General features: G+C 44.9%; 2 protein-coding genes across 10 annotated transcripts; both read left to right on the top strand.

Moving 5' to 3' along the window:
- Nucleotides 1–34,229: 34,229 nt before the first annotated feature.
- Nucleotides 34,230–36,087, top strand: prmt6 (protein arginine methyltransferase 6). Its single transcript, XM_037456543.2, has one exon. The coding sequence runs from the start codon at nt 34,420–34,422 to the stop codon at nt 35,581–35,583; it is 1,164 nt and encodes a 387-aa protein (XP_037312440.2). The 5' UTR covers nt 34,230–34,419; the 3' UTR covers nt 35,584–36,087.
- A 6,512-nt stretch (nt 36,088–42,599) lies between these two features.
- On the top strand, nt 42,600–121,448 carry ntng1a (netrin g1a). Of its 9 annotated transcripts, none has more exons than XM_037455689.2 (8): nt 42,600–42,733; nt 50,232–50,911; nt 79,984–80,627; nt 96,718–96,890; nt 107,665–107,691; nt 113,384–113,551; nt 115,583–115,717; nt 121,110–121,448. In XM_037455689.2, exons 2-8 carry the CDS (start codon nt 50,663–50,665, stop codon nt 121,367–121,369), a joined length of 1,656 nt encoding a protein of 551 aa, XP_037311586.2. In that variant the 5' UTR covers nt 42,600–42,733; nt 50,232–50,662; the 3' UTR covers nt 121,370–121,448. The 9 variants fall into 9 exon arrangements, with proteins under 9 accessions (XP_037311586.2, XP_037311587.2, XP_037311589.2 ...); XM_037455690.2 differs by lacking the exon at nt 42,600–42,733 and adding an exon at nt 43,981–44,091; XM_037455692.2 differs by lacking the exons at nt 42,600–42,733; nt 113,384–113,551; nt 115,583–115,717 and adding exons at nt 44,893–45,028; nt 110,807–110,851; nt 111,955–112,014.
- Nucleotides 121,449–144,179: the final 22,731 nt, after the last annotated feature.

Consider the following 144,179-nt stretch of genomic DNA (forward strand, 5'->3'; position numbering starts at 1 on the left):
TGTTGCTCTCATATTTACTGTGTGTCGGTGTGTTGCTCATGTGCATGCACAGAGAGACTGGGAGAGACAGGGGGGGGGGGGGGGGGGGGTGGGACGCCCAGACAGAGGAGTGTAATCATAAATCAAGCCAAGGTCCAGCCCGTTGCCGCTGCAATTTTTTATCCCCTCCGTGTTTCCCGACATTTGACGCTTCCCTCTACTCCTCTTTTAATCTCATCAACCTCGACAAGTGCAGCGGGTTTGGAGAGGGGGGGTTAGGGGGGGGGGGGGGGGGGACGAGCGCTGCGTCAGATGAGGTCTGTCGATGTCTCTCATCAAACAGGAGCTGATCAAAGGTCTGCCTGTGCCCATGCAGGCGCAGGGATTAAACCACATCATGCACAACCTCCTCGACGACGCAGGGAAGAAAAAAAAGAAAAAGCCTCTCCACACAAATGAAGAGATTAAGTCGAGAGTGAAATCTAATTCGGGGGGAATTGCTGAAACGGGGGGCGGGGGGGGGGGGGGGGGGCTGTGTCGCGCTCCACACCCGAGCACATGGGCGTGTGAGCGTGACGCGCTTGTGGCCTTTGTTGCGCGTCCATAGCTACAAGCAGATGTTTTCTTAAATGAAAAGAGATTAATTTCATTTGATTTCAGCCAATGTTCTGATCTAAAAATGCACTTCACCAGCAAATGCTTTGCGGTCAACGAGACATTGTGTGTGAAGTTGTAACACAGGAGGTCGTTCTTGGCACCCCTCCAGCTAGCGTAAACCATGGCTCTCTAACGACCAATCAGCAGGTGGGATTAGCCGAGTTTTTAACCCTCCTGTTACCTTCAAATTTACTAACACCTTTTACCATTGTTTACCATTGGTTGTGTGTTAGGAACTTTGTGCTAGTTTGTTGACTACATAAATAGCGCATTCAATAAAAAAAAAGACACCAACCCCCTTAAACATCCGGAAATACCCGTTAAGCGACTATGGAGAAATATGCAGATCAGAATAAAATGTCACTGATGAACATACCATTTAAAAGATGAGATCATTTATATAATAGTATTATAATAATATACAGTATTTTAATACTACATATATATATATATATATATAAATCTGGATACCTTTTTGTAATATTAACAATGCATATTCTGCATTTTAGATGATTTTTATTTAGATAATATATGCAGTATGCCCCAGTTGGAAGTTCCGAACACAAAGTACAGGTGATGACATTGGCTTTGCATGTTTACAAGGAGGCTCAACACTAAATTACTACACTAAAAAGTGCTTGCCAGGCGTTCAACCAGGCAGCAGCATTTGGTTGCTCGAGCCCAAGATATGGACTTATCTTTTGCGTTATTAAGATTATGCAGTTATACATCATACAAATAATGAAAACCTCCGACCCGTCATTGTGGACCTGCCCGTACATGTTGCTTTTCTCACCCCAAGGCTCTGTAAGATGTGCCACCCCGAAATAGTCAATGTGAAAGTGATGTACCTACTCTGCTGTGTGCGGACATCTTTGTTCAGCCTCATCTGGCTCTTCATCATTTATTCTTTTTGGATGTTAATGGGTGAGTCAAACTTTACACCCCTCACTAGCACAACTGTGTTCAGACTGTAATAGCAATATTGGGATCCCAATAATGCTAGCTGTTCTTTATTTTGAGTACCGAGGTTAATGGAAATGAACATCGGTCACCTTGGCAACAGAAACTATCGCACTAAATTTCCTAGCAAACCATCTAAAAAGTGTTGAGTAAAAGTTTAACTTCATTGTGGCACAAAAAGACACAGAATCACCAAAATCCCTACGATCCGTCCTCTTTTAACCATTAGTGTAATTTCCACAGGCAGCAGTCTGGATCAAAGCGGTGGTCCCACCATCGACAGACAGCCCCCCCCCCCTCCCCCACAGCTCCGGCTGTGGCTCAGGAAATGGAGCGCGTCATCTTTAAATCAGAAGGTTGCTGTTTTAAAGAAGAAACTTTCGTAGGATTTCGGAGTTCCTTTATGCATAGGAAGGGTTAAATGACGATTTTTATATATGTGATGATTGAGATAACAAAAAAACGGGAGACCTAAATAAAAATACAACGATTTATCTGAACTGTGAGTACCTGGAAGAAAATGTAAAGTCAGACATTTTTCTTCACTTTTTTCTTTACTTTTTTTTTCTTTACTGTACACAGCATTTCTTTTTTTTGTTCTTACTTTTCTTAGATTTATTTATAAGTCATATAAAAAAAGGGTGAGGGGGGGGGGGGGGTGTTCGACGTCAGCTTACTTCTGCTGTGGTAAGGACACATCTTGTGAAGATTTTCTCACTAGAAGACCACGCAGGTCCTCCAGGTCCTCCAGGACTTGGTTGGAGAGGGGCCCTCGTCAGTCTGCGGGGTCAGGTCCTCTCACACAGCATTTCTGAAACCAATCAATACTCACACCGACAAATTGATGTTCATCACAAGATCGAGAGCATGTTCCTCTTGGTACATCTTTGAGATAAAAAACAACATTTGTACATTTTGACTGACAAAAATGTCACATCAGAGAAGTGTAAACAACACTGTGCCTGAACCTGATATTCTGTTAATTCCAAAACATTGGCTTTTGTCCTGTCTGCACTTTGTCAAACATTTGTGCTGAGATATACTCAATTCTTCTCAGGTATCTTTTTACAGCAGCACTTTAGCATTTTTTCTTCTTCTGATTTTATCTATTTTTTTTTCACTCATATTTCTATTTCAGCCTTGCCATGCAATTACAGCAACCATTAATGTCTCTATTCTCTCCCTTGCCCTGGACAAAATGCCCCAGATCAGTGTCAAATGGGTGGGGGTGGGAGGACCAAAATAGTTTCCCTGTGACATGCATGTAATACACCAGCTTGGAAGGATGATTCAATATTAATTCAAAAATGTTGGAAAGCAGTCGATGACTAGTATTGTTTTTAAAGGTCTTCTTTAGTTACCCCCAGGACAAGGTTAGCTGCACTTAAACCAAGATGCAATATATTATTCAAGAGAAATCGGGGGCACGGAGGTTAAAACATCTGGCAGATATTTTGTCAACATGATTGTTTTTTTTGTCCTTCGTCGACCACAAAAAGGACAGAATATTTCATAATTTATCATGATAACAACTCAACATTTAAGAGCCCTTTTGAGTCTTTATTCTTTTCTCTCGGTTTCCCTGTGCCTTATTTGTGTGACCTTCAGAGGAACTATTACATGAACAATATGTACATCAAAGGATGTTTTCCACGGATGATGCACATTATCGCCATGGCAGAAGACATCACTAATCACACCGTTGCCCGTGTGTGCTCGCAACAACTCACTGGCAGGTGCTTTCCAAAAGAAGTGGAGACTCTGATGGTGACTCATCGCACTGGTCCTACACATGAGATATAAACCAGGACCGGGCCCCTCTGGCGTTATGTCAAGCTTGCACCAGTAGACAGGATCTGTGGTTAGGATCCATCCAGCAAACAGTGGAGGCTGCGGTGTCTTTTATTTCTACAAACGCTGTCGCACACTTTTTTTTTTTTCACGTCATCCTCGAGAAAGAAAATGAGATTGTGAAGAGAAGCCCTAAAGGACCGTAAATCACTGGAAAATTGAAAGCTTTTAAACATAGTAGGTATATTATTTCCTCTTGACAGTGCAGTGTGTGAAACAATCAGCTGGCTTAATATATTGTCCACAGAAACCCCGATGCATTAAGAGAGCAGGCCTACATGAATACCAATCCAGCCGAATGATCTTAGAGAGCAGAGATGAAAAACACACCACGGGGAGAGGAAATATCAACCCACACACTCTAATAACCTCAGAATCCACAGATCAGAGATTACTAAACATCAGAATGAGTGAGACGTACGCAGGACACCCTGATCTTCATGCATGCACGGTACGCTTCCACGCTTGTTAGTCTTTGCACACGACCTCTTGGAACAATGCTAAAGCACCGGACCAGCCCGCCATGCTGACCCGTGAAACATGAGGGTGGATGTAAAACAAACGCCAGCGCCCTGTATGTTTTATCACGAAGAGGAACATGTTCCACCCGGACCGTGACTGCTGGAAGATAAGAGCGTCAACTGAATGCCTCAAAGGTAACGTTCGTCAGCCTGCTGAGGAGGGGTCTGTGAGGAGGCCCACCATGTAAGTCCATCCTTTCTGAGGGTGGCTGACACTAATGAGCACTCATCCATCGCTGTATTACAACCAGCAGGGAGATTATTGCTCAAAGTTTCTGTACCACCGCCGAATCTCCGGCCATCAGCGTGAGGTATGGATGACTCTGGTGGCATTATGGGCTCAAGACTGTTCATCAATCTCGATGCCCATTGGTTTAGTCTTTCATTTCAGGGTAGTAGGGTGCTATTTTTATGGGGGGGGTTTTGCTGTAAATGTAGGAATTGGAGGGAGCGCCCGGAGAGATCCCTAGCATTAGCAGAATCTGTTAGCACATTGTTACTAGCATTAGCACGTCTATGCCACGCTGGTAACGGTAGCAGTTAGTGACAGTGTGGGCTTCATGGCAGCTTTAAAAACATGGCAGAGGAGCCGCAAGGTACGGGGTTTGGGGAAGGTCATGGTGACTCCAATTTGTTCCACCAAACCGGATGGCAGTAACCTTTGCACGCACACCTTCGCTGGAGATCTTTAATCTACTGAGTGCACTTTGCCAGTCCCAGTTCATTTCATTCCGGTATCCTCCGTTTCGCTGCGGCTCATCAACACAAATCTGTCATCATCACTGTTTACAAAAGTCAGTCAGTCTTTGTGTTGTTAATGGAGAGGTTCATATCAGCATTTTCCCCACCACTGCTCCAGATAAATACTGATAAACAGATGGTTAGAATTCATGACGCACACATTTTTCGGCAAGACAGCTTTTTTTCAACAGCGTGCGTCCTCGCGTTGAGGTTGGTTTACAGTGCACGCACATACACATTCCGCCGGGTACCAGGTGCCTCTGAAAAGAGGGTGGAAAACATTTCCTCATCAAAGTCACTAATCTCGCTACATCTGTGAAGGAAACCCAGTGGGATTCTGGGAAAGAGCAATGGCTGTGCTCTCCGGCGGAGTCCCATGCTGCAGCCTGGCTTTCACAGAAAAAACAATAGATGTCGTACTTTCTGAAAGGAGTCTTAGAAAAATGCCATTTGTGTTTTAAGTCTCTTGTTTTGGACAAACAAAAACTAAAGATGGAAATAAGAGTTTAGGATAAATGGAGGCGTCTCGTTGCTAAGCTTTAGGGAATGTGTTGAAACGTGAACCCACTGATTTCATTGTAGAACAAACTGTTCCCTGATGAGTCTATTAAGGTATGTATTTTTCCATATGAAGATGGACTTTTTTTTCTCTCCTCATGTTAAGTACAAAGGCTCATTGTTTTCACTGCCTCTTTGTCTCGTCTCGACCTCTGTCTTCCGTTTGAAGTTCAAAAACTCTGCTACGAACTGGGAACAACTGTCTTTTCTTTAATAAATCCAGAGTAACGGGAGGGGGGGGGGTCAGAAGGAGACTTATTTTTCTTTTATCAATCTGCTTGCTGATCTTTTTAGTGTGTGGGCCAATGAATCCAATCAGACTTCAGCCCTTTAAGCCCCTTTGATTCCACCAACAAAAGCTGATGGTCTCCCAGCTTGTAAGCTGCCTATCTGATAATAAGGGGGCCTTGAATAACCAGCGGGTGTGCCGCAATGAGGGCGACCCTGGTGTTTTTCACCCGACGTCCGGCGCGCGTTCGCCCGGCCCCGTCTCCCCGCTGCCTCCTGGGAAATCTCCCCAGAGCAGCTGTCCTTATCGACGCGCCGGCCTTGCAGCTCACTGCCTGCTCCACAACCAGCGCCATGGAGGTGGGGGTAATCTGGCAACACTTGGACGAAATTAAACCGCCGAGCAGGCCATCGGGGGGGGAGAGGCGGAGGGGAAAGATTTCCCGCTCAGCGTGATATGGCAACACAGGCCAGGGACATTAATGTGGCTTTGCATCTGCAAGAAATAAGCGCGGCTGAGCGTACAAATCCGGAGTCCTAAAGGTGCCTGCTGCTGCTTTTCACCTTGAAAGGGTCAGTTCACCCCCCCCAAAAATCAGGTTTAAAAAATTGTTCCTTAACTGCTGTCTTTCCAGCCGGAGATCATTTCTACGATTTAATTTGCTCGATTTGTTTGTAAAGTCGAATTTGCTCTGTTATCTTTGAACCGCAGCACCTCGACGTGAACAGTGTGACGTTTTTTGGAGGTTCTTCAAAAACAATGTGTTGACGCTTTAAACGTCACAAATCATGTTTCAGTGAGCTCTTTTACAAAAGGTGTGTTTGACACAAAATAGCAGACTTTAAAGTGTATAATAATAATCCAAAGTGATCTTATTAGTTTTAGGTGGTCCAATGGCACTGTGACTGTCACATGACATGTCAGTGAATGCCTTGATGGAATTTTTTTAAGGGGGTGCGTTTTTTTTAAAAAATTAAATGCGCTTTTTATGTAGTCCACACACTAGCACAGTTCTTAATACATAAAAAAATATAATTATAATCATTTTCTGGGTGTTTGGTACCCCAATGGTAAAAGGTGTTAGCAAATTTGAAGGTAACGGGAGAGTTAAAACACGGCACTCACAGCAGCGATACTCTGATATCGAATATGATTTAGTCAGGACCTTTTGGACAGAAATAAATGCAAACTGATGCAAACAGAAGAGCGGTGTAGTTGGCAGGAGTAGCCCCCGCTGGACGGACAAAGACTTTAACGTAACTTCATTGATACACCTCAGAAGATGGAGGAGAGGGGAAAGGTGAACTCTGGACAGTTCTTTCACAATTACACATTTATACACATTAACCAGGACCACTCATTACACTGCTGATTGCGGTCTTTCACCTCATAAGCATCTATCCTGCTTTTAGTGGGTCACATTTCATCTGAAAATGAACATTAGTGTTGACCTGAAACTTTAAAATATTGAAATGCTTTCCAAAAAGCAGTTATTATCCATCATTATCCAAAGTACTAAAAACGACCAAGAGAGGTGACAACAGCACCCGGATCGGTCTTTTATAGCACTATTATACCATTTTCCTAGTTCTGTTTTAAATCTCGACATGTGTTGATGGTGTGGGATAAGATTGCAATATCTGATTCATTAACTGCAAAGAAAATGAATTCTATTGAATGACACGGTGTGTCTTTGCAGAAGCAAGGCTCTTTGTCCCGCTCCCGCCCCGCTGTCAAGACCTTCTCACTGTGTCGTCAACATCACCAGTGGCTCGAGCTGAAATATAGTCAGTTATTGCATGTAAAAAAGGAGGTCTCCTTCTCCTGGGAACGCGGCGCTGCTCATTGAGGGCTAAAACAAGTAGGGAAGGGAAGCAGGAGGATTAGATGAAGTCTGGAGACCATAATAAGCGAGGCAGCAATGTGAAGGGAGGGGGGGAGGGGGATGAAAAACAGAGAGGGGGTGGTTATGAAATGATTAAGGGCCATGCTATATAGAATTTTGTGATTTGAAAAGCACTAACCGGTCCGTCAGATGGCTCCGCCTCACCGTCTGTTCTCTGCTGCCAAAATGTACAGCGGGGTGAACCTTCACCGTATCTAAACTCTGAACTTAAACGTCTCCCTGATCCACCAATACTGACATAGTAGTTTGGCCTCAAAGAGCTTGTTCATCTTTGCACTCATGCAAACACACACTTAGAAACAGTAGATATACATATGAGGTACATTTCTTTCTCATAGAGTGTATTCATGCAGGGCTGCAAAATCCAGCGTTGGGTAAAGGGTTAACTGTGAAGATGCTGTAAATACTCATCGGGTATTTTTGCTCCTTGGCCCCTTCCTGTCCGGAGCCTGTGAGTCTGGACACACAGACTAAGGGCCAAAGTGTTCCTAGCTCGCTAATGCTTCATGGACACACACACACACACGCACAAACTAAAAGAGAAACATTTATTTAGTAAAAAACCCTGGCATGTAAAGTGCACTTGGTTTGATCACAACTACGGTATGCAGCACAAGGAGAGAATGTGATATTGACTCACAGTATCATTTAAAAACAATTGATTTTTTTTTTTTTTGCTTTTCATAAGAGGTAGGTGCATTCCAGCAATATGATGCCTCCTCATCGCTGCAGCATGATGAATGGCTACGGATAACTCCCCAAGCATTTGAGCTCCTGCCTACTCTTAATGTGCACCGTTTCGGAGGTAATGATCCGAAAACGTGTTTATTTAAGGACCCACGTGTAGCAGTCTAACGCAGATGAATTATTAGCATAGTCAACGTAATCTATCAGTTTTAAAAACAAGGGAGTGAGAGTCATCACTCATTGTGGGACATTACATTCAGATTTGGAGGGAAACAGCTTTACCAAACAAAAAAAAGGCATCATATTTGCTGGCCGAGGTGCAAACAAAAGCCCACAAGGTGCAGGAAAGTAGGAGAGAGCCAGGCTGGTTATTTCCCTTTATGTTCAAAAACCTGGCCGCTTGAAGTTAGGGGCCCTTTCTAATGGGAGAGCGAAACGGATGAGAGGTCTATTTAGGTTTGCTGTTCATAGCGTTTTCTCATTCTTCTGAAAGAACATTTACAAAGCTTTAATATAGACCCTGTTTGGAGAGAAATCATGCTTAATTGTATGATTACTTCAGGTAGCCTCTAGATCTAGCCCCATCCACATGAACAGATAAGGGTGGTAAAGGTTAATCACAGGTCGTTAAGTATTTGAATCATTAAATCTACAAATATTTTTATTAAGAAGCAAATATACTCAGCACATTTGTGACCTCACACAGTAAACACCATGCATTAAAGTGAGAAACATGGATTGTAGACAACTTGTGTGTATAAGTGGTTTTTGTTTGGTTTTCACTGTTTTGGAGTGTCCCATCAGTACCTTTTTTTATTTCCAAAAAACTAAAATCACAGATGAAAAAAGCTACAAACATGAAGGACATGGATTTAAATCGATGATTTCTCAGTCAAACTTTCACACTTTTTCCAAAAATAATAAGTGGATTGTGGGAAATTGCGATCCAAGCAGCACTGCAGATCAACAAAAGGGATCTGCATAATGAGGCTCCCACTATTGAAGAAAAAATGGCTCTTACTCCGCAGTATTAGTTTGAAGTTATAATGGGCGACATAAAATGAGAGGAGGAAATGACTGCGCCGTCACATTACAAGGGCTATGCTGTTTTACCTTTGCAGTCCTCCTGGATGATTACAACGGAGGCACAGTGGGAGGTGAAATAAAGCTGCCCGGCTGACTCTACAGCCACCATCGGACGACTTAATCAGGCCATAAAGAAGGCCTCACTTACAGATGCTGTGTGGCCCCTGTGCTCCGCATTTCATCAGCCCCAGGGAAGGGTGAAATATGCTTCCTCTGAAGGTAATGTGCCCTATCTCTGTCCAGGCGGTGACAAATTTATCGCTGCCTCGACTATTTACAATCCATCCGAGGCGCGATCATCTGGCTCGTATTATTTAAGCCGCAGAGGTGCAGCCGTGTTGATATTGCCGCTGTTGTGAGGCGCGAAAGAAAAGTGCGAAATGTGGTTGTTTCAATGACGGGGGTTTTCTAGCTCCCACGTGAGCCATCGTCGCGGCATGCTTTACCGACGTGACGTGATATAAAGCACATACCAAACCATGGCGAGCACCACAGAGCAGCATTCAAAGGGGTGTTGCACCTCGAGTCGTAAAAAAAAAAAAACGATGTCTCCAAGTCAGTTTACCGGACATATCCGAGAGCTCGGGGTGGGATGATCCGTTGATGTTGCTGCCTTGTCCTACAACGCCACAAACGCGTGGGCACTGTCGCACCTCGCACTGTGGCACGTGCAAGCCTTTATTAAGGGGCAGCCATCATCGAATTAACTGGAAGCGTACTTTCTGCGTGAATCGTCAAACTGGTACAATTGGGTTAAGTACAAAAGGTAATCACTCTGCATCCTTCTCTTTCCGCCTGGATAAAAAAAAAAAAAAAAACGTAAATGTTGGTAACTACCGTGGTTTCTAGAAAGCAATTACAAGGAAACCAGAGGCAGCAGATTTCTCTTTCAAACACAACATGAATTTCTCTCTGAGTGCTAATTAGCCACTCACGCCTAATGAGCCTCATTAGGCCCATTCCAACCTACTATTCACAGCAGTATCAAAATATTGATTTAATAACGTGTCCAAGATGTATACAAGCACGATCAATAAAAGCTCATTTGCACTTGATAAATTATGAATGATCTGTGTTTGGATTGTCAATGCTTTTCTGATCAAATGAAACGCATCTCTGGAGGATCCAACAATTACTACCGACATGTTTAACTAAAGTACTTAACCTCTTAAACGCTCAAGCGTAAACATGATGCTTTTATTTTTTCTCTTTGAGAGATTTAAACACCGGAAGAATCAAGAAACAAGCCTCGTCAGAAAGAACGCGGTCTCATGCAACGCGCTCACGACACATTCTTTGTGAACCCCTGCACAAGTTATCCACCTCAGCTCCACTTTGGGTGTCTGCACAACCCGAACCTGCAGGACCCGGGTCGCTGAAAGGTACCAACGGCTATTCGCATGAACCCAGACCCGTGAGATGGTAGCGCCACAACACCCGGGGCTCACCCAGCGCCACTTCTCTGCGCTCCACCCTCGCCAACCGCCTCATCTGTTCCCCCTCTGGTTGATCATTCAATCAGGGAATATCTGCTATTTCACATCAAGGCCCGAGACTGAAGTCTCGATTGAAGACGCCATACGGCGAACCTCTATCAAGCACAAGAGCCCGCAGAGATGGTTCCAACTCCCCCCCCCCCCCCACTCCCCCTCGGAGGGCTCTTTGTGTCTGTTACTCACATCAGTGTTTCCCGTATCTTCAAAGCTGTCTTATCACAAATCCCTCATTCTGCTAATGTAACAGGATCCCAGCTGGATATCTGTCATTGGGTCACGTGGTGAGAATGTGAGAACATCGCAGTGTTGGTTATAATTTTGACATTCCACTCCTAAAGGGTAATGTGGCTGTGAGGGAGAACTTGTGTCTTCATGGTGTAAGACAACAAGGGCATATATCGCACTGCTGATGCTGGTAGCGAGACAAGCAGATGCAGATGAGGATGGCTGTGTATAAGCAGGACATGTCCCTCTGAAAATTATTTTGAGTTCATTCCACTCAGGCAGCTGTTTGACTGTATAAAAGCCCCAGAGAAAAGGACTTAATTAATTTTTATTATTTTTATTTAATAGATCACCCCAGTAAACATGAGATTATGGTCTTTTCCCCCCAAAAAGTCTTATTCTGCATTCAGTTGTACTTCACAAAGATGGTTAAGGCCAAAAAACAAAGATGGCAATGCCCGAAATGCCAGATTTTGGGCTTGAAAGCAGTAGTCAACAAACCAGTGTGTGACAGTGACTACGTCCACATGTGGAGTACAGTTAAAGTTTAAGATATTTTAAATGAGCTGGCTAACCAAGGGTCTTTCTGAAGGAAATAGTCTGACCTTCTTCATCAATGTTAACTTTTTACTTTTTATTAACTTTACTATGAATTTCTAACAGGGCTGTTTTCAACTACAAAATAAATATCAAACTATGAACTATGAACAAACATTATAAATTATGAATATATTTTAACAAGGGTACACTTTCCTCAAGAGCTTTATTTTTGAAACCTCACAAAAACACATTTACACATGAGTGTGTGATACTGCAGGTACGTAAACGTTACCTTGCTCCCACTGATGGGCCCTTGGAGCCAGATGAAGAGGCAGCGCATCACACACGGGGCACACATCTACTTCCACTCCATGACCTCGGAGGTGCTTCATCATATTTGACGTGCACCCTCTTATGCATGAAACAATTTTGCTGCAAATGTTGTATTTTGTCGAGTTCTCGGTTTGTTTCGAAAAGTGTAACCACACTTTGGACCGCCGGACTGAGAATCAAAACTAGGAATTGAATTTTAAACTTTTAAACGATTCCGGGTAAATCGCAAGTCTAGTCCCAACGATTGGAAGTCCTGATTCCAATCGATCCTCGATACCCACGCCTAGTTATATATATATATATGTTCCATTCTAAGTAAGTGAGAGAGATGTGTACTAGTATCAGTGTCTCATATGCTCTACCTAACCATGGAAAGGTTGCCTTAAATAAATATGAATGAATAAAGTCAGCAAAAGAAAAAAAGAAGGCAGGTCACACTCTGTCCATTGTTTGCATTTTTGTGAATTCAAAGATGAGACGTTGGAATTTTGCTCCGAATTTTCCGGCCGTGAAGCCATAAATGAATGTGATATCTGAAGTTTGATGATGACAAGCTTTGACCGGAACATTTTGTTATCAACCAGTCAGATTCTGCTCACCCACGCTCTAAGGAGATTTAGAGTAGCTCACATTTGATTTTTTTTTAGAATAAACTTAACTGGCTTTCTCTTGTCACATATCCACTTGTCAGAACTGTGCATTCTGGATGGAAGGGGAAAGTGGGCCCGAAAAGCGGCGCCGACATCACCTGCAGCGGGTGGAAGGCCAATCACGTTCTACACCCCAGGGCCGACATGATAGGCAGAAGGATAGCCAACGTGCTCCGCTCCGCACACTCGCCCCTCAAACTGCCACAAAAAAGAAAAGAAATACATTTAAAAATCAATGGCCGGGCCCTCAGTAGAATGCGCCGGTGTTTTAACATCCCCTGTTGGTTTGTCGGCCTCCCTCCACACCTGGGTTCCCGACATCCTTCGCCTCTTCCCTGTCAATACGATTCCCTTCCACTTGTCCTGCTTTCCTACCTCTCTCAGCAGTGGCTTAAAATGTATGATTGCTCATTGTACTGTGACTTTCCCAGCCACTGCCTCTCAGCCACCGACACACACACAGTTTACTGCCTCTATTGTAGCCTCAGGTCCCTAGCCTCCTTTGCCCTCTCCGTCTACCCCCCCCCCCCCCCCAATTCTCTACTTCCTCTTGCTCCGTCTCACCATCCTCTCTTCACTTCAGTGCCTTTGTGATCGGAGTGACAGGCTTTACAATATGTCGCTGCAGATCTACTTCACCTTTAATATTTCAATAAAATGCCAATGTAGGGTTGTGTGGGACCCCGGGGAACAACTGGTAGAAGCCCGGTCGCTCCTTCTGTCCCCCGCCTGGGTATCGTTCTCTCTCATCTGCCCTTTTCAGTCAAGACAAAGGGCTAAACAAACAGTAACAACCATTAATTATCACATATACGGGAGAGAAAAAGGAATCGGCACAGGCTGCCTCCTCGGTTGTTATTGTCAACGCTAAAATAAAGATAGTTGGAATGTTTTAAAACAACAACACCTCAGCCAACCTTTGGGAACCTTTTTATTGTTAAAATCTGAGGTGTTAATAGAGGTGTGAAGAAGTTGGTGTGGAATAATTTAAAATAAAGACACCATTCAGTCCCCGACCTATAAAACAAGCTATCGAAGTGGAAAAAGTCAACTAGAGGTGTTATAACTAATTAAAATAAGGACTGATATGCGAAAAAAATGATTTTAAAATGACATTCTACTACTAGTGTGACTAGTGGCTCTATTGATGGCAATGTAACTTAAGTATCACTGTGGGATGGATTGAGTTTAGACTTCATGACTCCCAGAGGATGGTGTCCATCTTTACAATAAACAAGTCGGTACATTGCACATCCTTTGTACTTGGTACAGACGTCTTGGTATAGGCATTTTCTTTAGCCTTCCTTCCTCTTTTGTTGAGATTTTGAAGTGACTTATTGAAGATTTACACACACATACCAAGCACAATGCTAGAGTTTCAAAGCATTAAATTGATCCAAGTTAGAGGGCACTAAAAGTTAATTTCTTAGTTGAAAATGTGGGCACCCCAGTTAAAGATGAAAGTATTTGGTAAGGTTGCAGTAAGTACATGGATTGAGGAAATATATGTTATATGAGGTTTAAGTGATTGCTTTTAATATAAAAACGTTTCTCTATATGGCCCAAAATCCCAAACCTTTGGTCATTTCTACATTAGTTTCTAGTCTTATTTAACAGGGAATTCCTTTTGGCGACATTGGCACCAAAAAAAAAACACAACTGCATGACATCCAACGAAAGTATAATACAGCAGACGGAACACACATGCAAATTCATAATTTGTAATGTAAATGCCCCTAAAAGGCAGCCTTGAAAATGGCAGAGCCACCTGTTGGCCCGGCTTTCCCTGGCAAACCCACAAATAAAGCTGCAGCCATTTCACAAAGCCTTGAATTGGTGCCAATTACACAGTAAAATGAATAATTATCAAGGTCTTATCTGAAGCATCTCTGAGCTAAATGTGGTTAAATCTCCTTGAGTAAACCCCTGATGACAGATTAGATCTGTTATCCATGACTAAAGGGCACATTTTCTTTTTTCATCACTATCTTTCATCACTGTGTATTATTACTGGGTTATTGTACAGAATTTTAATTGATTTGTTTTTTTTCTAAATGAAGGACGTCAATTTTCGGGAGGATGCCTGACAGGGTTCTCAGGTCTCTGAACTGGAGGATTTGTCTCCAGCATATTAACCACAAAGAAAAAGACCTCCTGAGCAAAGGATTCAGGATCAGTCCAGAGTGTGTGTGTGTGTGTGTGTGTGTGTGTGTGTGTATGTGTGTGTGTGTGTGTGTGTGTTTGTGTGAGAGTGAGTGAGATCCAAGATATGTGAGAGACAATGCTCCTGTCTCCAATATTAGATCATAGCCTAGGGATAATGGTCAGCACTTGGGTCTCTGAATTGTTAATCCAGAAGACAAGAGGCATGGATTAATCATATTTTAGCGACAGGTCAAGTATGTTTGATAGGCATCACCAGTTAATACACAAAGTCCCACGAGCTGCCGATGACATCACACTTCTAACATGTGTCTGGTAGATTCCAGAGGCGCCTTCCGGTGTTTAAGGGGTGCTGGACCGAAACAGGAAAGTTAGGAAAAAGAACGCCACTTTGCCTTTTTTCAAAACGCAGTGGGATAAATAATTGCTGGGTTTGAAGATTAAATACAAAATACAAATACTACGAACTATGTCCTGATTCATTTCACCGTGACTTACACACACACACACACACACTGGCCAAGGCTGACTGTGTTTTCCGATGTCCATGGAATTGTTACGACTTGTTGTCAATGCAGATCCTTTGGTTTGTTGGGCTGGCCTGTAAACAGAGGCACCCTTGTTGTTTCTCTCACAAAGTAGCGACTCAGTTCAGAAGTTCTGTTGAGTTCAGCAAAAGAGGTCTTTTCAAACCCTTTATTGTGAAGACGTCATGCTGTGTCGGGTAGCTCTGGAGACTGTTAAATATTGTCTAAAATACATGAAACATGTTTTTTTCTTTTAGTTTTTCGTATAAGTCAACCTGGTTTTTTTACTTGATGTAACCCGGCGGTGAGAGGGCGAGCCTGGAGCCTGTGGAGAACTGGAGCGGAAAGACGATACCTCTGTCGCCTTCCCTACAGTTCATTCAGACGCGAGGTTGATCAATGCTTCGGCGCTGTATGGACTGGGCTCGCTCTTCTCAGGCGTCACTGCACTCGTTTCTGTAGACTAACCCGCTCAATCCCCATCGCCCTTCCTCTTCGGAGACTTTTAAAAAGAGGCCAGGAGTAGTTAAAAGACTCCTTGATACCCCGGTAATGATTCCACTCTTTGGGCTGTCGTCGCCTATCCTCTAACCTCCTGGGCTGTTTCTTTTTTTTTTTTTTTTTTTCCTCACTCGCCCCCCCCGAGCAATATTATACGCTCTCCTCTCCTCCCTGACTGAGCCTAATGACAAGTCGAACAGCCCCCTAGATAGCCAGCCACAGTCGCGCAATGGTCCTCCGGATGGAGCGTCGCCATGACGTCACCTTTAGCTCGACCATTAGCTTCCTGTCAGACCTCGCCGGCCCCTTCTCCCTGCATAATCATCGACGGTGTGATGTTGACGTGTACCCAGGGGGGAGGGGGGTAACCTAAAGAGTGTTCGCCTGTGCTCATGTTTATCTGGCAGCACGGTAGGAGGGGGGGTGGGGACGCGTGAGGGAGCAGAGCGGACTCGACCGGGAGTACGCACACATGATTTATGTGGCCTACACACCGAAAAGGCGTGTGTGGGGACGACCTTCCTCACATTCGAAACCAAAGCTCTCTCCACCAACATGTTCCGATGCACTTGATATTAGAAATGCCACCAAAAGACGCCCGAGTGGGGGGGGTGTTGTAACGATCCAATCGTAGCTTCTTTTTTTATAGCTCCGCTCTCTCGGGAATTTAAAGTGGTTTTGCTTTAAGAAGAAAGGTTTTTTTTTTTTTTTTAATGTTGCTGTTTTGTTACTGATTGAAGAAACAGCAACTTTAGCTCATGGCTGGGGTCATGGGAGCTCTTGCTGTGAACAATGTGAGGCCATCTACACTAAGGGAAGCAGCAAAATCCATTAAAGCTACAAAGAAATACGCAGAAATATTCTTCATAGGTAACGATGTGTAAGACCGACCAGCAAGTGACGTGTTGGGAACACAACACATTGGATGGACCTCTTAGACCAGAATATTGTGTCTTGCAGTCTCCTCCCTTCGCCTCCCGTTGACTATTCAATCCATTAATCCATAACGCGCTTGACCGAGGCGACTTCTCAAGCCCGTGTCTAAACAAGGTGGGTGCTTTGGAAATGTTGCATTCAATCGCTGTGGTTGAAACCTTGCACACGTGAGGTCACGGTGTCACAGCCGCAAACAGGACCCTTCATTGATTTTTTTTTCAATCCGACTTGCCGCCCGCGACAAAGCATGTGGAACTCGTCACCTGACAAGCTTCGGATTTCTGTGCTGCGTCTGAGAGGTATTCCCAGATGTATTTCCCCTTGGCCTGTTTGAGTGTGTGTGTGTGTGTGTGTGTGGGTGTGCGTGAGAGAGGGTGAGAGACTGCCCAACCGAAGCGTCCCCTCTTACCGCATCCCAATCAGCTGTTAATTCACTTGTCGTTGTCACATTACACTCCTTTAATTCCCCTCAGCGTCTGCGTGAATCTCATGAAACGCTGTACATTACACTCCGAGACGACTCCGCTTGAACGGGCGCGACAGCTTGTTAGCGCAGATTAAAGAGTCCTCCTCCTGCTCGAGGACGTTTTTAGGAGGAAGGTGCGAAGAGAAGAACCTCTTCGCCCGTCCTTCATCACCCGTTGCTTACGAATCGCGTTGGATGCGCTGGATTCTATGCAGCTGTTGATGTGACAGCTCTGTCACAGCTGTCAAATGAGGGCCATGTAAAGAGCACCAACAATGTGACAAGGCAGGAAGCGCGTTTCTTCACACGGGCTCGCTCCATGCTGCTAGTAGACAACCCGCTAATCTTTGATTCATGGGTGAAACGCGTGCGATCATTGGCCGATCCTGCACCGGAGCTTCCGGTGTACTGTGAGTCGTGGCGTAAGTCACACAAGTGTGTGTCTTCGCTCCATTTCAGATGACGACATACAGTGTGTTAGTATTAGTTTAGGTGCCCTTAGATGACCAAAATCAATTCATTTTTCTTTAGTCAACTTCTAGTGTGCATCATGTCACAAACACGACCTGAACTGGTCGGCGTCATAGTTTGTACATTGATGATGATGAAGGACACAAGAAACCTTGTGTTTTGGATTCCTCACTCAGGTTAGTGAACGTCTCCCTATTCTTGTCTTTATCATGGGGGGGGGCTTCTTTTGTGTTATTGACTACCATGATGCATTTCGTTGAATGGTTGTTTTTGTCATGAACACTTTCACACCGAAGGCAAATACACTGCGAAGAAGCAACGTTTATTTTTTCGTTTCATCTAGGTTTGATTATTTTCACAATATAATGGCTGCATACATTAATAGAAGCCTTATTGGGTTATCTCTTTAAAATATCTGGCTATGCACTCCCCTTAAATCAGGTTTACGTATCATTGGCTTTCTTCTGAATGTCTGGGAACATCTACTTTTTTTAAATGCTATTAGAGCTACAACTCGGTTAAAGTTTTGTGCTTACAGAAATGAAACCAGTATGAAAAACAATCCCCCCCGACACGTGCATCGATACTTCAAGGTCCTGCTCCTGTGTGCACTTTGTCTGGATCCCCGATGCCTTTGAGGCCTACTCGCACCCTCCCGCTGCTTCTATCTGTTCTACAATGTAGATTCCAAACCAAAGAATCTAATGTGATGCAAAGGCATGTTCCCGAGACCCATTTTTTCCTCCGAACGACTTCTCCTCTTTATTTATACGGCGCCGTCCCGCTGGCAGACCTGCCCCCTTCCACGCGCCACGTCAATCTAATGAGGCACGCACAGAAAAGCTCACTTTAATTCAGCAGCGTGATGCCGACTCCACGTCAGCATGTTGGTGGTTTGTATTCACCGGCACACTCGGGGCCCAAAGGCTCATCCAGAATTCCGCTCAAAAGAGGGTCGGCGGCGTCAACCTTTTCGGTCGCCACAGCGCTCCCGTTTCGCCCACACGCACGGGCCAAGCTGTTGCATATTCCAAATGTATCCCAACAAAGACAAACACATTGGTTGAGTCACATTTTATTTTTAGCAGGTTTGACACGAGAACAACAGCGGGAACGTCTGGGAGACTCCCTGGGAGTTCGAGTGCAGGGAGCTCTAACAAGGAGTTTGTTACAGTGGCTTGTTTACTCACATCCACCTTTTTTCTTCCTTTGCCGTACCCGACAGTACGAGCAGCAGTAATTACTGCAGGCTACAGAGGGAAGTACCGGCGGCTCAGGAGTTTGTGCACAAAAACAATCGCAAGCTCCCGCGCTCGGGGTCGCCTATGAGAATGCGGATTTGAAGCCCTCGATGGATGTTAACTTGTTGCATTTAAATAGGAGTAAATTAAATCCGGAGCAAACAAAACGAAACAACGCAACAGGCAAATAATTCCTATAATTATCTTTGCACATCTGTTCTTGTTAGTGTGAAAAAACCTCAGAGAAACCAAGATTTGATAGTAAAAAAAAAAACCTAACTAATTAAGTTTGACTTTGGATGCTCTTCAAGGAAATTCTGTTCATTGTCAGTAATAAAATCTGTCTTGCTCTGCCCCTTCCGGGAGCGTTGTGATCACAGGCCAAAACTCTGACTTCCTCGGGACAGAAATCTCCAGAAATCTCCAGGATCCTGGTCACAATAGTAGCTTTGGGTGGCTCGGACACCAATTTGACATGTTCGGAGGCAGTTGGCATCTCAGAAGAAGTTAAAATAGTACTTTCTTTTGTGTGTGAACATATTTTAGTATTTCATCTAAATGAATTGCATCTTAACATGCACGTTAGAGCAGGAGAAGATGCAGATGGATTTTTAGAGTTTCTTATTATATAGAAATAAAGTTTGTTCATGAGAAGGGGCGTGCCATTGAAATGCTTTAAATTAAACCTGGGACAGGAAGTAGAAGGTCCATGCTGTCATCTCTCTAACGTTATTGTTTTCTCCAGTCAGCTGCTGATGCACAGTACCCTCTTCATTGGATTGGCTCCACTGCGTGAATTATTGAAGTGGAAGATTGTTATTCAGCCTCGTTCATTTGACACAGATAGGTCGCGGGTTTGGAGGGAACTGTCATTAGGTCCAGGTCCAACAGTTGGCGATGCACGACATGCAACATGTTTTATGACTCACAAACCTGGAGCTGCGAAGAAAAATCTGGAATTAACTTCACTATTCGAGCTGATCATCAACCAATCTTTAGTTTTTACTTTAAGGGTCGACATCAGCAACGCCAACCCACTCCCACTCCCACACCCGTACCCTTCAATTAACAGAGTATTCTTACTTTTTAAGCATCACAGTCCCACCATCGCGCTAAAGACACGCCTTCCTCTCACACCACTGGTCTCAACAGGCCTCCCTGGGCCATACAGTCCCAGTGAATTGGGATCAGGAGCATCTTCAGGGCCAAATTCGAATAAGCTGTATAGCCAGTGGTTGCAGCCGCTCACATGGCCACGGGGTAACTCATAATGGCATGATCCCTCTGGCTGGAACCCGCAGCCTGAAGGGGCTTTATTAAGACTTTTGGACTGAGGGAGAAGAGCTCCAGCTCTCGTTTTTCTCTCCGATTATGAGGCAGTGTGCTGCAGAAACAGCCTGGCTGATGAGAAATCAGAGGACTTTACGTTTCGCAATGATCCCGAGGTCTGTGGAATGACGGTGTCACGGAGTAGTTACACGCCATCGTTGCAGACTCCTGAATAACAATTGTCCTACGATCGGAGTGATAGAGCTGTGAGATGAAGCCTAAACTACTTTCTTTCAGTGGAGTAGGGATTCCCCATTTTACAATGTCATGTTGTGCCCAGGGATTATTGCCTCACGCAAAACTAATCCCACCATGGGGAGATAAATAAAATAGTAGCTCTAAATTCAAATCACCTGAAAGTATCAAAAAGCCCTTTATGACTTGAGTCGGGGCATGCAGAAGAACTATTACGGTCGCCACAACGGGCTTGAAGAGAGATGGAACAAATCGAGCCGAGGCGCTTGCTGATTGCGTGCATTGATGCTGCAAGCACTGTCAATCCTGCAGGGGAATTACCTGGCTGTGCGCCTCACGAGCGGGACAGATTTAATAGCCTCTTCCACATCAACTTCAAAAATATGCTGGAAAGCAATGTGATCTGTTGGGTCCGTCCTGAGACTTCCCGTCCCACCTAAATGGTCTGTTGATCTGTAACTGGAGCGCAGATATTGTCTCCGGCTCGCATTCCCTCTCCTCCATGTCTAGAAATTGGCCTACATGCAACACGCTAGTCTGGAATTGATTCACTTCCCCTGGCTGCTGCCTCTTCCCCCACTCCCCTCCAGATGAACAACTGTTGCAGCAATGGCCCGTGGAGCTCGGAAATAAAATGACCCCAGATTATCATCCCATTCTCATCCTATCGGCCATCTTTGCATTGACTGAGCTCCTTGCCGTGTAAAAGAATGCCGCTGCCTCTCCCCGATTAGCGCGCGGATCGCGCCGCATTTCCATCGCAGGTTAATAAAATGCAATAAGCCCCGCTGTCACTCACGGGTTATCCTGCCGGTGGAAGTTCTATGGCAGGATAGTTAAGCGAGCTGTAATATTGCAGGCGTGGCCCCTTTCAGCGGCGGGCGGTGGAAACGATGTGGCGAACCCGGCCCACGTGAGCATGAACAGCGATGTGCACGATCGAACTGGACTCTGACAGAGAGTCGTTGGGTAATCCGTAGGTCTGAAAGAGCCCTTCATACCTGCAGAGGTCCTCTTTTAGGAGGCCACCGTGTTGATGTGTGTGTACAGTAGCTCAGAAGGGACAATCCAAACACGGGCTCTGGCGAAATCCTTTTGCATTTTTAACGTTGCCTGAAGGCCACCCTAGTTCTCCAGCGCTTGAGAGAGATATTCAGATTCACCACATGCCTGTTCCCCCTCCCCTCTTTGTCAAATGGACCTTTTGCATTTTGACTTGTAGATGTACTAATTATATAGCTGACGTATTGCTTCAATAATGCAGGCGTAATATTGGTGCTTCTAAAGACTCAAATGCATGGGTTATCGTTCTCTGGGTGTTTAATGTTTCTTGGTTCAAAGGTTGGCCACATACTGGTGCTAGCATTCTCTTCAGGTAGTAAGCATTAACTCCATGTGTGTCCTCTCCTTTCATCTGTCAGGTATGAGAAACGGGAAACACCTTCTGTCGGATGTTAAAGTCTATTCTTTGACATCAAAGACTCGCCCCTGTGGGCTTAAAAGGTGGCTGCAGAAAGTCGGCAGTTTCCTTCTTCTTCACAGCGGCAGTGGTCAGCCGGAAGTCATGTCAGCTGGGTCTCTTCCAGCTACGGTTAAAGCTTAACTTGAAAGAAGACAGGAAGGACAAAAAAACATGGTTACGAAAGCCTAAAACCTTGGAAAACAGTACACTACAATAATGAAGACATCATTTGAGACATAAGTGCCTCCATTCTTGGATTTAGCTCAAGTCAGACTCCCGATGGTAAACAATGGCGCTCACCCAATTAAATAGCGTGCCAGCTCAGCCATGCTGGTTGTGGATGACTGTAATTAGTTAGTGAACGGATTTAAACACCCCGCTGACACATCGCACGCAAACCGCACTCTACCGCTCCTGTTTTCAAAAAAATCCTGCAGAAACATTGGCTCCAGATAATTATATTAGGCTGCATACTGTCAAAATAAATGACCATTTAGCTACGACGCACCACCTTATCGTGAAATACTTCAGGTTTTGACGTGGAACTAATGAGTTATCCGTGCAGAGGATTTGAGAGTTAAGTTGACAATACAGAACTAAGGCTCCCCTATTTAAAGGCACAGTCGGCTAATATGTGGAACCCCGTAGTATACAGTAAAAGGCCATTTACTGCAGTCCCATTCTCTTGAAACAATACCTCACAACACCTCAGTCTTCTCAAAGAGCAACTATTTGCGAGGCAAACAAGCCATCTGACAGTACTACAGTGCTGAGCTCAACTCTCGGGGATGTCATCCTTCCCAAGGTTACACGCAGCGCCATACAGGCCTTTCAAAGGAAGAACCCAGCAAAAAGGTCTGCTGGCTTTCCCATGCAGGTCTTTGCCACCGACAGACACTGTGGGTCCCCATTGGTACGACACTGTACACACCACCCAGAGGAATCTCCCTCCATGCATAACAGGGTGGAGCAAAGCACTGTAAGACAGCAGATATTCGTTGAAGGGTTTTTGGGGCAGACAGAAAGAAAATGAATAGCTTCAGGGAGTGTTATGTTACTTTTGTGGTTCTATTTGTGCTCACCATTCTAGTGAAACAATACAGTAATAACTGCACAAATCTTTTCCACATGCAACACCTTCAAAATTATATTTGGTTGGTATCATTGGGTTTAAAAAGGTAAACTCAACCACTGACAAAGGAAAAGGATGAACTTCTGAATATTAAATGAATCTTAATCAATTATGTGTCAGTGATTGAAGTCACATGCATCAAGTCTTAAAGGTACCCTTTGGATCAGATGATGAGTCCTACGGCACAGTACAATACAGCACATGCAGCACTTTAGTGTTAACATTTTTCCTTAAGCGTGTCTCGATGCCCATTTCAGGGACACAACCACATGTTCTCATGGTCACTTCCGAACATACAGTAAACAGAACTCACATATAGATACAATGAAGAAACCCGAATGAACCTTTCAACATAGTGGAGAACGTTCAGTGCTCATGGTTTCGGGCCTTTTGAAAGCGCTTCGACGTAACCGTCTCTCGCGACCCGTTTTCGAGCCCTGAGTCCCACGCGAGGATCTCCTCACAGCTCACTTCACATTTCATCAGAGAGCCGGGGAACACAAACCAGACCACACGTTTGTCCGTTCGCTGCCAACGCTGAGGCAAGGGGGACAGGAAATCATTGCCATCAAAACAACTCTGGCAAAGGTCAGTCGAATCAGGGAAATTCAATTAGCCACCTTGAAGAAAAGCAGAGACCCTGTGACAGATGTGGAGGGCTGGAGAGGAGGCGGTAAGGTCCACGTGACGCGACGGATTTGTCTCGGGCGCCAAGTGCATCTGCGTCTGTGTGTGTGTGTGGGGGGGGGGGGGGGGGTTTGCTTGCTAATCAAGGTGTGTAATTGGGCCATCATCACTTGCTAATTAACATGACAAAATGAAGGGATTGAAAGGATAAAATACGGTTGAGAGGTTGCATTTGGAGCCAGATGAAAAGACAAATCAGCTCATCCACACGTTTGTTGCACACATGACTAATTTACCACTGCAGGAATTTTCTCAAGCCTTTTTTTCCAGTAAGTGCTCTGACCTCAGCAAATTCATACCGGGTGATGCAAAATAAAACGCTCGAGGGGGGGGGTTGATTCGTAGCAATTGCATTTAATTTACAGAAAACACCTTCATCATCCAGAAAAGGTCTCGTTCACGCTCATCAGAAAAAGTTGAAAAGGTCGCAACTGTCACATTGGTCTGCAGGAGACATGGAGGCAATGAAGCACTGGAGAATTTCATCATGCACAGGGCGGCCTTTATTTTTGGGGTTCTCTGAAATGGGGGCTTTCAAAACAATTTCAATATCATTAAATACAAACGCAGAAAGTTGAAGTTTGGGAAGTAACGTCTTTAGTGCTCATTTAGATCAACGCTTCGTCGATGAAACCCATTCGCTCATGTGAGCTAATTAGCTTAGAGTAGTGAATGTGACATTCTTTCCCAGTCGCTGACAATGTGATGACATCATTTCCTGGTTCAGTTCCCAGGATACGTTTGGACCTAATGACATCCCATTGGAGATCCCTTCTACACATCTCTCCTACAGGGGAGCTGTTCTCTGGAAACAAAGGACCCCAAAAGCTTAAAGTGCTAAATCATCAGTATATATTCACGGATAGGATGGTGTTTGCATGCGGGTGCACATTCCAATCGTCTCGTCTCAAAAGAGTGTGTTGGAAACGGTAACGGTGGAAAAAGTTTCTTGTGGTGGAAATGAAAACATTTTTGGTCATTAAGCCATGTTATTTCTCCCCTCAACAAGTAATTACACTTAACGCTACAAACGCCTTCACAAGCTGCGGCTAGCACTCAGATTGGTGGTCAAACACGTCCAGCTTTCTTTTATTTGACGCTAATTGCTTGGATTGGGAAACTGTTATAGGAGCCGTATTAATTAATTTCATTTGGCAGTGGAACGAGCCGTGGACTCCATGTATTACCACGTCATAAATATCTCATGTGCGCAAACAAGGTCTACGGCGTCTCCCCGCAGAGAACTTAAGCCATCATTTGGAGGTTGTGTTTGCGAGATACCAGCTGGTCGCTATACCTGTGTGTTGGCCATTTGGTAATGGGAATATATAGTGTACTGTGAGGTGTACTGATGTGTTAGTTGTACTGTAGTGTGAGGTGTACTGTACTGTGAGGTGTACTGTACTGTGAGGTGTACTGTACTATGAGTTGTACTCTAGTGTGAGTTGTACTGTAGTGTTAGTTGTACTGTATTGTGAGGTGTACTGTATTGTTGTTTATCAGGGCCATGGTGGGTGTGAGTGGACCATGCTGTACAGCTTCAATGCAAAAACACCTTAACTATGAGATGAATGACATCACTCCAAAATGCTGAGTCGGCTGACAATCAAGGTTAGTAACTGCAGTCACATGCTGCAGTCACATTGAACATGTTCAGTTGATATAATATTAATGGGAAATAGTTGATTGTCGGAGCTGTTGATAACCTGTTTACACAAGTAGGTTATTTTAGATGTGCAAATGCATTTGTGCCACAACAAGATGTGTCTTTGTGATTGTAAATTTGCTTTTGATAACAGTTCTGATTGTGAGAAGAGTGAAAAATAACAATGTAGCAAATGTTATTTTTCTACAGAAAATAGCTGGCTGTGCACATAAATCATATGGATAGCCTTCAAAATATCTATTCACAGAGATGTATTCAGGTTTGTGGTCAGTATTCTAACATCCCTGGTCATGTTTACAGCTCTAACAATATTTTGGAAAATGGAAAAAAAACAGCATGAGTTGAAATTGATTTATTACAAAAGCAAAGGTTCACCGAGAGTGTGCAGAAGTCCTGTTGTGTGTAATTTACAACAACGTTGTGTTAAGGTAATAGATAAAAAACAAGGGATGGTCCAGGAGGGACTCGTTCCCAAAGCCATAAAACCCCCACAAAAAAATGCTGATGTTCCAACTGAATTCTCTCTTATTATGCTGGAAAGAACACAAAGAAGGCGATTACTTACAGCTTATTAGCGAGCTGCAGAGGGGCGTTACTTAGCTCCGCGCAGTGCCGCACGCCATCTCGCCGGCATCCGGGGACCTCCGTCATGTCTTTGTCTACGTCTACGTGCACTTTCTTCCTTGGCGACGGGGCGGACTCTTTAGCGTGCTCTCCGGGGACGGAGAATGACCAACTTTAGTGGTCTTTAAGTGTCTCGCGCCGTGGCTCGGAGTCGTCGCTCAGGAAGGCCGCGTTTGCGCTCCCTGTGGCACGCGCCGTCTTGTCAATTAGGGGTCAGAATGGAGGTGCTTGTGCGGAGAGCCTCGCTTTAGATGGACCTGGTCATTTTTTTTGTTTTTTTCCCCCGGGACCATCGCAGAGCAGAATTAGGAGCAGCGGCTCACTGGGTCGCCCCAGAGGCTTTTTTAGAAAGCAAATGCTTTTCCAAACGTTAACTTTTTGAAACCGTTGCATCACACGGTGAGTGTTGTTGCTGGGGAGGCGCAGGCGAGGAGAAAAGCAGCACGTCACATTCACATGCCACAGAAATAAGGAAAGTTACATTTCATATGGGACATTAAACCAAGCGGACAGCTGCTTTGGGCTTTCTTTATTTGCAAAAAGTGTTTTTGGGGGGTGGACAGTAGCACTCTGTTTACTCCGCCTGGAGGACACTGACTATTTCCTGCCTTGGGGCCCGCACATAGTCACCATGACAGGTTCACATGAGGATATCCAAACCACCCAAGGCAAGACTGTACATTTCACTTTGGGTCGGCTTTGTGTGTTTGGTGGTAACAACACACATCGCACTGCAGAGGAGAGGGGGGGAAGGGGGAAGGTCTCAGCTCGGCTTCAACGAGACTCGGCGCTGAAAACACATCATTACGCTGAGGGATGCACGCCATTTCTTGGGGGTCGTATCACGCTGCGAATCACTTCAGAGGGCTCCTCTTTTATTAAACAGGGGAGATTTTTAGATGTTATATTTGAAATGTTTCTGTGCTATTTAAGAGATCTGAATGAACCGCTTGTGAAATGTGTTTTTTAAGTCCGTTCCCTCAGTCCGTCCGAGCTATTTTGGTTGACTCTCAACCTTCATACCTCAGCTCATCTCAGGTGTTATGTAATGTTGCAGTTTGAGAAGAAGCACACGCCACTCAGACACCAAAGCACCGGACACGCTGTCTGTCGAGCCATCTCTCCACTCGGCACCACGGCCGACACTGTCGGTAGAACAGCAGTGTCCTTATTGGCCTTATTGGGCCGCGTGTTTTGAAGCTCCCGTGTACAGGGTCTAAAATGAAAATGAGATCAGGGAGGCCAGATTAACGTCTTGGTTCCGGAGAGCTGCTGGCTGCGTGTGGGTGCTGGGTTTGACCTTTTTGTTTTCTCCGACACCAATAGACAACAGGATGTTTTAAGCAACACGTTTTTATTACGCTTAGTGGAGTTAGCACATTCTTGCCTGTGGACATGAACTATTCAAGCAGAATTCAAAGCCTTTAGGCCAGAGAGCTGAACAAATCCACCGCTGGCCTTTTTTTGAGCAACTTTCTCTATTCATATCTGAGTCATGGGACTGAACTCTCCACGGGATCTTCTATCTTCTCCACTTAGGGGCTTTAATTTCACAATTCCAATTCAACTGGAGGAGGTTGTGGACAGATCAATGTGTGCAATAAGACACACAGAGCATCGCAATTAGCAGTTGCGCTAATGCGCCTGAATGGATTTTCTGATTTGGTTGGGGGGAAAGCAATACTGCACCGCTAAATCTTTCGCCACCTGTCCTCCGTCAGCGTCTCCATGACAGCAGAGTCAGAGAAGTCGTAAGCCCCCGCCTCCCTGTAGCCTGACACAGTCACTGACACAGTCACTGTTACCTATTACTATAGATATAAATAGTTATATACTGTATTCGTATGTATGTATACATTTATAAATGGATTTATTGTGGGACACAAAAAGTCTTTTTAAACCTTTAACTTTAAGCACTATAAAGCTGCCGTTGAGGCAGGTTTCATTTGATATAGATGAAGCTAACTGCCTTCTACCTCCCTCTTAAACAACGTGCCACTTTGGTGAGGTGTCCTCCAGCCCCGTCTTTTTGAGGCCCGTGCCAGCGTCTCCACGCGTGCATGTCTCTGCCTATCGGTTCAGATAAACCCTCCGCTGACACGCACCGACTAACACCGCACGTGTTCTCTTGCCCTGCGTTGACGGCGGGGGAAATGCGCGGTGCCTTGACGGAAAGTGAACACTGCCTTCTGTCCTCCCCTGAAAGAGCATCGATTTTTGCTTCGCAGCACCCAAGGTCAGGTATTTTTATTTGAAAGCCTCTCTTGTAAACCAAGCATCCGGTTTTTTTCATTGTTTCTCCAACTCATCCACTCTTTCTCACTCGGATATTTACACCCTAACCTGGCGGTTTGGGATTCATAGGTGACAAAAGGCAACACACACTGCCTCAAAGGATGGACACAAGTAATGGGCCTAATCGTGGCAGGTGACAGCATTTCCAAATGAAATCCCCTGAATGACTTTAACTTGCCCCTAAAGTACTTGAGTAGAATTCAAGCTGACAGCGGAACACAGGAGGTAACAGGAGGTGACATTACATCCAACGCTGCACATTTTTCCAAACACAAATATTACTCATTACATGATGTGTTGTTGGTATTAGGAGAATTCTCCTGACACGTACAGTGGCACTGTGTAATGAATCGCACTTTGAACGCCACCTGCTTTCCTTGATGTTTTGTGCACACGAATGACTCATGGCGCATGATGGATTCCACGAATCATTACAAGGCACCCTTTGGACTCATTTTGAATAATAAATGTATATATATTTAACCGTCGTGTTGATCGACTGGCAACACATTGTCGACGCTCCCCACAGCTCCAGAGAAGAGGCTCTTGCTCCAACTTCCTCATCATGAGAAGTTGTGCGAAAGCCACAAGAAGCTCTACGTGAAATATCATCCTCTTTGGCCAAATGGATTGATCCTCTCATGGCAAACACAGGCAGCATTTGCATGGCGTTGACTGAATTCTCTGCTCTTCTCTCGCGCCCCGTGCCTCGCGCTGCGTGCTCGCTTTGCACCGCAAGTAAATTACCTGCTCCTTGTAGAAAAGGAGTGGAGGCCGAATTGATTTCCTAGTGGTCTGCAGTTGGCGTGGCTCGCCGTTGATCCATAGTCCTCGTCCCGATGTTATTGCAGAGGTAGTAGAGAGAAAGAGAGAGAAAGTCTCGGGCAAAAAACAAGATTATCAGGCAATCCTGCCTCGGATGGAACACAATTGTTCTGAGCAGAAAATCCCAGAAAATCCCAGGCGCCTAAATGCAATCCTGTGTCTGCATATATTACTCCCTACAGGATTTTAATCATTCATTATTCGGAAATTACGGTAGAAGGCTGGCTCTGCTGTGCAATTAAGATTCATTGCAAACTAATAAGAAAAAGTTGAGATTACTCTGATGTGGCAGGTTGGTGCAGCTAAAGAAAGGAAATGCTTTTTGAATTGTGCAGAATCATTTTCCGACTTAAAAGGCTTGCTTTATTGCTGTTTTACACGTGCACATTCTCCTTAATTCACAGATGAATGACTGTCCAAGCTGCCTCGTGGCTCTAGAAATGACAATGTCACTCACTCGGATGGTCCACCTCTTTTGTCCAGACTGAAAGATCTAAAATGCTGTTAGATGGGTTGTTGTATTTTGTCCAGACATTTGTGGTTCCCTGATGATGAAGATCAGTGACATTGGTAATGTCCTGAATTCAATCCATGACCATCAGTGGGTCAAAACTCCATGTCTTTTGTTCATCTCAAATCTTTGATAACAAACAACTTACAATATTTTATTTAGGCAAATGCACATCATGAAGAAACTACCTCGTGATCACTTGTTTTGCTATTACCTTGTTATTTAAGCATATTTTAAGCAAATATGTTTATTTCACCAAATGTCAAACCAATCGTCTAAAGACGTTTTTTGGTGATTGTTAAACAAATCTTTTTATAGAATAGTGGTTGATAACACACATTGAATTATGTCTCTACAACGCTGTAAAATATGATTTCCTAGCAGCATACCAACCCCAGACTGTGGACTTGCTATTTCACTGGTCCTGATGGGACTATTACAGCATCTCCTCATTTCACTACTTATCAAATAACGCCCATTAACGAGCAGACAATATTTCCATTTTACAAATTGCCCACTGGGTTTGTCTCGTAGTCAGCATAATACCTCCCTGACGCTGCCATAACGGCTGTCACATGCACGTTGTTCTTAGTAATTTAATCTAATTGCAGTGTAATGTAACCGATACTGGGGTGGCATGAGGGGAGTGAGTCTGAAGGGAAAGGGATGTAATTAATGAATTGATTACCTGGACCCTGGATTGACAGGCCAAGATTCTGTAAAGTGATTGGTTGGGGCAATAGGAAGGAGAATGGCTTGGGGGATGTTTTGTGTGTGTGTGTGTGTGTGCTTTGTGGACTGTACAAACAAGGGAAATGAAAACGCCTGGGGCAGAACATTTTTCCTCTGGCCGTCGTTCTAACTTTTCCGCTGATAAGTACTGGCACACACTGTTTCCGTATGGCGAGATGTCAAAGCATGAAAACAGATAGCACGCACTTGGAGGAGCCAACCGGATGGAGCCATGCGTGAAACAGTCTTTTGGGTGAGATGAATTATGTTTGCAGGTGAATAAGCGAGCTAATAAGAGATAGGGAGAATGTGGTGACACGACCGGCATTCACAGATGTGGAGCTATGACAGTAGCCTGCTATCCATCCCTGGGAATGATCAACACCAAGCCAGCGCACCTTTGGCTTGGTTGCTCCGCAGTCTGCCGTATCTGAGATGGACAATCATGACACCAGAACTGGTGGCTGTATGTGTTCACATAAATATGTAGAGATGATGTACAGTATGTGCGTGTGCCTGCCACTGTGGGTCGAAGTGTCTTGAAATGGCCTCTGCATGCTGTTCGTGCCGGTTTCTATGCATGCTTGTACATATCTAAATATGCAAGGTTGGGTTTGTGTCTGTCTATGTGTGTGTGTGTGTGTGTGTGGGTGTGTGTGTGCCACAGCAGCTGACAGGTCCAGTAATACTGACAGGACGCAGGCCGTTCCCATGAGGCAGTGCATGCTGACAGCAGCTGGCCAAAGAAGAAGAGCAGCTGCTGATGGGCTTCTGGTACAAACCGCCCACACTGCGCTTCCCCTTTATCTCTCTCCTCTTTGGACATTAATAAACGTGTTTATTTCACGGTCTTTGTTTCACCACTCATGCAGTATGTCCTCCCACTTTGTCTCTCTCTCTCTCTCCGTCCCTCTTGACAATACCTAGCTACCGGACGTTCCTCCTCTCTATTCAAGACGATCACACGTGGCGTGAATTCATCACTCATCCTGTACAAGCTTGACGGAGGAGGAAGATGAAAAAAAAAAAAAAAAAGGAAGGCAGGCAGGTTATTGATTTGCCATGACACCCCTCATTTTCCACAGTGATTGGACTTCCACTAGTTCCGCCATGCTCGAGCCACCCTGGCCCGCGTTGCTTTCGCACCATAGGGATTACCTCTGGATCTACACAGGACTTTTGAGCAGTAATAAAGCACTGAGACACATATAATAAGCTCCCCTCTGGCCTTCCTCGGTCAGTTGGCTATGATTTAAATGTGCATAAAGGAACTGGCCATGTTGAATGGACCTGTGGAAATATTGGGCTTTGAGAAAAAATAAATGATCTTTCATTCCTTTGAAAATTAGGAGGTATTCAGATTTTCGAGGAGGTTTTTGGGACAAATAGTAGCATATGGTGAGGAAGTTGGTCCTCATGTGTTTCCGGGCATGGATGTCCATATTTGTCTCTGTTTACATACAGAATGGAGGACACATTTCACGCAGTAGACCAGAATCATGCCATATTTGCCATGTGCAGATATTGTGGCCACAGCCACACAGATAGAGAAATCAATGGGTCTTGATTTTTATGCTGGATTGGCTTTGCTGATCCGTGCTAATCTTCATCAAACTTGGGCAAGCACACAAATTATTTTATTTTTTCTGCCTTCTGTTACTTAGCATTAGGTGTGGTGTCTGTAAGAGACTTTTCTAAATCAGGAAGCTGTCATCAATTCAGATAATTGCTTTTATTTTAATCCAAAAATGAATAGCCCAGTAAACAGAACAAAAGAATAGAGAAAACCCAACATATGGATTAGAAGAAGACATCATGAGACTCATGACATCCTCCCTGAATAACATGTGGTAATTTTAACATCAGCATCCTTTGCAAACTCCAGTTCCAGAAACCCCCAAAAAGCTATTTTTAAAGACATCCAAAAGGTTATAAGCCGGGAAAAAAAAAATTATGCAGTCTCATAAATACACGTGTACTAAAAAGAAGCAACCCCCTTAGTGGTGACACAACTCCAACACGTCATCACCTGTTGAGCGCTGCTGCTGGAGTTGGTCACAGGAAGCCAGTGTTCCCCGTATAGGCGCAGAAAGCTGCGTCGTCATTTACTTACTTTTGAGCATTTGAGGAGCGTGCCAGGCGCCTCGGTGGGAGCGGGGCGTTGGCTGCGTCTGGGCCTGGCAGCAGTTCCACCTGAGGCTTGAGAGGAAGAGTCGGGTACATGGCCAGCAGCTGCTTTTCTGTCGCTCGTGTCTGCCGGCTGCATCGCCTGTTGCCAAGTCACTCAGAATTTGAATTCCACTTTGTGGATTTTACGCTTTAGTAATCTATGCTGTTGTGTGATTTCATTCCTCCTTTGCACTTGGTCCAATTGTGCATCTGACCGTTCGGCTTTGATTTTTGGCTCACTTTAGGATTAAACTGCATAGATTTTGTGTGGCGTCATTGTGCTTCTGGTCTAACATGAATCAGATTCATCCAAGAGGGAACACCGTAGCTTTGAATATCAAGTCAGTGTTTACTAAGGTATAAGGCTCATTTCCCCTTGATGGTTGCTGTTTCCATTACTCAAGCTTAAAAAAAAAAGGTTCCTGCAGAATGATCTCCCTGCTTTATTCTCTATATCATTTATAAAGACTAAATTATTAACACACATTTTCCCCTGGAGAGATTGTGCTTGAAAGGCAGCATGGGATCCAAATTTAGAAAAAGGGTCTAAATGTGTATGCACACACATACAAACACCTATCCAGCAACCAAGACACACGTTTGCCAGCAACATGTTCTAGTTATTCCGCAATGCCGCTTTTTCTCCCATTTCCTGCATTTCACTGAGCTGTCTAGAAAACCACACAATAAAGCATTTTGCTGTTCTTCTCATCTCAAACTCCTGCCTCCTTCTCCCTTTCCCCCCCATCTTCAGGAAATGGGGATACAGCTCCTGCTCCTTTGTCCAGTATCTTTTGCCAAAGATCTCTGAAACAAAGTTCAAAGGGTCCCTTAGGACTGTCTGGAAGAGAGGAGAGCTGAGACACAGGCAGCAGCCATAACTTTGGGGAAGGCTCAGAACTGGTAATGGCCATGCGGAGTTGTGCAGCTTGTTATCAGATGGGTGGACTGTAGATGATTGGTTCATTATAGTGAGTGAAAAGAATGTATGGGCTCGGTTGAAATGTGGTAGAATATATTCACACACTTAAATCCATGAAGAGAAGATTTTCGTTTTAGCTTTCGTCTAAAAAAGGACATGCAGGTTTCCCATGTATATATGAAATATGACAGAAAGAGGCTGCTTCAAGAATATGGTGCACAATGCAAAGTTTGGCCTGAAAAATAATAATAATGTCAATATTCATCCGAAATATAAAGTACCATAGTAAACCCCATGGAAACAAAATGCCCAAAAAGTTTAATTAAGGTTCAGGTGAGATTACTTGGGAATATCATGTAGCTATTGTGATGCTAGCAATTACATCTTCCTTACATAAAAATAAAATGGTAAAAAGAATGGTAGTTCCATAACTTTATTTATAACATTATTAATGCACATCACAAATTCCGCTTCTTCCCTGGAGATTTTTGTGCTTTCTCGCATCGCAGATCTCCGTAGATCGTGGTTCCGTCTGGTCTGTGTTCCTGCCTCCTGCCATGGCCCCGCTGACAACGGCTGCTAACATCATTATTGTAATTTCAAATATTAATCACATTGCTATTACTGTCATCATAAACCAACTAAAGTCTTTGCTTTCCCTCCCCACGGGCTTCTATTGATGGTGGTTCTATCTGATGTTGGTTTTCTCTGCAGTGGTCGTGTGGTACACCTGGCTTATCCGCCATTTTTTAATCATTTCTGTTATAAGAATTGAATGTATTGTACATCTTTTACATTGTTTGTTTACAGAGTTTCGGGACAGAGGATGTCACATGTGTACAGACTATAAAGGCCCCTGGGTCAAATTTGTAATTTGCGATTTTGGGTTAAACAAAATAAAAAATAAAAACACTAGTTTGACATTGATAGACCATTTCATTGTTATATTATGAGGCATTAAAAGTTAAGCTTGTCCACTGGCCAAGTAAGCAAATTCCACATCTTAAACTGAATCTAAAACTCATTGTTCTCCGCTCAACTGAGTTTGGTGTCCGTTGTTCCCACTCTCCTCGGTCCGTGAATGCAGCATGAAGACCTCTACGTCACTTTAATTTGGTCACGGGAAGTGTAGTCTATTTAAATATGTGTCCCTCGCATTGGGAGACGCTGGAGACTACAAGTTCCAGACTCAAGAATGCGGAAGCTGCGCAACAAAAACACCGTGAAGTCGCGTGCTCATCCACCGAGAAGATGTCTCATCTCGTTAAGAAAAGAAAATTGGACAAAACCCGCCAGGAGCGACTGTACTTCGACAGCTACACCGATGTGACCATCCACGAGGAAATGATAGCGGACCACGTCCGGACCAACACGTACCGGATGGCCATACTGCGGAACAGCGAGTCCATACGGGGCAAAGTTGTCCTGGACGTCGGGGCGGGCACCGGCGTGTTGAGCGTGTTCTGCGTTCAGGCCGGTGCGAAGAAGGTCTACGCCGTGGAAGCCTGCTCCATCGCCGAGCAGGCGGTGAGAATAGTTGAGCAGAACGACATGGCGGACCGCATCGAAGTCATTCGCGGCACGGTGGAGACGGTGGAGCTACCGGAGAAGGTGGAGGTGATCGTGAGCGAGTGGATGGGCTACGCGCTCCTGCACGAGTCCATGCTCAACTCGGTCCTCTACGCTCGCGACAAGTGGCTGAAGCCAGGCGGCGTCATCCTGCCGAGCAAAGCCGAGCTCTACGTCGCGCCCATCGGCGACCCGGTGGTGGAGGAGCGCTTGAACTTCTGGTACACCGTCAAAGACCAGTACGGCGTCGACATGTCGTGCATGTCCGACTTCGCCAGGAGGTGCCTCATGAACTCCGACATCACCGTCAACTCCGTGACCGTGGAGGACGTGCTCTCCCACCCGGCCCGCTTCGCCGAGCTCGACCTGTACTCGGTCACCGTGGAGCAGCTGCGCTCGGTGCGCGGCGAGTTCCGGTGCGAGTCGTTCGGCTCGGCGGCGGTGAACGCCTTCTGCGTCTTCTTCACGGTGACCTTCCCGTGCCCGGACCCGCCGCACGCGCTCTTGCTCTCCACGTCGCCGTTCAAGCCGGAGACTCACTGGAAGCAGGCGGTGCTGTACCTCGACGCCCCGGTGGACGTGGTGCAGGACACGGCGGTCCGCGGGGAGATCAGCATGTTCCCCTCGGAGGAGAGCGCCCGGCACATATGCATCCACGTGGACTACGCCATAGGCGAGCACAAAAGACAGTCCAAGACCTTCTCCATCCCCGACTGGAGCGGGGAGGCCCAGTCGTAGTGTGGGGGCATCAACACGTAGTGTTACAGTCCAATCACCCTGTTGTCATCACAAGGACATACAACCTGTGGAGGGATAGAAGCATGGGGACACGTAGAGGAGAATTGCTGGGAAGGCCCTCAGCAGACACCTGTACATACACATGCAAAGGTTGGGGTATGACCCATAGAAAAAGAAACAAATCCAACACACAAAGATTAGTAGATTTACTGCTATTAATAAGAATACTTCCCACTGTCCTATAACACAGAAATACAGTTTTGAGTCTGCAGTCCCTTAAACACTCTTCATAGCAGCTGCTAATTTGATGTTCAGATTGTAGCCAATTAACAATCGGTTTTATCACATTAAACAAAACTTGGCCATGGCAAGAAGCTCAAAGTCCTCCCACATGAGTAATGAACACTTTTAGGTGTGTGTGTGTGTGCAGCTGTGTAAAGCCGAGTGAGGGAGGTTTCATCTGAGCTTCTACCAGTTGTTGAATAAATCCAATGCCATACTGCAGACTTCTGTCATTCTAATCCATTTAGTCGTGCACATTGTGTGGAATCTGTGGAAAAGGCTGCATTCAAATGACGATCGGCCCAATCTATTGACCTGGACTGGCTGCACTCAGGCAGGAGGTGTCTTTTATGTTGGATGGTTTTCATCTTTCGTTGCACTAAATTGGCTCATTATTTACAACCAGGACACAATCTCCTCCGTCAAGACAAACGGACTTCATCAGAAGTTGTGATTCTAATGCAGAGACTGTATGCACTATTTCACCCCAAGTGACTGAGTAATGAACATATTCAAATTAGCAACAATCAGGGATAATATTTATCTTTGACTGTATTTTTTATACCTTCTAATAGAAGTTAATCGTTTCGTGACCGCATTTACTAATCCGTCACTCATTATTCCATTGAACACAAACCTTCCTGGGGACCGATCATTGATTCACTTTTTAGATTATTGTAGAGTATTCAACCTTATTGCCAGGGGTCTAATTAGAGACAGTTCACTGTTTTTTGTTGAACTAATGGTCAAATAAACGGTGTCTGTGTGAGTTCTGCCTCTATCTAGAGTATCTAATGACGCCTAAGAATCCTAAGCACGTGTCACAACCAACCGTAAATAGGTATTATTAAACTGCACCTTTAATCACTCAACTGATGCAGTGTGCTTGGTCTACGAAGAGAAGATAATTCCTTAATCTAAGGTATTTGGTTAATATTACATAAGTATGTCAATATTTGCATTGACCTGCTAAACAACTGTACTGATGTCTTTGTGTATTTGTCACGAGGAATATAATTCCAAAAATGAATCCACTCCAACATGGGATGTTTTACAACAATTTCTATTTCAGTAGGTGCTTTATTACTATATTTAGCGTAATATTGTGTTACTCCCTCGTCAAACCGAAGCTGATGAAGTGTTTGTGTGAATATATTAAGTTCTCTATGCGCGTTGGACTCAAAACTTAAACATTATCTACATTTTATCTATTATTATCAGCTGATAATTAACAGATTCCCGAAAATGTCCCACTGTAATCCACTACCTCCACGGATGTCTGTCTGAGGTCACGTCATGAACGTCAAACCGTCAGTCCGGGATGACATGAATCAAGCTGATTAACGCGTGGTGATGGTGAACAGGTTGCTCAACCCCCCCAATCCCTCGTGGTACAAATCTGAAGCGTAAATCTGCCCCCAAACTGTCCTGTTTTTCCATAACGTGTAGAATCTGTCACTTGAACGCCATTAAATCCTGTGTATGGGGGGGGGGGGGGGGGCCTCAGCTGTAGCATCCATGGAGGGAGAATTGTGGGAATAGCCCCCCCATCCTTTCCTACCGGGCCTTGTAGAGACCGCCTCCCTGGTAGGCTCCATGTACGGTGTTTCATTAGCACACGTGGCTCTCAGCACCACCCCATTAGCGCTCATCACGTCGTTTCACACCCAGGAGACATTCCTGTCAAAAGTCAAGCGGTCAGAGCGACTTGGACGCAACCACAACTCCTCATGGTCACATCCAAGTTGTCAAATTGATTTTTAAATTTTTTCCCCCGCTGCACGGGTCACTGCTCTGTGTGAGTCTCTTTGTTGCCCAAAGAAGCTTTCATTCAACTGGAACTCTACACTGGCAGCCGGCCTAAAGTGCTCTCACACTGTCGGAGTACCTCTTTGTACAGGTCACTTAAAAAAAAGAAAAGAAAAAAAAGCCCCACAGACAGCGTCCGGAGAATGGAAATGTCAAATGCAGCCCCGACCGCCGCTGCTAACCCTCGGAATCACACTCTCGCATGCAGGGCCACTCTCTGGCTTCTAACCGCTAAACTAATTGTGATCCATTCCCGCCTTAGACGCTTCGTAGGGAGGAAGATGTCATGTGTTTAATTACAGGGAAGGTTTCATAATCTGGTTACATTATCGATTTTGACACTACTGGGTCTTCTTCTGTTCTTGCTCCTAGATCTTGTCAACTTTAACTTTTCATTCAAAGACCTGACCAACGCGTTTTCCACAGAGCACGTTTTTCAGTTCGAACATGCCCTCAAAAAATGCTTTCAATGATATCTTACTAAAAGTTACTCATGTCTTCTGCGTTTTGTTACATGCATACAGCCTTTGTTCAAAACACACTCCCGTTTTGCCAGGAAATTGCTTAGTACTTAGTAAGTTTAATACGTGTCATACAAATTTAGATGACATCATCTATTTTTACACATTTTTCAATTCCGTAATGTCATATTGTGTTGGGTTAAAACACTCTTTTTTGAGAGAGACCTGTCTGTCCACAAAGGCAGCATTCCAATATTGTTCTGACGCCAAATAACTACAAAACAAACAGACTAACACACTGGTCACATTCTACAAAAAAGCATATGCGATATTCATTTAAAGAGCACAAATGAGTGTCCAAAGCTCTTTAAAATGAAGTCAAACAATACATTTGGAAGAAGAACACGATGGCTCCTTCTAAATCCTGTAAGTCCGGCCTGTAATCCACCAACAGCAAACAGCCCTAGCCCCTTCTCTACAATGTGTCCAATCCGGTGTTTCCTATTCCTACTTTACGTACTCCGGTGACGGGGAACCGGCCTGAGGAGAGACTCACGCGTAACCGTCCACCAGTAATAACAACCGAGCGCGGCGGTACACCGCTTCTGACTCGGGGTGAGAGCACAGCAGGGCGGAGAAGCACGCACAAACACTAATTCCTCGCAATGGCCGATTGAGACAACGTTCTCATAAAGGGGAACGCGGGGCGCATCTCGTCACGTTGCCCACCCGTCCCACCGGGACCCCGCCGCATCGCCCCGGAAACACGCAGGAGTTTGTTCGATGCAGTCTCTAAAGTAACACTGATTGCCTGACTTTGGGAACAAAAGCACAACGTTGGGGTTTTGCCTCCGTGTAGCTCACTGGCTACCACCTCGAACTGAAATAGCACAAATGTATATCTCCAACATGGAGTGTAATTGGATTTGAGTCAGCAGTGTTGGAAGGCCATTTGAATTTGTTCCTGTCGATTGCATTTTTTGATGCAGTTATCCAATCAGGGTTGATGGTCCACGTTGCACACATTGGGGAATGTAGTTTCTCAACAGCATTTCTTTCCTTTTAACATTCGTAAAATAAAAACTCTTTATGGGTCGTACAGTTTGAATCCTGAACTTTTCTCTTCACGCATAACATTGAAGACAATTCTGCATGCTCATTTTCGATCACTGCTGAAACCCGACTGGACTCCGGGGGTGGGGTGGGGGGGGGGCACAATGTCTAATCATGGCCACTCATTCATCCTTGTATGCAAATGACGCCATGACTAAGCCACAGGGATTCAATTCCTACACTCGCTTACAGTTACCAATACTTCTGTCAGCATATCCTGAGGGCAATGCTGAAGCCGGGTATTGACTAAAGCTAATTTGGTGACCAACCCCCCCCCCCCCCCATGAGAGCCGAGTCTTTTTCCTGTGGACCGGCAGGCCTCACTATCCATCATCATTATCGTTAGCTGACCCCTGTGCTAAAACCCCAAAATAACTCTGTCCCACGGCGCATCCTGGTGTATTCGCTCTACAGTTATAAAACGGTGCTCTTATTCAAATGACAAACAGCATTTATCCTTGCACCAAGCTGCGAGTCTCGGCCCTGAGAAAAAGCCGCCGCCAATGACAAACGCGTCCAGCCGAAAGCGCCGGGGCGCAACTTCACGGACGGACACACACCGTCACAGCGAGGCCCGATCTGGACGGCGCGTTAAGCCCCAAATCACTCGCAGGGGCACGTAAATCTGAACGGGATGGCCCTGATTCACAATCAGCACGACGCAGGCAGAGTCTCAGCCTGGGAGCAAAGTACAAATCCACCAAACTGTGGGTCCACATCCCTAGCAACTCCTACCCGCTAATCCTTTTTCAATCATGCACTTTTTGGATTATGCCTCCATGTAATTCTTCTCAGGTATTGTTTTATAACCTAATATGATATTTCAATGCGGGCATGTTGGGTTTTGTGGTTTTAGGACACGGCGCAGGATTGGATAATGCGGCAGAGGTCTGCGGGCAGCAGATTAGAGGGTGGGGTGCTGGAGGGGGGGGGTTGAAATGAAGCGTGACAAACCTCTGACACTGAGTCCAAGCGGAGCAGGTGCACAGAGGTGCTGAGACCGACCCGGGTTCAGTCCTCCCAAGGCCTCCAGCACACGCACCGACCCCCCCCCCCCCCCGAAAGTCGCTCCTCCTCCTTCTACCAGCAGTTCATTCCAGAAGGAGAGAGATAGACGCTCGGAAAGCAGTCTCCATTCACCGCGTCCATGTACAGTGGAAGCGGGAGTTTGATAGCTCGCAGAGTCAAAGTTGGACAGAAGTGGTAATTGCACAGTCCGTGTGCATAAAGACTAAACCCCTCGGTGCAATGTTTCCCTGACACTTCATTCACACGTCTACCAACCATCGTTGACTACAAGACGCTTCTACTCCCAAAGGAAAATGAATAGGTCCTTTATAGATTACGAGTTGATGTACAAAATGTATGAACTGTATTGGTAGATTAAGCTAACATTGTTTCACTGGCTAATCCAGTCAAATGAAACTAACACTTTATTGAAGTACACTTTGTCATGCAGAACTTTCGGGAGCACATGCCATCGTTGTGGTAGTGATGGGGTGAGGGGGCAAGTCGGTGGGGGGGCACTTTGACTGCTAGAAGTCACGGCTGTCTGCCCGCCGCACATCTGCCTGAACTTTCGCCGGTGGGTGGACCTCCCACTCAGCCTGATGACACAGCGGTATCTCACCTCATACAAGTGTATGGAGCAAAGGCCTAAATACAATGTTCCTTTATGAATAACCTGCCCTCCTCCCTTCTACTAACACTTCTCCGGATGAAGGCAACATTACCCTTCATTGAATAGGAGTGAGAGAAAAAAAATCCAATACCTCTGTGCCTGGCGTCTGCCAGACAGAGATGTGCAAAGAGAGCTTCATCCGCCAGTTTTATAATAACCATTATGAATGATGACATCAATGGACAAAAAAGACACTTAACAACACACAAGGTAGGGGCGAAAGTGGGAATTCGGGGTCAAGTAATTATTGGCCTCAAAAAGAGCCAACCAATTGAACCCGATGATTGATTTGAGGACACACGTGTCTTCTTGCGTGCACGTGTGTATTTCTTTTGTCTTGCTGTACGTGCGTGTGTGTGTGTGTGTGTGTGTGTGTGACTAATCCTCCACGTTCAATCGCCCCATCCGTTGGTTCTGACCCCTTTGCATCTTTTCTCACATCATGTACATCTCACATTACCGTGTCACCGCGTGGAGTCAATAAAGGGGGAAATAAACGTGCTCTTTGGTGGCTTTCCGCTGTGCACTCTTCTCCTGTCGCTGAGTGAATTGGGGGGGTGTGGGGGGGGGGGGGGGGGGAGAAGCCCACGTGGAGGCAGGTTGCCCTTGGGCTCCCAGAAGGCGAGAGGCAGCTGCGTGAAGAGCTGTCTCCTCGGCTGTATCCTTAACCCGTCCTCCGCTTCGCCGACAAAGTAAGCTGCCCCCTAAACCAAGACGGCCGTGTTCTTGCACGTCGGCGGGCTTTCTTGATATCAATTAAATTGGGCTTGTTGTTTGGATTTCCAGCTTTTCAACAATCACTCCCTGGGGTCACAATTTGCCGCCCCTGCCGGCTGGTAGTGCTAACAGGCGAGGTCATGGGTTCTATCTTTAACGTTCTGCCATAAATCCTCCATTGTGGTGATGTCTCCTCTTGTACCAAAGACCTCCGAAGTACCATTTCAACAGATGTCTTTTGGAGCTCACAAAATCCCTCGTGTGACTTCTAACGACGCTACATGTGTACTATATAACTACGGAACGGGGAGTTTTTCCTGTATCGATGTGAGGGTTTTGGGACAGGGGGTATCACTAAAGCCCGCTGAAGTATTTGTGATTATACAAAATAAATTGTCATACCTCTAAGTGATGACTCTTAAGGAGCAAAAGGAGGGTCAATGTGAACTTTGTGTCTGCTACTGTTTTTGGATCACTATGAAACGATTGCACCTTTCCTATTTTATTTCAACTGTATGCAGGAATTGAAATTCACGCCAACAGTCTTTGCCACAGATTCCGTCCACCGCGGACCATGGGGTGTCCCAGTGATCCCAGTGGTCTCCGGGTGCATCAGCGGTGGTAAACGTGCATCCTAACGGCAGCGGTGACGGCTCGCAGCCTCCAGCAGAGCGATGAACTTGAGGTGAAAGTCGGTCGTCAAAGACTCAGCGCCTCATTGTGTCTGAGAGCAGTGAGTCACTCTCTGCCGCCTCGCGCGCTCTTTCTCGAGAGCCACTTGGAATCATTTTTAAACAAAACACACAAGAACCAGAAGATTGTCTTCTGTCGTCTCCGGGCTCGTGGTGACGTCGCGCCGGTACACCGGGAGCTGTCCCTCCGTTCCCCGGCAGCGGCGGAGACCAGCTAGTCGCCCCCCCCCCCCCCCCCCCGCCCCCCCCACACACACACCACCACCACCACCGGCTCCCCTCCTTCCTTCTTCCTGCGGCGCGCTAACATGTCCCGTCTTCGAGCGGATTTATTCGGCTCAACAGGGCGACGCGGGTGGCTGCTGCTCGGCGGCATGAAGCACTGAGGGACCAAGGTGAGACGCTCCGGCAGCTGCTTTCCCTTCTTCTTCCCCTCGTGCTCCACCCGAACCCCGGAGCGCGTAAACTTTTGAAGGTTCGCCGTGACGCGCGCCGGGTGGGTGGCCAGATTTGGCGTCGTGTTGGGAGAAAGATAACCAGAAACAAACATCTGTACTCCAAATAGCCGTGAAGCCGGCTATTTGGAGTACAGATGTTTGTTTCTGGTTATCTTTCATTTGGCACTTTTCCATCTCCCGGAATGTCCCGAGCAGCGAAAAATAGGAAAAATAAACTAAAATCCGGTGCAGCTTAAATGTTCTAGTGTTCAGACTGTAAAGAAAAGAGCTTTTTATTTCTGCTCTCTTGCGTTTTGTTGTGCATAACTCACCTGTATGTCTATTTGAGGATACTAAGGACTCGTGGACGCCCAGCGAGCGCGCAGAGCCAGGGCGGTACGGGCACTGCGTTTCATCCTATGGGCAATGGGAACGAATTAGTCGTGCCGCGTGCCCTTAATAACACGCGAGTCTTTGGCATTTGTGGGAGAAACAAGACTTGCAATATTTTTTGTCATCTTTTCATCACGCTGGTTCATCCTTCATCTCTTTTACATCGTTGAAAAAAAACATCTTTATGTGTACAGAGATTTATCTTCTCTTCTGTCTTTCTGACGGTGCTTGGGGTTAAGTGTGTGGGGAGGGGGGGTCGGGGGATTACAAAGCCCCCTCCGTGGCCTTTAGAGGCTTCACGCAGCCTTGCGCCCTGCAGCGGGGGTCTAGCCGTGGGCAAGTTTGCGCCTGACTTGTGCTCGCACCATCTCGCTCCCTCCACGTGGTCTCCAAGAAGAAGGTGCTGGCCTGATCTAATTGAACTCTCTGTGAAAATTTCATTTTATGCTGAGAAGCCTTGCAATCACGTGAGGCCATGTGGATTTGAAAGACCCGTTTTCTTTTATAATGACTTAATTATTGGCCAAAATATCGGCCAGGTTGTTATTTCCTATTTAACGTCCCCACTCTCCGCCCTTCCTTCCACACTTCCTCCCTTTTGGAGTGCAGTAGTAATCTACATAAACCCCATTTACACTTGGCAACAATTACGCACAACTTAAACATGTACAATATATAGTTATAAGAATAAATCATAATAATAAACGTAATTAAGAAATTGATTTGCAATCTGAGGGGGACACACATGCCTCGTGACTTTAAATAACACATGGTCGTCCACGCTGTTTGAAAGCTCGTCCGACCTTCCATTTCTTCGTGACTACTAACGTTCTTGGATAATTTGATGCGATCGAATGAAGAGGTTCAACTCCAGACGATCTTCCTCCCTCCCCGAGTTCCCAACGGGTCCCGACAGAATGACGGTGCGTGGATGTGCGTGCGTGAGAGGGGTTGAACGCGACGTGGAGACGGGCTGGAAAGGGTGGGGGCAAGGGGGTGGGGGGGACCATAGGTGTGCGCGGGTGGGTGGGGGAGCGAGAGGGTGTGTGTGTGTGTGTGTGTGTGGGTTATTCTGAGCTAATAGAGCCTCGCGGCGCATTATCATCGCCGTTATCTCCCGCCTGGGCGGTCGGTTTGTGCGCCGTGTGCCGGGAACCAAAAAAAAAAAAAGAGAGAAAAGAAAAGGACCAGGAAGGAGAAGGTGCAAGCGGATATGTTCAGCCGCCGAGTCTAATTGGCGTGATCCGTGTCCCTGTTGAGTGGCCGAAGACTACAGCACGCGAGGTGGGGACGAGGTGGGGGGCGCGACCGGCGCAGAAATCCGCGAGCGGGACTGTTTGGAGATGAAGGAATTCTAAACGGGAACAGCGGGGAAAGTTGCATTGGAGGAAGAAAGTGGGTCTCCTTTTCATTGTTTTCTGCGGACATCGCTGTGATGGAATGACACTTGGAGAGAGAGAGAGACCAAGAGAGAGAGAGAGAGAGGATGATGGACACGTTGGCACCGCAGCCCCTGCTCAGAAGTCCCCCCCGTTTACGCCCGGCGCGCTGCTGACCGAGCCCTCTGGACGGCCATCAGTCATTTGTTTTGGAGTGGCAAGAAAATCCTCCTCTTGATCGTTTTTTCCCCCCCCTTCTTTTTTTTCTTCTTCTTCTCCTTCTCCCGCTTTGGTCGCCAGACCGGAGCGAGAGATGGTGCGCACAGCGATTCCTCAGAGACCGACGTGCGCACTCATCACATTCCTGTTAAGGAGCGCGTCTTAAAGAGCTTCTTTCTCCACTCACGTTCATTCCGCTGCTCCGAACTTGTTGAGCGGCGTTAAACAGCGAGGGCAAAGGGAAGTACCTCTCCCGAGAAATGTAAGTTTGATTTGGTGTTTTCCTCACTGCGTGTGAACTTTATTATGTGTTGGATCATCTCGCACCCGGTTCTGGAAGTGACTCCGGCTGCATTGATCTTCTGTAATTTATGGACAGGGATGGAGTTGCGTCTCCTCTCGTTCCTAGCAGCAACATCCAAGCCTCACCACCGATTCATACGTAGATAAGAGGAGACCTTGGCTGCATCTGCAACTTGACAGCATGCCTCCAGGTCATTTTGAAAGGCGCCCCCTTGCGGGACCTATGTCCTTATCGTTTGCCTATCCATCACGCATAATTCCATTTGTGTCATGGTGCAGCCAGTCGGCCTTAATGATACAAGCGGCCTGCTACGGATTGAATTTGCTACATGCTCTCAACATTGCTGCACTCTTTACTCATGCTTTACTCCCTCGATGCTAATTGCTTGATTCCAACGCTCCTCTGTACTTTTCAGTGCAGGTAGCATTACACTGAAGTCTGAGGCTCTGCATCTTTAACCGGGATAGATTCAAAGTTGTCATGATCTGCAGGACCCTTTAAAGTTATTCTTTAAAGTTTGTGCTCATGATTAGATCTCAAGTTGCACCTTCCAGTCCCAGTCGGCATATTCATGGCCTCTGATCCCCTCCCCCCCCCCCCCCGCCGCCCCCTTTCCTTCGTCCCTCCCAGTGTAAAAAGATGACAGGTAATAAAGGGATCTTCTCCGCGTGTTTGTTAGGAGCAGCCACTTTAAGCCAGGTGGCTCCTCCCACGTGCATTTCTAGTGGAGAGAGCCATACCTTGGCCTTTTGGAGCTAAAGTGGACATGGTGGGTGGGTGTCCAGACACGTCACCGTGGTTCCTGGAGTAATGCGCCCGCAGCCTTTTAGGTTGGAGGGTCTTTAATAATGCAGATTGGTGCTCCCGTGTCGCCCCGCTCGGTGTGGCAAGGAGAGTCAGAGGAAGCGAAAGGGGGAGGGGGGCAGGGATGATGTGGGCAGGCGTGATCTTGTCGAGCCCCTTACTCGGCGTACTGCTGTGCACGTTGCGCTGGAGTAACCGAAGCCCGAGGGGGGGGGGGGGGGTCTGTTCGGCTGGACCAGGGTCAGCATCGGGCACAGTCACCCTGTCAGAAGCGCTGCTCTGGCACACGCACAGAGCGCATGTGGCAGCCTCTGCAGCTCCGGGGGGAGGGGGGTGTGAGGGAGGGAGGGGGGGGGGGGGGGGGGGGTTGGATGCAGTTAGAAGGGACAAGAGGGAGTGACAGAGGATTTTAGGCAGATGCAGCTGATGGAGGCGAGAGGAGCACGTCTTCGGCGGTCAGGGCCCCGCTCGTCCCGAACAAACACCCCCCCACCCCTGCTCTCCCCCCCCCCCTCCCCCCGGGGCCTGACCTGTCTGGCTGCGGCAGACGCCGGCGTTTGAGGAGACGCTGCAGCCACGTCCCGTTAAAAGGAACCCGTCGCCCCGGCAGGGTTCAGCACACCACTAACGCGGCCTTCTCCCCGACCCGTGATGAATGTGAAACTCGAAGCTGGCGAGGCAGCACCCCCCCCCACCCTCCCCGCTCCACCCACACACACACACATGGCGCTGTTTATCACATCACAGGTGGGAGAAGAGGCCCCTACACAGACAGCCTTCAGTGTTTGTGTCACTTTTTGCCTTTGATTCCTTCCCCAAGTATGTCCCACCCATCCCCCGAAAGCACGGCGACTTAACACGCCGCGAGCGACCCCCCCCCCCCCCCCGACGCTGTGCTCCACGCCGGCCGTCATTCTTAACGAGATCAGAAGGCGTGCCGATTGAAGGCTGCGACATTTCGAGAAGCGAAAGAAGCAGCGCTAAGTGATGGGCCGACCCGGGGGCGGGCCGAGGCCGGCTGCCACGTTCGCGGGGGCCACGCGCCGCTCCTCGCGTTTTTATTCATGAGGACGCCGGCCCTATTGGCAGGTTGTTAACAGCCAACATTAGGGATTCTGGAAAGGCAGGCAGAGGAATCTGTTGAGCACAGCTCAGAGAGGCGATAGGACAATTATTTTATTTTTTTGTGTTGTTTTTTCCCGAAGCTGGGCCATCTTGTCTTTTTCTATCTTTCATTGGTTTCTGTCTGTCTGCACATCTCCTCTCCTGCACCTTTCTGTGGAACATGAAACATGCGGAGGCGAAAAAGATGAAAGTGGCTGGAGACGGGACAGAAGCAGGGTCAGAAATTGCCCTTGAAAGCCTGCTTAAATGCGGGAAATTCAAAATGAAAAGGGGGGAGAGTAGTTGGAAAAAGAGTGGCAAACTTGGGGTCATTCCAGATATATTTACAGCTGTCTTTCAAATTTGGAACATTTATATTAACACAATGTGCTCATATTCTTTTAAATCGACAGGCAGGTGTGTAAGGACTGCCCCCTGTGGCCCCCCGTAGGTGATCGGTGCGAGGTCATGACCTCACAGTTCCTCGGTGAGGGAAGAAATGGGCCTCTCTGATCAAAGAAGGACTAGAAAGCACTTCACAACGTTGGCAGCACTATAAGCAGAAGGAGAAAACGCTGAACCCACACAAGCCACCGGTCAGTAGGAAATACAAGGATCAATACGGGCAATGGCTGATTGAAAAGTGGATGGACGGCAGCATAAGTGGTTGTGGCCAGAAGGAGGAGGAGGAGGAGGAAAAAAAAGGAGCAATTATTTTCTGGTATGATTTGAATAGAAAGGGAAAGCGGTCCTGAGGTCATCTTAGTAGGTCAGGAGGATTCTGGGAGGGGGGCAGACATGAGCGGCCTTCATTTTGTTCATTTGATGACATGCATGATCCACTCGTCACACCCGCCAGCAGTGGGGAGCGGCTTTCGGGGGGCCCTGGTGGGGGGGCTTAGCGTATGGTCGGCCGTTACCTGAAGCTCCCAATCCGATTACTTATTGGATGTTATAAGTAATCTGGCCTTCAAGCTGAAAAACAAAAAACATTGTCATAATTTACCTCCATTGATTTTTTTTTTTGACCCGCATCACTAAAAGTGTCATTCATGTATTCATCCTCTTTTAATCTTAAAACCCTAGCTTTAAAAGAGAAACAGTTTGGGTTTCTCTATTTCTTACACTTTAAAATGAAAGGCTGCTGTAACATTTTTTGTGGTCTGTTTTTTTTTTATATTCACATTTTTCATATCTTTCTTTTCCATATTTTATTCATTGGCCCTCCTGCACTCTAAAGTGTGTTTTGCTTATTGTTCCTCCCCGGTGCAGGAGGGTGTGTGTGATGGCGTTTTTTTTTTTTTTTTAACATTCACCTGCTCGAGGGGGAAAGTTTCTCCGAGCCGTCTTTAAATCTCAGTTCCCCGCGCATGAGCAGGTTGTCAGGTGACATTACCGCTGGTTTGTAAGCCAATCACAGTCCGCATTACAATGAGGGAGAAGGTGGAGATGTCATTCCAATGTCAATTTACACGACATCTATTCCTAAGCCAAATCCTTATGCCCTTTCTTGTTAGACACAATGTTTTGTATACATCCCCCTGCTTCCAATGGGACATTTTCACGTATTTCTTAAGTCGCTCCTAACCCCCCCCCTTGACGGGGCTTCATTATAACCGTTGTCTTTGTATCCTCGTGACCCCCCCTGTTGCTGGAGGTGTGTATCGCTCTGTGCCTGCGGTGCAGCGGGGCATCCTGCGAGCGGCCCCTCCTCTCATGTCCTGGGGACCTTGATCGATGGCTGAGGGAAGCGACCTGCCCTTAAAATAAATCCCCATCCTCACTTAAAATGCACGTCGGCACTCCTTCCATCTGCTCTCCTGCCCCTCCTCTTCGGGAGCGACGGAGGGGTTTGAGCGGGGGGGGAGTAATCAAAGAGTCCAAGGCGGCGCAGTGATAATGACACACACACCCCCACCCCCCACCCACTGTCCGTTTTTGTGATCTCTATTGCTTGTTATCCAAGCCTGGCCACCGCTTGTTGTCTCATTACCCATGAGATGAACCTCTGCACAAGAAGCACACACACACACACACGTACTGACCCACAGGCGCAGACACTTTCCAGCCACCTCTTTAGTCCCCTCCCGTAACATGGTAATATTATGTCTCTTAATGGGAAGAGGGAGCTCTGTGCCATGAGGTTCTCTGGATAATTGGCTGCTTCCTCACCTGCTGACATCCCCTCATTGACACTATTCCATTTTACATTTAAGGTGTTTTATTTCTCTCCTTCCTCCGTCCTCTAACTAGTAAGCCGGCTTTTTTTGTTTTTTTTTATACTTTTGTCTCAATCATTTGGGGCAAAATTGAATTCCACTTTCTAGCCACTTCTGTCGCTAATTTCTATGGATCGCCATTTTGCACGATAATACATTTTTCATCCGTTTTTGTACCAGAGCAAATTTGTAAAGATTCATCTTGTTGTGCATCTGCTTGAATCCCTTAAGGAAGTTATTCAGCCTTCTCGCTCAGGTTTCCAGAGTAAATAGAAGATTCTTTTTTAAGTGTGCTTCTTTACCCCCGTCCTTCCGGGTAGCACACACCATCCGCTGCAGTCGTGCTGCTGCGTTTCACACAACAAGGTATCCGCAGGTTGGTAGGGACGCCGCATGGTCAACTCAAAAACAAAATAAAGCCATAGCTATTCATTATTATACTCACAGGGGTGTCCAATGGAAGGAACGGTAGCGGGACAAAAGGAAAAAGGGGAGGCAGATACAAACGGGTGCTGTGAACCCGAGTGGCAACACCAGCTGCTCAGTAAAATGTAAATATTTGAGTGACGGTAGTCCGCTAACTCATTTTTTTAATATATTTTTATTATTTTGTGAACTCTTTTCCCACAACTCCCTTTGTTATAAACGACGAGTTTTGGGATTTTAATAGACCACACGGAGAGTTTACCTGTTGTCATGGAGCTAGCAGATTGAAACCCAGATTCCCTGATTGAGACGGCGCGTTGGGATCAGATGTCGCCGCCGTCTCTTAGCGTGTGTGTGTGTGTGTGTGAGGGGATGGAGTGTGACCCTGCAGGGAGGAAGCAGCAGGATCCAATCTTACCCGCGATGGGCCCCCACTCACTCACTCACTCGGTGCCGTGTCTCGATGGACAACAAACACCCACACCACCCTATACGCCTTCCGTTCTCCCCGCGGCGTCCGCTAACGTTCTCTCGCTGTCAGAACTCTACTCCCACAAGAGAGGTATATTAACCCCCACCCCTCCACCCTTTGTTCTGTTTCTCCGCAGATCGCCAGATCGACGTGCAGGAAGACGGGCCATGATTGACAGCCGGGAGAGCTGAGGAGACGTGTCACTCATCGCCCTATCAGCGTGTCAGAGGGCTATCTCCCCCTCCCCCCCCTCCTCCTCCTCCTCCTTCCTTCCTCGACTCTCCCCTCTTATCTCCTCAACGGGCCAGTTACCTGGGCATCCTGCGCAGTCACCCACTACTCCACAAACCTAAAAAAAAAAAAAAAGGCACCGAAATAGTAACGGGAGGAAAAGAGCCCAACGAGACACTTCCAAACCGACTGTCACTCCACCTGGGGGGGAGTTTTGGCATGCCTGCTCACTCCAGTTGAGTGAGCTGGAATAAGTGGAGGCAGAGAGAGAGGGATCCCTCGTTATTAATCCCCTCAGAAGGAGACACGGGCCCCCCCCTGGAGCGAGGACCAGTCATGCGTTTCCATTTGGCGCTGACGCTGCAGGCGCTGTGGACCGGTGTTTGCCAGGCGGCCATGCAGCACTACCCGGCGGCGTGGGGCCACTACGACGTGTGCAAGTCCCAGGTTTACTCGGAAGAAGGCTTGACCTGGGACTACATGGCCTGCCAGCCAGAGGCAGCGGACATGACCCAGTACCTGAAGGTCACTCTGGATCCCCCCAACATCACCTGTGGAGACCCTCCGGAGACCTACTGTGCCCTGGTGAGTCCAAGCAGAAAGGGAAGAACCCCGCCCTCCCTCCCCAAATCTTTAGTTCGCACACACACACACACACACACACCAGCGTCTGCGTATTTGGTGCATCGTCTCGGCCTGTTCGGACCCCCCCCCCCCCCCCACAGAGAGCCTTCAAAGCCCGCGTGAGTCAGACGCGCTGCCGTGGCTGAGGAAAGGGAGGCTCGTGCCCATTGACGTCACGTTGGGCTGTTTGGGAAGCTGCTTCTGCGAGCGCGCCGCTAACACTGTCACACGCGTGGTTCACTTGCAGATAACTCGGTGACTCAAACCGAGGGACGACACACACACACACATATACAAAGTCACAAGACTTTTTTTACATTTGCAACCCAAGTGCTTTCCTTTTTTAACACAAACACAGTGACCCAGCGTCTGTACAGGAAATCCAGTGCCGCATTTTTGACTAACGCTCTCTGCATATATTTTTTTTCTCCCTGTGAGAAACGACTGCGTCAGATTTTGCTCGCGATCAACCTCGAGACAAAGAGGCGAGCGCTTCTCTTGGCTGAAGATGCTGAACTAGTCATCATCATCCTGGCGTGTTTGCGTGCTGACATTAGCGTTTGGCTGCGAGCACCAGGGCGTTTTCAGCCTCACGGAGCCGTTACCATGGCGCTAGACCGGTGGGCCGGTTCCCCAAAGGGGCCGTTGTGTTAGTGGACAAATCTGCTGCGATCGGCTGTCATCGACTTGTTGGGTTGAAGGGTTCCACACTGTGCACACTAGGCTAATCGGGATTACTCGAAAGGGATGTTCTGCAGGACGAGAGGGATTTCGCATGCAAACAGCACTGTAAAAAGCAGGGATCAGCTGATTGCTTTACCCTTTGAAGTTCATTTGGCGCTGTTGATTCTGTAAATTACATTGCAATCATGAAAATCACAAACTCCTGCTGGAGCTTGAGATAAAATGAGCAAAAAGATGCTTATTAGGTCAAGGATTTAATTAGCAAAAACCGCCTCCCTCCTTATTCCGGGTGCGTCTCGCTTCGACACTCACAGCTGGTCGCCTCGGATTAACGCTAAATGATGAATTCATCGCGGGCCCGGCGCGTGTTACCAAGTCATCAGCGATTCCCTCAGAACAAAACGCGCCTCCTCGACGGCTTCAAGAGCCCTTTTAGATGAATAGCGAGATGTTCCAGGAAAAAAGTAGTGAATTGAGCGGTATAAATAGAGGGTTCCCGTCGGCTAAGAGGAGAAACAGAGGAGCAGACGGGGTATTAACCAAACACGGATGACAAAGACGATGAGAGGGAGCGATCAAGGGGGAGACGCGGCGTGCGGCGAACGCGGGGGGAGACGGAGGCCCAGAGGACTGTGTGCAAAGCGTACGGCGACTGAAGCCCTGATATCTCCTGCGCGTGCCCGGCCATTGGCGGCTCTGAAATGTGAATAATTCAGCGTGTTTTGTAGCTAATGTGTTTTATTCATAGGACACATTCCTCAGCCAGACATCGCTCGAGCACTTTTAAAAAAGAAAAAAAACGCTGACTGGGTTGGACAAGGTCGGTCCGAGGCGAAGGAGGCGCGGCCCGACGGGGAGGAGCCGGCGCGAAGCCCAATCAGGGGGTCGCCCTCGTCTGAAAACAGAAAGGGCGTGTGGCGTTTGCCACGGACGGAAGCCCGGATGAGCTGACGCATCGGCGGACACGTTCTATTTGTGGAGTTCATCACGACTGTATTAATGGCAGCCTTTTGAACTTGTCTGATGAGAACGGTTCAAAGGCTTTATTGAATTAGCGAGATGAGGGAGATTGCGTCTCTCCGCCACTCAACGTGACACCAGGGCGTCAGTTTAGAAAACAGTCGCGGTTCGCCCCCCGCGTAGACGCCGCCTCTCCCTCCCTGCTGTGCTGTAATCACACGTTCTGTAACATGACCCGTGACGCCTGCCTTGGAGCCCGTGGAATTCTCTGCACAACACTTTCTGTTTAGCAGCAACATGGCTCCAAAATCAACACCAGAACAGTTATCATTGATATTCCAGCTACTCTATGCCAATAGCGGTTCGTATCGCAAGTGGGAAAGATCGCAGATTTTCAGGCAATTATCATCAGGCCGCGTTATTGGAGAATTTCATCCCTCTGGTAAATTGATTGTGCGGGTGTGTTTTGATGGCCTGCCACTGCTTCTTGGAGAGCTGAAGGTAACAGGCACCAAAGGGGGAGAGAGGGAGAGAGAGAGAGAGAGAGGGAGAGAGACAGCCGGAGGGCGCAGTGCGTATATGAGCCTCAGGTTGCAGCCTTCGGCCCCTGAACACGCACACAAATACGCAAAGACACACAAGCATGTGCACACCCCCCCCCCGCTTCCCAGCGAAGGCCTTTTATTCCGCCTCTAGCCCGGTGACCTTTTCCACAGCAATAAGCTGCCGTTCACTGAACTCCGGCGCACCAATCTGCCATCATATGAGATTTCACTGTCCCCTCCAGTTTGACTCGGGCTGGCCTTTAAAAGCTTGGACAGGTCATGGAGCCTCGAACCAATTGATGGTTGACTTTGTGGCGGATTTTTGAGGGGGGGGGGGGAATAAAGCCTACTTCATAGAACGAAAACGTGCGTAGTTGCAGGAGCTGATTCGAGAAAACACCAATTGACGAGTCTGATTGTTGTGTAATCTCAACACCAGCTCTGAGCTTTCCTCATTTCAAGCCCCTGCACCATATTCAAGGGACTCTCAAGGGGGTCATGAGTGGTACATTTTCCCTGCTTCAGGTTGTTACTGAGCTAACATCCACTCAGTTGTTCCAACACACAACTATCTGCTGGCATATCTTGGCACGTGCTTTTATGTTTAATGCATAGGCATTAAACATAAAAGACCCTTTCTATGTGCAACTCCATGATTTATGTTGATGTCCTCATACAGTCATGGAAGTACTGTATGTCTCAATTTGTGCCACCAATTTGCAACCAGGAAATGCTGATGAATGCTGAATCCTGAGTCCCGGCAGGCTGGCACGTTTCATAACCAATCAAATTTAAATTAGGAAAGAGAGGAGATTATTAAAAAGATGGTGCAGCATGAGGCGTGCATTTTTTTTTTCTTACCCTGATAAAAGGTCATTAAATCTGTGCTGGGATAAGAGAAGTTAGCTCTAAAAATACATTCTTAAGCTCCATTCGCACAGGAGGAGAATATTGCCAGGAAACCTCGGGTGATTTACAAAGTACTTCCCCGCGCATTTGGACGGGATAAGCAAAGTGTGTATTTCATTTAAAATGACTGACATCATCTTCCGGGTATGCATAACACCTGCCTATATTAAAAGTAATGTGATAGATGTTTTTTTATATTTATTATTTTTTTATTATTATTTTTGTTATGTAGACCTATTTGTTTATATAATTCTCACAAGACCTCCTCTAAATACTAGGATTTGCACTTTCATTTACGAGTGCCAAGCGGCCTTCACGGCTGTTCAGTGTACTACGGTTATACACGACGTCTCGATGTGAGACACATAAAATAGAGGACGTATCAGAGGTAAAGAAAAGGCTGTAACCAGGTACTTTTAAAATTGTTGCATGAGTCATTTTAGCCCCGTGTTTTGTCAGTTGTGCTTTCTTTTTGAGCGGTGTGCTTTTTGTTCTGCACACAGCGCCGCTAATCCTATTCTCCTTTAGTTATATCTAAACCGGGTGTGCATCGTTACAACCCTCTCAGCTGCGCACGGCCTCCTTCACCTGAAGGAAAGGTAAAACCGCCAAATAATAGAGGACACTCTCAGGTCATGTGCACACCTGTGTCCTCTTGTATGCGTGTGATCATAGCAAAGCGTAGATCCCACATATGTTTAAGCATCTTAAGTCTCCATTTTCTTCTTGCTATATTAAAGCTGTTGAGTACCACCTGCTTAACTGCCCCCTTGCTTACCTGGGCAGATGGTACGGTCCGGTTTAAAGCGGGCCGAGAGGCAGACAGGGCTACTCGATTCCCTGCAGCCTCACTCCAAAAGGGGCTCGCGTTTGTTACTCCTTTTTGTTCATTTCGTGTCAACTTAATAGATGCTAAACTCGGCCGGGTTTTAATGACTTTTGGCCCATTTTGCAGGCAAATTACATCTACGTCGGTAGATGTTGATTTCCAATGCCCAAAGAAAACAAATTTCCTTTTTGGAGTGTTGCAACTCATGGAGGGGAGAATTGATAAAAGAAAGCAAGTTGGGTTCTTGCTCACAAACCAGATGAACACATTTTCGGAAGCTGGTCCTGATTAGAGGCTTCACACAGCCGAGCAGGACGCCCCTCGTAACCCCCCCCCCCCCCCCCCACCCCTTCACTCGGGTGCCTCTCAGCAGGCGCCGCGCTGACATTTCCCTTAAGAAACGAGGGCGCCGTCGGCGGCAATATGTCTACCAGCAGGTGCGAGGGCTGTTGGAGAGGGGTCGGGAGAGATGGTTTACACCAATGCTACGGCGTGATCTGTTTGGCTCGTTGGGAAGGAGAAGCCGCTAGAAGCCCGCACAATGGGGGGCTTTTCACACCTTATGATCGACTTTAATGTAGCAGCATTGAAAAAAGGAATCACTCATCCATTAGAGCTGTATGATATCAAAGCATTGAGTCAGATTGATGCAGTTTGTCTCTTCTTTCGTCTTTGACAGAGCAAATAGGAAAGCTGCGTTCCATTCACCCGATCAGGCAGTAAAAGTCATTGTTCTTTTGTTCGATCTGAAGTACAAAACAAGGCTGGAGTAATTGTGCATAACTTGTATAACTTAACGGGCAGTGGACGAAATTGTTCACAGATCTTAATCTGGACTCGTAAGAATGCCACATTTCTTCATTGAACTTGACAGATAACGCTCTCCTTTCATCATCCAAGGAGTCATGCTACAGGAACAGGGGGCTCCCAAATAAACCTAAAAACACACAGCGCTTGCATGAAGCTGTTAGACCATTGCATAATAAACCATACTTTAAAAAAAAAAAGAAACACGTGGTAAGCTGGTTATTGTTTGTTTGCCACTATGCTGAATACACGGCGGATGGTTGGTGTGAGTGGGCGGAGCAATGTGAAACCAACCATTTCTGTCACTCCGCTGTCTTCCCCTCACACAAAGCTCAAATGCTTGATGAATAGATCAAGAGAACTGGACCAAATGATCCAAAAACGGTTCTTCCTTCATTCCAGGGAAAGCTGCGAAGTGAACGCAAAGAATGAATTCAGTGATGGGATCCAAAAAGGTTTGAAGGAGCGCCAACAGCACCTTGGAGCCCGACTACAATGTAGAAAATATTTAGTTCAAAAATTCAGTAAGAAATTAAATGAAAATTTACTTTACTAAATTACTTATAAAAATGAACAAATAACAGCAAATCCTGAGCCAGGGTCTTTTCTCATAATTTCGGGGTAAGTTCAAACGGACGAATCCTCAGAAATGTGTTCGTGTAGTCGTTTTTTCCCGACGGGGTTTTCCTAATTCATATATTTAATACCAATGGTAATCCAATGAAACCGCTTCCTTATAACGCCCGTGTTAATATTGTACCACATCACGGCATCCCATTTATCCCATTTGGTCTGAGAAACGGTATAAGTGAACGATATAAACAGCCCGGTCTCCCTGCTGCATGTTGCTCGTGCTAGAGAGTCTGTCTGAAAGCGGTCCAAGCCTTCCTGCTGCAACGGATCACTGGGCCTCCAGACAAGTAACTACAGGGCACTAAACCAAAAATAATATTAGGAGCCATCTGGAAAGCTCGCGCCGCTCACAGTAATTGGTGCGACGTGTTCCACCCAGCATTGATTATGCAGCATTTGCTTATTGTTTCGATGGTTTTACTTCTTTTATTTATAGATCATTTGGGGCAATTAAAAGACGCCTAGAGGAGGCGCGGCCGGGGTGGGGGGGGGGGGGGGAGTAGCCATGCACTGATCTACTAAATATACAAATAAAGTATTTTTATGAAAATCCGACTGGCCATTTACCACCGATGCCCCTTTTATAACTGAAACCACGTTTGTTGGAACCACACCACAGAACGGGGCTTTCATTTTCGCAGCGTGACACATCGGCGCTGAAACACCACACAGTGCAGCCAGAATAGGGCGACTATTATCTGCCTCGGCACAGAGCTGTCAGACCACGTCCCCCCTGCGTGACGTGAAGGTTACGCACACATGGAAGAACCTCATGGCGTTCTCTTCCGAAGCCATCCGGTGCCATGAACTTTGCACCAGTGTCAGGCGCTGTCTTTTTTTTCTTTTCTTACCATTATTCCTTCCTTCCTTCCTTCCTTCCTTCCTTCCTTCCTTCCTTCCTTCCTTCCTTCCTTCCTTCCTTCATTCCTTCCTTCCTTCCAGTCTTCGGCTGAGTCCATCAAACTGGGAGTTGGCAGAAAGAGATGCACTTCCTGTTGTGGGATGGTTGCATGTTTGAGTCGGAGGAAGACATGCATATAGATGTTATGGAAATGAGAAAAGTATTGTTTTAAAAAAAAAAAAAAACAGGAGGAAAGTGTGTGCAGACAACATCAGGTTTGGCTGTGATGTGAGAGAGAGAGAGAGAGAGGCTCCATCAAGGCGCTCGGTGTTGCCTCAACGTTTACGCCGCCATAACGAGATAACAGGGGGCTTCTCCTTGACTCCGGCTCCCCACAGGATTTTCTGTTGACTTTTTTTTTTCACTCCAAGTTTGGAGCAAAACATTTGCCTTAAAGTTTTGAGAGGAAATCTTGGGAAAAGCTGGAGGATAGAAAATGCCAGTTTTTTTTGTTTTTTTTTTGCAAAAGCCATATGTTGTAGCGTCAACACAACCTTTGAAAAAATATTTTCTCTCTCTCTCTCTCGCGTGTGAGAGTGACGTCTCTTAAAGAGAGGCTCTTGTTTCATTTTGGGAAACCAAAACATTATATCTCACTTTTACGGATATACTGACATGAGGAATTCCCAGGAAATTAGTATTAAATGTGAGTCAAGCGAGGAATGGTCTTTGATAGCTCAGGTTTAGCCCGTGAATATCCTAAAATGCTCTCGCTATTGACTGCGAGTCACCCAGAAATATATCGCATTGTCTCATTGTTCAAAGCTCACAGGGATTTGGAGAGCCGTGCATAATATGCACCGCGCACAGGGGCCCCCCCAACAGTCACAATTGGTGACAGACATTTTCTTCATTCTCTCATGACACTTTGTATTTCTTACCCCTTCCCTCTTTAATTGCTCTCTGGGCTTCAAATCCCTCTTGCCGTAATCGGGGCTTTTGTTGCATTTTACAGTTCATCACTCGTGAAAATGTTATTGTCTGGAACCCCCCCCCCCCCCCTCCATCGTCCCCCTGTACACCTTCCCCCCCCCCCACCCCTCTCCTCCCGGTGCACGCGGCTGTGAGAATAAGCAAAAGAAATCGTGCTTGGCTGCTGGAGAGATCCGTTGACTTTTAATTGCTCTTTGAACCTCTTGGGTGGAGTCCCCCCCCCCCCCCCCCCCCCCCCCCCCCCCCGAGCTCCCCTGCCACCCACCCTGTTTTGGGGTAACAAGTAACAAAGCGAGCTCACACACACACACGCGCATACAAAGACAAGCTTACAGAGCCCGAAGCCCGGCATACGGTGGCATCCATATTTAGAGGCTCACTTTTCATTCATTTGTGTTGGGGGGGGGGGGCTTTTAATGTTAATTGCTGCAGTTAAGTGGGAGTGTTGTGAATGCAGCGATCCCATCTCTCATTTAATCCACGGTGGGTGGTGGCAGACGCTCTCCCCTGCACCACTCAGCATTTCAAAGCAGCAGGGCCTCCTGTCCCTATCAGCACAATGAAACCCCTTCATTTTTTATAGGGCCTATATTTATGCAGCGTGCGGCTGTTTCTGTTTGGGTTCAACAAGTCGGCAGCGCTGCCGCTTTTTTTCAATGTCACGACAGTAGTCTCCGGGGAGCAGCGTCTTTGCATGACGTACCCACGTCATCCATGGTAGTCGGCAATCCCTTTTTAAAGGTAAACGGGAATAAAGGGGCGGCGACTTTTGCGGTTTTCCTCGCCCCCTTTTTTGGTCCGTCACCCTGACAGGCCCTGAAGAACACTCCTTGATTGACATCTCTCAAACCCTGGGATCCGTTGCGTGGGGCAAACTCTGAATCAATAGCAACTCCATCGGTGAAGGAAATTGAAAGCTAAATGTGAACGCCGAGTACCCCCTTGTGAGCGGCACAACATCAGCATCTTCACGCTGCTCGTCTCAGGTATTTTTCTCTCCCTGACGGAGACGAGACACAGCGGCAGTTGAGGGACAGATTTTTTGGGACGTTTTATTCATGGAGCATCAAAAATAGATAAATAGAATTGTCTTCAAAGTACAGACAGTCTTTTTTAGCAATATCGCACTGTCGTAGAACATTTTGCCTGTGCGCTCAGCAGTCATCTGACGTCTGCTGTCATGTACCATCGTGTAAGACTCATCATTGAAGGTTGCAAACAGGCTGAATTACTGGCTCCAAAAGACAGAAGTCATCGAAACATGTCAAACGAAGTGACATTTCTGTTCAAAACTCTCCCATTAAACCCATAAAGGGATTAAAGAGAGAGTGTTGAGGACAACAGCTATGATTTGTAGCCATCTGAACTTTTCGGGGGAGGGCACTAAAATGGCTCCTGTGTGCACTGTCCTACAACGTGGCTGCAAGTTGCTTCGTAAGCCAACATCTGCTCAGCAGAGGGAATCGGACTGGGGGAAAAAGCGCTTGCTTAATTAAGGGAGGGAAAGAGGGAGAGCGGCTATTTACACCTAATTCTGACATAAATCTGCGGTTATCGCACGGGCGAGACTGTCCTCCACTCAGTTTAGGAAGAACCCGAGAGCTTCTCCGTAATAAGCCTTCCTCCTGATTAGACCAAACTTTCTGTGGGGGGGGGGGGGGAAGAAGAGAAGCTGGATTTAACCAGAGGGGAAGTAGTTAGCAAGGAGAGCATTTTATTAACCCCAGTCAGGGCGCAGGGGGTAATTGGTAAATTGGGTGTAGACTTGCCGCGCCTGCAGGACTTTGGCCGAGGGGCGCACCGGGGATATGGACACTTCAGCCCCTCCATCTCCCAAAGCCATCCCTGTCTGCCTCAGCCCATTACTCCCTTAATTAGGAAGTTGTTTTATTTCCTGTGGCTGCTAAGCTAGTTTCTTTCTTTTAATCACACCCCCGGAATGAGTGGACGTGCAGCGAAAGCGTCACCAGTCAGGGGAGCATCACGTGACGACAGGGGGAGGGGGGCAAGCGCTCATCTGTTCCTTTTTGAGAGGCTCGGCGTGTAAATGCGTTTTACATCTCCCCTCTGTCTGCACATCAGAGGCTCTAAATGAAATGGTTTAGTTGGTAGGTGCCAGGCATTAGCCGTTACTACCGGCGCGCACAATGATGTCACGTCGAAGGCTCTCTTTTCACGGCGCCGAGCGCCGCTTCAGATGGAGATACGCTGCAGACACTGTGGCTGGGAGCGTTGGCGTTTGATACGAGTCTGGTACCCCCCTCCTCCTCTTCCTTCTCGCCTGACGTCCCTCGGATCTCATCAAGAGGCTCTCTTCGCCCACGTATTGTTAGCTGGGTGGCTTTCTTGCCATCAGAGAATGTGATGAGCAGACAATGGCAAATCAGTTGTGGTTACATGAACAGCGTTTCTTTTTATATGGTTGGTGTGGTTAGTATCGTTGATGTTCCCGTCTTTTTTAGTCATGTGATGTGGTCCAGTCAACGGGGAGAGATGGAGGCGGACATTTTCTGACCATAATTTAAAAGTACGCTAATGGCAAAATTTAAAAACAGGAAGTCCACGATGGAGTAGTGAAGCCCGCCTCGTGCCATATTTGATTGACTGACCGCCTCGACACAGCGTCCCTTTGGCGAGCCCGTCTATAACGCAGCACAAGCAGGACGCCGGGCCAACCAAAGCTCCCCCCCGTCACCGGCCCCTCGGACTCCAGGGGAACCTGTGATGGAATTATTGACACCGCCAGCGGTACGTGGCGTACTGGAACACTTGGTGGAATGGAGCCATTACTTCTTTCCCGGCTTTGACAAGCCGAGATGTCTGCCGTGATTACGGACCTACGCTGTGGTAATCACCCAAAATGGTTGCAGTTCCCGGGCGGTGTTGAAGACAAGGTTTCACAAAACAGTATTTAGGACCACGTATGACATCACTGGTGTCCCATGGTCCCCCTGAGGTTTGGCATGTAGCAACCCTGCTTTTCAAAATCAAACTTTTTGCCTCTATAGAGGGTGTAACTACTTTTTTTCCCCCATTTTATACATACGAGCTGCACATTTGAACCAGTTCTTCTAAATACCAGTGAAGCTTTTAGCTACTGGATTTCAAAAACACAAAGGGAGGCATGCTGCTGTATTAACAGGGGCAGCTAGCAGCAATCCAGCACAAAACATTATACAACCACAATAACAAAAAATCCTATTTTTCCCATTTCTTTAGGGTGATGACATCATAAAAATATAATAGCAGTCATTCAAAAAGAAAACCGATCACTGCTACCGACTCTTTTGAACCTACAGAAGTGCTTTTGGGGGAAAAGATCATAAGAGCCAATGTGTGTTGGTGTGTGTGTGACTGCGTCTCGCTGCGTGTCCGCGTGCCATGTGGCACCGAGCGACTCGGCTTTGTTCTGCCAAGAGATAGGGAAGTAAGCCGCTCGCTGCGCCAGCCTACTGGATTTCACCTCCGAGTCGCCTTTGTTGGGGGAAGTAGGGCTGCTCTGGTCCTTCCTGTGTGCTGTACATGTTCAATGTGAGAAGCTATTTGAAAATAGATGATCAATGGCAAAGCACATGGGAGAGAGAGAATAAAAAAGAAAATAAAAGGAGTTAAATCCTGCGAGGGCTGGAAACCTAATCGCTCACTGAGGGTAGTTTCACATGGTGATTAGGAATATGAGCATGTAATCGGCTGCTCTAATTGTTTCGATTATGTAAGTCCTCTAATCTTAAGCACTATACTGTCGCTGCACAGAAACGATTATGTGCGAGATGCCGCATGAGCCGCTGTGTTGTTTTGGGGATCAGTGCACGTCAAAATGAAGGCAGACTGCCTCCAGAAGTGAAGGTGTTAGACGCCTGTGCTCGCTGGATGCGGCGTCCTGCGGAAGAACCCTGCCAGTGAACGTTGGCGGCAGTCAGCGAAACAGGTCGGCGACGAGAGGTGCCGAGCCTGCTGGGAAGTGTAGGCGGAGGCTGGCATATGGCTGACGGCGCTCGCTCAGCCTTGTTGGGCTGCCTTTTAAGCTTGTTTCAAGTGTGCTGAACTGGGACGATCCAATCCGTCCTGCATTGTTGGACAGCGCGTGTGTGTGTGTGTGGGTGTGGGGGGGGCACCATCTCTAGCTCTGATGTCACCATTAAAAACACGGACATCCCCATCCTGCGCATCATGACACTCCCTGATATTGCGCCCATCAGTCCCTCATCCCTGATCCGCCCCTCAGCCCCTTCTTTGAGATCCTCCCACTGTGTCACCCGCTACAATTAAGGACGCTCTTCGTCTTCTCAATCCCTAAATAAACAGCCGTCTTTCATTTGAAAAGAGAATAACCCGTCTTCAATCTCCTTCTTAGCCCCTGAAATGCAAAACCACACATTCATCCCCTCTATGGTTTATATCCTATCAGCCCAGTCCTTCTAAACCTCCATTTAGCAAAGAAGCTATGAAACAGTTGAAGATGCTCCTCAACAAATAAACCAACTTTGCTGTTGGTTAATATTTTTATTCACGGTAAATCTCCTCATAAGTGCATCTTTTTGCACACAATTAAATAACATATCTGGCATAGAGCTGCTTTACCTGCTGCTTCGTGCATGTTGAGGGTGAGGCTGACTAATTGGCAAATCCAACGGCCTGACCTCTGCGCGTCAGTATCTGCGGTTGAAGAAGCACACAGTGGGACCACAAACAAACGGGCTGCTCACAATTTGGTTGGTTTGGGCGAGCTCATTATGGGGTTTCTTCAGCTCCCTCGCTGCTCCTGGTAAAAGTTTTTTTACTTCGGCTTCAAGATTCCAGATTCATTATTCCCTCGTCAGAAATCCCATCAATTGATTTCAAGGGTGTGGTGTTGTTGTTTTTGTTTAGGACGGATATTTCAGGCATGACGTTGTTGTTCCTCCGTACCGGCCGTGGCGGTGGCTCCGTGAAGCCACGGACGCGGTATTCCAACCTTGCCCTGCACTCTGCGCCCAACCTGTGTTTGTGTTGCGCCCTCAGTGCGCATGTAAGTGCGCAGGTATAACCAGTACACCAGCTTTACCACTAGGCGGCAGCAGCGCGATTCTGCCGGCTTGTTCCGGTTCTGAGCAGGGGAGAACGTCGACAGTTGGCGCTGTGGTGCTGATGAGTATGTTTTTGTGTTTTGCAGGTGAGCCGGTGTGAGCCGTAATAATTAAATGTGTGTATGAAGCTAAAATAACATGTTATGTGTCGTAGAATGTGAGTTTTGATGCGTTAGTGGGTTAAAAATAGGTTATATGTACGTTAGCTAACTAGCTTGTTTCAGTGGTATTAGCTTCTATGCCATTTCCCTCGGTGGTCACGTGACCCCAGAGGGGCTGTTGTTTACGTGGCTATTGAGCATATAGTTAGGGTTTGTTCCGGTTCTGAGCAGGGGAGAACGTCGACAGTTGGCGCTGTGGTGCTGATGAGTGTTTTTGTGTTTTGCAGTCACCTGCATTGAATAAATAAAAAGTGGATCAAGACCAACCCGACGTGCCATCTTTGAGGGTTGTGTATTTGTTTCTGGCGTATAGCTTTTTAGCGTTAGAGTTATTAAGTTCTCCTCTATGAATATTCAGCAGTGAAACTTTTTAGCATAAAGGCCTGGAAGAAATAAAATATATGTTTTGAGTGACAGAAACTAAACATCCCCCCCCCCTCCTCCCAAATCTTGTCTTTTTCAAATCCCTTCTGGACACCGCCTGGCTGCTTCCAGCATAACAATTCAAATCCCACCTGATAATACCTCTTGTCACACTGACAGCTGTCTTCAAGTCAGCCGTGTTCCCTGTTTTAGTTTGCTTTTCAAATTAACAAGTGGATTTTCCCTCAATGGTCTTTGTTTTTCCTTTTTACGAAAAACACACCCCGAGGGAATGCAGCCAGGCACGGAGCCCGTTTGCTTCCTGTTGCTAGAAACTGACGAGTGGTTTGATTTGACATTTTCTGCAGTTTGCTCCCGCAATTATTGACGTTCTCAGTGTTTCAGTTATGATTTGTCAGGTGCCGGCGACTTTGGTTGCAAACAGCCCTGAATTCATCCATTTCATTATAGATGTTAAAAAGCCCCCAATGTCCTTCTAGAACGCAAGCCGGGGACTTTCTGGATTGCTGCTTGCAACCGTTTGACGAGCCTCTGAATTGATGGCAGAATTAAACTTTGTTTGATTGAGGCCTGGAAGCCGGGGGTAGTTTTGCATTGCCAAGCTTTCAAGCTTTTTTTTAAAAATGTATTTATTTAGAACTAAGTGGAGTTGTCATATGTTGAGCATCAACGTCGTCATCTACTCACCGGGAAGTATGATCCCTCAGCTGTGTGTGAAAGTTGCAAAACAATCATTAGGTTGAATTAGGCCGGCGTCGTGGCAATGATTCCGGCTCGCTGTCGGCCCGTTAAACGCAGCGTGAGTGGAGCCCAGCGGAGCAATCCGCTAATGTTCTGGAAGCGACGACACAATCATATATTTGAATTGGCTGACGGAGCTGGAGGGCGGAGGCTTTGGCAACCTCGCAACCGCTCGCTTCTTTGATCTCACCCCCCCCCCCCCCCGGCAGTATCCTCGGCTTCGATCTCCCCTTTCCCTCTGCCCTTGCTCTGTACTCACCTTTGTATCCGTCTTCCCCCCACATCTGAATTCTTTCGGAGCAGCCAACGTTCTAGTTACCTGGCTGAAAGACACACCGCCTCTCGCTGGGGGAACTAAGTCTCCGGAATCCAATCAGGTCGCCTCTCTTCGACGCGCTTCCGCCCCACAAGGCCAATTGAAAGAGAACTGTTTTGGAAGAATGCACTAATTACAGAGACATACCATGTGTCAGATGTGTTCGTACATTTTCCTTCATTGGAAACCTTGCAGGCCTTTACAAGCAGGGCGGCTTTTGGTTTGCACTCAATGCATCATTTTTATTTTTGTTATGTGTAATTCGCACAGAAGGGGAATAAAATCATTGTCAAAATGACATGTTTTTTTTTCTCTTTTCAAGGTTGTTTTTATTTTAGCTTTAGCACAAGGAAGAAAGTCATCAACCAATCAGGTTGTGTCAAATATTCTTATTCCACCAACCCATCAGGCTTTTCAGCTCAGACTCAGAAGTGTCGGACAGGCAGGTATTTGTCATTTGGAACAAGGCGGTGTCTGATGTGCCCATCTCTGTCCCCTTGATACGACCATGACCTGTTTGTGTTTGTGCTCTTATGTCACATACCAAGTGCATAACGTGGCTGTTCACCATGGTCTTCAAGGCCTTTTATACTAAATAGAAGATGGATGATACACAACCTGTCCACGGGTAGCCTTTCTCTCCCCCACATCAAGGTGCTCGTCTGCGCTTGAAGCCATTTAAGTCGTTCTTGCAGAGCTCGGGCCCGAGGTCAACACACAACCTACTCCCAGCCCTGCCATTCTTATTCCAGAAGAAGCTCTGCAGAGGAGGCTCACCAGATGCCCTCTGGCCAGAGAAAACCTCAGCTTGCACGGTTTCAGCCGCATGTTTTTGTTGGTCCACAACTTGTTTACGCTGCCAGTCAATGGGTTAATTGTAAGCGAAAATACTCTCTCTCTATCTATCTCTATAGAATGTTGTGCTGGATTTGTGAACATTAAAAACATTTGTTATAGCTAATTTATATGAAGCCGTTACAGTACTACTGGAACCGAACTGGGCCCCTTCCAGCAGTGGAATGTCCTGACTGCGAGTTAAAGTGACGCCTCTCAGTTTCCAATTATGTCAAAGTTCCACTCAGCACCACAGCTTCTTTTCGGGGGATTATTGATATTTAGGAGGTTTATTAATTCAGGTGGATTGCCTGTCGTCTCCCCATTAAGAAGTTGAAACTGGGAGGAGGTTTGGCAATGTTTCTCTGCCTTCCTGCCAACAGACTCTCTCCAAGGGGTTTGTGTGTGTGTGTGTGTGTGTGCGCGTGCAGCTCCACAGTGTAGAGTCAGTGAATGGAGACTGCTTTCACTGAGTCCCTGCATGAGCCTCGTGGACTCAGACTTTGTTTTGTGGATTAGTAGAGTAATATTACAACCCCATGTTTTTATGGAAATATCAATCAATGTCCATTTAGCTATTAGTTTTTTTGATCACATAATACATATGTTCATGTGTACAAACTGAGAACTTAAATACAATATGTGTAACAAAACACAGACAAATTCAAGCATGCATTTCTTGCGTTTGAATTTGTCCTCAGCCTGTGTGGACACACAGTCGTGTTTCTTGGTGGGTTTTACCGTCAGTGCATCAAACCGAAGCTTCAACTTTTTATGAGTCCAAAATTAAAAATTACAAATCATTTTCTCCCACACACACACACACACTTGGTACAGATCCAGGCAGTGGTCTGATAATCACAGCGATAAGATCTTTAAGAATTACAGCCAGCACTCATTTCTGCCGTGACTGTCGAGTCAGAGGAAAGATACGAGTGTGATACCCGGCAGTGACTTTTACACCACCTCGTCAAGTTTCTTCTCATATAGGATGAAATGAAACACCAGTGTGAGTGGAATTGACATAGTGGATCCAGACTGCTGCATTCATAAAAAAAAAATTAAAAAAAACAGCTGTTAATGGCTTCCCGCCGTGATAATGTGTCTTGTTAGTAGATTCCGTCTCAGTGTGTTATTCCAAAGGCACAAAGGACCTAGTTAAAAACAAAAAACTAAACTGTGTTTACCCTGTTCGTGCATCGTTCCAGCCGCTTCTCCCTCTCCGGTATCCAAACTAGGCCAACCGAGCGGGCCCCATGCACAGTTTCCCAGTGCAGTTGAAATGCGAGTTAATGGCTGAAGTCAAACGCGAGGCTCTGCGCCGCTGCCGGCTCCCCGAGTCGCATCCGAGAGCTGTCGAGGCGCTCGCTTGCTGCCATGTTCGGCGTGGTGACAGAGCATTTGTAACACCTCCGCCCATGGCTCCCGCGACTCTGTCACGTCAGATGAAATCGTCTCGGGGGGGGGGTGGAGGGAAGAGAAGTAAAGGAGCAGGCGGCGAGCTTTTTATTTTTGTTTTTTTCCTGCTTCTCGAGAAGACGTTTGAGTCGTTGTGTGGGAATGAATCACAGGCGGTGCACCCTAGTTTCCCCATGCATTGTTATTGCTGTCTGACACAGGGAGGAAAGTCTCGTGGTGTGTGTGTGTGTGTCTGTGTGTGTGTGTGTGTGTGTGTGTGGAAGCGGGGATGATACTGAATTGCTGAACAGCAAAGCCACGGGGTCAGAACCACGAGGAGAAGCAAGCCGAGTTGTGGAAGCCCGAGGTTCTGGGTGATGCGCTCGGGTTTCAAACGAGCCTCGGCGCTCGTGCATGCTGTCGTGAATGATAAAACCAAGCAGACCACCCTTAATGGAACGGGGTTGTAAACAACTAGAGAGGGCTCTTATTTACCAAAGCACCTGTACAAACAAGTTGTAAATGTGTGTACGTGTGTGTGTGTGTGTACAAGCTACAAAGTGGGTGTATATTTGACATGTCTGGCGCCATCTGGTACATGTTGGAGTTTCACGTCTAGAGACCAACATCCGGAGAAGAAACCGCGTCTCTTTGCAGTGTTCATCATAACAATCCAAAAGTTTGCACCAGATTTCCCAGCATCTACCTAAATGAGCAAAGCTTCCTTGGAATTTTTAGTGCAAAGTGAAACCTCCCAGAGGTTGAACACATTTCCATTTTGATTTGTACATATCTCTGTAGGAGTTCATAAATAGTCAACTACCAAAATAAGTAACGGGAACCTGCGCTCACCAAACAGCCAGAGAGGTAAATCCGGGACATATGCTGGATTATCCATGAAATGGGGCCATTCTTAATGTTTGTGTTTCTTACTATTTCATGGCTAAAAGCAGTAACAAGCCAAAAGGATGTCGGTCACGCCGGATCCCCCACAGTCAGCAACCATAAAAAAACACACACATGAGTAAGCCCCTCTGGGTTTGCTCTTGTACCTGAAACCCGCCAATCAACTCGCCTGAGTAAAGGCCCCCAGCAGAGCAGCGGCTTGTTATCAGAGCATCTGCTCCCATGAAGACCGTGAGATCACAGCACCTCCAAACCTTTTACACCTTTATGAAGGTACTTCCTTTCCCAGAGTTATGGAACGACCTTACTTTGTCTTATGTAATGAATACATAACACAATATGTGGATATCGAAATAACAGCATCCTTGTCACATGATTTTACAAGTAAGAGTCATAACTCATTAAAATACAAAATAAAAGGGAAGGAGGAGGATAGAGGAGCAAAAAACCCTTTTTATCAGCCCAGGAAGCATGAGCCAGGGGTTCGCTCTCTGCACACGGTGAAAAACACCCAAGTGTAGCTGGTCAGATGTAAGATGCATATTCATTTAACGAGGTTCACCCTCAAGTCTCCTTTATTCTGCACTGCACTCAGAACATTTAGTAGTACATCAAAACTCCTCATTTGGCGGAGCTCTGGTTGATCCCCTGTCCCAGCACGGTGCTTCTGCTAATGGTCGACGTAAACATCCCTTTGAGTCCCACAGATTGCAGGGCAGGTAGATTTCGATTTACATGAAATATCATGTCGAACGTAAAATCTCATGAAAGTGCATGAAATGAAATCCTGAGGCCCCGGTTTCTTCTCATGCCCTCCTCCTCCCGCTCATCAAACCCCCACCATCACAGAATGTACAGCGAAGTTGGTACAGGCCTAACACGCTGCTCTGTGTGGCCCCATTAGTTAGAATCTCTTGGTTTAATTAATCACTAACAGAGGGCTTAATTCATCTATAATTCCAGCAGAGTGGAGCTGATTAGTTTAGCATTTCCCTCTGGCCCTGTTGAAGTTTTTTTGATTTCCTTTTTTTTTCCGTATTTCATTTATTTTGTACAAGCCCCCGCCCCGCACACAACCCCCCCCCACCCACTCTCCTCTCATCCTTTTTAATGGCGGCTCATCAAGCGCTCAGCTGGCGGAGCACCCTCGACTCCCCTTTGAGGATTCTTGATTACGCCGGCGGATGCTTGACGTTATTGTCGTGGAATCGAGTGGATCCACCCGTGGCTCATTGTTGTCTCCTTTTACCTTTTTTTTATTTATTTCACGGGCCGCTTCCTCTTTCAGGCCGACCGGTGGCGCAGGGGGAAGACTGAGACCACTCCTCAGAGAATGTTGTGGCTGGTGGAGTTGGCGGGAGATCTACGAATTCAGTATTGCTCACAGTGTTTTGAATGGCTGCGTCTGTATTGCCATTAAAGACCTTGGCAGCAGCATGAAGGGGACGAGAAGGGGGGGGGGGGGGGACACACAATTATATCCGCTGCTGATATTGTAGAGGTATTCCGCTTTCTTTAATTTAAGATTTGTCAAAGAAATGTCCTCAAAAAAAGTTTCATTCATTTTTTAATACATCCTAAGCTGTCGAGGATCATAAGAATAGTGCCAAGTCGGTGTGTGTGTGTCTGTGGGTTTGTCCTTATTTTTCTTAAGGGATCTCTGTGACTTGCCTTTGAAATGAATTTGTGTGTCTGTGTGGGCCCACTTTGCCTGTCAGTGTGTTTGAGTGTCACGATCCTGAGAGCTCTGAGAGAGGAGAAGGCCCGAGCTCCTTTTCCCTGGAGTCATCTGCCAATCATTTCCTTGGATTCCGAGGTAAGGAACGGGTGGGGGGTGGGGGGGAGGAGGGAAGGAGACTGAGAAAGAAGAGTAAAGAGGGGGGGAAAAAAAAGGAAGAAAGTCTCCCAGCAGAATGACTAAATAGACCTTCAGTGATCTGACAGACAGGCCTGGAGCTGAATCCCAACTACGCTCTGAACAGTTAAATATCCACACTGGGAATGCTGAGGTTTACCACACTATTGATTTTAATCATCTCTTAAAAGCTAAGACTTAAAAAAAAGAGAGAGAGAGAGAAAAAGACCCTAAAGGCGAGACTAAAGAAAATAGCAATCCACTGAATACGGAAATAAGATGACGTATTGGATTCCTTTGACGTCTTCCACACCCTCTGCTGCCCCCCCCCCCCGCTCTCCCTTCACCCCACCACCCCTTTGAGATAATTATAAGGCGCTATATTTACCCCGTGCTCCGGCCGCCGCTGACCGAGTCACAGCAGCGCTCGTTAACGGGGGAATAGATTCTCCGTGTTCTCACGGCCATCCGAGGAGCCACTAATGAGGGGTGAAGTTCGATGATGGGAGCTTGATTTGAAAAGGCATAGATAGGAGGGCACTTATATCACTGTAAGAGCCTGTCGGAACAAATGTGACGGGTGCAGTGGACACGGCGCTTCTCTGCTGCTTCTTAAGTGGTAGCGGGCCGGGTGATTATTTATTTAGTTTCATCCTGCTCATCACAGTTGTTTTCATCAGCAAAGAGTGTTCCTCAATTGTTCCTCAAGGAGTAGAACTGTGTCATCTGTCAACATGCCGCCAGCATATCTGTCAATCACCCTGAAGGTCTGAGCAGCCGTTTGCCAGAGAATCAAAGATTTAAAATAATATATGGTTTAATATAGAATTCCTTTCACTTTTAACTTCAATATATTAACTGTTCAGTTTAGTAACTTGGTGTTTCCCTTCCATAAGAGTTTGACGTGTATATATTATTTCATTGGAATTTGGGGCATATTAATCGCATCATTTATTTTTAGATTCATGCTCATTGTGCAGGAACTAAAGATATGTAACATTGAAAAGCATTTATGTTGGATTGACTCCTTTGTTTGTCTCGATATCATGACGTCATGAATGCAACACACAAGAGCATATTGTTTATCTGCCGTGTGATAGAATTTATTATTATTTCTACGTTTGGTTAACGTATAGGAACGTTATCGTGTAGTAACCGGTGCTGTGTTGGTACCGGTTCTCGGTACCCAACCCTTACACAGGATTCATAACCAGGAAACTGTCTTTCACGGTAACGACGTGGCATTGAACGTAACCTCCGATGTGTGATACGGACGCACCGGAGAGCATTTGGAGGCTGATGGGGATGGTGTTTGTTTTGCAAGAAGTTGGTCATAAACGGAATAATCGGAGACAGACAACGTCGAGCTGATGGCGGCGTTGGAGGAAACATTACGGGATCACCAAACCTGTTAGCGTCTGTCCTGAGGAAGACACGATGTGTGCGCTCATGCTGAACAGTAACACAATTCGTGTCAAGAAAAATCAATTAAATCCACAACCTCATTCCTCAACCTGTCGAATACAAAAAGTCTGGTTTCACCAAAGTCATTATGGAATACACCCTATATTTCTGACTGGCACATCGATAGCCATCCTATTAGTCTGCTAATGTGGCTGAAACGTATTGATCACATAAGAACTCAGTTGGTTAAAGGGTTCAATATAGAGCAATGACTGGTTATTCAATTTGGTAAACATAATGAATAGTTTGCAAAGACAAACACACTTACTGATATGCTCGAAAAGAAATGCAATCATGAACACGCTACATTTACACCTCCACGTTATTCCCAGAATCCAATAGACGGTTGCATATCTTTAACGTTGCAGTTTGTGTATCTTCTTTTAACTGCAGCACGTTGCAATTTCTGCTGCCTGGTGAGAAACAGAAAAATTGGAAGGCTAAAGCACGACGACTCCACACTAATTACAGCTCAAATATTCCTTTGTGTCGCACCTCTTTCCCCACTGACATCAGGGCCGAAATTGATCCTGTGCTAACTTGTGCGGCAGCCATGTTGCTGCTGGACGGTCAGGGTTTGTTTCCATGGGGAAGAAGCCGGTGTCAGACTCCTGGCTCGGTCAAGGTGACAGTGATCCATGTCTCTCTGGAGGGCTTCTATACAGGATGTGCGTTGTTATTATGCCATTTAAAAATAGCCGTGATTGAAGGAATGGCGATGGAGGGGCCTCCGTGTCACATGGTTTCGAAGACGAGGGCCACAGGCCTGTTGTTCAAGTCCTAATGTAGAGTGAAGAATTCTACAGGTTATCGGCCCGGACAGTTTGATTGAGAGATGCAGCAATGCAGCAGCCAGCAGGTCGATGGGGCTCCGGTGCATTGGCTCACTGTAGGAATGTCATCTTAATAAACCGTGATTGACACTTGTCTGGGAAATGGTAGAAAATAACAGTGATCCACTCCTGATTCGCTGGGGGCAGATTTGTCTTCACCTGCAAAGAAAATACTGTCCTGTATAACCAGAGGGTTAGTGGTTATCATTGTGCGAGTCACAATTGTTAGAAGCCATGAAACAGATTTTAGAATTATATTATCCTGCTGTACTTTTCAGTTAAAGTTACACTTTTGTAGATTTTAATAAATAATAGTTTTAGTTTTAAATGGTATATTTTTACCTATAGCTTTAAAAACACTTTCAATGTATTACTTGTTTGTCACAAATGATTCATAATTGCTAGCCATGGATCTTGTGTATTAAGAAACATCAGTGGTTCCACATATGGGTCCCACTTAAGGCGACGCTTTTGATGTTGCGTGGGGACAGAATAATCACAGCATTGCTGGAAGGAATTAAAATGTACGTTTTGGTTCCGCTTTGGTTTAGTTTAGTAAAATAATCACATATTTTCTGTGCAAAATCTGTAAATAGATAGGTACAGAAATATGGAAAAACAGTTGAAAAAGCCTCTGCTACAGTAACTGCATGCCAATAACATATGAAATATCTGAAAGTCGAATTGGCAGCTGCTGTGCGTTGTTAAAAGTTTCATTTTTCTGCTGCCTGACGTCATTCCCCTTTTCAACTGTTTCCACGCACTGGAATTCCTTCCACATCAAAGAAGACTCTGACCTTGCTCATGCAGTAAATTGTCCACGCTGTGCTTCATGACCGTATATCCTTAACAGCGCCAATGTACCACTGACCAGTCGAGTCAAAGGCTCCACTCGTCCAGCCGTCACTCATCTCCCGGCTGCGGCCCTCCACGCGCAAACACACCGCCTCTTGAGCAGCTGATGGTCTGTCCTCGCAGTGGCGCCCGCTGGGGCTTGCACGGCCGCATAAAAGATAATGGAATACGAAAATTGTTTTTACATCGTCTGAATGTGCACGGGCTTCGCGCTGGAGGCTTTCACCAACCATTGTTTTAAGGCTCATGAATCTTCTCAATCGGCACCGGTGACGGCGATCGACGCGACCACGAGGACACTTGCACGTCGTCTCGCCTCATTGCCTCCCCCCCCCCCCACAGTGGACCGGGGGCCGCCCGCACCGCCGTGCTCACTGGGGTTTAACAAAGCGGCGTGTTGCCTCAGATCACTGTTGGAATCCCCCCCGCCCCCCCCCCCCCATGTGCTGTTGGCCCGTGGTCAATTTCAAGCTGCTGAGGGTCTGTGGAGCGCCACAGACTTCATAGGTGTGATGTCCTCATTAGTTATTTAATGTACAACCAACAGTCCAATTATTCAAATCACAGTTATATTTAATGAGAAAGATAACCATCACATTAGAAGCTACTTTAATTATTTATGATCCAAAATGTTGATCCACTAATTAATTAATTCAAAGCAAATGATGTTAAAGATCCATTATCAATGCTGGTAAAAAAAAGAAGTGTGTGTTCAAAGGCTGTACGCCCTAGATCAAGGTTTAATCTTTAGCTCATTATAATCATTAATTCATGTTCTTGTGCTTTGATTGTTTTGACCGAAAGCTTATTGTAAAATAGCTAGTTTATCTATGCTTAAAACGTGCCTATTGGGAAACAGTTGGCAGGCAGGACCTTGTGTGTGTGTGTGTGTGTGTGTGTGTGTGTGTGAGAGAGATTCCAGGTCCCCGTGGCCTTGTTGACCATGGTCCAGGACCGTTGACCTCCGGGCGACCCTGAGCCATTTGAAAATATGATTGTAATCCTTGTGAGGATTTGGCCTGGGCGTCTATTACCACTGTAATCTGTCACACTGGCATCCAATATTCATTCCCCGTCCAGGTTAAGCCCCTCTTTCTGTCTGCACCACCCATCACCATGCATGAGCGAGGGAGGGAGAGGGAATCCAGGGAAGGTGCTGGCATGACTGGAGAGAGAGAGAGAGAGAGAGAGATAGGGGGAGAGAGAGAGAGAGGTTTTGAAATGGAGAGAGCACTGCTTCAATCAAGCCCCTGGGTCGGGGTGAAGAAATCTATTGTGGAACACAAGGTCTCATTAATGCAGCAGGGATAGCTTTAACCCCCAGCCCCCGTCTCTCTCTCTCTCACACACACACACGCACACACACAGACACCTTGCTGTAGAAAGAGGGTTAAAGACATGGAAGAGAAACGGATAGATGTATGAAACGAGATTATGCATGTCCGGGGAATAGGCGGGAGAAAAGCTGTTCCCCCGATGCGATGACACGCTCACACACGTGGTGCACATTTGTAAAAAGAGTATTTAAAAAAAAAACAGACATTTCTGTACTTTTGCATGCGCCTTCATGGTTAACTTCCTTTACACTGAAGTTGACCTTTTCTTTAGCAATTTCTACTCTCCTATAGATCTGTGGATTTATATTTTGATAGTATTGTAAATTGAGACCTACAACAGACTGCTGAGCTGTCCAGGGGGGAGTGCCCACCGTGTCCAATGCATGCTGGGACAGGCTGCTGTCTTCCGTAACCTTGGACAGTAGAGACGATGGAGGGATGGATGAATCGTACTTTGTCATTATAGTAAACCACTATTATTTTGTCATCTCGCGATGTTCGGGTCATACATTCTACCTGTAGTGTTTCCATTGGCAGGAAGTCCAACAGAAAAAAAATGCAAAGGTTTGCTGGGAAGAACTGAAAGCTAATGGATAAACAGAAGAGTTATCACTGGTGAGACTCCCCCCTTAAATGATTGTAGCCATTTATTGATCATCCAAGTGCAGCACATGATCCACAGTCTCAGCATCTTTTTAAATAAAACCCCTCTTCAAACAGGTTGTCGAAGCTTTAAAGAGCGCCATCGAAGACGAATACGAGTGGGAGTGGGATTTTGGAATTGATTTGAATTCATACCTATTAAACTGCTGCATGGAGAGCGTTTTCTTCCCGAGGCTGCGAAGGCTGGAGCATTGTGGCGGGGAAGCAATCTGTTGCTCTCATTAGGAGCTCCTGGGCTCTGGTATTGATATGTGTTTAGAGATAAACTCCTCCAATCACTCTCCATCTGTCCGTGTCCCTCTCCTGTGCTACAATAACTGCGAAAACAGGACTGCATGGGTGTGTTGGTGGGGTGTGAGTGTTTGCCAGAATTGTGTGGGTCCAAAAGGCATCTGAATAAACAAAAACACTCATTACTTTAAATATCTTAAAGCAGAAGGAACATTATTAGTGCCAGAGCTGCTATTCTTTATACGTTTTGTCTAGTGCCAAAAGGTAGGAAAATAACACATTCTCTGAGTAATAGCCAGTGTGGGAAGCTGACGTGATTGACAGCTGACTTCAAATTGACAAAAAAAAATCACAACATCAATATTAGCATCATACATTGTGAACAATGTGGGAGAAAACGTATCAGAAAATACCTTCACTCAGTATCGCTTTACTCATAAGGGGAGGTTTTCACAGCAGTCGCATGCATTGTAATAGTCATTTGTTTTCAAATTTTGTTTGACTGGTTTTTAATGTAAGAAAGATTTTGAATAGAAAAGCTTTGCCAGTCTGAATCTGGATACTCGTGCTCCCTTAACAAGTGTGCACTAAAGGTCCATCTTCATCCTTCGTTGTCTGTTATTCAAGTTAAACAACTGATGGATTCTGAAGAAAGATTGAAGCATTTTATTGAAACAAAACAGTATTGGCTATAAAAAGAGGAAGCTCTGACATTTACTTCCAATCAAAAAGCTACCATGCGCCATATCAGTTGTGTTGTACTCAAGCTTCAATTTCACATGATGTTATGATTAGCATGTAGGTCGATTTAAATGCAAAAAGCTAAAAAAAAAAAAAAAAAAGTTCTAAAGCAAAGATCCAGTATTTCACCTTGCTTTTGGTTTAAAAAAAGACACTGACTCACCTGCTACTTTAATGATTTTAGCCAACCGGTGCTTGGTCTGGTTCTTAGTCGAGTGCTAACATTAATAAATGTAGGTAACCTCCCACAGCAAGCACTCCCCGAACCCAAACCTCGGCAAACCTTCGCCAGATCTCTCTATAAGCCCCAAACAAGATTGGATTGGAAATGTATGTGTGAAAAGAAAAGAGAAGAGGGAGAGGCAGAAAGTAGAAAGGACGGAGGGTGCATTCAATTTTCTATCTGGGCTACAAGTCCAAGGCATCTGTCACACTCGGGGGGTCATTTGATTGCTGGGAAGACGGTCATTCGCGATGGCTTGTCGGCAGATAGTACATTTAGTCCCATCATGCACCAGCAGTGACTGGGTGCCAGCCACCACGGCCGTGTCTTAATTTAATACCAGACAGAGTCAGATTCTCATTAACCTTTGTCCCACCAGTTTTTATCATAAAGGTTTGTTCTTGTTACGGTAAAGGTTGAATCATAAAAAAAGAAGACTTTTTGTCATCTATATGATGGGGGGGGGAGAGGGATAGTGTGTTTTTCAGGATGGTAAGGTAGTTATTTCCATATTCAAGTGGTGTAATAAATTGTAGAAATGCATTAGTGTAAAAATAACTTCTCAGTAGATACAGTTAAAATGTGCACTATTTTTTCATTCCGATGGTAGATATTACAGCAGAGGCGCACGGCTTTGTAAATGCATTTGTTCATTAAACATTATTCATTCAACTGTAGCAGTTACAGAGGCATAACAAAACACTCAAATATCCATCTGGAATTGATTTACAAACGTCTGTGGTGGTTGACTAGCTTCACACAAGCGATATGAAAGCAAATGATCACATCTGCATCACGTCTAAGAGCCTTGGTGCGCCAAACGAGGCCAAAGAATCCCCCCTTTAGATCAAACACGACGAACACTGCTGGTCCGTGGAGTCCAGCTGATCCAAACCAGCTCAATCTATTACCCTCCATGTTGCTGCGTTTCTCACTTTCATTCCACTCGTTACTCGTTCTTCCACAATAAATCGGCACGACTGGATATTTTTGGGAAACCCACCTGCACGCGCGCACACGCCCCCTGTCACCGTACCGCTCGGCATCACGAAGCTAATAGTCGGATTGAGTCGCTGGGTTTTCAGTGGAATGAATGGAATTTAGCCTGACTTGTCCACCGCACTGGTTTGGTAATCTGCGATGGCTGTCCCCCATCCTGGCCACTTATCATCCTACTGGGATTAATGGAAACATCTTTAGTAATTACATAGATGCCGCGCTGCCAAGCCAGTCGCTGTCAATTATTCAAATGTGCGCCGAGCCATTAATCGGCTAACGGAGCCCCGCTAAGCCTCGGCGCCCCACGGTAAAACACAGAGATCTGCCATTGATTTTCATGAGAACGCACTCAGCATTTTTATCTCGTTTCTCTTTGCACTGGCCCGGGTTATTGATCTTAATAAAGGCAGTATTTTGTCGCTAGGCGAGAGGCGGAGGAGACGGTGATGAAGGGTGCTTAACATGTGTAATGGCGGCCGCAGATCGCCAGCTGCTCGGCCACGGGGATCGATGGGGATACGTCTTTGTGAGGATGGTGTGTGTGCGTGTGTGTGTGTGTGTTTTATACTTAAAGCTGATCACCAGATCTGCCTGATTTAGATGTAAAAGGCAGCAGCAATCTTCACCACTGAATACTAGTGGTCACATTTAAGGGGACGATCTGTGGATTATTATAGATGGCATCAATGAGCTGTTGTGGAAAGAAACTTTACAATTGTACTTTACCTGAGTATCAACTTTTTTTATAATCCAGCATTACTACATTGATCTGACAGTTACAGCTACTTTGAACATTATGAAAACGTGTGTACGATAGTCTTACCCCTTTAGTATATAAAGTAGTTCATATGAGCATGCACAAAATGCTACCTTTGCGTGTATCCAACAACACACCATCATAAGGCATCACTCTACTGTTAAAATTAAAATAAAAAGTATGTCCTTTCTGGTTGGAAAAGTGTGATTGGCTCAGAAACAGTCACATGTTACATGTGACATTACGTGGGGTCAGGTCAACAAGATGATGATTTTCACAGGGGGATAATTTTATAGGGGGATAATTACTCTTAGTGGAATATTTCTACATTAAAGTGTTTCTTTTTCATTAAAGAGATTTAATTAAACTATAAAGTTCTCTTAACAGCATTTAATAGAATTCAGGATCACAAGGACACTCTTAGAACGTGAAAGTGCTCATCACACAAATGCGTGTGAGTACTTGTTCAGTCGGTGTGACACAGTACCACCGAATAATCAACATCAATTAAAAGAACACGCTCTCTCTCCTCCGGCCTCCACAAGCGCTCTCAGCAGAACGCACTCCAACAGTTTCAGGCCCCCCCCCCCTACCCCCCCCACACACACCCCGACGAATGTACCTTCATGACAAGCCACGGCAACGCAGCCTTCCTGCATGCCAAGTGCGTTTTTTGAGACGCCGTGCGCTCGCCCTCAGCGGACGGAACTGTCGCATATGAGTTATCACACATCTGTCTCTGTGCCAGATGCTGCAGTTAATGGCACACCTAACCTCACACCGTGACATGCTACACTAAAAACTGGGTGGAATTTTCCACTGCCAGGCTGCCCGTCTTCAGTCTCCTGCCAGTCGCCACTGTCCAGTGCTGGGGGGGGGGGGGGAGCCCGTAGGGGACGGCCAGCACAGGATATTAATGGGGCCCTCCGACAGTCACAAGCTCTGACAGAGCCCTGTTTCATTGTCACCTTGCCTTGGAAGACGAGGAAAAACTTGCAATACCTATTAGCCGAATCGAGCCATTTCTCTTTCTCTCCATGTTACATCCGGCTGCCCCCCTCCCCCGTTTTGGTCGCCACACACTTTCTCACACACTAACACACAGGCACAGGGTGACATCTCCCACCTAATCAAGCAGTGGATTATCTTGTCCTGATAAATTGGAGCTTGTAGCACTTGAAAGGTCCTCTTGAAAGGAGTGCCTCCTCCTCCCCCTGAGCTAGATGGGGCCCCCAGGGGGAGCACGGAGAGAACATTGGCTCGTAATGATTTGTGGTAAATCGGACAAATCTTTTTGGAAAGACCTCTTTTGAGCACAGGACGTGAAGAGTTTAAAGCTTTCGAAGACGCTTTAAAAACACAACACGAGGGCTAAAAATAGACAATGTGCATTTTTTGCCTCTATAAAATGAACGTATTGCCGAGCGGATTAAACAGTGCAAAAGGTTCTGGGGATGTCAGGTTCACAAGCTTGAAAATGTGCCCGGTGTTAACGAGTCAAGTCAAAAAGAAGCTACAAGAGATACTCCGATACTTGCAGACAGAAGAAAAGTAGGATTGTAGAGCAACACTTTTTCAATGCTATTCATTTGATCAAATCACACAGAATGAAGGTGTGCTCCTCCTGGGCCACTTGACACGAACACAACGCTTCTCCTGTGATTCCAACTTGTCGGAAGGCAACGCGTCTTAATTTCAGTAGCGGGAGTGATGTGACATTTGTTGTGACACGATGACAATGATGCAACAGAGAGGCAGCAAATGCGCCGTAATGACAGGAGTCAACAGAGGTGCTGCATGCTCTTCATTGATGGATGTGTAAAGCTACGTGCCTTTGAATATTAATATGAGAGCACACTACGCTCCAGCAAGGAGTGTGTAACCACATGATATAGTCAGTGTGATTCATCTTCAGGCCTCATTAATAAACAATAGAGACACAATGTCATTGTTACCTTGAGTTTCTTTTCATAATCAACCTCATTTAATCATTCTCGCCAAGACTAACAACCTTTCAACACCTTTTCTCCCTCCTCCTGTTGCGCTTCCTCTGCTTCTCTATCTGCAGGAGAACCCCTACATGTGTAACAATGAGTGTGACGCCACTACGGATGAACTCGCCCATCCTCCAGAGCTCATGTTTGACACCGAGGGCCGCAACCCCACAACCTTCTGGCAGTCCACGTCTTGGAAGAAGTACCCGAAGGCCCTCCTGGTCAACATCACGCTTTCTTGGAACAAAACCATCGAGCTGACCGACGACATCGTGCTCACCTTCGAGTCAGGCCGGCCCGAGCAGATGGTGCTGGAAAAGTCTCTGGATTATGGACGAAGCTGGCAGCCCTACCAGTTCTATGCCACTGACTGCCTGGACGCCTTCACCATGGAGCCCAAGACCGTGCAGGACCTGACCCAGCACACCCTGCTGGACATCATCTGCACCGAGGACTACTCCCGAGGCTACGTGTGGAAGAACGACAAAACGGTGCGCTTTGAGATCAAGGACCGCTTCGCGCTGTTCGCCGGGCCCCGGCTCCACAACATGGCTTCGCTTTACGGCCAACTGGACACCACCAAGAACCTGCGGGACTTCTTTACCATCACGGACCTGAGGGTCCGTCTGCTCCGGCCCGCCACAGGAGCGACCATGGTGGACGAGAACAACCTGTCCAGATACTTCTATGCCATTTCTGACATCAAAGTCCAGGGCAGGTAAGAGCTGAGTTGCAAACCCTGATTAAAAACAAAAATCCAAATTTGTCATCAATCAACCAAAGTGGGAACAATAAGGGTTCAAAAGTGATATTTTAGCTCTCAGTGGTATTCCGTTGTTTTATTGCAGTAACATTGCCATTCTTTCCAATTAGCCAGCGGATCCATAATGATGCGCAGAGTTCACCAGTTGTCAGCGTGTCCTAATTTACCACGCCGCTTACGGCTTGCTGAAACACTCCGTTTTGGACAGGAAAATTCACTCAGCTGTCTATTAGCCCGCAAGAAGACACTGGAGGTAGCATTTCAGCCGCCAGCTCTGCGCGCTGTAATTAGTGTTTGATTTGCGGGAGCCACAAAGGCAAAGTACCATTATACTGTTGGAGGAAAGGTCGACAAAAGCTTTCATGTTTCATGACGCCCCCGCGAGAGGCACCGGGGCATAGACTTAAGTGGGTCTGTTTTACGCTGTGTGTTTTTTTTTTTTCAATTTAACCCATGTGAATGTGGCTGTAGGGGTGAAGGAATGAAGATTTAATTACTCTTGTTTGGTTTTTCACACACTGTGAGAGGCTCACCGTGGAGCGCAGCCGAGAAGCAGAACGTTCAAAGCTGGGTAGATGACACGCTCACCCCCAGCAGCGTTTGCTCTAACTAACCAGGGGCCGTGCAAAGGATTAGCATCAGGCAACAATTAAAGAACCTCAATCATTGTCATCCTCGTGCTCCACTTGGTGTAGTCTTACCGCAATATTATGTTTGCTTCTGTGGCCTTATTTACATGAATATTGTCAAATGCCTTTAAGCTATTTAATGAATCTGTAATTTGTTGATTTCCTCAATCTGCCTTTTAAAGGGAGCACAGCCGGAGCGCGGCACACACGTCTCGAACGCTCTTTAAACGGGCCAGGTAACCTTGAGCACGACGACCACGCTAATAAACGCCTCGCTCAGAAAAATTTGCTTTTCTCATGATTGAAAAGGTCATTTAAAAAAAAAAAAAAGAATAATAACTGGAGGGAATTTACTAACACACAGGAGTTGGACGGGGCAATCCATTCAACGCTCTGGTTTCCGGGAGGGGCTGTCAAAGGCGCCGATTATTTATTCTGACTAATCGTGACCAAACCCATACATCGCTGTGGGGCCCGGTTGTCGTTTACGAGGCCGCGTTCCCCCACTGTTTACCAAAGGTAACACACAGTTCACGCTGCACCGAGAGGCTTCACTCTCCCTTTCACAACCCCCCCCCCCCCCATGCCGAATCACTGCTCAGCCCCTTTTCTCCGTGCGTCGTATACGAGGCATAAGCTCCTTAACCCCCGGAATACAGTCGTGTGAGACTCGAGGGGGGGGACTTTGCAGGGGCAGTGAGGTTGAATCCCGTATATTTCACTGCCGTCCCCCTGGATCGGGTGAGAGGAAGCGGGAGGGGTGGGGGTGGGGGGGGGTACAGTTGGAGAGCCACAACGGTGGGAGAAACAAAGAGGCTCTTAAGCTCTCTGCTAAACTAGGTCGACCTAGAAATGGTAGCACAAGGAGAAGGAGAAGCAAAACTTTGCAGGCGTAGACGTTGCGTTGGTTCCATGCGGCTGGAGTCGCTACAGGGGGGCAGGGGGCGTCATGCACGGCCCTTCTATTGTGGTTGATCACAAGAGAGGACCGGACCTAAGGCCCCCGCGGAGAAAAATACCCAATCGATGTAAAGAATTTCAAATCAAACCAAGCGTGGAGCTGTGAGATAGATGTGAACGATGCATACGCTGACTTAAATGACTTAAAGGGACACCCCCCCCTTCTGGTTTTATTGTATCAGCGGGGCTAAATGGGTGAGTGGAGAGAGTAAGTGCATAATTGCCATGCCCCTCTCTCTTTCTACGTTACAGTAACTGCCTCCTGCAATTTGGTCAACTGTCCCCGCCCCCCCCTCCTCTACCTCCCGTCCGCCTGTGATCAATACGGCGTAATTAAAGCTGGAGAAGATCCAGGCTACTAAAGGTTCTCTGTCCCCCGCTCCCCGCCTCGCTCTCCGTCTCCGAAGGGCCTCCTGGTCCCTGCCTTGAATTACATCCAAAGAACATACCCAATTCTATTCCTGCAAAACTAGCCAAGGAATGGACGCCAACTACACCCCCCACGTCCTGGGAATAACTACCCAGCACAAAGCAAAGCAGCCCGCCTAACAGAAACAACTGTAGGTGGCACTACTTTTGTATCAGGTTCATAATTGCCAAAAGCTACAATAATGTAGCTTTTAATAGTCTGGATACACTCAGCACTCAGCCTGTTATTCTGAGGTTATCACAGAATAAAAAAAGGAATTATACGACCACTATACAACACCGATTCTGTTTTTTAAAGTATACGGGTTGTTTTTCAGGCAAGGTCAGGAACAACCTCAAGGGTTCACAGTGGCTTCGGCTGCCGGGTGGTCAGGAGATTCACTCGGAAGGACGCTTTGCTCATTAGAGAACGAGAACCCCCCCCCCCCCCCCCCCTTCAGAGACTACCAAGCCTAACGCCCACTCCAGTTTTGGGGTTGAGTTCTCCCCCCCCCCACCCCCCCCCCGGCCGGCCATGGTTGAGCATGCAGTATAACTTTTGCAACTTTAAACTCTTGGAGAAATCGTTTGGATGTTGAAGAGAGGAGCCGACTCAACATGTTGCCTTGTTGTTGATTTTTTTTTTTACTTTTGGGATTTTTTTTTTACTGATATATTTTATATGGAATCTCTCATAGCTTGTTGTTAACCACAGACATTACTTCCAGCGCGTAACCCAGACCTAATGACTTGGAGAAGAGAGCGACTGGAAGAGCAAAAATGTCAAATCATTTCTGGGTTTTAGGACTCATTCCTGCAGCACTTTAATTAAAGAATCACACATCTGCCATATAGTGTGACAAGTGTTAAGCAGAATGTTTTTGTCGAAGCTAACCATCTGGAGCTGGAGATTCATTCATTGCGTGCAGACTTAAGAGTGTTATTGAACCTCTAATCCTACTCTTGTCAAGAAAGCTAACTGTCAATCTATTTCATTAAGCACCCGCACTGCTGCGTCACATCAGTGCGTCGTGGTTGCCGGCAGTGAGATCCCAAAGCACAATGAAGCAGAGGCACGCGCAAACGCAGCAGATGGAAGATAGACTCTCTCCCACAGTGCATGGGTCACACTTTTGTGCATTCTAATTTGCGTGTAGTCAGTTCATGTGTGCTTTGGATGCAGCTGTTTCAACTACAGATCAGCAATTTGGTGACTGATGGGTCTATCGGATCTCCCCTCGGGGAGGAACAAACAAGAAGTCAATCTGCTTCCCACCCCCCCCCCCCCCTCTCCCTCCACAGTGCTTGGCTTGCTCTTAGTCCTGCCCATAGTCGACAGATAATCTATTTGTGCTAATTTCATGTTTCTCCCTGCCCACTTCCCCCTCGAATAAGTCATTCCACTTGTCTACCCTCCTCAGTCTCTCTTCCTCTCCGTCTGCCACAATGAGCATCTATTTAGCTTCCGCTGGGCTTTGCATTTCAGCTTAAAGAAAAACACAAAATCAGCAAAGTCCGCATTAGGCATTGTAGTGGGAGAAAGCCTTGTCCGCGCCAAAGAGGTCCAGACAACTCGGACCATGTGTTAACATCCACGCCACATGTGAGTTTGATGGAGGGTTATTGTGGACCCGCAGTCTAAAAAGACTTAACGGAGGTATTTGGGGATCAAAGAGGCACTCAGACGACCAAATTAGTGTGTTTGCCTTATCTGCTCGATAAAGATGATGGGAATGGAAGTGCAGCGTCCATGGAGGCCTCGTGGGTTGACACTCAAAAGCCGAAGACGTAGAGCGGTTCTAATCATCGTCCCCGATGAATTCTCCCCACATCTATCAATCTGTCATCGCTGTCTACACAGTTTTTCAATGCACAGTTCCAGCTGAACGAAGACGACGCGGCCATTATTGGACCAGCATGACACAATCCTCAGAGTAACCATCCAAAAGTGGGAACTGGACAAACGTTAATAATATAATCTCGCTGCTTAGCTGATTAGACACCGTTACTATCAGATGAAACTTCCTCTAATCTGTGTAAAGATTATTACAAAACAAATAGGTGGACTAAGTTAAAAATAGGCCAAAGAAAAGAAAAAATAGTACCTTAAAATCTTACTTCCTTAACCTCTCCATCACTGCTTTTTGGCACAAACAATACTTACAGTGTAACTTCAGTGAGCCTCATTCTCTGGGGTTACGTAACACGTGCACATTCTAAAAAACAAAATAGTTCCCGCGGCCTGAGTCCATCCCACGTTTGCCTTCGCCTCTCCCTGCTCTGGTTCATCCACCCTCTTCAAAGTGTAGACAGAAATGGGCCTTCTATTTATTGCCGCTTTGTTTAGAGTCGGTTGGATTCGAAGCCGTTAGCTGCCTTCCTACACTCTTGAGTCCACTGGGAGAGGAAGCGTAGGATGGTTTATTAACCGGTGACCTCTGGTTTGAAACTGAATTACACCCACTGCTCCGGCCGTGGTAACCTGTCAATACACTGGTGTCTTCATTTAAGGGTTCAATTCAGCATTGACTGGAATTGCTTGGAACCATTGTCCTCAATAGGTATTTGACACCTTATGCGATGTCACTGAAGGGTTGTGAACCTTTTATTTGACCTTTTTATTTGTTTTCTCCTTACATCTGTCGCTCATTGAGTCCATGTCTGCCGTGGATGCCACCAAACACCATCAACGTGCCATCTGCTGTCACTCCTGACTCCTTTCCATGGTCATGTTCCCACCTCCCTGCCCTTGATCGTCCTGCTTTGGCTCTCCTCGTGCTTGATAGAACTGTTTGGACAAAGAGCGCCTGGGACCGGCCCTTCAGCTGCAGAGAAGCGTGGACAAGCTGGTGAAGGGAAACACCTCGGCAAAAACGATATGATTTATTAGTTCCATTTGTCTTTGTAGAGTTTGGACTGGTATTGTCCTCGCACGGCCGAACAGAGTAGAATTAGTCTCCAGTGATTAACTCGCTTTGAGCATTACCATTCACGACCATTTCCTCCAACATATCCCCAACCCAGAGGCAGCTGGGGTGGGTGTGATTGTGTGAGAGGCGACATCAATATAGAAGCTGGTCCCCCCCCCCCCCACCCCCCGTCCAATTAATTGCATATTCCCAGCTGCATGAACCTCCCCGGGCAGTACACATGTGAAGCGTGAAGGTAAAAAGAGAAAGCACACGGTTGGAGCGTGTTTTTTGAAGAATGCAAATGGGAGGAGGCAGAATAGGAGGTGCGTGGCGTCGGCAGCGGGGGGGAGCGTGGCGCGCCGCAACCAGAGGCCACAGCTGCCCGCCCACGGTCATCTGCGTGTGGCTGCTGGCAGAGATCGGCTGTGGTCTTCATGGCAATGTACAAAAATGGGGCTTGTTTCTGGATGGTGGGACAAGAATACTCTGCCTGTGGATGTTTTTCCTGTCAATCAAATTTCGGTACGGCTCACTCATTAGTTGTCATATGTCCGGGCCAGTAGACAATGTAAAGTAACCATAGTATAATACTGTAATATCAACATGTCATTAGGCTGACTTACTGTGTAGAAGCTTTTGGCCAGTATTACAAACTTTAAGACAGATGTTCCCCATCTCTTTAATTAGTCCAGTGTAGCTTTGTTTTTTGGCCTTTACATCAGCTGCTCTTTTTGAAAAACAGCGATTATATATAGAATCTATTTCACGTTTGGCATGTAACTGCCAAAAGAGTTAGAATTAGTCTGAAATGTAACACAATAGTCTGCATTTGCAACCTAACTTTATAAATGTATTCCTTAATGAGATGTACTTTTATAATCTACTGCACTTTTTAGTTTGAGCTTCATGAAAAAGTCGAGCTTCATGATGGAATGTAGCGTAACCCGCGGCGTAAACAGCACAGATAATGCAATTAATCAGGCAAGTCAAATGGCATTTCATTTTCTCCTCTTGAAGAGAACAATGTCTCACAGAAGGGCAATTAAATTGGCCACTTTTGTCAAATTTAGTTGAAAAGTGATATGTCATTTCGGCAGAATTAAGTTAGTGAAATACCCACACGGGGTTTAAATGCAATAAAGAGATAAACGCGCCACAGATCGGATCAAAGATTGTCCGCTGAAATCGCTCATTTAATAACTATCACATGGAAAACATTCAGACCCTGTGCAATGTGAATACAAAGGTGGAACAGAGGTATCCGAAGCCCTGTGTCCTGGGTGTTAAAAATATAACTCGGTTGAATTTCAAACGGGTTTTTCTTCCAGCCAAATGAACCTAATTCTTATTGTTCAAGGCCATCTGTCTGTGTAGCACATTTGATTCATCCTTTGTCTTCAGGAGGTGAGCATGAGTGCGAGCGCCAAAGTGGACTTTTTGTGTCCCAGAGTATTTCAATATAGATTTATCCTATTTCCAAACACAGCTCTTTTATAACCTCTTGTGTCTTTCGACGACCACTCTCGCATACAAACGGCAGGATGAAAGGAGGATGGATTTGGACTGCTTAGCCTCTATTTGCTGAATTGACCCTTTCCAAAGACAATCCAGCTTAAACCTATTGTATTGTGCTTTCATAACAATATTTTAATATTCCTAACACAAACGGAGGAGTGCTGGCTCTCAGCTGTTTGAAGGCATTTGATAAAAGCTGTTGCCTATAGAAACCACTGAGGGGGTACCGATGTGTGGAGGCTTTTCAAATAGAGCTGTAAAATAAATATAAAAACAGTCAGTTTATTGCAGTTAAAGTTGTTTCTTTCTAATACCAGTCGTAGACTTCTTCACAATGCTTGAAATCAAAAAATGATGGAAATGATCAGTTTGTTGTGTGCATACAGCCGGTAATGGTAAAAAAGGAAAGCAAACATAGATATATTTATAATCAACCGATGGGGCCAGCAAACCATTCACTCAAGGGATTTGCAGGTCAAATTTTTTTAAATATTTGAAATCATGCATTTTTGCCTTTGCCTTTGTGAGAGCATTGCTAGGCTTCTGTGCACTGCAGAACAGCATGAAATAGCTCATCTTTAAAAACCAAATGGGAAACGAGTCATTAAAATCACTGGGCCAAAGGATCCACACAAAGAAGGATGTGTAAATATGTAAAAAAAAAAAAAAAAAAAAACTTGTTTACTCTCTTCTCTTACCAAATAAACACAGTTTGGGGTGTTTTCCCAAAACAAATCCGTGGCGGAGTGTAAACGGTACAGAGCAGCTCAGTCGTGAGATAACATCAGGTGCAACAAGAGCTTAATGCACAAATAAAGTCCAGTGACTAGCAGCAACCCCCCCCCCCCCCAAGACGGTGTACAAGCCCATGCCTTACTATTTATCACAGACTGGAGGAATCGACCCGGCCCAGAGATACGAGGAGCGGAGCTACAAGTGACATGAAGATTTTATCAGTGGAGCAGAGGACAGGAGACGTGTCGCCTCAACAGATCGCTTTCCCTTTCTCGGGGACCAGGCAACATCCGTTTTTTTTCACTTCCGAAGCGCCTGTGTTCTTATGGAGGGCCGCGTTGCTGGTGATGCAGATATCGCATTCGGTGCATTGATTTTTCTCTCAGTGGGTATAACTGATTAGTAGCTGCACACACAGCCGGCTGGAATGTCAGGGACTAGAAGAAGGCACTGCTGATGTGCCCAGCGTGACAAGACTGCTCACGCTTCACTGAGACATAAAGAATAAGTTGGCATCCTAGACACTCTTTCTACATCTATGGCCTGTGTGTATGTGTGTGTGTGTGTGTGTGAATGGGCTTGCATCCGTGTACGTGAGTGCATATCCTCTAGGCAATATTCATCCCTTATTTGTTCCATAAATCCAAATCTAGTTGAGCAGGAATTCAATCTAAAAGCGCACACACACACACAAAGATAGTACAGGCAGCATATCTGATTCTCGTCATGATTCATACACTAATACCCGATAGAAACCAAATGATTAATTACAAACTGTTTGTCATCATTTTAATGTAACGTCATGGTAATCTCAAAGGGTACAATGAGCCCTTTTTCCAATCTGATTTCTCATAAAACCTTTTTATCCCCAAGTCAGGAGAGCCAATTTCCCCCTATTGTGCCGCAAAGGGGTCCAGGCATATCAGAGGTATTTTTCCTCTTCCTTACTGTAGACGGAGCACATTCAACATTCATTGGGTGACCCATTTCGTTAATGGAGAGGCCCTTTTCTACCTCGTGTCTTTGTCGTCTACAGCTGCCCTCATAATAGGCCCTCCTGTCAGGGTTTCGTGACTAATCCCCTCATTGACCTCTCCTTCACTTGCAGCCCCCACCGCCTCACTGATGATTTGGTAACTTGGTAGCGAGGAGGAGATGTTGGCAACACTCGCAAAGTCCACGCCATCTGGAAAACGTAGTACGCGGTTCTATTTTTATTCAACTTGGAAGGTATTGTAAGCTTGTGAATGGTTATATCGGTCCCATTTTTTGAACTAAAACGGTACTGTGTGCATTTTTCCGAATATATATAGAAACATTTTAAAATATTTTTTTGTGAGAAATACAAAGATGATTTATTTACTGTCAACTAAACATAATTCCCATAACATGTAGTTTTTACAATATCGCGATATGCAAGAAATTCAAAGTTTTGCCATTTTATTTACAAAGTAAATCAAAGGAAAAACAAAAACTGAGAAGAATCTGGTGTTTTGCTGATCATTGTGGTGACGTGGAAAGCATTACACAATCAAATATCCCCTGAAAGAGAAGGCCACCCCCTCAGCAGTCAGTCGTCGTACTGAGCGAGTCATGTCGGCATGGGCTACATAAGAAGAGAGCCTCGTCAGTGAAGAAAACACCATATGGCTCTATTTCCACACTCATAAGCTGAAACAGATATTTCCAGAAGGAGAAGTGTTGTAAGTGTCATCATACTGTTCCTGTTTGTTTAATCCACCTTGTGTGCACACACACAAACAGACACAAACACACACACACACACACACACGGCAGGACACCGCCGACGTGGTGAGATCCCCAAGCGAGGTATTTGATTCCGATCTGAAGACGATGGTGATGAATAAAACTGCTTGATAATGGGATCATTGAGTCGTGAAAAGCGATTCTGAGCGAGTTATCTTTTGGGGAGGCCCGATGAATGCAGACGCTCATTATGTATGGCCATCCGACGGCGCTTTAGGCCCTTCAGGCAGAACAGGAGCGTACAATAGAGCTGCACCTGACAAAAGAAGGGAGGAATAACAATCAAACAAAGACAAAGTGCTGTTCTGAGAATTCCAGGCCTTTTGCTCTTTTTGTCAGGTAATGTAACTTGGCGGATGCTCAGATGTTGTGTGATGGCGGAGATGATCGTGATTATGATTGCAGATGATGGAGATGGCAGCGTCTGAGCAGAGTTCGACAGGTGTTTCTTATTAACCGGTCTACAAATGATCTGAATCACATTTTCATGTTTCCTTTTCTGGGAGTCCCTGAGCAGAAGAAATGTTTACAAGCCATATGTAAAAAGATTTTAATTGATATGGTGATGATCAAAAAAGCGTATTGTGTAAATTTTGGAGAAGACTGAGAAGCTGAAATTGAAAAATCTATTCAAAATACATAAATGCTGAATGAAACGTCCTGTATTCAATTCAGTGCCTTAATATTTTAATTTAACAATTTAGGAGGGGGACTTTCTCACTGCATTCAGGGGTTGATTTTTCTGATTCTTCCTCGCTTTTATCACTGCCCTCTTTTTGAAGCAAGGTCTAATGCAAGGTCCAACAGCATCCACAACAAAGGACGCTCCTTTTGTGAAATTGTTTTGTGATTACTAAGTTTTTGAGATTTTATCAGACCACATTCTTTCTGTCCTTGGTTGGACAAAAATTCACCTGTAAAAAAGCAAACCCGACTTCTGTTGTTGTGGCTGAACAGACAGCTCCCGTCGATTGCACTTTTGTTAGCGTTGATGATAAGCAGGGCAATAGCTCAATTTTTCTCTCCTCTGCCCAATAAAACAACTAGATTCTTTCAACAGATATTAAATTACAAATACATCTGTGACAAAAGACAATTTGTATATAATTCCCATCTTTGATGTTTTTCATTCAACCTGAATCCGCCCCCCAGTATTGTACATGAATGCAACCATGCCACTTTTAGCCGTGCTGATTCCCTTTTCTATTCTATTTGGACAACTAAAGCGTTTGGTGTGACTGCCTAATGAATAATATATAATCTCATTTCAGCTTTGTCCGAGGACGCACTTTAAAAATGAGATAGTGTATCTCGAGGGACAATTAAAACTAATTTGAATGAACCAAACCTTTTGCTATAAGCATTTGTGGTCTGTTTGCTTGCGCTGTGGTTTGTGGTGCTGAACGGACAGCTCCTATAAAGTGCTTCTTTTAGCACGGGCCTTCTAGTCTGCTGCAACGTACCGTCTCTTAGTTTGCAATGTAATTAGAGCTGCTGCTGACATGATGAACGTCCGGACCCTCGGATGTTTCTCTTTTTGCTCATCTTGCACTCTCTCTCTCTCTCTCTCACTACTCTCAATCAAATAGATGTTCAACTATAAACGCATTTCCATCACTGCAACAAAAATTTGTTTTGGTCTGGTCTTTCTGTTAGAGGCTCAAAAGCCGCCACAAAACACACACCTGTACATATTCCTTCAAGCATTTACTTGCCTTTCTTGTTAATCCCCACATGGACAAACTCGTTGGAAGCATTGCTCCCTGTGGTTCATCAGAGGCTGTCGCTTACAGCGCAACCCTGTCACATACAACGGTAAAGCCCTCGCCCAGGGTTCAAGAGAGCCAAGGGCTGCTAGGAGTTGGCTTCTCTGCTTGCTGGGCATCCGCCAACATTTAGTGTAACTACACCTGCTCTTTGGGTCCTACCTGGGTTTCAGGTGTTGGCCCCTGGTGGTGGCAGCCACGGGAGATTTCTGCTCCAGACACTGGGATTGTGTAACAAGGAAGACGGTTGCCAAAGTTTAATGGTTGGAGACATTAGAGGCTGATTAGTTGGTCAACTTCTTCAGAAGTACAGTTGTATTTTTGTCATATTTTCTATTGATCATAACATCCCAACAGGAATTAATAAATATACGTACTCTGACAGAAAGAAAAATAAAAGATTTGTGAATCTTTGGCTGATGAAGGACAGCGATGAGCTGTCCGATACTGTCAAATTCTATGTTGACTCGTTTGAAGAAAATGTGTGGGTGAGGCAACAGCCTTATGCTTGCTTTCTTTACACCCCCCCCCCCCCTCTCTCTCTCACTCACGCACACACACAGGTCAAATGCAGCCTAACCTCTCGCAGTCTGCCGACAATACCGACCCAAGTGGATCAATGTAGCAGAATGTGTGGGGAGTTACTTCCTTTAGGGGATCCAGTCAGCGATGTCACTTATGAAATGACAGCCTGTTCTCCACCTTGCCTCGCCCTGAATCTGTGGGGCACCGAGCTCTCGTTGATGGACCCCTCCCTCCCTCTCTCTCTCTCTCTCTCACACTCTCCTGCACTGCATTTTCTTTCACCGGCCAATAGTGTTTAGCTGAGTGCGGTATCAGTGAGGCCCAGCATGTCGATTCTATTGAACAGGCTTGGCATGTCACAGGCAGTAAAGACCTCCTGATTGACTCCTGCTTGGATAGCATGTCCAACTGCATTCATTAGTAATGCTGAGGATTCGATAGATGGATGGCCCCGACGGATTGATGCAGGCAGACAGACAATTTACCTCAACGCAGGAAACGGGAGACGGGGATGGATCACAGAATAGTTTTGCTCTGTTTTCCTGGCTACTTATACATGGTTTATATTTTCACTACATTTCTGTTTTGCGAGATCACTTTTCAGATTTATAATTGAATATTTTGAAGATGAAAGTGAAACATCAACCAACTCCTCTGCTCCCCACAACATCCATTCAAAAATATATTAAAACACTTGCTGCAATTTAATAGTGTCGTGTACACCTTAAAGTGGGCAGTAACGGTGTTCACAATGTATGATGGTTACGGAGCTCGACACTGAACTGATTACTGAACCGCTCCGCCTCTGACTTAACGGAACGCAATCAAATCCTCATGTAAATTATTTAGCAACATCTGTAATCTTATTTAAGTTGAAGTGCACGTGTGTGCGGGGATCACGATGCCTCTTTCCGCAGTGGCTCTGCAAATGTTTTTCTGGAACTTGAAACATTGAAGAGGACCATTAGAGAAACTGTGCTGTGATCTTCTCACAGCCTCTGCTTTAACTTTCCACCAGTGAGAGGAGACAGAGGGCAAAGAAGGATATAATTAGGGGGAGGTTGGGGTCTGAGATCCATCCCGTGAGAGCTGGTGCAGATATCGCCCTCCTTTCGCTTCCCACAATGCACTGCCCGCCGTGGGGGGGGGGAGGCAAGGGAGGCAATTAGCAAGTATCACGTTAGCAGACAGGCTAATCTGTTTTAAGCCAATACAAACGTCGGCCTAAAGCTACGTGTCAATGGGCAAGAGCTATATCGCCAGAGGGGGGGTGCGTGTGAGCAGGTGCGTTTTACCCATCTTGAGGGGACACAAATGTGTGAGTAAAGTCGCATTGCGGGGACTCTGGTTTTTGGGGAGATCAGGTGGGACAAATGTATTGTTGTACATTCCTTTTCATTTTCTGCATTTTGGTTATTCTATTCCACTTACCACGAATCGGGCTACAAGCACACACACATACACACACACGCTCACCCACACACACAGACACACACACACGCCAAGCCATTTTAACAGCCACAGTGTTTCTGTTTCACTTTCATCATTCAGCCGGTGCATTCTCTGAACCACCCGCCCTCCGACAGCTTAAAAAAAGTGTTCATGAACAAAGTGTTTGACCCATTTGGCTGGCGTATGAAAACACCTGGGCGTTAGATTGGAATTTAATTGCTTCACTTAGTTAACCCACTTAAGGACCATGTCGAGTTTAGTCCGCTCAATTTGTCGGGATCAGCAGCTTTGTGCGCCAGGGATGTTGTAGGCTTGGATTATGGATAATTACCATCAATTAGTAGCTGATACTCTTGGCTTTTGAAGCCGCAACGAGCGAAATGGAGCAATGTCGGGGTGTGAACTCGGCCGTAGATAATAGCTGGAGTGATTGAGAGGAAAGGGCCATTTTTCACTGAGAAACACAGCATTGTGTCGCTCTGTTTTTGTTGCCGGCATCATCAGAGGGAAAGGCGCAATATGTCGTCTGCGCCCATGGTGTCAATCAGAATCCCATTACTGCAGAGGTCATAGACACACCGCTCCGGGTAAGCCAAAGCCTCATCGGCCTCGTATTTCCACTGAGATAAAGAACAATAATAAATTTGAGCCCAACAATATCGTCTGTCTCCCACATTTCAAGGAGAACTTTACACTCTTGTCAGATATGAGCATTTTTGCCACCTTCCATCAAACAAAATGGAATCTAAACTTTTTTTTCCCCTCTCTCCTTTTCTTTTTTGCCAGTATGGCAATTTGAGCTTAAAGCCTCGTGGGTAATTTCATGAATACATATCAGGACCTTTAGCTCACAGGCCCCCTCAATAATGCCTCAAGCAATATCACTTTGAGAGCACCACACAAAAACAAAGATGCCTTAGCTGCATGAATATGAATTAATAGGAGATACTGGAGTTAACAGACAGACAACTAGGTGGATGGAGAGGAGAGCCATGTGGGGAGAATGATACAAAGGCTGATGGGAAGTCGGGAAGAGACAACCCACAGAGCTTTCAAAGCGAAGCGGGCCCAACAGGAAATGAAGAATCATTTCAAATGGTGTTAAAGCCACGTTTACTTGGCTCCTGCTCTGAAGCTGTTGTTGCTAGTGCAGCAGGAAGGGAACCTCCCCCGGTTCATTCAGCAGCCACTGCTGATTGGCAGCAGAACAACACTGGTGGTTATGAGACCCTCGGGGCCTCACTGGCGGTCTCCGTCACTATGCCGCCGGCGCTATCATTTCTGGATGCTGATTAAAATGTTGGCGATGTTAAAAGAAGCTGAAGGTTAAACCACAAAGGGCTCCGTGTGAAGTGGTTCCTCACCACATCCTCTCTCTCTCTCTCTCCCTCTCTCACACACCCACACCCACCCACACACACACACACACACACACACACACACACGGACTTCTTATAATGGAGAAGGAAATAAAGCTCCATGGAAAGGGACTCACTTGTGATCCTGGCTTGAGTTTAGCGACTAATGGATTCACTACAGCAGGCCTCAGTGTGGATTTCTCCACTTTCTATTTCTACCCTGAAAATACCAGGTTAAACTAGCGCCTGCGTGTTTTCTGTCGGCCGTCGTGTTTGGTAGGTTTTCCTCTACGTAATTGGTTTAGTCCCTGCTTGTACGAGTACTCCCGTATTTAAAAAAACAAAACAAAAAAAAAAACAACTTTTACCTGTGGTGCCCAACTTGACCAAGACTTCTAGAATTCCTATAACATCTGGAAGGGACACAACTGCAGTGTGTGCTGTTCACGCCCTGTAGCTACAACCTGGAAATGAGAGGAATAGCATGAGATATGAAGTGCTGATTAAACATGAATCTGGCATCACGAAATAGCAGGTGTGGCCTACTTACTTTTGCATACATTATAAGCTTTCATAAGCTACTTACTCCGAATGGGGAATGCCCTAAATCAAAGTACACTACTTAGTTTGAGAAAATAATATAATATTCCAAAAAGCCCGCAAAGTGCACTCGTGAGTAATTTTCAAGAGCAGTGCATCATTTACATGTCGTCATCCTGGAACAGGATCTAAAACCAGATGTCAGCACACAGCAGATGCATCGAGGGTTAGCATCAAGGAGTGGTCCTTTAATTAATTATGCCTCTGCCTCTGGATGAGGAGGAGCACATTGTGACAGAGGCCCGCTATCAGCAGAGTGTCTCACAGAGGACGTTAAAAACAACGTCCTCTGTGAGACACTCACAGCAGTCTGTCTCACATCCTCAACACAGCGATTATCTCAAAATCAGCAGCATTTATACCATTTGACTGTATTACCAGTCAGGTTCTTGTCTCGGTAGTCAGACACCAGCACACTGACAAAGTGGGACACGCTGTGAACACAGAACAGTTCATCTGACCGATCATGTACACATCCCAAACTTCCACTCTAAAGAAAGATAAAGAGACTAAACTGTGAACATCGGCGTTTATTTTGAAATTACGCAACGTCTAGTTGGAGCAGCACCTTCGGTGTCCCAGTTTGAGATGATGACCAGACGTCGGCAGTTGGTGTTTATTGCGATGTTGTACTTGTATAGTTCTTACACTTCTCCATATTCCTCAGAGGACTTTGTGCCACGTAAGGATCATAAATTAATTGAACACATATGTATCCCGTACAGCGGAAACTGAATTTGCTGAGCTTCTCGTTTAATGGAGGTTCTGGTGAGCAGGATGTGAGGGAGGATTTAATGCACCTTGAGGGAGTCCTTCTTTCCATACTGAAAATATGCCTCTGAGATCTCATCTCACATTAATTTGTCATGGCGAACGTAGCCGCGCTGTTGCTCCGTGCGGCCTCCTGGCTAACTCCGAGCTATTCGTCGCCTCGCTGAGCTAAAAGCCCGGGCCCACTTCATTTTCCCCCACGCTGGCTCCACGATTTCACTTGGCTTGTTTCCCCCCCAGCGTCTCCTCGCACCTCTTTGTCCCCCCCCCTCTCTCCCTCCCGTTCTTCCCCATCGACTGTGACCTTACTGCAACTGCGCATCCTCCAGTGGGACAATTAAAAAACTCAACTACCTTCCCGATTGGAGGGGTTGGGGGGGGGTGTGTGAAGAGAAGTGAGGAAATAATGATGCCAGATTTGTTCGTGCAACCGCCTGCCTTCCCTCGAACTGGCTCCTCTTGAAGTGGAAGAAGCGGCTCCAATGCCACCGACACTGGTCAAGGACACGCTGCCCTTCAGCCGCGATGTCCAGCAAAACAAAAGCTGTCGGATGTCCATCCAGCGCCAGTAAAATGTACTCATGTTGACGCCGTTGTCCTCTTTCCACCCCCCCCCCCCCCCCCCCCCCCTTCTCCCTCTTGGACAGGTGCAAGTGCAACCTTCACGCCAACAGCTGTGTGTATGACAAAGAGAAGTTGAGCTGCGAGTGTGAACACAACACCACCGGGCCCGACTGTGGCCGCTGCAAGAAGAGTTACCAGGGGCGAGCGTGGAGTGCTGGCTCCTACCTGCCCATACCCAAGGGCACAGCTAATACCTGTGAGTACACACATGCACTAATTCACCAAAGACAAGCTGAGTAATTAAATAAGTGGTTGCCATGACTGGTCTTTCAAACATGTCGAGATTTTCTCCCAAAGGTTTGAAATCAAAACCGCAACCTCGTACTCCCTCCAATCACCACGTCCATAGTGAGACATCGAGTTGTGAGGCTTCGAATGAATGTGAAGCTTTAATGAGATGAAAAGTCAATGGTGTGATCAAGTCCCGTGGAAACAAATGTTTCCCAAGTGTGAATTACGTTTAAGAGCGTTTAACATGAACAGAATGTTCTTGGCCTCTAAATATATCCAAACCATACACTGAATCACAGTGTAAAACCAATCCAAGGTAAATCCCTCCCCCATGTCAGCAACAAGATATGCACAAAAACTGCAACTGTTTCAGCAATGCATTTTGCAGTGTTGAGTAGGTCCAGTTGGTGTATTGCACCTCTGTCCTCTTCCTGACCTGCGCATCAATACAAACTGTTAGAAAAGGCTGCCCAGAGGCAGCAGCAGCAGATAGCCCATGTCTTACTATCCTTTTACAAAACACCCACAACACCCAGTCAGTGCTTTGAAAGGCAGTGCTCAGTCTCTCCTCTATGTTCTGTATGTTCTAACGGTGTGTGCAGGTCACGGCTTCAGTTCGCTTCAGCTTTCAATTACCAGTCAGTTTTGTCTGCATTTAAAGAAAAAAAGAAATGAGCAAATGTTGTTTCCACTGTAATCACAGAGCAGGAGGTCATATGCTATCATGACAGCATCATCACATCACAAATCCACATACAAACTTACATATAACTTAAAGTGTTCTTTAATTCTCCCTCGCTTGGACAAACTAATATCACAGACCTGCAGCATGTAAACAGTGACATTGTGGTACAAATATGTTACACTTTTGAACCAATTTCGTTTTTCTTATTTTCCTGCCTTTTAATGCTGTCGTCCTGGATTCACATATTTCAAGGAACCCTTATGTGGCAATAAAGAAACATCATGTTTACATTAACAGTTGGCTTTTACCAAGTTAAAACAAGCAATTTATAGCAACTTTGTGCAGATAAAACGGGGTTATGAATTGGACTCAATCCTGAGTATGAGCAAACTTCATGCAAAGAAAGTACTTGCTTTGATTAGAGGAAGTAATTGAAGATTTTGACAAGCCATGCAGCATTTGACATGAATTATAATGGCCATTTCGGGGGGAAAAAAAACATATCGCTGTTCATTATTTATTGCAAACCCCGGTAGAAGAAAGCAACAGCTGCTCTTCTTGCGGTGTGAACAAAACAAGGACAGCATGTCACGTGGTACTCCCCTACATACGCCAGTTTTATTGGCTCTGAGTGACTTTGCTTTCCTTCTTCGTGTTTTTTAATATCTTTCTCCTGGCTTTTTGTTCACGTGGGCTCGTGTGGAGGAAACGTATCATTAGCAGGCTGTGAGCAGGGGGCTACGTCTTCAAACCAACGCATAGGCCTGGGAAGCACTTTCGTTGCCTTAACCTCCGACACGCCAGGGCCAAGCAACAGCGTTTGTGTCGGGTCTGCAGCGCCCGAGAGTAGCGGTGCTAGGATGTTCAGGTGTGCCCAAGTTTTATCCTCCCGACTCCCTTTATTGCATCCGCGGCTATTTTTGCCATTTTTCTCTGCGGCCCTCGAGGCCCGCCGGCCACCGGCTGATGACTTATTCTCCCTCCCGGAGGATCCGCGTTATGAGACTTAGGACGGCTTAGTGAAATGGCCATTCCCAGAGCTCAGATTGACAGCACATTATTAAAAAAGGTGACGGACACACACACACACGGGTGCCCATCCAGACCTCCGTACCTCGAAGCATCCACACACTCATACGTAGTGCACAAGGACACACAAACACATACTACCTTTGCCCTGCCAGTGATGAAAAACAGTCTTAGTATAAAGTGTATTATTATACTTTGTCTTGGAGGGGAACAAATCCATAATGTAATAAACGCAAGGAAAAAATCTATAAGAACGCAATGCGATCCCACCTGAATAGAAAAGAATGCGCAAGGCTGACAGAAAAATGCACCTCGTGCTGTTTTGTCATTTTCCAAGTCCATTCAAGTCCAATTCCCAAAGTGTCCCTTTTCCCTCTCAATGTTTCCCCCCCAAACCCAGTGAGCATATGGCAGCTCTTCGGAGACAAATTTGTCCAAGATGAAAATTTAATTAAGATTTAATTTCTTTTTACTATGGCCATCAAGACGTCTGATGCGATAAGGAGATCGATGAATCATCATCCGGAGGGGTTGTGGAGTGAGGGAGAAGGGGGGGTGCGGGGGGGTTTAAAAAGTGATGAAGAGAGAAAAGGATGAGGGCGATAGAGGGAGGGGAAGTGGGCATCACTCTCTGTCACAGCTAACCCAGCCTTCTGGGGTGGCTGTGTCTCGCTCGTTTTCCCTCTCTCCATCTATGTCTCTCGCCCGTCTTTCAGTCCCCGCTTTCTCCCTCAGTGGAGACAGAAGGAGAGGGATCAGTTTGAGTATTAACCATGGCAGTTCATTTCACTGTAGGGCCGAGGACACGAGGAAGATGGAAGCCGGCGGTGTGTGCGTGTGTGTGTGTGGGGGGGGGACAGTGTCGGGTGGCCTTTGAAAAGTTGATTTGAAATAGTAACAATGTATCCTGAATGTCATTTTGAAGGGAGAAATCCTCAAATGCACTTTGAACTGGATTTTAATTGTTCTGTTTTGCAACCGGTTTAAGTGTTTAGTTTGTTGAAAGCTAAACTTCAGTCCCTATGTAAATGTCTATGGTATCAGCAGCAAGTCTCCATTAAATCAAGGTTTCAAGGAGGCTTTAACTCAAGCATGGATACGGCCTTACACAAACACACATACACACACACACACACACACACAGAGACTCACACACAGACTTAGCGCATTAATGGCCGCTGAACAGAACCGATACTGCAAAGCAATGACTCCTAGACTACATCGTAGAATACTTATAATATAATTATATATTTTTTTCATCTCCTTGCTGTTGTTTAATATTTAGCATGCACACACAAATATGGGATAAATTGTTTTTAACTTAAAAAATTGGAACTGTCATGGTTAATACTCAAATTGATCCCTCTCATTCAGTCTCTACTGAGGGAGCAACCAAACAAATAAATGTGCTTTTTCAAAAAAAGGGAAAGTGATTGTAAGCTGGGGGGGGGGGGGGGGGGGGGGGGGGTCCATAATTCAAATATGTTTTTTTTACGTGACTGGCTCATTTCTAAGGAGAAATTTAATTTGGTAAATATACAGAAAGGCATAAAATATTCATAAAGAATTTCCAAATCCCTCAGCAGATTACCTATTTAATATTTCATCCAATTAAAGTTGCATTGTGTTTTTTTTAATTTTTTTTATCAATTTGCAAATGGAAGGTTTGTCACCAGTGAAAGACGAGAAGAGATTATGAGGAAGGACAACGGCAGTGAAGCTGCCGAAGGTTCCTACTCGTCTGCACATTGTGACACGAGCTCTTATGTAAGAGAAGTGCGACCTTGCTGCATGGCGATAGCCTTGTCAATGTTCAAGTGAACACTCTGTGTAGGCTTTGGCTGGAGAGTATGTCAATAATAGGAAAAGTTTTTCTCCTCATTCTGATGTTTCTGAATTCTTAATGTAAATGGTAATTTAATAGACCATTTATTTTAAGAAATATTAAAATAAAAACGTCTTGATTTATCTATATATTTTCTGTTTTTTTAAATAATAAACTGTAACAATTATATTCAGTAAAAAAAAACGTTCTCTGAACTGTCTGCAGCCTGATCCAATCAGTAGAATTCGTTGGCGGGACCGGATTAGGAGACGCTTGTTCTTGCCTTTACGGCTCTCCTTGGATCAAAGCAGCGTAAGGCCTGGACACGCAGTGGATTTTGTTGTAATGATTCATCCCCTTCCTGCAGAGAGGTTTCATGGGTGAAACACCACAGTTCCTCCTCACGTAGGAAAATCAAAAGAATCTACTTGCAATCTGGAGAAGACAGTCACAATAACAGCAATAACATATTATATTATATTATTAATATTATTTAACAGTATCAGTCAAATTTTTGGACACATTTTGTGAAACTGTCTCCGTTTGTTTGCTGTTGTTCTCTAATTAGTAAGTTCAATTCAGAGCTACTCGATGCTGCTGACTCATCATCAGTCCTCTGGTCCGACTGGAAGGTGCTGATGATGGAAATGTGAAGCCAAAGTAGGTCTCCATGCATATATATATGGCAAGACCAAATCCCAGGGGAAGTGATACTGAAAGAGCAGAATGCATTTCATTCTCCAGTGAGTGAAGACAAACAACCGTTACGGTATATGGGTCTCCGAGATGTGATGTCTGATTTTAAGTTGCGTGGGCTGCACAAGAATAGCTAACTGCCTTCCAAAAATGAGTTGGGGAAATACTCATTATAGCTATTAAAATGGTTTGATGAGCACCTTCCTAACGAATGCACAAATGTAAGCACATTATCTTACTAATGAAGCACTAGTTTCATCAAATCACAGCCTATTTAACAATCCAAATATTCCGTTTACAATATTCATATTTAATGTTAGATTTTTTATTGTACTGTACTATTGCTTGCTAGTCGCATTCCAAGTATGATATCATTTGAGTGTCGTTGCTCCTTATTCTAAATAGTGAGCCTTGAAAGACAGCTTGCTCTGAGTTTTTCGGGGGGGTCCTACTGTGTATTCATTTAGAGCCATGTGTTTATGCATCCACACACACACACACAAACACGTCTGCTCCACGCACATAGCTTGACTCCCGTCTTTGTGCTGTCGTGCTCACAAACACGCACACACTCACGACACCCACTCGTTTATGCTCTCATTCCTTTCTCCACAGCGATTTGAAAATTCCCTTTTACCCCCTTTTTTTCCCTCGGTAAAACTCATTGCCCGTTGTTCTGCAGCCTCTCATTCTCCAGCTCGTTCTGCCCTTCTTCCCCCACCACCTTTTCCTTTTCTTCTTCTTCTTCTTCTTCTTTTGCCTCCGCCTGTTCCTGCTCCATCTCTTGGTTTTGTTTCATGCTGGCGTTTTCTCTCTTTCTCTCCCCCACAACACCCCCAACCACCCCAGAGACCGAGCTTGTTTACTCTGTCTTTTCCACATCTCGGCTCTGTGCAGCTGTGACGGTAATCTTTCTTTCAAATATTTGTTTCTTCCATCTCCAGATTTTTTTTTTTTTTTTTTATTCCTTTCCCCCGTAGCTACCCGCCACCGACACACACCTCATTTCCTCCCTTAAATCTTAAACTGTTCTTCTTCCCACTTGGCTCCTGGGCACTTTGAGAGTTGCCACCTTCAATTCAGATCTACACATTGAGAGGGAGCGAGCGGGCCGGGCCACTGCGGAGAGAGGCAAGCCGTAATTTTGCTCCCGAGGAATTCAATCAAGTTGCATGCCGAGTGCTTGTGTCTTGGGCAGCGTTTTCCGCTGCTAACCAGTTAGCAATGCCTGTCACCGTCACCGGACTCTCTACAGCCGAAACAGCGGCAGATGATGATGGATGGCTGTAAAATAATGGCAGCCCGGGGAAAGTAATTACCGACTTTGCCCAGCGGTGGACGTTGAGCAGATAAGCGGCGTAGACCAGGTGGCAAACAGGTGAGACTCGTGAAGGTCAAAGCAGAACGGATACCGACAGGAAAACCTGTGATGATGTCCACACACACACACACACACACACACACGCACACGCAGAATCTCAGATGGAGAATTTGACTAGGCTGGATTGGAATGGCAGATTCATTTGCTGCAGTGAGGAAATGGGATGAACGTCGAGGATTTAGAGCCCGTCGACATTTTAATCATTGGTTTCTGATGACCCATTTGCAAGGTCATAGCGATGGTCGTGGATGGATGACAACCTAACTGGAGCTGAACCAGTGAAGGAGGAACATCAAGCACTGGGACTTGTAGCACACGGCTCTGTGATGTGAGACCTATTGTGGGTCAGTTCATGCGATTCGGGCTCTCCACCACTTTAAGGGCAATATTTGTGTTATGTTGAATGTGCTGAGCCCAAGTGCGGACAGATTACGTTCACTGAACCCCCCCCCCCCCTTTTAGAGATCATGTTCAGTGTATCGCACAACCCTTTAGAGATCATGTTCACCACCCAGTGGCTCGCAACCATGATCCCTGCACGACTCGTAAAAATCAATGGAGCGCGCCGTCAACATAAGCAGCTCCTAATGTTCTTCCTGTGCGATAGGACTAAATTAGATTTCAGTAGTGCCCCATAATGGTGGGGCCAGGCAGGTGAAGGGGATTGTAAATGACTGTGATTGAAAAATGAATCTAATGGCCCAACATGAGATCATGGACATCTGCTTACACCCCACAGGTTGTTCACGAAAGCTGCAAATAGTCGCACCGTCAGAGTTTGACTTAGAAGAAAATGTTGTTTGGCCCCAAACCAGACCAACGGACAAAGGGTTATTTGTCAATTGACAAGTCATTTTGACCTTGTAACATCTATTTTCCTGACTGGTGTGGTGTAATGTGTCCAACACTTGCAATGTCAGGAGAGTGCAAATATAATCTATTTCATTTGGTTCTCTGCTCCGACGGTAAACTACAGTTTGGTAATGCACCCTAATAGAAGTCACCGCACTCTCTCTCTCTCTCTGGTTTTATATTCATATTCCTTTTCCACTCAATGCAGTGGGTTCCCTGCTAATCTGCCGGACTCGATTTCGATAGCGCCTGTGTGATGTTTCACCGTCAGCTACTTAACTAGGACCTTTTGAGCACTGCGCTACTGTTATTTTCCGCTTTTTTCACAGTTCACTTAAACAGCTCAGACACTTAGATTTCTCACATTTTTGACTTGGTGCGAAACTGGAGGAGCCTTGTATAATGCGTGTTTGGCGCATTCAGGGTGTTTGCACTAGCCTACATCGGTCGCATACTTTGCTGTTGAGATAGTGTGTATACATTTACATAATCCATGCTCCCCTTACAGTTTTCCACACCTCTCAAGGTCTCTGTTTGTGAACAGCACCTTGCCGTTTAGAATAATAACACGGGGCGGATGAACACCTCGCTACTAATGTAGGTAACAATGACGGCCCTTTGAAAGGGGTGTCAAATATGAGCTTGATGGAAAATACAGATGTTACGAAAGGCTGAGGCTGAAGGGGAATGTAGCGGACCAAAAGTTAGCATCCTCATCCCAATGTAACATTACATACACATTTCATTGACCAATATAAAAGACACTTAATCTTTTAAAACCTGCCTCTGCTCAGAATTTGCATTCCCATTTCTGTGATTTAATAGAAGGGAACACCTATGAGATTTGTTCAGATGTGTAGATATCTTTTTGTATTTGTTACTGGTTAAGATTAAATGAACAAAGTTACAGTAGGATGATCTGAGTGCAGCACAGGAAGTAGATAAACAAATTGTGGAATTACTGGGAAAAATACATCTTTTTTTTAGCTAAAGAGCTCAGGAAAGAGAATATTTTATATTATAGTATTGTTTGATAAATAGATTTCTTTTGTTACTGTTCGTTGGCTGCTGCGTTGCAGATGCTTTACATTAACAGAACTTGCTTATACAGTTGCAAGCAGAATTATTCAACCCCCATTGCACATTAGGTTTATTGGCAAAATATACAAATTCTCAGCTGTTTGCAATAAACAAATCACACAAGAATTGTTTAAGTAGTTTGATGAAAATAATATTAAAGGTTTTATCCAAATTCAACACGAAATGCTACTTTTAATGAATTTACTGCAGTCTAAAAAGTATTCAACCCCTTCATAACAAGCATCTTCAGAGCACCCTTTTGCTGTTATGACCTGCTGCTAGAATCTTCCATTTCTTCTTCTGAAACCAAGCCTCGGTGGACTTTGAGGTGTGCTTGGGATCATCGTCCCGTTGGAAGGTCCAATGACGCCCAAGTTTCAGCTTCATCACAGACGGCATGACGTTCCTTCCTGATACTTGACCTCCACACGCTGCAGGTTTCCAGTGCCAGAGGCAGCAAAGCAGCCCCAGAGCTTCACTGAGCCACCGCCACGCTTCACTGTAGGCAGGGGGTTCTTTGCAGCATACGCTTCATTCTTCTTCCTCCAGACATACCGCTGATCCATAGGCCCCGAATAGTTCCACTTTTGTCTCATCGCTCCACAGAACAGAATTCCAAAACTTTGGTGGCTTATTTATATGGTTTTCAGCCTATTGGAGCCGACTTTCTTGTGCTTTTGGGTCAGTAGTGGAATGAAGGCCTTGATTAGTTGCACCAGGTGTGCTTGATACGGGGAGTTGAATCATTTCAAAGGGTGCTCTACTAAGTACTGAAGATGCTTGTCATGAAGGGGTTGAATAATTTAAATAATTTAAAGACTGCAATAGTGATTAAAAGTAGCATTTTGTGTTGAATTTGGATTAAAACCATGGTAATATTAGTTTTATTGAACTATTTCAACTGTTCTTGTCTACTTTGTTTATTGCAACCAGCTGAAAAATTGTACAATTTTCCAATAAGCCTAATGTGCAATGGGGGTTGAATAATTTTGATTGCAACTGTATATCCATAATCTGTATGCTGTGTGTATGTGAGTCTTAACATTTAATTTGATATGTGACTTCAAATATAACTTTGTGATTAGTGAATTCATTAATGCATTTATGCTGTGTCTTCTCCCAGCCCCTCCAGAGGGGGCTTTGGGGTTTAAGAGGTTAAATTAACAAATAGTTTAAATTGAAAATGTCACTTGATTTGATAGAAGCATGTTGAATTTGGATCCTTCTTACTATTTTGAAGAAATAAATTGTTCCAATGACCCATTTTTGTGATCAACATGGAGCGATATTTAGCTTCCAAAGTGAAAGTGCCAAATCAAACTGCACTCTGTGGATATCGTTGTTTGTTTGTTTGTTTTTGATTGCGATTCCTTTGCCCTTGTGCCCGTCTGCCAATCCCGTTGAGGCTTGACATCCATTACGCTCCTCCTCCACATGTCCGCACAGCACTTTGCGGCTCTCAGGCAGGTCACAGATCTGTCTCCTGAACACGGCTTGCAGGCAGAGATCAGAAGACGAGCGACTGGATGGCAGGAGTTTGATCAAAGTTCACGTTCGCAAACACACACACACTCAGGAAATGTTCGTGTTCCCTCGGAGATGAATGTTGACAGCTCTATCAGATGAAAGGCCTCACCATAAAAACCCTGCCCAGATCCCTCCTCAGCCAAAGTTGTGGCTATGGGCGGCTGACGGGGGGAGAGAGGTGGGAGCACGAGAGGAAGAAAAGCACCCTTTTCATTTCATTTCTTCCTCTCCGGTTTGCGTGGGCACATTTCTCCTGTTGCCCAGCGTGCTTCCCCTTCCCGTGGCGAGGGGCTTGTTTGTTTTTGTGTGCAGGCAGCCTTATGGAGGGCAGGGGGTAGAGCGAATGGGAGGGAGCGCCTCCGTTCAAACAGATGATTAGAAACGTTGGTGCCGGCCTCTAAAATTCCTCTAAAAAAAAAAATGAATGCTGAACAAAAGAAAACCTGCAGCCACTGTGTCCACGTTCCCTTTGAAGCACACAGATGCAAGGAGTGCAAAATGGCAAAGAGCTTTCTATCGCCACCTGCGCTTAATGGTGTCCGAACCCCCCCCGCCGGCCCAATTAATTCCCAAACCAAGACCTCGGTGGTTAAGTCGGATGGAGAAATGATCGACACAGGAAGCAAATGTGCGTTTCAATCTCCTTTAGATCTACAGCCAGCCAAAGTCCTGGTGTGGCAATGATCTGGTCACCATGGGGATGAGGCTGACTGTATTATCTGCTCAGTGGCTGTCTGGCACAAGGGATTGCTTTATGGGGAGATGGACAGGCAGGCGGCAGGATAAGACATCTCCTCCTATTGGCATCTGAGGCGGAGTTAGTCATTTCATGTTATAACAATCTGGGTGTTATCCTTTGTCAGTGTGCGTGAGAATGATGCCCTTGCGACACACGTTTTAAAAGACTTGTGCGCCACAAAGTTTCTCAAAGCGGTATACAACTTTGTTGCAGTGCTATGTACATGACTGGGAATGTCATGATTGTGTCTCAAGGCAACGGCGGAGCTTGCTAAGCGTGCAAATAATGGAAGAAATTGCTAACACAAGCAACAGTGAACCGGCAGGGTGGACGCTGGGCTTCTGTGACGGCGGCGTGAGCAGTGGGGGGGGGGGGGGGGGGACGCTCAAAATCATGCAGGGATGAACACAGAAGCTTGGATAAGAACACACACAGAGGGAGAGAGACTCTGCTCGGCTAGTCGTTAACGCTTCCGAATATCAAATTAAGCACCTCTAACTTCAGAATAACTCAAATATAACTCCGTCGCTGAGCCTGCAGTGGTTTGCTAAAATTGGTTTTGAGTGTGCTCATTTTTCTGTAGGAACAATGACCTTTTCTGGCAACACCGGGGACATTTAAAGTAGGAAAAATGGAGAGAACCCGAGACCCGTGAAACTAAACGTGCAGCAGACAACACTGTCAAATCTTGGTGAAGACTGGCGTTGTTTCAGGTGCTACCGTCTCACGCCATGTGTCAATTCAAGTGTGTCCAGCTCGTCAAGATGTCTCACATGCAGTGCAGATGGGAAACCAATCAACGGTGAGGGTGGATGGCAGGACTAAGAAAACACTGCTAGTCTCAGGGAGAAATGTTGTTGCCTTTAAGCCAATTATCTGCCTTAATTCAGGTCTGTTTCTCTCTCTCTCCCCCTCTCTCCTGCAGGTATTCCTAGTAACATTGGTCCAGTTAGTAAGTACAAAATACAAAAGAAATATATGAATGCTCGATGCTCTGCTTGGCTTATTGTGCCACCCTTCGCGTTACATCCCTGAACTTGGTGCCAAGTGTTCATTTCTGATTCCAATCTTTCCACAAATGGGTCGCTCAACTGTTGACTGTGTTCAGGGGGGGGGGGGACAGAGAATCAATAGCTGGGGGCCATATTGCCACGATATGGGCATATTCATTTAATTTGTCGAGACTCAACCAGATAACACTTGCCTGGCTCTGCATGAAGAATGTCATTTGTTTTTTTTCCCCTCTCTCCCATGCATTATAAATAAATGGCATCTAGACTTTATTAAAGTGCCAAGACCTCTCTGGCAGTATAATGTCACAGGAGGTCATTTTAATATGAGCCGTAAGCGCCTCGGCTGGTATTATCTTCTTTAACCAGTGGCCCCTAAGGAGGAAGAAGAGAGGTGCCGTGTCTCAAGTTTCCGCTGCCTGGAAGGCATGGAATCACGCAGGAACCATGGGATTGTATTGAACAAGTCAAAGTGCATTCAAAGCCTGGCTCAATTCTCTTTTTCTTTTTACTCATCGCCCCGTTTGTAGCAAGGGTCCTCTGTTCCCGTGGTAACAGACGAGTTTGCAGATTGCACCTTCCCCGTCTGATCCCAGACCCATATTGACTGGCCGAGGGTTAAAAAAAAAAAAAAATCTGATGATATGTATAACAAGTATAGCTTACTCGCAATCAAGATCTAGTTAATACTCACACCGAGAGACACTTGTTTTCATCATTTAAGGGGCTAAGCTGATAGCTGGGCGGGTTTCCAAAAATGTACCGTGCAAGACACCGGGGGAAAGCAGATTATTCCCAGGTGGTTTTTAATCAGGCTTTAGAGTGGAAGTGAACACTGGTGGACATGAGTCAGAAATGGACACGTCGCCGCGAAGACCAAACCGAGCCGCCTTTCCCTTCTCCCAATGTTCCCCCGCTTACCTCCCTCAGCACCTCCTCTGGCAAACTACGCCTCCTCCACTCCATGCATGGCCCGACAAGGGCTCAGTGTGCGTGTGCATGCTCCGCATACATGCCGCATACACATGCGTACGCATTCACGTCAGCCCTGTCCGTCCCATCCAAATGCCAGACCATGTCCGAAAGCTGCCCTCAAATCTCAAATCCTGCAAGGGAGAGTGTGCAATTGTGTGTGTGTGTGTCGGCGATGGGAAGCGGGGTTGGGGGGGCGGCACTGACGAAACAAAGTCTTAATTTCCTATCCTATCGGCCAACGGGGATTTTGAGTTCTCTCGAATGGCCTCCCGAAGAACCGGCATGACACTAAAGAAAAGCGAAGGCGCTGCAGAGGGGGCTGTTTTCAATGCCCACCAATCGGCTGTCTCCGTTGTCGATAAAGTAAGAATCGAGTGGGAAAAGGTTAGGAGGTCCTTGGGGTTGTTAATGGACTAGAAGCAACGCTCGCTGGGGACAAAGAAAGAAAGCACAGCACTTTTTACGTTGTTGTTTGAAGGCAAGTGAGCCCTTATTGACTTTTCTTCTATTTCGAGTTGATTGAGCCAGGCAGAGTTGCCTAATGCGTGCTATTACGGTAAAATTTATATTTTTTAAATAGTTCTGGCATTTCATTATGGGTATGGCATTGATTAAAGTTCAGTCACCACTCATTTAGCTTGCCTTACCTTAATATTCTCCATAACAAAATAATTAATGGGACCCAGATATGTATTAGTTTCAACGCAGAAACATTTCAAACAAACCTACTTTAACAATTAGACGTTATAGATCGGTACATTAGCGTTTGCTCATGTGTGTCCTATCAGATTAGGCATACTTGTGTTTTTTTTTTATGGATTAATTGCTCATGTCCGCAAGTCAGTTTTGTTTTTGAGAAAAAAGCTTCACCACTAAAAGTAGAGCATTTAAATTCAGATAAAAACAACAATGGTCATTCCTAATGAAACATGTACAAGACGGAGGACCTGACTGAGTTTGAGTGGGGATGTGGTGCGCCCTTTCTCATTTTCATGGAGCCTCTCGTTGAGCAATCCATTGAGAAACACGTTTTTGGGAAATAAAGCGAAGCAGGAGAACTGTGACAGGTCAAACTCCATGGTCGTCTATTGTTCATGCACTTTCATAATCAATGACTAGTAATGAAAGGGGGGCTTAAAAGTGATAGTCACAGTGTGTGGACATGCCGAGCTCAAGGCTGATGTATTATTAAATTACAATGGAGAAATATAAAAAAAAAAAAAAAACTTTTAGAGAATTATAGCCTGAAAAAAGGAACTTCTGCAATGATTCATCCCAAATGGGAGTGTTGGGTTTACACAGGTCAATAGGATTTTTGAAAAGACGCCACCGGCCGTTAATTACCCAGGATTGCATGATTTGTGGAGTCAATCGCAAATGGACAGAAAGATCATTGTTGGTAAATGAGGGGGCACGAAGAGGAAACCTATCTGTATTCCTCCCTTTGCTTGAGTCCTCTCCATTTCCAACCGCAAAGTATTTCCCTGACACAGAAATACAGACTTGTATGTAATTTTGAGGTTATGCTACCCACAGCAGTCCGTCATTCCAAGACCCAACACCTGCCATTATTTATTCATTGTTATTACTCCACCAGAAATACACTGTAATTAGATATTGATTGCATAGTCAATGCGATGAATTAAATAAAATTACCCCTAACTTCTTCATTTGCTGATATAGTTGAGACCTGATTGCATTAAATATCAAGTTTAACAAGGTTTTTATCATCTTTTCCTCAGTTTGTCACGGATCATTGTCATTTCCATAAGCATACATATAAACGGCAAGCCCACGGAAGTCACACAGATTACATACAACGTCTCACCAGTGTCCTTAGCGGATCTTTGGATGCATTCTCTTTGCTCGTCCATGTCAGCCCTGCCCCATTGTATTTGCTGTTTCCTAATTTACTGATTTTGAGTCATGCTGGACATGTCCGTGTCTCGAGTTGTGTGTGTGTGTACACCACCACGTAGTCCCCACATCCCCCCCCCTCCCCCCCCCTCCCACTAGAATACCTGTAAAGTGCATCACACAAGTGCACATGAATAACTCCTGGTTTCTCTCAATTGCACGCAGTTCGGCAGAATGTGTCATCCCTAGGTGTCGCTAACCGAAAAGAAGGTAGGCATCTAAGAATATGCAACAATTATGTCTTTTCACAGATTATTTTATCTCGACCTGTTTGCATAGAAGAAAAAGAAGAAGAAAAAAAAAAGACTCTTTGGTAGCGATGCGTATTTGTGGGTAGTGTCTTCCACCGTTCCAATCTTGGTTATTTTTTCTGAAACCCTTAACCATAAAAAATCCCCCGCCTGCTCCTCTTGATAAAGCGTTTCGGCTCATTCAGCGGAGGCCTGTGCAGCATTCACAGGGCGCTCGTGTTGCAACATGCCGCAGCGGCGTACATTATCCTCCCGATGTGTGCGCTGCACACTCATACACACGTACTCTGGATTTGAATGTGGCGACGCAGAGCATTCGGCGATTCCTCGGGCCCCCGTATCACCGCGTCAGGAAGAAAAGCGGCGGAGGTTCCACTGTGTTTTTATGCAGATCGATGTTAGGCCCCATCTCGGCTTAATCCGTCGCGCAAATGTGATGTGCAGCCACCTCGCAAACAACTGGCACGCAACCACTCCGCTCTGCGTTTCCGTGACTGCAGCCAAGCGCACACATTGTATGTGTCAGGGGCTTATGTCACCAAGTACAATGGCAGAGGCTGGCCTTATTATTTCTTTCTTTTTTTCCCCCACTGTTTGTTTTATGACCGTAAAGGAATCGAGGGATTGATGTGTTCACTAGCCAGCTCCCCTGCCCACGCTCCTCTGCACAAATTTATAGGGTGAAAACTCTTGGCTGGCCTCCACAGAGATGGAGAGTAGTTTGACAGGGGATAGTTTCTGTCTGGGGAAACATACACAGAGGCTTTTGAATGATACAAAGCGCTTGTTAATGAAATGAAGCATAAAAGAAGGACCATAATATTTGAATTGTTCGGCAGCCAAAGCATTTGTAACAGATGCCGCTACATGCAGCCAACTTCACTTGGCAACCACACTCTTTATTTCCCAATGCCATTATTCATATATCTCTTTCTTCTTTTTGTTACAGTTACATTTATTATCAAGCATGATGCTCAGTATTCTTATTTCTCTGACATTACATGTTTTATGTTTAATTGCAATATCATGTTTTGTTTTGTTTGTTTCTTTGAATTTGTCTAGTAGCTCCTCAGGTTGCATTGTCCACTGCCCCTTCTGTCCACGTTGCAAACAGCAAGCGAGGTAGGAGCTGGAATTCATACATTGCCCCCCACCCCCCCACCCCACCCCCACCCCAAGATAAACTGATGTTTTTGACTAACTGTAAGCCCCCTAACCCTTGCAGCACTAACCCGATGCCAGAGCACTGTGTTACCATAACTCTAGCTCTCAACTGGACTGATGGAGTACACTGTACGTTGCGCATTGAGGATTCATTTGTCTCTTGGATTGTTTGCGAAACGCGACGAAAGTCCCTTGGAACCATATCTTTTTATGGGACCACGACTATTTTTGGGGGGGACGTGTTTCAGAGACTCAGGAATTTCTATTCCCCATGCGTGCATGATTTATGACCTCAGCCTATTTCTGGAAAGGAAAGATTATTTGTCTTGTGAGAGTATGTTTGCGAGACTGAGGCATATCTAATGGAGGAGATCTCAGCTCACACTCTAAACAGACTTTCTGCTTAAGGTGAAAGGTGGAGCGGAGTGGTCTCGCTGCTCCTTCAGTTCAAAGTCAGGTTGTTAGCGGTCAGACAGAGAGGCCTGACCTCAATACAGATCCTTAATAACCACAATCCCTTAGATGGACGCCCCCACTCCCCCCCACACCCCCTGCTCCTCTACTCTGGATCCGTGGGCTTTCTGTCCAAGCGACTGCTGCCAGTGAGGCTTACGGGTCACATCTGTCTGTGCTGTGACACAGACAGATGTTCTGCCAGTGAGTATCACAGACTGTTTTGGAGTCCAGCTACAACTACATGAATCTAATTTAGCATTATATAACACTGCAGGCGGTGACACAGTCTCTGCCGCTGGACCTCAGGGTACGTTCATATCCCATATCGAACAGTTTTCAACCCGGGTTTTTAACTAACACAATCCAGATTTGGAAGATAAACTAGGCGACATTTTCAAAAATGACCCAACACAGATACAGTAGGTGTTCCATTCCATCCATAGTTTGACCTGCCTTTCACTGTGTGGTGTCCCCAATGTGGCCGTGTCTCTGTTTCATCATGGCGGAGCCTCGTGTTGTGGTGTGCTTGGAGTGATGTGACTGTTCCCGAGTGCGACCAACGCCGTGCTTTTTGTCTCGTGATGTCTTCTAATTCCGGCTGTGTCCCATGTCCGACTAATCCCGAGTTACCCTCGCTCTCTTCACCTTTCGCAACCTCTTGTCCCTCCCAACGCAGTCTCCATTTGTTGACCTTGCATGCCACGCGGTGCCTCGCTCGATATTCTTGCTCACCCCGCCGCCGTAGCACTCGCAGCAAAAAGCAGCAATGACAACACTCCTACCTACCGCGTCTCTCTCTCTCTCTCTCTCTCTCTCTCTCCTTCTTTTCCTCTCTTTCTCCCCTCGCTCCCCTTCACACTCTCTTTGCAAGACTGCGAATGCTTCGGCCACTCCAAACGATGCAGCTACATCGAGCTGCTAAACACCGTCATTTGCGTGAGCTGTAAGCACAACACTAGGGGCCAGCACTGCCAGCTGTGCAAGCTGGGCTACTACCGCAATGCCTCGGCAGAACCGGACGATGAAAATGTTTGCATAGGTTAGTCTCCCACCTGCCCCCCCCCCCCACTGCCACCCTGCTTTCACACCAACACTCTCCTCGCCTCACCTCCTGTCTTTGACTCTTCACCGGAGGAACTGTCATCTCTCATCACCCAAGGCTTCATCATCCATACATCTTCTTGTCTCTTCGTGTCTTCTGGTGGTCTCCATATCTTCCTGTTTGTTTCTTCTACTCTTTGCACAATGGTAGGGTTTCGAACCATCAGCTTTAGTCAGAAGAACGCACACTATCAGTCAGTCCTTTTAGGTATGGTTTCACTAGCAGTAGACTGATTTTTGATTCAGTGCTACAGTTAGCAGGCTGCTAGCTTTCATGTTTATTTTTGCAGTGGTTGACAAATGGTTTCTAGCTTGTTGTCTTACATTAATCTAGTGTGTTGATTTCTAGCTGCTAGCCTACATTATTGTAGTGAGTTACCATTGGTTTTAGCTGCTAGCTTTCACTTGTCAATAAAGTCTCTTACATTTTAAATATTTAAAGTGCACAAACTAATGGAAACACCTTAAAACAGTCCCGTGTGTGATTATTAGATGTGAAGCTAGCAGCAGTTTAGCTTAGCTTAGGGGAGTCATCCAAAGGTAACAACTTCTCCAGGTTAAGAAATGACCAGATTGTATATCATTCTGTTTTCACATCATGATGATAAAATGCCATCCTCACCACCAAACAATCGGTGAGCAAGCTCCATCTTATTTTACCTTTTGGTCTGAAACTTCAATCGTACGAGTGAGCTGTGATGACAGATCACCTTTGTGATCTCAAAGGTAAAAGGACATTTTCATCTGGTGTTTCTGTGATTTTGTCCAGTACCAAATGCAGGACCTCACACACTGCATCATCTGTTTATCTTATATGTAGAAGAATATTTAAAAATACATTTCACCTCGACCGTCGAGAATTTGTTTTGGCTCCCTCTTGAATTTTTTAGCAAGCATGTGGATTGTGGATTTGCAGCGCTCCGTGCCAGGTGCATTCGTGAGTCCTGAGGGGGGGGAGCCTGACAAGCGGCGAGAATTCCGAGAAAAATGTTGCAGGGAAGTCACGCCGCCAGTCAGAGGTGCCACACAAGTGCATATGTCATATACATAAAATGGCCTCGGGAGTAGCAGCTGAAACCCGTCACGAGGCATTAAAAGTCACCGAGGCGCTACCTTGTGCCAAACTCGCTGTCGCCCTGCCTCTCTCTCCCACCTGACGCCCCCCCCCCCCCCGATTGTCACTCGCCGTCACCTCGCTCCTCTGGCCTGACCCCCGGATGTCACTCGGGTGCAGCCAGCGCAGCCGTAGAAGGTGCAATGTGACGGTCAGGGGCTGTCAAAATAGGTGTCGCTCTGACTGCTGAGTGCTCCGGTTGCTGTGGAAAGCTGGAAGGTCAGTTGAGCGTAGGACTCTAGAGACTTGGCAGGTATTTTTTTTTTTACAGAGCTTTTTTTAAATAATCCACTTGAACATTCGAGAGAATTAAAGAACATAATACTACAATGCCCATTTCAATGTGCTGTACTCTCATTCTTCTATAGCCTATCGCTCTTTCTTGCCATTATCCATCTGAAACCCGCTCCTCCCATTTCCTCTTTATCATCTTTTTCTCTCCATTGATGTAAGAGTGAAAACGATTTTTGGAAAAGCATGTGAAGATTAGCTCTCTGTGGTCATCTTAAATCAAAGCTACGGATAATGCTTTGCATATTTGCTCATTGCACGTAAGAGTAAAGATTATTTCTATCGAATTCACGAATATACTGTAATGAATACAGTGTTCATGCATCTAGCGTCAGTCATCCTCTTCTCATTCTGTCTCCATTACAGTTGAAATGGTAGCATTTTTTTCTGTGTGTCTTTAAATCTATTCACATTTTCTACCAGGTAAAGATTAGCAAACTTCTTGTTATAATAGTTGAGCCTTATCATTGAGCTTGAGGAATGAGGTTCTCTAGACGTGCGCCGGGGAGTCAAAGCACCACCCTGTTTCCAGCTTTTGTGTATGTGTGTGTCTTGTTTTTCCAGAGTGTAATTGTAATCCCTTTGGCTCAGTCAGTGATCGCTGTAATGGCACAGGATTTTGTATATGTAAGGAGGGCACTACAGGGCCTAAGTGTCAGCAGTGTCTACCCGGCTATTTGTGGGACGATGGCTGCAAATGTAAGTAGAATCACAAACCCCCCCACCCTCCCACGCAGCTCACCACTGTTTTCTCCTTCACCTCTGCCTCTTCCTTCTACCGCTCTCTGATTTCTCCCCCCCCCCTCTCTCTCTCTCTGTATGATTCCTGAGCTTTGCCCGGAAGAATGTGCTGCACATGTGCAGGACCGCCCATAATATGATCTCCCTGAACATACCGAGCGATTTGATTCACCGACTGAACCTGCGTTGCACACTTGCTGCGGCCGAGTTAACAACGTAACATCAGCGGGTGCCCCGTAGGGCCGGAATAGAGGAAAGAAGGCGATGGCATGGCATGGCAGGGTGCATGCTGCGCCGTAACTCAGTTATCCAGCCATGTTGCACACCAATAGAACAACAGCTGAGTCAATGTTGACTGCTTGACAGGCTGCGTGTGATCTGTTTGAGTAGCCATCACACCCCCCACCCCCCCCCACTCCCCTCGCCAGCTCACACCAGGACAATGTCATCCAACACTAACATGTTTCAAAGGAGAATGCAGGTCATTTTGATCTCTATCCCATTTATTGTTGTTGACCGTTAATATTTGCAAAGCATGCACCATGGGATCATTTTTTTGTTAAATGTCACCAATTTTATACTTTTTTGTTTCATTCATGTCAAACCTTGGTGACCAACCTACAGGAGGTAGCCATAACGAAGTACTCGCCGGGTGAAGGAAGATTTGAACTGATAAAGCTTGTTTGGGAAAAAAATTGATTTTTATTTGATTTATTTTAAAGTTATTTACAGACTAGATAATAATAATTGCTGCCACTTAGTATTTGAACACCCATTACCCATTCCTGTGTTACTGTGGCTGCGATGAGATTACATCAGATTTATAGAGCTTTTCCACACGTGGTGACAATTATTTGCCCTCCTCCTGTAGCTGGACATTAATCTCTCTCGGCTAACAATCGCGTCCTCAATGCGGTGCCTCGACCTTGTAAATTGACCTGATTTTTGAGGGAGTTATTTCTCGAGACGGCATCTATTTCTTCCTGTGGATATAAGGGTTTAAGCCAGGGCGATATCAACAGGACGAATGTCAGCATTTGTCGTGTTTCCTAATGGGGCAGCACGTTAATCGGCATTGCACAAACATGGCACAAACATTTCATTGCAATATATTTTTAGTACAATGAAATTAGTATGAATAGTGAAAGCAAGGAACTTCCATTTTTGTAAAGAAATAGAATGTCATGTTATGTATAATCAATATAATAAATAGAGCTGTGGATGAGATTTGATAGCTATTGGTAGCCCAAAATAACAGCAACGACTTTCTAAGAAGTGCTGTTTGTAAGTGATGTGCAACAACAAAAGAGAAATCCATTATGAAAGCGGTTCAGAGAACAGAGCTTTCTGCTGCGTGACGACAGCCACACACACGATTCCCGATAAGATGCAGTATGTGCAGCTTGATGCTAACATACTCTTTATTACTGTTGCTGTTTAGCCTATGATGTCGTGTGACTTGTAAATACTTCATGTGCTTCAATGTGAGCTGTACAGCAGCAGCAATTATATGTTGACCAGAAACGGGAAGGAAAAATGAAAAAGACAAGAAAACGCTTCAAACAGATGGAAAGGCACAAAGCGCAGAAAAAGTAGTTTTATTTTTTCAGATTAGCAAGTGGCAGTGATTAGAAAATCAAACAAACAGGATGGTGTGTAAGTGTTTGAATGTTCTCAAAACTTCTAAGCATCAATCTTTGCTCTTTCTATAATGAGACTAAAGCGGTTTAGCAAACAACACTTGATCATGGGCTAAATGTAGAAATCCAACTGTGGGACGTTTTATTTAGATGAAAGATGTGTATTCTTTCGTGGTTAAATCCGAATCTTAAGCTGTAATCTTATTTAACTCAACACATTTAACAACATTTCCCAGAATGCCTTTCATGGAAAGAAGGTGTTCCCTATGCTCTACATGAGTGATTAGAGTCAGTCATTATTATCAGAAAGAGGAAAGAAGAACACGAGCAAGCAAGACAGGTTTATTCAAAGTGTAGAATTTGCGTCAGTCGTTTTAATTTGGGCAAGAAATACTTTGACTCCAGCGAGAAAGTTCAAATCGCCAACGTCACTGCTACATTATGTTTTTTTACCTACTCATGGATCAGTTACGATGCATAGCAAAACGTTTTTCACAGAAAGTTTAACATGGGAAAGCCTGGTAATAATGCCAGCCCAAGGAGCTACTAATGAGTTATTTCACAGCAGAACTAGTTTAAAAACGTTTCCATCTTGACCTCCCGATGCTTCCCAGCTCCTGCAGTATTTGTGTGAATGGACGAGACTCGATCTGCATGCACACTGAAGAATGCAATTAAAGCTCCGATCTCTCGTCAAACACATCACAGCCCCAGACAGGCACACCTAGATCATCGGTTCCTTCTCTAAATATTGTCACTCATATCACAAGCAAACGCTACAAATCTTGTCATTTACTGTCTGCGTGCCGAGAAAATGCTCCATGTGAGAGATGGAAGGGAGATGAAGGTGCAGAGCTCTCAGACGATTTCATCTGTCCCTCAAAAATGAGTTTTCAGGCTTTACAACCTAATTCCTCACTCATCTCCAGAATACCTATCCTTAGTTTCCAGAAACACGATGCCCCATGCTGGTACTTTGTGTGCCTTCAAGTTGTTTTCTCGACTTGACGGTGTTACAGAACCTTCTCTCACGGACCCCATTATATTTTTCGTGTTTGACAAACTTACTCCAACGGGGTTTTTTTTTTTTTTAAATATATCTTTGTTTCCATTTTGGACTTTAGCATCGCTTAATTGGCTGCAAATGAAGCATTTTGCCAGCAGGGGTTGCCCATTACTCAAAGTTCAATTTGAAGTCAACTACACGGTGTTGAGTATCATCCGTGGTTAATATTTCACTAGTGGTTCACCTAAAAATGAAGGTTCCCTCTCAATATCAATATTTAAACATACAACTCACCAAGGTAGCTTCTCTGCTGACTGCTGAAAGTCAAAGTAAGTAACATTTTCCAACCTCGTCTCACAGTAATACTGTATTAGGGCTCTGCCTACTTTCTGGAATACAGTGAACCAGATCCAAACTGAGGCTAAAACCTGCCACCTGGGACAGGTATCGTGCCTTCTGAAGACAGTAATTAGCAGTCAGATATTGCAGACAGCCATTGGTAAACAGTATTTTATATATTTATTATCCTGATATGATGCACCTTCAACCACCTTGATTTAGAGACAAGCATATCATAAGCACCATGAAGACAAGTGTCATCGCTGAAAGCTACTCTTCAAGCTCCTATAGACTCCATCAAATGGTGAAGTTGAATAGTCTGAATAAAGATCCTTCCTGCGTACTGGAAATCAAATATTTTGTAAATGTCACAAAGCTCTTTTTGGCAAATCTTTTATTTTGAAATGTAGCGGTAGATTGCACGTTTCAAAACCTGCGATCATCTTTTACCAAATTAGCATCGCTTGAGTCACTGTACTGGTTTTTACTTTGAAAGGGTTTGCATCAATAATGTTATCTTGCAAATAAAAGTTGGTGTTTTTATGATATATTTAGAGCCCATAAATAACTGTTAACTCTTTAAAAATGTGTGCTTTTTCTCATGAAAGCCAGGAGAGACATGATGGAAGGTCATTGTCTAATTAAAGGAGTCTCTCCAGTCAACTGGTCATATCAAAGCCTCGTGGGGAAAAACATGATTTTCCAATTCATACGTTGTTCTTCCCTGTCATCTTGAAGGAGACTTTAACTTTACCAACTTTAGCTTCTTCACCGTAAGAAGAAGAAAACCAGGAGAACAAAGGCTCTCCGAAGGAAGAAGCTGTGATTGTGGTTTTTATTGACACATTACTTTAGATCCCGCTGCGCCGTTGAATCGGTCATGGAATTGATATGCCAGCTTGAGAAGAAAAAAGACACCAGAAGAGTTGGGATGTCTCATTTGGATGTGGTTGTGTATGGTAATCGAGGGGTGCCGTGGCCTCCAGCAAAAACGTACTCAGCCAAACAGCGGGTCCCCTTCTCTCTGCAAAACAGACACGGGCACAAAGAAGGATGCACGGAGCGAATGCTTCCTTAACAAGCCTCCTACCCAGGCGCCTTTTTGGATATTCCTGGGAGACGGCATGCGTCCAATCCTGAGCATCAGCACAAAGGCGAGATGTTTGTTATTGTGATATTTATGTCCCATAGAGTTCATAGATTGCTCACCACATTGGTTTCCACTCCCATAAAGGAGTGAAATGGGCAGAAGTGGCCCCTGTGTTTATCACTGTTTATTTGTCTCTGTTGGTTTATTAGTTTGTGCGCCGCTGCTTTGTTTGCCTCCAGCTTGCCTGACAGCTTGCCTCCACTGGGAATAGAGTGGCCTCGGCGTCCCAGCTCTAAATATACACCAATTTCCACCTGACGTTCAGTCTGTCTAAAGACGGTGCTGTTCGGGGGGGGAAGCCTGCTTTAAAAGGCTTTGAGGACTTCTGTGCAGCAGCACCGCTGATGGGACCAGGCTTAAATCAGCTTTGTTATTAAAGACATGTTAACAAAAAAGGGAATGTGCTCACCGGCAGAATGAGGCATTTTTCATTAGAAAAGATGAGAATTCATCTTTGCTGTAAGTTTTAACGGTGCCATTACATTATTGAAGGCTGTTTATTTGAATAAAAAAACGTTTACAAAAGTGACACACTTTCTGTACACTAAAATCATTTTTATTGCAAAGGTTTATTTATTTATCTTTGTCCGTCGTTTTTGGTACTACCACAGGGGGCGCCAAAGGAAGACTAATTCTAAACATGATAGCTTTGCCGTCTGTGCTTTTACCCAACGACTAACACTACTAACCTGATTTAGTCAATTATTGACAGAGGTAATTAGGATGCATACAGTACAGAGTTTGCCTTGAATATATATATATTTCATACCAGGGAATTTGTTTGTGTGTAAATCCGGCATATTGTGTAGAATAATGTTGAAGCAACAGTTTTGGGAAATCAGCTTATTTGCTTTCCCGCAGGGAGTAAGATTGAAATATTGATCTGACTCTTACTTCTTCTATGTTGTTGATATAATGATTTGTATGTATTAACGAAAAGAGTTTTCACCTGAGCTAAGCTATCTGGCTGCTATGTGCATTCATACAAGTTGTTTTAATCCTCTGATCAACACTTTACTTGAAGCAAATCGTTCTCAAGTTCCTAACCCCCCCCCCCCCCCCCCTCCTCCCCAGGTTTCATTTTCATTTTTAATTGAAATAGATCATTTAATGCTCCGAAATTGAATTGATTGTTTTTTTTTTGATGCGGGTAACCTGTCACCCGACCCGCGCGGGATGCTTGACCCTCACGCGTCTCTCCTGTCTTTGCATCAGCCCGCGTTTGTGACAACGAGCTCCTGCGCTGTCAAAACGGCGGGGTGTGCGTCAACAACGTCCGCTGCAGCTGCCCCTCTGACTACTCGGGTCTGCTGTGCGAGAACCCCCGCTGCGAGTCGGAGCTGGGCGGCTGCCGGGGCCCCGACTCGGGCCAGGCCCCCCTGACGCCTGCGTCCCTCCCCGGGCTGCTGCTGCTGCTGCTGCTGCTGGGCTCGGCGCTGCTGAGAGAGGCCTCCTGCTGGCCCGCGCTGCTCTGAAGAGGCCCCCTCGTAACCAGGCGGGAGCGGTCCTTGTCCTCCGCCACCTCCCCTTTGCCCCTCCCCGACCCCCCCTCCCGACCCCCCCCCCCCTTCGCTCTTTCAAATAATCGACAACCATTAGACAGGAACGGCCGCGAGCTGCACGGACTGCACTGTTCTGAGCCTCTCCGCCCGCCCGGACTCGATGGACACTCGCGCTGATGAGCGATGAAGGGAATGTGCCAGACAAAAGAGTGCAAGAACTTTTTATTTCATTTCAAAGAATATATCGAAAAATAAAAAATAAAAACATATACTTCTAAAAATGCCAGATATTATTAAGGAAAAAAGAGTGTTTGCCTAAATAGAGTACAATGTGCAAAGAACTATGAGACCCCCCCCCCCCCCCCCCCTTCTAAGCCATACCAGGTACTTGAGCTCCTTCCACCTTGAGAGGATGCCGGACCCGTTCGCTACGTCCCCTCTTATCGCCACGGCCACAGCAGCAGCGACCAATCAGCCGTCGCAACGAGCCCGGCAGCGGCCTCCGATCCCCCCCCCCCCCCGCGGGACGCTTTCGGCGGCTTAATGTTGGCCGGACTGACGCTGAAGAGAGCTCAGAGAAGCTGCCGCGCCCTGAATGCCTGACCGGTCGGCACCCTGAAACTGGACCTCAAAGAGGAGGGAACCCACCCCCCCACAGAGCATTCTTTGCTGTCAGTGCATTGTGGATGGAAGGAAGTCCGCCCCGACCGCCCCCTTTGTGACACACAAAAAGAACCTTTTTGCCCACGTTGATCCCCCTCTAGCTTTCTGTCCCCCTTCCCCCTGAGCTCTGTCTCATCCTCCCTCCTGTTCATCCCCCCCCCCCCTCCCCCTCCTCGCCATGCTGCCACAGACCCGTGCTTTCGTGAACGTTACTCTGTAAACCCTTGTTGGTTGAAAGATTCTTTTGTCCGATGTTAGTGATGCACATGTGTAAGAAGCCCCTGACCCCCCCCCCCCCCCCCCCCCTTTCCTCTTCTCTCTCCTGCAAAAAGATTTCCCCAATAAAGCTGTCTGATTCTGTTTCTATCGCAGAGCCACCACCAGTTTTCACCTGAGCAGACGAGAAGTGCATAGAAAAATATCGGTGTATTTGCAAGTTCTTTTTCTCGACAGAGCAAACAAAAACAAAAAAACAGAGTCATGTAGTCCTTTTGTATCTTTGCCGAACTGTGATTGAAAAAAAGGCAACCTTTATTGTATCTATTTAAAAAATCCAAACGCGGATGGTTTCCTATTGAGTTCTATTTCTTTCATTCACTTTGATAATATTACTTTTAGTTGTGCAGTTGATTTTCCTTTGTATTGGCAACGTGCTGGCATCAAAGAATATCAGTTTACATATACAGTATTAATAAAGTGTAATAAAATCCCACCAAAGGACATTATAAATGTTTTTGTTCTTGCTTTAACACATGAGAACTGAAGTGAATAAAAGTTTTAAAAAAAATGTGACTGTGTTGATAATTTATTGATGGCAGGTAGGCACGTGATTTACTGGAGAGTTTTTTTATCTTGAGTGTTATTCTGATCACTTAATTCTTTAAATAATGCTTTAAAAGCATGAAATGTAATTATCTTGTTTCTTAGCCATGTCCAAGACTTTTTCTCCTTATTTGGTATGCAGTGATAATAGACAGTTTTATAGTTATTATTTATATCATTGTTCTTATAAGTTATAAGTTCACTGTACATTTTCATGTGACGAGACTATAATGTAATTTTGAAGGCAAATTGGAAACTTTTAAACATTTGAATCAGTTCCTAATATTTCACTTTGTATTTCATCTTACATTGACATTTCATTGAAACGTTTTATGGTTTCCTGTATTATTTTGTACACAGCGCCATAGTAACCAGTAGCACCATTTCTGCAGATGGTCTATTTGGACGCACAGCTCTTCTCTGGTGGCAGCTGAATACGGACGTTATTTTTACCAACCCACATTATTATTATTAGAGTTCAGAAACCCTTGCGACTGAAAAAAAAGCAAGGTACTAAAAGAGCCTTTATCTAATTCACATCTGCACATATAATATGTGACAAACACTTGAGGTGCTGCTTAAGAAGTGCTGACACCCCGGATAACCTTACATGTGATCCGTGGAACACAAACCCCCCCCAAAGAGACCACAGTGACAAAACAACAGCATGAAAATCGGTGCATCAGCGCTGGGGATATTTCCGTGCTATTTATCTTGAATTCAATCTGGTAAAGATTTGTTTCAGTGTCCTGCGATGTCGGAGGCACTGCAATTAAATATTTACAACTATCGATATCTTCTGGAGAGCCTGTGTTCAACGTTTATATAGTGGGCCTTGTCAGACACTCGACAGTTTATCTATGCCGCAACTTTGGCTAAACGGACTCCACCCTTTTGGTTTTTTGACGATAAATGAAATTAGGAATGTCTATAGTCCTAAAAGCTTAATGTTTTTCAATATGACCGTATTTGTAAATCCAAATGCTATATATGAGGTTGCTTTCTTTTTAGGACGGCCTACCACGCTATTCCTCAGAAATCGGATATAACTGAGTAAATGTTCAGCCTTTAGCCTAATATGCATTTAAGACCATTAAAGACTTAATTTATATCACATTCACGCATGAACTTGTAGAAAATCATTTAATGCACTGCAGCATCTTGGAAATAAATACACCCTCTTTGTTAGACTGCATAATTTGAGCTATAAAGCGCCAGGAATTATTTTCCAAAGTGATTGTTTGCATTGTGTTTTTTCTTTAACATTTTTAAAGATATTTTTGGGGCTCTTATTGTTCTCGGGAGCAGAAAATATCAGCATTACATTTTAGTAATCTAACACATAACGTCTTATAGATCATAAGGATGACATACTGTACATTTCTCATGCAGATTTACTCATTACAACTGTATCAAATGTAAGTATATTTTTAAACAGGTAAAACTGATAACACAAACTTCTGAACTTCAAGAAATCTCCTGTTTTTGGACTGCAGGGACGCCCTGATGCGTTCAGTCAAAGTCACTTGTTTGTCAAGGTCCCCTGCAGTGGCCCTAATTTTAACCATGTGTTCAGCCCAGGTGTCAATGCACCATGCCGCGTGGAGAATTAAAATAGAGTTGATGTTGTTTGGGGAGAGGACTTCATCCCAGATATCTCACCTCCAGCAGCTGGTGGCTGACCCCACCATGAAGCATCACCCAAATACCTCGGAGCCAACCCTGCACCGCCACCGGATTATCTACCCCTGTAATGTGCTTTGTGGAAATTACTTTTTTATTTTTTTAGTCCTGCCCCGTGGCAAAAACAGTATCTGTCCGTGAGGAATTGAAGACTCAACAAAGGCATTTCATTTACGGAGCAATGAAGGTGTTTTTTTGGGGTTGTATGCTGTAATTAACTTGAATTCTCCTGATATGTAATAACCGTATGTGTCCCTCACAAGCCACCATAGCTGTGAGGGGCAATGCTTTCTGGCGGATCTGTGAGGATAAGTGAGGTGAGTGTTAACACAAATAAAGGCTTTTAGGGGGGACTTTCCTTAACTTAGACAGCACAGACCTCTGAAGAAAGGAAAAGAGCTTTATACTTGGAACTGGACTGTCCTGTTTCCCCTTAATGAAAATGCTTAACAGTCTATTTTCTAATTTTATTAAAAAGAAATGTTGACTCAAATTGCCATCTGATCAATGCCTGTTTTTCAGGACGATCTTAGAGATTTACATCATTTTGCTTTATTTTGCAGTCATATTTTATTATTACTATTGAAAATTATGCCAAAAACATGTCCACAGAGGACAGTATAAAACACAGAAATACTTTTTTTGACAATTATTAAATTGATTAGAATTAAACACGGATGCATGTGGGTGACACATGGAGTAGTGTGCTGCGCTGGGAGCCACAAGGGTTGGTGGTTTGAATCCCAGCCGGCTCCATGTGCCATGTCAAAGTGTGACTGAGCAAGACACCCAACTCCTAATGGCTCCCCTAATGTAACGCATGGGTTATAATGCAATGTAAGTCGCTTTGCATAAAAGCATCAGTCAAATGACATGTAATAATGTAATAGTAATAATAATAATACTTCGTTTTTTTAATAATATTGATAACTTTAAAGACCAGGGGTGGAGAAGAAGGTTTCTTCCGACAGCTATGTTCACTATTGAATGCAGGAACACTGTTAAATGGACAATTTGACAGACAATGGCTCTATTTGTTGTCCCTGTCTTTATCTAGTAGGACTGGACAGATGGGATCTGAAGAGACGTGTGTATTAAACTTCTGAACAAAAACGTCCCAGCATTTTTATCCTCATACATCGTGTGATGCGATGATTTGACTAATTCCTAATGTCACTTGGCTGTCATCGTGAAATGTGTGGGCGGCGTTGAAGGATACATAACAATCCTTCATGCGGCCTTTTTTAACCTCCCTCGCTTAAGTTTTTCCGACAGTTGGATGACAATCTAGCATGCTCTTGGAATGTAATTATCCTAATTTGAGAAATGGAGTGATGGGAGACATATCGCACATGTCAAACACCGAACGTCAGTGTGTATTCAGTAGCGACTGATCCCATTTTAGAGGGCAAGTGAAAACGAGCCCGAGCCGACTCACAATTGGTTCGGGTTGAGAGTTATTGACCTCGTCCCAGCACTCTGATTCCTGCTACAGTTGTGATGGGTTTGTTTGTGTGATGATCAATGCACGTATTGAACGGCACACAGAACTCATTGAGCAGTGTTTCTTTTTCCTACCGTGGGCCCTGAGTGCTTTCTCCACACTGCAACCAGACTTACAGAATGTCCATTAAGGATACGAAAGCTGCTACTCTGCAAGAAGCCTTCGCACAGCTTGACTGAAATTGATGCTTTCTTTTTAGAAAAGTATATTTCTTTTTCATCCGGCCCTTTTATTTTCCTTAGAAATCACAGTAGCATTAGCCCGGGTAAGCTCAATGCTTGGCTAAGTAATGAATACTTTCAAGGCTCCATTTTTCAAAAGTGCAGATTCCTTCGGAGACCAGGACACCTGAGAGTTTCCACGGGGACGTTACCATGGTAATACGTATCCCTGCTGGTGATTAATTGTTTCGGGGTCTAGGATCCTTACCTGGCTGGAACATATTTGTGTTGCAGCGTTTGGACACACAGGTCATTATTAAAGGAGAACACTTCTTCACAAAGAAGGAGAACTGATGTTGATGAGTAAGCGTTAGGTAAGTAAGTTAAGTTGCTATGTATCCAAAAGGTATAGCGACGTTACAATGTAAACCAATCTAATGATGTAACAGACTCTTCTGGCCACACAGAAACACCATTTGTTACAGCGCCTGTTGCGTTGCGTCGTAGTGTGCATTTCATGCACGCAGGGCCATGGGGTGTGTGGACTACTTCTTCATCAGCTTGTGGTTCACATTATATCATCACAATGTGTTTGCACGGCGCTCGGGCCCCGTCACGTCGGCAGAAGGAGACAACACATGGAAGACAAAGTGGTGGAGAAGGCGAGACTGAGTCACCTCGTCGCCCGAGCGAAGGCGCTTTATCGGGCTTTTCCCTCACTGCTGAAACACTTGACTCTCGTGATGATTTTCCAGCTGCGAGAAAGGGAATGCTTAAGATGTAAAGTGAGTGAAACTCCGCCGTGGCTCAACGCGGTTGATGGATGTCAAATAGAGCGCTCATGCCCGCGAGAGTCAGCCCCCGTCACTTGGGGAGAGACGCTTTCATGTGACAATTTGGCGTTTCCAGGGTTTTCCCTGAGAGCCACAGCCCAATGTAACTGGTTATTTAGGTAATGGGGTTGGAAATAGGCATGACAGATATGCATGTTTAGTACTGCGATGCTGGCTACAAACACACAAACCATGACTGGTGCTAAATGAAGGAATCAGTGAGGACTAAGACGGCATTACACAAAACTTATGTCATTATAAGAACATACTGATTGAAATCTGGATGTATGAGACATAATTACTTTATATTTTTCAAGGGTAATCCTAAAACCAGACCTATCAAATAGAAAAAAATAAAATCTATATTGTACAATAGAAGAATCTGTAATATCAATTAGAGCAAAGCAAAACTTTAAAATGCAAAATCTCTTCACTTTAGCCATCATCCATTTAATTTGCTGTGATCTTAACATTTTAGGCAAAGTTCAGTGTGACTTGAAAGGTTTGAAGTGTGTTTCCATGGAGTTATGTTGTATGTGAGGTGTCCTTTCAGCTAGATGTTGATCACATTAAGGTTTGGGCTGTGTGCTTCCCTCATTGGCACCATGTCCATGTCACTACTTATTCTAATTCCTGTTAACAGCAGCTTACCTCTGTGAGCAACAGCAGCAAGGAAGACGTCCAACAAGCTCGGTGGGAACCAATCTGGTCAAAGTGGGTGGACCGGAGCCCAGAAGGTGTTTCAGACAGACCTACGTGTGTGTGTAAAGCAGAAGTCTCTGGAGGGTGTGTTGTGCTCATAGCTGGCATGTGACAGGATGTAGTCCCACAGGCCGGCATCTCATCGCACAAGTTTCCAAAATAATACAAAAGGCTGAAAATAGCAGAGCTGAGATTTTCGAGAAACAGATTGTTTGCTTTGTGTGTCACAGCGATGTGTGTACTAACAACCTGAGTACACACTGGCCCTTTTCCACGGATGTCATGTGTGCTGTGGACAAACGTTGATTGCAAAGACAGTGTTAACATTCTGATGGACTGAACCAACGAGGGGTCAAATAAAAAGTCACAAAACACACAAACCGAAAATCTTATTTTTTATATTTTAACTTTCAACTTTTGGTTTTTCCGAGTGTTTTGACGACGTTAATCCCTTTAAAGCAAACAACACCCTTTGATTTCAGGCTCGTCGACTCGCTAATTAACCTGATCAGATGTCGCTGACAGTCATCTTTGTTACATTGTCACCGAGGGCGGATCGGTTGTGACAGTAATTTGTCGGCACGCCGGGTATTCGCTCGCATGTCGTCTTTTTAAAGTCATTTCCCCTCAACGTCCACGGTTGCCCTATTAACAAGAGCCAGAGACAGCTGTGTCTACTCGGTGACGCGCCTACGGCAAAACACCTGATGTGCAGCGTGGCATTGCTAATTCCTGCTGCAGATACACCACTCACTGGGAGATGGGAGCGAAACAGGTGACGGTCAGAGGCAGAGAAAACGAGTACCAAGATGGTCATCTGCGCCATCGTTAGCCAACATTCCTGCACCCTCTCTTTTTTTATTGGGAGAACTAAAATGTGTATCTGGGTGCTGTAAATACAGTTTGCTGGCATCCCCTGCATCTCTACTAAGGCCCATTGTCGCCCAGGCGTACTGATGGGGAATAACTCAGCGACCCAACGGAAGGTGTTGGTCGGATTGTCGAGGGAAAGTGTGCTTGAAAGGCCCTTCGGTCTGGCATCTGGACAACTGGGCCACCTCCAGGGTTCGGGTAGCACAGTGTGGAAGAACCAGGGAAGGTAAATGAAGACCGCCCTTCGTTGCTTCTCACGCATCCGGGATGAAAGCAACGCTTTGAGGAGATCACGTCCAGTCAAGTGAGGATGCTGAACTCGTAACGTGGCCTCCATGCACGAGGACTAAAAAAGGGTTGGAACAAAAGGGAACATTTTTAAAAGAGGAGACCTGTCTTGCAGAAGCGGTGCTGGCTGTGTGGACACCGGAGTGACATTTTCATCTTTTGAAGCCCGTGGTGAAAAGGGATAATGAGAGAATAAGTCACACATTTTTGTTTCCTGAAACTCCGGTTCAAGCGGCTGAGAATCCCTCCCGTCTGGTTTGTGCTGATGAGCAAATGCAGTCGGTAACCTAGATAGTTGCCCAGGAAGACCTTCATTAAGGAGCCGTCTCTCAGCAGCAGAAAAATACCTTCTTTTGCTCTGGCGTATCCCTTAGGACACAAACAGGTGTGTGTGTGTGTGTGTGAGCGAAATAAATATGCATGGCATGTTTGCTTTAAAGTCTTCTGCACAGCTTTGTTTTGCTGGGACTCAGTGATGAATATATAAATATATCTTAACGCTTTGGATGTGATTGTTTCTGTTTTTTTTATACGTAAAAATATAAAATAAAAAGATATATTACACACCCACAATGGCTCTATTTGTTGTCCCTGTCTTAATCCAGTAGGACTGGACAGATGGGATCTGAAGAGACGTGTGTATTAAACGTTGAACAAAAAAGTCCCAGCGTTTTTATCCTCATCCATCGTGTGATTCGATGATTTGACGTAAATCATTAAACAATGGCTGGTTTCGACATGTTGATGGAAAACCGTAGGGTAATTCCTCCTTTTAGCACCTCAAGATATTTAAATATAGATTTTGACAAAGACTGACCTTCTTTTTGTACATTAATTTGTAAAAAATCCAAATCATATGAAGAATTCTCTACTATCAAAAACCTTGCGGCTGCTCGGTCAAACGACCTTGACAAAAAAACAACCTTGAGATGTTAAGTGAGGAGCCCTGGTGTGTACAGGTCCTTTTCAAATATGAATCATAACTCGAAGAAGCCGACAGCAAGTAAGCAAGTGATGAAAGGATGGAGTCGTGATTACGTTTTCTCAGGGTTTTGCTTATCAAAATAAATAAAACAGAGTCGAGTGAGTAATGCCGAGCCAGATGCACGGAAGAAACACATCAACACACCATCACAGTGGTGCCGGCCGCTCCGAGCCAATTTGTGAATTGTTATCCTGATGATTAAACTCCATCGTGTACCAGAATGGTTCCATTAATTATCTATAACCTTGACCAGAGACAGCAATAGATGTTTAAGTTAAAAAACACATTTTTCCTCTTGGAACTTTAGAGTAAAAAAAAAAAAGATAATGGCCGCTTAGCATCAAGGATTTAAAGAGCACAACAACACGTACCTCACATTGGCCCCCTTGAAAGAATCCCAGCCGCTAAGGAGTTGTTTGTTCATTTGCATGTGACCTTGTGGAGTGTTTTGGTGTAGGACGGAAAGGTGCTCTCTTATTAATCAGACAGCTTGATTAAACCTGTGCGCCCCCCCCCCCCCCCTGCATGAGGGGCTTTCAGCTCACGTGCACTCATTTAAGAATCCCCTATCACGGTAAAGGAGTGTCAGTCAAGGTCTGAGACGCACTGTATCAGTCACAGTGTCTTCTCATTAATCCTAAATTCCCACAATACATTGCCTTCTGTGTTTTGTTTTTTTAATCCTTGTACATTGTTTGTTTTTCAAATGAGAAAAGTAATACATTTGTCAAATGTTTGGACCCCATTATTGAATGTGTGTTTATTATGACATGGAGAATCAGCTAATGGGGTGAGGAGGCGTTTTTCCATTTGGCTGTCACTAATGCTTCAGGTCGACCCCCCCCCCAGTGTATACAATATCAGATAATTAACTCCTCTTCCCGACTCAGGCTCCGACTCCATCAGTTTCTTTCTCCTCGCTCTCTTTTTCTCACCAGCAGACCTCCTCCGCACCCCTCACTCACTCACTCCTTCTTCTTCTTCTGTTTTCCGCGCGCGTTTTTCCATCTTTGGTCATTTGGCCCAAGTTCATCTTGTCACCCGACTGATTCCTCCGCAAAGTGAAAAATGACATTTTGGGTCAGGGACTTCAAGGATGGTCAAGTTAATGAATGGCCACCAGATGGCCCTTATTAGGCTAATGTGTTCCCCCTCTAAGCAGCCCCAGCTCTCGCCTAGGGACTTAACTCGCCGCCAGCGTGTGTGTGTGTGTGTGTGCGCGTGTGTGTGTGTGTGTGTGCTCATGTGATGTGCAGAAAGGAGGGCTTTAACATCCTATGTGTGCAGTTTTTTTTTTTTGTTTTTTGTTGAGTTAAATCGGGTTAACCTGAAAGGATGGAAGGACGCCGCGACTCGGGCCGCTCAGCGCTTTGACGGGGGCAACTTGTCCGGGGTCGCCGCAGCACCCAGCTGACCCTCAGCCTCCCCCCTCATCTGACAGCCTGACACCAGCCGCCACCGCTGCACCTCATCCGGAAGTTTACGTGCGGAAAAAAAGAAAGAAGAAGAAAATGGATTTCAAAGATGGAGCGGCCAGACTTTTTTCCCCTCCTGTGTGACAGCACGTTTAATTGCCTCATTTATAATCCCCGCTCATCAAAATGAATAATTGTTGTGATGCACGCATCTACCACAAAGACCTTTGTTAAACTCCAGAATGATGCTACCCGTGGTAATTAATTGCGATTCATTTATTAGATCGTCATCAGCGTGTGCTGCCACTGGGCCTTTGTGTTTGTGTCGTGAATGTTGTAGCAGGAGGGGGGAAGGGGGAGGGGGGGGGGGGGGGGGGCGTTATAGCTGCTCAACAAATTGTTGGAGGCCTCATCATCTTCTCTCTCCGGCTGATGGGGTTCTTCGTCCACGAATCATATGTTGTATTGTGAGCAGAATTTAATCAGTTGAACTCTTTGACGTTTTTTTTGGCCTGTTCACCTTCTGTCATGAAAAGATGGTTTTAGCCAGCATCTTGGCCACGATATGCTGATTAGCATGAAGCTAATGTTGCTTATGCACTCTCATGCCGCTGTTTTGGCTGAATTTAAATCATTTAGTGCGCAATAAGAACTTTCCCTTTTATGTCATTTACACATACTGTATAGCCCATATAGCCTGTGCCTACTGCAATGTAAAGGCATCTATGTGAATAACCTAGACCTTCCATCAGTGATAATATTATGGATTTTCGGCAGAATAGGAGGCTTGTCAAATCAACCAGGAGACTGGTATTCGAGAGAGAAAGAGAGCCATGCTGGTGGCATTATGCGAGTGACAGCGTCTTTCACCCATTACGTTGTTTCCATATGTATTTGACTTAATTCACATAGATTCAGGAGAAAACACACAAACAAACAAAAAACATGTAAGTCATTTTGTTGACCAACACTAGTTTTTCTGCCCAAACACAACCACGAACACTTAAACATAGCAACATGGTGAAAAATGACAAAAATATCAGGCTAATATTATGCCTTCTTTCTTCATTGGTTAGCATTTGTGCTTTTCTAGACTTCATAAGACTGATACTGGAAAGTTGTTTGATTATTTTTTTTATCCTATGTTGAAAATATTCACATAAATCAATGTAGTCCCCTGGTGAACTTAGGACTTATAGTTGTACTTTCTAAAACGAGTTGCTTGTCTATTAAAAAAGTAAATGTTTATTTTACATTAAACAAATAATAGGGGACACCCGAATTTTAAATAGGGAGATGTTTATTTGTCTTGGAGTAATAAAAAGCCTTTTATTACTTACTGTATGTTGCAGTATTATTGGTCAGTGGTGTATTCACGATGTATAGCCAATGGTGACGGGGAAGACACGTGACTAGAAAGTGCTAGAAGTGAAAAAAACGAGGGGTCGTGAAGGGCACGGGACGCCGGGGTTTTGGGGAAAGAGCAACAAGAAGGCTAGCAGGAGAGAAGAAAGCGGAATAAACCGGCGCGGGAGGCTGGAGGAAGCTGACCGCGGACTCGGTGGATTTGTGAGCCCGGAAACGGAGGAAAGACCGAAGCCGAAACCCGGTCGGACGGAGCGGGAGAGAAGCAGCGGAGGTCGCCATCGAGGGAGCCGAGCTTGCTAGCCACGGTGGGCGAGGCCGGGAGTGTCTGGTGGATCCCCGGTCGCGTACCCGAGTTTCAGCGCACTCAATGTTTTGCAGAGTGATTTCAGCGCACTCAAGTTGTTGTCCGACCGAACAGGCCTACAACGTGTTTTTTTTTTTCTTTTCCCGTACCTCTTTTGCCGTAAGTAACTGGGACATGTGTGGCGGTGTGTGTGGTTGGGCCCAACACCGCATTGGCTAATACTTGTTGCGAGACACTTGTTAGTTGGAATGCTTCAAGCATTCCAAGTATTGTTCTTCTAATCTTTATTAGTTGGAATGCTTCAAGCATTCCAAGTATTGTTCTTCTAATCTTTATTCCGCCTTATTCATCTTCTTCATATTATTCTATTTCTTCCGCCGCACCTTTCAACTCCTTCACACTTTCAGCTATTAAGACCATTCAAATATTAAAATGTTCAGCTCATTCAGGGGAGGGGTGCTATGACTTTTCAGCTTTTTAGCTCTTATAATTGAATTAATATAAATTAATATCTTCAACCTTTTTAACATGGTTTCCTAATGGATTAAATTTTCAAATCCTTTCAAAACTTCTTCAACTTTCAACTTTTTCAGCTTTTCCAATCTTTCAGCTAGAGACACCATTTAAACTTTAAAATGTTGACACAAGTCTTAACAATTTTATTAAAAAAACAGCTTGTTGATATCTATTATACTTTTTTCATAATCACTAATTATGTTTCATTAGTTTTGGGGTTCTTTTTGAATTTACAGTGCGCGCTAGAGTGAGGAGAAAGTCAGACAACAAAAGAAGGTCCATGTTTTGTAAACTGCTGGTAGAGCAGTTTTAAAACACATAGAGACATAAAAACTACACTCAAACGTTCGGTAGAGTCTTGTGTCTCTCAAAATGTCATTATTTTTTGGCTACTCCAAATAGTTTTGCTCCAGGAAGCATTTGTTTGACGTGTGGGTTCTCAGTAACTCTCTGTGAGCTAAGTGCACCTTGCTCCGTTGCCGCGCCAACGAGCTGGGGCTCTTTCTGTGACTCACAGCTGATCCTCATTAGCTGATTAGTGCAGCCTGACATGACCTCCTTCTCTCCACCTTCTCTCATCATTTCAAAGCAACCCCCATGGAGGGAGTTCTTACTGTAATGTTTGAGGCCTATTAATATATTCTGTCTCTCAACCCCTCCACCCCCCCACCCACTCACCCAATACCATCATTTCAAAATAAAAGCTGCAATGATTATGTTATTTAAACATAAAGCTTAGGATTCAGCTGTTTCGTTGAATACTTATTGCGCTTTCAAATAGTACTACAACCACTACTAAAATGTCTAGTACTTCTAGTAGTACTTCTAGTATTTCAACTGGTATTATTACTAAAATACTTTTACTACTAGTATTTCAACCCAATGGAGGGAATTCTTACTGTAATGTTTGATGAGGCCTTCTAATATATTCTGTCTCTCAACCTCCCCACCCCCCCACCCACTCACCCAATACCATCATTTCAAAATAAAAGCTGCAATGATTATGTTATTTAAACATGAGGCTTAGGATTCAGCTGTTTTGTTAAATACTTATTGGGCTTTCAAATAGTACTACAACCACTACTAATATTTCTAGTACTTCTAGTAGTACTTCTAGTATTTCAACTGGTATTATTACTAAATGACTTTTACTACTACTAATATTACTAGTACTACTAGTATTTCAACCCAATGGAGGGAATTCTTACTGTAATGTTTGATGAGGCCTATTAAATAATATATACTGTCTCTCAACCCCCCACCCCCCACCCACTCCCCCAATGCCATCATTTCAAAATAAAAGCTGCAATGATTATGTTATTTAAACATGAAGCTTAGGATTCAGCTGTTTCGTTGAATACTTATTGCGCTTTCAAATAGTACTACAACCACTACTAATATTTCTAGTACTTCTAGTAGTACTTCTAGTATTTCAACTGGTATTATTACTAAATGACTTTTACTACTACTAATATTACTAGTACTACTAGTATTTCAACCCAATGGAGGGAATTCTTACTGTAATGTTTGATGAGGCCTATTAAATAATATATACTGTCTCTCAACCCCCCCACCCAATACCATCATTTCAAAATAAATGCTGCAATGATTATCTGTAATTTAGCCATGAAGCTTAGGATAAAGCTGTTTTGTTAAATACGTATTGCTCTTTCAAATAGTACTACAACCACTACTAATATTTCTAGTACTTCTAGTATTTCAACTGGTATTATTACTAAAATGACTTTTACTACTACTAATATTACTAGTACTACTAGTATTTCAACCCCAATGGAGGGAATTCTTACTGTAATGTTTGAGGCCCATCAATAACTTTTTAGTTTTCTTAGCTTAGGGCGACTGTGGGTCAGTGGGGAGCCCGGCCGTCCTCCAATCAGAGGGTTGGCGGTCTGATCCCAGGCCCGGCTAACTTGCATGTCAATGTGTCCTTGGGCAAGACACTTATTCCCAGCAGTGTTCCTCTAGCTGGGACTACAGTGTGTGTGAATGTTAGTTACTGGTTGGGCAGGTGCCAATGTGTATGGTAGGTCCTGTCATTGGTGTGTGAATGGGTGAATGATGTTATGTAGTGTTAAGGTGCTTTGAGTGGTCAGAAAACTAGAAGAGCGCTGTACAAATCTATTTTACCAAGTCCATTTGCTTTGAATAACAAACAGTCTGTCTCCCAAACCACCCCCACCCAATTCCATTATTTCAAAATAAAAGCCTCAATGATTATCTGTACCTCAACAATAGGTACACCACAATTGCTTTCAAAAACTAGTGAAACTAGAACTTACTTCTTCTACTGCTGCTAGTACCACTAGTACCACAATTACAACTATAGTACTAAACCTTATATTACTACAAAAAAATGTATTGTTTAATTCTCAGCTTTTCCTATTTCGATTATTTCTGTGATTTCAAATTCATAGAAGCTTCTCCCATTTCAGTTTTTTTGCAATTGTTTCAAGTTCATTTCAGCTTTACTCATTTCTGTATTTTCAGCCATTTTAAAATGTATTTCAGCTTTTTCTATTCTTTCAGCAATATTTAGAATAATTTCAGCTTGTTTCATTTCTGTACTTTAAGCAACTTTTTGAAATTAACTTCAGCTTTTTGCATTCCAACGCATTTTCAGCAGGAAATGCATTTTCTAGTTATTTTTATTATTCTATTTCTTCCGCCGCACCTTTCAACTCCTTCACACTTTCAGCTATTAAGACCATTCAAATATTAAAATGTTCAGCTCCTTCAGGAGAGGGGTGCTATGACTTTTCAGCTTTTTAGCTCTTTTAATTGAATTAATATAAATTAAAAACATCAAACTTTTTAACATGGTTTCCAATGGATTAAATTTTCAAATCCTCTCAAAACTTGTTCAACTTTCAACTTTTTCAGCTTTTCCAATCTTTCGGCTAGAGACACCATTTAAACTTTAAAATGTTGCCACAAGTCTTAACAATTTCATTAAAAAAACAGCTTGTTGATATCTATTATAGTTTTTTCATAATCACTCATTATGTTTCACTAGTTTTGGGGTCCTTTTCGAATTTAGAGTGAGCGCTAGAGTGCGGGCAAAGTCGGAAGACAAGAGAGGGTCCATGTTTTGTAAACTTTTGGTAGAGCAGTTTTAAAAGACATAAAGACATAAAAACTACACTCAAACGTTCGGTAGAGTCTTGTGTCGCTCAAAATGTAATTATTTTTTGGCTACTCCAAATAGTTTTGCTCCAGGAAGCATTTGTTTGAGGTGTGGGTACTCAGTAACTGTCTGTGGGCTAACAGCAGCTACTCCGTTGCCGCGCCAACGAGCTGGGGCTCTTTCTGTGACTCACAGCTGATCCTTATTAGCTGATTAGTGCAGCCTGACATGACCTCCTTCTCTCCACCTTCTCTCATCATTTCAAACCCCCATGGAGGGAGTTCTTACTGTAATGTTTGATGAGGCCTATTAATTAACATATACTGTCTCTCAACCCCCCCACCCCCCCACCCACTCACCCAATACCATCATTTCAAAATAAAAGCTGCAATGATTATCTGTAATTTAGCCATGAAGCTTAGGATAAAGCTGTTTTGTTAAATACTTATTGCGCTTTCAATTAGTACTACAACCACTACTAATATTTCTAGTACTTCTAGTAGTACTTCTAGTATTTCAACTGGTATTATTACTAAAATGACTTTTACTACTACTAATATTACTAGTATTTCAACCCCCATGGAGGGAATTGTTACTGTAATGTTTGATGAAGCCTATTAATTAATATATTCTGTCTCTCAACCCCCCCAGCCATTCACCCAATACCATCATTTCAAAATAAAAGCTGCAATGATTATCTGTAATTTAGCCATGAAGCTTAGGATAAAGCTGTTTTGTTAAATACTTATTGCGCTTTCAATTAGTACTACAACCACTACTAATATTTCTAGTACTTCTAGTATTTCAACTGGTATTATTACTAAAATGACTTTTACTACTACTAATATTACTAGTATTTCAACCCCCATGGAGGGAATTGTTACTGTAATGTTTGATGAAGCCTATTAATTAATATATTCTGTCTCTCAACCCCCCCAGCCATTCACCCAATACCATCATTTCAAAATAAAAGCTGCAATGATTATCTGTAATTTAGCCATGAAGCTTAGGATAAAGCTGTTTTGTTAAATACTTATTGCGCTTTCAATTAGTACTACAACCACTACTAATATTTCTAGTACTTCTAGTATTTCAACTGGTATTATTACTAAAATGACTTTTACTACTACTAATATTACTAGTATTTCAACCCCCATGGAGGGAATTGTTACTGTAATGTTTGATGAAGCCTATTAATTAATATATTCTGTCTCTCAACCCCCCCAGCCATTCACCCAATACCATCATTTCAAAATAAAAGCTGCAATGATTATCTGTAATTTAGCCATGAAGCTTAGGATAAAGCTGTTTTGTTAAATACGTATTGCTCTTTCAAATAGTACTACAACCACTACTAATATTTCTAGTACTTCTAGTAGTACTTCTAGTATTTCAACTGGTATTATTACTAAAATGACTTTTACTACTACTAATATTACTAGTACTACTAGTATTTCAACCCCAATAGAGGGAATTCTTACTGTAATGTTTGAGGCCCATCAATAACTTTTTAGTTTTCTTAGCTTAAGGCGACTGTGGGTGAGTGGGGAGCGCGGGCGGCCGTCCTCCAATCAGAGGGTTGGCGGTCTGATCCCAGGCCCGGCTAACCTGCATGTCAATGTGTCCTTGGGCAAGACGCTTAATCCCAGCATTGTTCCTCTAGCTGTGACTACAGTGTGTGTGAATGTTAGTTACTGGTTGGGCAGGCGCCACTGTGTATGGTAGGTCCTGTCATTGGTGTGTGAATGGGTGAATGATGTTATGTAGTGTTAAGGTGCTTTGAGTGGTCAGAAGACTAGAAGAGCGCTGTACAAATCTATTTTACCAAGTCCATTTGCTTTGAATGACAAACATTCTGTCTCCCAAACCACCCCCACCCAATTCCATTATTTCAAAATAAAAGCCTCAATGATTATCTGTACCTCAACAATAGGTACACCACAATTGCTTTCAAATACTAGTGAAACTAGTACTTACTACTTCTACTGCTGCTAGTACCACTAGTACAACAATTACAACAAAATGTATTTTTTATATTCTCAGCTTTTCCTATTTCTATTTCAGCAATGTTTAAATTAATTTCAGCTTTTATTATTTCTGTGTTCTAAAAATTCATAGAAGCTTCTCCCATTTAGTTTTTTTTGCAATTGTTTCAAGTTCATTTCAGCTTTTCTCATTTCTGTATTTTCAGATATTTTTAAATGTATTTCAGCTATGTTTAGAAATAATTTCAGCTTTTATTATTTCTGTGTTTTCAAATTCATAGAAGCTTCTCCCATTTCAGTTTTTTTGCAATTGTTTCAAGTTCATTTGAGCTTTTCTCATTTCTGTATTTTCAGCAACTTTTTGAAATTAATTTCAGCTTTCTGCATTCCAACGCATTTTCAGCAGGAAATGCATTTTCTAGTTAGTTGGAATGCTTCAAGCATTCCAAGTATTGTTCTTCTAATCTTTATTCCGCCTTATTAGTTGGAATGCTTCAAGCATTCCAAGTATTGTTCTTCTAATCTTTATTCCGCCTTATTCTACTATTTCTTCCGCCGCACCTTTCAACTCCTTCACACTTTCAGCTATTAAGACCATTCAAATATTAAAATGTTCAGCTCATTCAGGGGAGGGGTGCTATGACTTTTCAGCTTTTTAGCTCTTATAATTGAATTAATATAAATTAATATCTTCAACCTTTTTAACATGGTTTCCTAATGGATTAAATTTTCAAATCCTTTCAAAACTTCTTCAACTTTCAACTTTTTCAGCTTTTCCAATCTTTCAGCTAGAGACACCATTTAAACTTTAAAATGTTGACACAAGTCTTAACAATTTTATTAAAAAACAGCTTGTTGATATCTATTATACTTTTTTCATAACCACTAATTATGTTTCAGTAGTTTTGGGGTTTCTTTCGAATTTAGAGTGGAGTTTTCCGGATGGTCCCGCGATTTAGAGTGAGCGCCTTGTCAGGATTCAGTAAAAAAAAAAGAGGCACTTTTATCTTTACGGCCACAATATTCACTTTTCAGCCTTCATTTAAAAAGAAAACATTAGCCGTGCTTGTGCTGGTTGGACTCGTATAAGTTTGAAATCTCAGAGTCATTTACTTTTTGCGTGAGGAGCCCGATTGTGAGACAAAGTCTGCCCCGAGCCCCATAAGCTTCCATACAAATCTGCCGACATTTAAAAAAAAAAAACACAGCCGGTACACTTTTTGTAAACGGCTGTTTGAGCAGTTTTAAAACACACAGAGACATAAAAACTACACTCATGCGTTTGATAGGGTCTTGGGTCTCTCAAAATGTCATTATTTTTTGGCTACCCCATATAGTTTTGCTCCAGGAAGCATTTGTTTGAGGTGTGGATTTTGTCTAAATCTCTTCACTCTCTTCGCCGTGAGCTAATTAGCGACCAGCTGTTGATCTATGGCCATAAAGACGTAGCTCAGGGACGTGCAGGTTTAACCGTGGTTAGATAACGGTACGTATGGACGTGCAGGTTTAACCGTGGTTAGATAACGGTACGTATGGACGTGCGTGTCGTGAGTTGGGACGGAGACCCGGGATGAGCAGACAGTAAGTAATGTGGAGGCTGGACCGTAAGATATTTGAGACATGTGAGAGCCATAAGTACTAGATTGCTAGCTAGCTATACTGCTAACAAGGCTACTCCCCGCTGGAGACATAAACCGTGGGTGTGACGTTGTTCATTCGGTGTTGTCATTAAGCTGCAGGCACGTGAGTTTATTTTCTTACGCGAGTGATACTATTAATAACCTTTTCGCGGACCGCAAGAAGGTCCGTAGGTTAATAAGCACGTCAAAAGTTACGGGGAGTGGCGTGACGTTGTTCCTTCGGGGATTGAGCTGCAGATACGTGAGTTTGTTTTCTTACGCGAATGACAGGAGATCGTTTGGTCTTTATTTTACACAACAGAGCGTCAACTTAATATACTATTAATAACCTTCATCGGACCGCAAGAAGGTCCGTCAGTTAATAAGCACGTCAAAAGTTACGGTGGACCAGCCGGGGTTAGGGGGGAGGAGGGGGTTCGCTGGTGGGCGAAACTGCGCACTGAGGAGTGAACAATTGTAATCGAGATGGGGGCTGTAGTATTTGTGTGTGTCCACTAACATTTAATTGTCCAAGTGAAACACGTAGTACTTGTATTAGTCATTGGCGCTGTATGCGTCCATGTTTATTTCACAAAACCGCGCATCTTTATGACGTCATCAAGACATGCCGGTTAACTTATCCGGAAGTATCCAGGGGCGTTTCTGATGGGACCGCCACGAAGCTTTCAGTAATTTCTACACTATTTGCAAACTTTTGAGGCACTCACCAACCATGCAAAATGTTTTTATATTTTATTTTGACTTGTTGCCAGGATCTTCTCCTGTCTTGTTTATTCTGTGCACATGGGCAGGTGCCACTGTGTATGGTAGGTTGTGTCATCAGTGTATTAATGAGTGAGAGATGTCATCTAGTATTAAAGCTCTTTGAGTTGTCAGAAGACTAGCAAAGCGGTGTACAAGTTCATTAAGTTTGAATGAAAAAGATTCAGCAATGTTTAGAAGTAATTTAAGCTTTTATTAGTTCTGTATTTTGTCAAATTCATAGAAGCTTCCCCCATTTCTGTTTTTTCCAATTCTTTCAAGTTCGTTTCAGCTTTTCTCATTTCTGTATTTTTAGCAATTTTTAAATGTATTTCAGCCTTTTTTATTTCAGCAATGTTTAGAATAATTTCAGCTTTTATTATTTCTGTGATATCAAATTCATAGAAGCTTCTCCCATTTCTGTTTTTTTGATATTCTTTCAAGTTCATTTCAGCTTTTCTCATTCATGTATTTCAGCTTTTTCTATTCTTTCAGCAATGTTTAAAATAATTTCAGCTTGTTGCATTTTAAGCAACTTTTTGAAATTAATTCCAGCTTTTATTATTTCTGTGATTTCAAATTCATAGAAGCTTCTCCCATTTCAGTTTTTTTGCAATTGTTTCAAGTTCATTTCAGCTTTACTCATTTCTGTATTTTCAGCCATTTTAAAATGTATTTCAGCTTTTTCTATTCTTTCAGCAATATTTAGAATAATTTCAGCTTGTTTCATTTCTGTACTTTAAGCAACTTTTTGAAATTAACTTCAGCTTTTTGCATTCCAACGCATTTTCAGCAGGAAATGCATTTTCTAGTTCATCTTCTTCATATTATTCTATTTCTTCCGCCGCACCTTTCAACTCCTTCACACTTTCAGCTATTAAGACCATTCAAATATTAAAATGTTCAGCTCATTCAGGGGAGGGGTGCTATGACTTTTCAGCTTTTTAGCTCTTATAATTGAATTAATATAAATTAATATCTTCAACCTTTTTAACATGGTTTCCTAATGGATTAAATTTTCAAATCCTTTCAAAACTTCTTCAACTTTCAACTTTTTCAGCTTTTCCAATCTTTCAGCTAGAGACACCATTTAAACTTTAAAATGTTGACACAAGTCTTAACAATTTTATTAAAAAAACAGCTTGTTGATATCTATTATACTTTTTTCATAATCACTAATTATGTTTCATTAGTTTTGGGGTTCTTTTTGAATTTACAGTGCGCGCTAGAGTGAGGAGAAAGTCAGACAACAAAAGAAGGTCCATGTTTTGTAAACTGCTGGTAGAGCAGTTTTAAAACACATAGAGACATAAAAACTACACTCAAACGTTCGGTAGAGTCTTGTGTCTCTCAAAATGTCATTATTTTTTGGCTACTCCAAATAGTTTTGCTCCAGGAAGCATTTGTTTGAGGTGTGGGTTCTCAGTAACTCTCTGTGAGCTAAGTGCACCTTGCTCCGTTGCCGCGCCAACGAGCTGGGGCTCTTTCTGTGACTCACAGCTGATCCTAATTAGCTGATTAGTGCAGCCTGACATGACCTCCTTCTCTCCACCTTCTCTCATCATTTCAAACCCCCATGGAGGGAGTTCTTAATGTAATGTTTGATGAGGCCTATTAATATATTCTGTCTCTCAACCCCTCCACCCCCCCACCCACTCACCCAATACCATCATTTCAAAATAAAAGCTGCAATGATTATGTTATTTAAACATAAAGCTTAGGATTCAGCTGTTTCGTTGAATACTTATTGCGCTTTCAAATAGTACTACAACCACTACTAAAATGTCTAGTACTTCTAGTAGTACTTCTAGTATTTCAACTGGTATTATTACTAAAATACTTTTACTACTAGTATTTCAACCCAATGGAGGGAATTCTTACTGTAATGTTTGATGAGGCCTTCTAATATATTCTGTCTCTCAACCTCCCCACCCCCCCACCCACTCACCCAATACCATCATTTCAAAATAAAAGCTGCAATGATTATGTTATTTAAACATGAGGCTTAGGATTCAGCTGTTTTGTTAAATACTTATTGGGCTTTCAAATAGTACTACAACCACTACTAATATTTCTAGTACTTCTAGTAGTACTTCTAGTATTTCAACTGGTATTATTACTAAATGACTTTTACTACTACTAATATTACTAGTACTACTAGTATTTCAACCCAATGGAGGGAATTCTTACTGTAATGTTTGATGAGGCCTATTAAATAATATATACTGTCTCTCAACCCCCCACCCCCCACCCACTCCCCCAATGCCATCATTTCAAAATAAAAGCTGCAATGATTATGTTATTTAAACATGAAGCTTAGGATTCAGCTGTTTCGTTGAATACTTATTGCGCTTTCAAATAGTACTACAACCACTACTAATATTTCTAGTACTTCTAGTAGTACTTCTAGTATTTCAACTGGTATTATTACTAAATGACTTTTACTACTACTAATATTACTAGTACTACTAGTATTTCAACCCAATGGAGGGAATTCTTACTGTAATGTTTGATGAGGCCTATTAAATAATATATACTGTCTCTCAACCCCCCCACCCAATACCATCATTTCAAAATAAATGCTGCAATGATTATCTGTAATTTAGCCATGAAGCTTAGGATAAAGCTGTTTTGTTAAATACGTATTGCTCTTTCAAATAGTACTACAACCACTACTAATATTTCTAGTACTTCTAGTATTTCAACTGGTATTATTACTAAAATGACTTTTACTACTACTAATATTACTAGTACTACTAGTATTTCAACCCCAATGGAGGGAATTCTTACTGTAATGTTTGAGGCCCATCAATAACTTTTTAGTTTTCTTAGCTTAGGGCGACTGTGGGTCAGTGGGGAGCCCGGCCGTCCTCCAATCAGAGGGTTGGCGGTCTGATCCCAGGCCCGGCTAACTTGCATGTCAATGTGTCCTTGGGCAAGACGCTTATTCCCAGCAGTGTTCCTCTAGCTGGGACTACAGTGTGTGTGAATGTTAGTTACTGGTTGGGCAGGTGCCACTGTGTATGGTAGGTCCTGTCATTGGTGTGTGAATGGGTGAATGATGTTATGTAGTGTTAAGGTGCTTTGAGTGGTCAGAAAACTAGAAGAGCGCTGTACAAATCTATTTTACCAAGTCCATTTGCTTTGAATAACAA

Source organism: Pungitius pungitius, chromosome 19 (genome assembly GCF_949316345.1).
Source record: "Pungitius pungitius chromosome 19, fPunPun2.1, whole genome shotgun sequence".
In the NCBI taxonomy this organism is placed as follows: Eukaryota; Metazoa; Chordata; class Actinopteri; order Perciformes; family Gasterosteidae; genus Pungitius; species Pungitius pungitius.

Coding starts and splice junctions, on each gene's coding strand:
- prmt6 (XM_037456543.2), top strand. CDS start 34,420: ATGTGTCCCTCGCATTGGGAGACGCTGGAGACTACAAGTTCCAGACTC.
- ntng1a (XM_037455689.2), top strand. CDS start 50,663: ATGCGTTTCCATTTGGCGCTGACGCTGCAGGCGCTGTGGACCGGTGTT. Junction 107,692..113,383: donor TAGTAACATTGGTCCAGTTA/GTAAGTACAAAA, acceptor TCTCTTTGCAAG/ACTGCGAATGCTTCGGCCAC. Junction 115,718..121,109: donor GTGGGACGATGGCTGCAAAT/GTAAGTAGAATC, acceptor TCTTTGCATCAG/CCCGCGTTTGTGACAACGAG.